This window comes from Protomyctophum bolini (assembly GCF_963924005.1).
Source record: "Protomyctophum bolini genome assembly, chromosome: 13".
NCBI lineage: Eukaryota > Metazoa > Chordata > Actinopteri > Myctophiformes > Myctophidae > Protomyctophum > Protomyctophum bolini.
In genome coordinates, this window is record NC_137874.1 from 27,768,713 (window position 1) to 27,896,067 (window position 127,355).

A 127,355-nucleotide genomic window follows, 5' to 3' on the forward strand; every position below is an offset into this window, starting at 1 on the left:
ACACCGTTTACAGCCTTCTATGCTGTAGATCTGTCCACACTAACAGGAAGAAAATTATGGCAGATTTTCTTCCTTCGTTAGTGTGTTTTGTTTAGTGCTGATAGTGAAGGTAAGTGAGCGTAGTTTATTATCTTTGGCTGTCGGGCAGAAACCTTGTATCTCCATAGTTTTGTAAATTAATTTCCTTACTTGGTCATGCTACAGTGTCACACTAAAGTAGCAAATGGCTCATCTACAAGCTCAGGATGCAAAGATCATCCATTATTGAATATAACCTATTTTTGTATGTATCGAACCATTTAAGTATAAACAAGAGCTTGTGACTAAACATTGGAACACAGATTATTATATTAATAATAAATATAATCGTATCACAGGTTTTTTTTGTCCAGTAACTGTTTTGGACATGCACGGTTTCTACCCGACCTTTCATCTCCTCTTCTATTCTTTGCTTTAATAAAGTTATTGGTTTTTCTGGTCTCAGAGTTTTTAATCGCATTTTGCTTCATATTTTAAAGTAATTTCTTTCTTTCTTTCCTATCTATCGCTAGTGCTTCACTAGTGTATGTGGTGCGTGTGTCGGGTCGTGTCTCGCGTACAGTTTCTAATCATTGATTGGAGAGCTGTATGTCGTTTCACGTCATTTGCGTCATTTGCCGGTAAAGCGCCATCACGTCAGTTCACATCAGATATGAACACACCCTGTATGTGATGTGCATTTATGTGATTTTTTTTGGTGATTTATTTTCACAGTAATTGCGGATAGCTCGTCGGTGTCGTCGCACGCCATACGAATTTTGTTCATTGCTGTTGTGTTCTAATGTCATTCGTAGTGTTGTTGTGTTCTCATGTTCATAGTGTTGCTGTATTGCTGACAAATACTGGGGTCCAAAGAATGCTGCTGCCATTGCATAATTTGCACCTCGTATAATTTATGTCAAACGTCCACAAATGGCATAAATTGTAATATATATTTTTTAAATGTAGGCAATTATTTTGAAAACACTAAATATAAATTTTTAAATAAAAATGTAGGAAACAAGGGACAACTGGCTAGAAAATCTTGCACCACGAAAACCTACGGCCAACTGCTTGGGCGGAGACCAAGAATCTTTTTGTTTTGTTCATGTTCATAAAGAGCTCCAAGTGCTTTAAGTGAAAGTCCAGCAGCAAACCTCTAGGTCATAAGACCATTGTTGGTGCTATATTATCAGATCTAATTTGTGAGTAAAGCTTCATCAAGTAAGCCCACATCACATGCCCGGTATGTGATGTGTGTTTATGTCTCGTATCTAGTAAGGCTTCATCACGTCATCCCCACATCACATAATGAACTTAGGGTTAGGGTAGGGTTAGGTATGTGATGTGGATTGATGTGATGTATGTCTTTTATAATGTGCGAGTGAAGCGTAATCGCATCAGTTCACATCACATTATGTGGTGTGTATTGATGTGATTTATTTATGCTGCCATTTGCAGCTAAAACTTCATTCATGCCGGTCAGTAGGCGAGGCATTGACGATGGGCCTATGACCCAAAGGTTTTCTGCTGCACTTTCACTTTTAGCACTTTGGAGCACTTTATGAGCATGGAAAAATAAAGATTTTCTTAGTTTATGTCAGGTATTTGTGGAGTGAGTCTTCTTCTCGATTTCAATTGTATAAAGACATAATCATGGCTATCATTTATAGTCTGTTATGAATCAAATTGTTATGAATGATTGCTTTTGGACATGTAAATTACAACAAAACCAACTAAGGCACTGGTGTGGTACTACTGGTTTACCAGAATGGGGTTCAACTCCCTGCGGTGCCCTCAATTTGTTGTATTTACATGGTTCATTTTCTGCTCATTGTGTTTCCTTTGCATAGATGATAACCCCCAGGTTCTTTACTGTGTTTGTACTCTCTACAGTTGGGTTACAAGTCCATTTAGGGACCAAGACCAAATTGACTCTTGGTCCCTTATTTTTCTCTTCTCCTTCCACCAAAAATGCCAGTTCTGGCTGAACCGTTGGTTTTCACGAAAAGATGTGACCAAATTTGACTGACTGCCATTGGATTCTTTTTGCTTTTTCATGTCTTATGAAAGCTGTGAATCATAGCTTCAAATTGATGTATCTGTTGTTCATATGGTATTTGGGTTTAGAGTTAAAGTTAGACTAAACCAAATTATAAAAAGGAAACTATCTGACACATTGGAAAGAAGCAACACAAAAGCAGAGTAAACTAGAATGCTATCTGGCCCTAAACAGAATACACAGTGGCAGAATACCTGAGCACCGTGACCGACCAAAAACAAAGGAAAATATTAACTAGGTACAGACTCAGTGAGCACAGTCTCGCGATCGAGAGGCTGTCATGGGCAGACCTGTATCCCGAGAGAAGACAGACTATGCACACAAAATGAAGTGGAAACCGAGCTACACTTCCTAACCATCTGTCCATTGTACCAAGACATCAGACGCATGCATACTTCCCACAGATTACAACCACACACGGAGATTTTGAAAACCTGACCAATGACAAAAAAACTCCCATATCTGCTGGGCAAAGCACAACAATGTGCAAATGTAGCAGCAAGATTTCAGTTGCTGTGATAGGAGAAGGATATCAAATGGAACACAACCACCATAAAGATTAATCATTGTGTATATTCCTGCACTATACCTGCACCGAGTGCTCTTGGTACATAGAAATTGATCTATTGAAAATTCTGACTTTCAAATGTACATCATTTTTGTTTTGATTGTATTGCTGTATTCTTTCTGCTTTAGCAATGTAAACGTATGTTTTCTCATGCCAATAGAGTGTGTGGTTAGTAAGCATTAAGACTGAAGAAAATCTAAGCTCTTAAACTGGTACTCCTTTGCATATAAATGAGAGATTAGGCAAAAACTTTATCTTTACTGAACTGCTCAAATACATATGCCTAATTACAATATATTCATAAAGTGAGAATGTAATTTCCACAAAGAAGATTACAAACGAGCCACAAGGTCATGAGGAGCCCTTTTCTAATCTCCGAATGCCATTATGATGTCGCTGCTGATGCTCGGCAGGAGAATGACTCATGGTCACAGGTTGTCTTTTCCAGACCAGATATCAAGCTAGAAGTGACAGGAGAAAGTGATGAGTGACTGAAACACACAGGTGGTGTGTAATGTGAAACTGAACCAAATTAACCCTACTTCCTGGGCATGTGAAAATGGCCAATTTACACACTCACATGCTATACTATGGCAAATAAAACCAAATGCACTATACTACTGTTAAAAATCACACCCGTGTGAACCGAGTGGTGCAACTCTCCTCTCCCTCCCTCCTCTAGCTCCCTCTCCCCCTCCCGTGCCCTATGGTAGATCCGGCCAAGTGTACAGGTTGAGGACAAATCATGTTGCCGTTTGGATTGTTTCACCTTCTCAGACAAAATGTATTAACATTTGAGTACACACTCAATTATAATGGTATTGAGGTATTGGGAAATTCTATTTTAAAAGTAAATTTAACTTACCTCCTTATATTCCCTTTAAATTTATGTTTTTGTATAATATGGCAAAACCTTATGTTGGCTATAATCTATTTCCACATGACCATAAAATTCTGCAGTGTTAATTTAAATAAACGAACACTAAACGAGGGTTTTAATGTGTACATTCTTAGACAGCTTTCCACAATCTTGTAGAATAGATTCATCATTTTGTGAGCAAAGTCTTCATTGTTTGACAGCCATTGACAAATATCTGGCACTTGATTGACTAGTATAGTACTGACAAAATTAATCATGTATTCTTTATTTATTCATTTTAAGACAGCTGGGCTTTTGCTCATTTTAAATAAGTCAAGTCAATTTTATTTATATAGCACATAAGTGCTTTCCAGAATAGGTAGACCGTATTCCATCACAGTGCAATAACAAAACATGTAATACAATCGAAAAAACGGGCCAAAATAACAACAAAAACAATGAACAACAATAAACACTAAACTTCACACTGTATTAAAAGCCAGACTAAAAAGGTGTGTTTTCAGGTTGGATTTTAAAATCTCCAGGGGGGGGCTATAGCCTTTATGTGGAGTGGAAGATTATCCCAAAGTGTAGGTCCAGCTACAAAGAAAGCCTGATCACCTTTTGTTTTCAGATTTGAAGGGGGGGCTGCAATGAGTTTGAGAGTGGAGGATCTGAGTGTCCTGGTGGTATTAGGGGAGCTGTTATTAGTTCAGAAATGTAGAAAGGGGCAATGCCGTTTAGGGATTTAAATACAAAGTGATTTGAATTGAATGCGGAATTTAACAGGCAACCAGTGTAGTTTTTCCAATGCTGGGGTGATATTATCTCGTTTTGTCGTTCCAGTTATCAGTCTGGCAGCAGAAAATAAGACAACTTTGCAAGTTAGTGAAAGGGAGCTTTGCATTCATAAGAGCTGCTGATGTCATTAGTATTAGCTTTTACTCTACCTTTAAATGTGAGAATATTTTGGCACAAAGAGACATGTTTGCTCGCTATGGTTTTACAGTGGTTAATTATGTACTGTATACATGTATTAGCATAGCCACAATACTGTATATATGCTTACAGTGAATAGGTTAATTTGGGTTAAAGAAGGACCGGCCCACCCTTTGGATCTTTTTGACGAAATGACAAAAACGATAGGTTATAGCCCATGTTTTTTGAAATTTTGAAAAAAAAAGTTAGCCTCGTTTCTCATCATTTTGGACCATGGGCTATAGCCCATATCGTACGGCATACTATAGCGCGCCGTTTTTCATCATTTTTGAGGATTTGAAAAAAATGACAAACGATGGGTTATAGCCCATGTTTTTGAAATTTTGAAAAAAAAAGTTAGCCTCGTTTCTCATTTTGGACCATGGGCTATAGCCCATATCGTACGGCATACTATAGCGCGCCGTTTTTCATCATTTTTGAGGATTTGAGAAAAATGACGAAATGAAAAAAACGATGGGTTATAGCCCATGTTTTTTGAAATTTTGAAAAAAAAAATTATCCTCGTTTCTCATCATTTTGGACCATGGGCTATAGCCCATATCGTACGGCATACTATAGGGCGCCGTTTTTCATCATTTTTGAGGATTTGAAAAAAATGACGAAATGACAAACGATGGGTTATAGCCCATGTTTTTTGAAATTTTGAAAAAAAAAGTTAGCCTCGTTTCTCATCATTTTGGACCATGGGCTATAGCCCATATCGTACGGCATACTATAGCGCGCCGTTTTTCATCATTTTTGAGGATTTGAAAAAAATGACGAAATGACAAAAACGATGGGTTATAGCCCAAGTTTTTTGAAATTTTGAAAAAAAAAGTTAGCCTCGTTTCTCATCATTTTGGACCATGGGCTATAGCCCATATCGTACGGCATACTATAGCGCGCCATTTTTCATTATTTTTGAGGATTTGAAAAAAATGACGAAATGACAAAAACGATGGGTTATAGCCCATGTTTTTGAAATTTTGAAAAAAAAAGTTAGCCTCGTTTCTCATCATTTTGGACCATGGGCTATAGCCCATATCGTACGGCATACTATAGCGCGCCGTTTTTCATAATTTTTGAGGATTTGAAAAAAATGACGAAATGACAAAAACGATGGGTTATAGCCCATGTTTTTTGAAATTTTGAAAAAAAAAGTTAGCCTCGTTTCTCATCATTTTGGACCATAGGCTATAGCCCATATCGTACGGCATACTATAGGGCGCCGTTTTTCATCATTTTTGAGGATTTGAAAAAAATGACGAAATGACAAAAACGATGGGTTATAGCCCATGTTTTTTGAAATTTTGAAAAAAAAGGTTAGCCTCGTTTCTCATCATTTTGGACCATGGGCTATAGCCCATATCGTACGGCATACTATAGCGCGCCGTTTTTCATCATTTTTGAGGATTTGAGAAAAATGACGAAATGAAAAAAACGATGGGTTATAGCCCATGTTTTTTGAAATTTTGAAAAAAAAAATTATCCTCGTTTCTCATCATTTTGGACCATGGGCTATAGCCCATATCGTACGGCATACTATAGGGCGCCGTTTTTCATCATTTTTGAGGATTTGAAAAAAATGACGAAATGACAAACGATGGGTTATAGCCCATGTTTTTTGAAATTTTGAAAAAAAAAGTTAGCCTCGTTTCTCATCATTTTGGACCATGGGCTATAGCCCATATCGTACGGCATACTATAGCGCGCCGTTTTTCATCATTTTTGAGGATTTGAAAAAAATGACGAAATGACAAAAACGATGGGTTATAGCCCAAGTTTTTTGAAATTTTGAAAAAAAAAGTTAGCCTCGTTTCTCATCATTTTGGACCATGGGCTATAGCCCATATCGTACGGCATACTATAGCGCGCCATTTTTCATTATTTTTGAGGATTTGAAAAAAATGACGAAATGACAAAAACGATGGGTTATAGCCCATGTTTTTGAAATTTTGAAAAAAAAAGTTAGCCTCGTTTCTCATCATTTTGGACCATGGGCTATAGCCCATATCGTACGGCATACTATAGCGCGCCGTTTTTCATAATTTTTGAGGATTTGAAAAAAATGACGAAATGACAAAAACGATGGGTTATAGCCCATGTTTTTTGAAATTTTGAAAAAAAAAGTTAGCCTCGTTTCTCATCATTTTGGACCATAGGCTATAGCCCATATCGTACGGCATACTATAGGGCGCCGTTTTTCATCATTTTTGAGGATTTGAAAAAAATGACGAAATGACAAAAACGATGGGTTATAGCCCATGTTTTTTGAAATTTTGAAAAAAAAGGTTAGCCTCGTTTCTCATCATTTTGGACCATGGGCTATAGCCCATATCGTACGGCATACTATAGCGCGCCGTTTTTCATCATTTTTGAGGATTTGAAAAAAATGACGAAATGACAAAAACGATGGGTTATAGCCCATGTTTTTTGAAATTTTGAAAAAAAAAGTTAGCCTCGTTTCTCATCATTTCGGACCATGGGCTATAGCCCATATCGTACGGCATACTATAGCGCGCCGTTTTTCATCATTTTTGAGGATTTGAAAAAAATGACGAAATGACAAAAACGATGGGTTATAGCCCATGTTTTTGAAATTTTGAAAAATAAAGTTAGCCTCGTTTCTCATCATTTTGGACCATGGGCTATAGCCCATATCGTACGGCATACTATAGCGCGCCGTTTTTCATCATTTTTGAGGATTTGAAAAAAATGACGAAATGACAAAAACGATGGGTTATAGCCCATGTTTTTTGAAATTTTGAAAAAAAAAGTTAGCCTCGTTTCTCATCATTTTAGACCATGGGCTATAGCCCATATCGTACGGCATACTATAGCGCGCCATTTTTCATTATTTTTGAGGATTTGAAAAAAATGACGAAATGACAAACGATGGGTTATAGCCCATGTTTTTTGAAATTTTGAAAAAAAAAGTTAGCCTCGTTTCTCATCATTTTGGACCATGGGCTATAGCCCATATCGTACGGCATACTATAGCGCGCCGTTTTTCATCATTTTTGAGGATTTAAAAAAAATGACAAAATGACAAAAACGATGGGTTATAGCCCATGTTTTTTGAAATTTTGAAAAAAAAAGTTAGCCTCGTTTCTCATCATTTCGGACCATGGGCTATAGCCCATATCGTACGGCATACTATAGCGCGCCGTTTTTCATCATTTTTGAGGATTTGAAAAAAATGACGAAATGACAAAAACGATGGGTTATAGCCCATGTTTTTGAAATTTTGAAAAAAAAAGTTAGCCTCGTTTCTCATCATTTTGGACCATGGGCTATAGCCCATATCGTACGGCATACTATAGCGCGCCGTTTTTCATCATTTTTGAGGATTTGAAAAAAATGACGAAATGACAAAAACGATGGGTTATAGCCCATGTTTTTTGAAATTTCGGAAAAAAAAGTTAGCCTCGTTTCTCATCATTTTGGACCATAGGCTATAGCCCATATCGTACGGCATACTATAGGGCGCCGTTTTTCATCATTTTTGAGGATTTGAAAAAAATGACGAAATGACAAAAACGATGGGTTATAGCCCATGTTTTTTGAAATTTTGAAAAAAAAAGTTAGCCTCGTTTCTCATCATTTTGGACCATGTGCTATAGCCCATATCGTACGGCATACTATAGCGCGCCGTTTTTCATCATTTTTGAGGATTTGAAAAAAATGACAAAATGACAAAAACGATGGGTTATAGCCCATGTTTTTTGAAATGTTGAAAAAAAAAGTTATCCTCGTTTCTCATCATTTTGGACCATGGGCTATAGCCCATATCGTACGGCATACTATAGCGCGCCGTTTTTCATCATTTTTGAGGATTTGAAAAAAATGACGAAATGACAAAAACGATGGGTTATAGCCCATGTTTTTGAAATTTTGGAAAAAAAAGTTAGCCTCGTTTCTCATAATTTTGGACCATGGGATATAGCCCATATCGTACGGCATACTATAGCGCGCCGTTTTTCATCATTTTTGAGGATTTGAAAAAAATGACGAAATGACAAAAACGATGGGTTATAGCCCATGTTTTTTGAAATTTTGAAAAAAAAAGTTAGCCTCGTTTCTCATCATTTTGGACCATGGGCTATAGCCCATATCGTACGGCATACTATAGCGCGCCGTTTTTCATCATTTTTGAGGATTTGAAAAAAATGACGAAATGACAAAAACGATGGGTTATAGCCCATGTTTTTTGAAATTTTGAAAAAAAAAGTTAGCCTCGTTTCTCATCATTTCGGACCATGGGCTATAGCCCATATCGTACGGCATACTATAGCGCGCCGTTTTTCATCATTTTTGAGGATTTGAAAAAAATGACGAAATGACAAAAACGATGGGTTATAGCCCATGTTTTTGAAATTTTGAAAAAAAAAGTTAGCCTCGTTTCTCATCATTTCGGACCATGGGCTATAGCCCATATCGTACGGCATACTATAGCGCGCCGTTTTTCATCATTTTTGAGGATTTGAAAAAAATGACGAAATGACAAAAACGATGGGTTATAGCCCATGTTTTTGAAATTTTGAAAAAAAAAGTTAGCCTCGTTTCTCATCATTTTGGACCATGGGCTATAGCCCATATCGTACGGCATACTATAGCGCGCCGTTTTTCATCATTTTTGAGGATTTGAAAAAAATGACGAAATGAAAAAAACGATGGGTTATAGCCCATGTTTTTTGAAATTTTGGAAAAAAAAGTTAGCCTCGTTTCTCATCATTTTGGACCATGGGCTATAGCCCATATCGTACGGCATACTATAGCGCGCCGTTTTTCATAATTTTTGAGGATTTGAAAAAAATGACGAAATGACAAAAACGATGGGTTATAGCCCATGTTTTTTGAAATTTTGAAAAAAAAAGTTAGCCTCGTTTCTCATCATTTTGGACCATAGGCTATAGCCCATATCGTACGGCATACTATAGGGCGCCGTTTTTCATCATTTTTGAGGATTTGAAAAAAATGACGAAATGACAAAAACGATGGGTTATAGCCCATGTTTTTTGAAATTTTGAAAAAAAAGGTTAGCCTCGTTTCTCATCATTTTGGACCATGGGCTATAGCCCATATCGTACGGCATACTATAGCGCGCCGTTTTTCATCATTTTTGAGGATTTGAAAAAAATGACGAAATGACAAAAACGATGGGTTATAGCCCATGTTTTTTGAAATTTTGAAAAAAAAAGTTAGCCTCGTTTCTCATCATTTCGGACCATGGGCTATAGCCCATATCGTACGGCATACTATAGCGCGCCGTTTTTCATCATTTTTGAGGATTTGAAAAAAATGACGAAATGACAAAAACGATGGGTTATAGCCCATGTTTTTGAAATTTTGAAAAATAAAGTTAGCCTCGTTTCTCATCATTTTGGACCATGGGCTATAGCCCATATCGTACGGCATACTATAGCGCGCCGTTTTTCATCATTTTTGAGGATTTGAAAAAAATGACGAAATGACAAAAACGATGGGTTATAGCCCATGTTTTTTGAAATTTTGAAAAAAAAAGTTAGCCTCGTTTCTCATCATTTTAGACCATGGGCTATAGCCCATATCGTACGGCATACTATAGCGCGCCATTTTTCATTATTTTTGAGGATTTGAAAAAAATGACGAAATGACAAAAACGATGGGTTATAGCCCATGTTTTTTGAAATTTTGAAAAAAAAAGTTAGCCTCGTTTCTCATCATTTTGGACCATGGGCTATAGCCCATATCGTACGGCATACTATAGCGCGCCGTTTTTCATCATTTTTGAGGATTTAAAAAAAATGACAAAATGACAAAAACGATGGGTTATAGCCCATGTTTTTTGAAATTTTGAAAAAAAAAGTTAGCCTCGTTTCTCATCATTTCGGACCATGGGCTATAGCCCATATCGTACGGCATACTATAGCGCGCCGTTTTTCATCATTTTTGAGGATTTGAAAAAAATGACGAAATGACAAAAACGATGGGTTATAGCCCATGTTTTTTGAAATTTCGGAAAAAAAAGTTAGCCTCGTTTCTCATCATTTTGGACCATAGGCTATAGCCCATATCGTACGGCATACTATAGGGCGCCGTTTTTCATCATTTTTGAGGATTTGAAAAAAATGACGAAATGACAAAAACGATGGGTTATAGCCCATGTTTTTTGAAATTTTGAAAAAAAAAGTTAGCCTCGTTTCTCATCATTTTGGACCATGGGCTATAGCCCATATCGTACGGCATACTATAGCGCGCCGTTTTTCATCATTTTTGAGGATTTGAAAAAAATGACAAAATGACAAAAACGATGGGTTATAGCCCATGTTTTTTGAAATGTTGAAAAAAAAAGTTATCCTCGTTTCTCATCATTTTGGACCATGGGCTATAGCCCATATCGTACGGCATACTATAGCGCGCCGTTTTTCATCATTTTTGAGGATTTGAAAAAAATGACGAAATGACAAAAACGATGGGTTATAGCCCATGTTTTTGAAATTTTGGAAAAAAAAGTTAGCCTCGTTTCTCATAATTTTGGACCATGGGATATAGCCCATATCGTACGGCATACTATAGCGCGCCGTTTTTCATCATTTTTGAGGATTTGAAAAAAATGACGAAATGACAAAAACGATGGGTTATAGCCCATGTTTTTTGAAATTTTGAAAAAAAAAGTTAGCCTCGTTTCTCATCATTTTGGACCATGGGCTATAGCCCATATCGTACGGCATACTATAGCGCGCCGTTTTTCATCATTTTTGAGGATTTGAAAAAAATGACGAAATGACAAAAACGATGGGTTATAGCCCATGTTTTTTGAAATTTTGAAAAAAAAAGTTAGCCTCGTTTCTCATCATTTCGGACCATGGGCTATAGCCCATATCGTACGGCATACTATAGCGCGCCGTTTTTCATCATTTTTGAGGATTTGAAAAAAATGACGAAATGACAAAAACGATGGGTTATAGCCCATGTTTTTGAAATTTTGAAAAAAAAAGTTAGCCTCGTTTCTCATCATTTCGGACCATGGGCTATAGCCCATATCGTACGGCATACTATAGCGCGCCGTTTTTCATCATTTTTGAGGATTTGAAAAAAATGACGAAATGACAAAAACGATGGGTTATAGCCCATGTTTTTGAAATTTTGAAAAAAAAAGTTAGCCTCGTTTCTCATCATTTTGGACCATGGGCTATAGCCCATATCGTACGGCATACTATAGCGCGCCGTTTTTCATCATTTTTGAGGATTTGAAAAAAATGACGAAATGAAAAAAACGATGGGTTATAGCCCATGTTTTTTGAAATTTTGAAAAAAAAAGTTAGCTTCGTTTCTCATCATTTTGGACCATGGGATATAGCCCATATCGTACGGCATACTATAGCGCGCCATTTTTCATCATTTTTGAGGATTTGAAAAAAATGACGAAATGACAAAAACGATGGGTTATAGCCCATGTTTTTTGAAATTTTGGAAAAAAAGGTTAGCCTCGTTTCTCATCATTTTGGACCATGGGCTATAGCCTATATCGTACGACATACTATAGCGCGCCGTTTTTCATCATTTTTGATGATTTGACAAAAATGAAAAAATGAAAAAAACGATAGGTTATAGCCCATGTTTTTTGAAATTTTGAAAAAAGAATTATCCTCGTTTCTCATCATTTTGGACCATGGGCTATAGCCTATATCGTACGGCATACTATAGCGCGCCGTTTTTCATCATTTTTAATGATTTGACAATATTGAAAAAATGAAAAAAACGATGGGTTATATTGAAGCGTGCACCTACACACGCACAGGCGCACATGCGTATGCACACCTGGACCTGTAAATGAAAAACACAAAAACTAAGGCACTGGTGTCGGACTTCTGGTTTACCGGAACGGGGTTCAATTCCCTGCAGTGCCCTGCTCAATGTGTTGTATTTACCGGAAAGGATGGGAAACATTAGCAAATTGCGGAGGATGGGAAAAATTAGCAAATTGCGGATTGTCAATGTTTTTTTGAATTTTTTGAAAAATTGCGGAAATTGCGAAAAAAACGTTCGGTTATAACCGGAAAATTGAGTACTGTTGCGGAGCAATTTTTGAAAATTGCAGAAAATTGCTGAAAAAACGATAAATTATAGCCCATCGTTTTTTGAATTTTTTGAAAAATTGCGGAAATTGCGGAAAAAACGATGGGTTATAGCCCATGTTTTTTGAAATTTTGAAAAAAAAAGTTAGCCTCGTTTCTCATCATTTTGGACCATGGGCTATAGCAGGGATACTCAAATAGATTTACCTGTGGGCCACATTACAAAAATGGTAAGGGGCCAGGGGCCAGTAGATAAAATTACGACATTAATGATACTTGATAACTTCTCTCTTTCAATTGCTTTATTTTCGCAAAATGTATCAAAGTACAATGTGCATGCACACAATATGTAAATAAATAAATGTGTTACATTTTCTTGCATAAACACAAAGAGCTGTTTCCATAACTGCACAAATTATTGCACATAACATGAGTAGCTGTTATAATAACATAATAACATAACATGGGTAGCTCTTTGCCTGCCTGCCTGCCTGCCTGCCTGCCTGTCTGTCTGTCTGTCTGTCCATGAGTAGTTATTTGTCTGTCTGTCAATGAGTAGCTGTCTTACTGTCTCCCTGTCTATGAGTAGCTGTCTGCCTGCCTGCATGAGTAGCTGTCTGTCTGCCTGCCTGCCTGTCCAATTGTCCATGAGTAGCTGTCTGTCTGCCTGTCTGAGTAGCTGTCTGTCTGCCTGCCTGCCTAATTGTCCATGAGTAGCTGTCTGTCTGCCTGTCTATGAGTAGCTGTCTGCCTTCCTGCCTGTCCAATTGTCCATGAGTAGCTGTCTGTCTGTCTATGAGTAGCTGTCTGCCTGCATGCCTGCCCAATTGTCTATGAGTAGCTGTCTGTCTGTCTATGAGTAGCTGTCTGCATTCCTGCCTGTCCAATTGTCCATGAGTAGCTGTCTGTCTGTCTATGAGTAGCTGTCTGCCTTCCTGCCTGTCCAATTGTCCATGAGTAGCTGTCTGCCTGCCTGTCCAATTCTCCATGAGTAGCTGTCTGTCTGCCTGTCTATGAGTAGCTGTCTGACTGCCTGCCTGTCCAATTCTCCATGAGTAGCTGTCTGTCTGTCTGCCTGTCTATGAGTAGCTGTCTGCCTCCCTGCCAGCCAGCTGGTTAACAGAAAATAAATTGTTATGGCTGAGTAAAATAAAATACAATAAACACAATTTGCCTGAAAATAGATTACCCAGCTATGACCTTTTTCATGAAAAAAAATGAGTAGTGATATGGCTGACTGAGTAAAATAAAACAATCTACCTGAAAATAGATAGCTATAAGTGAAGAGCAATTTCCGCAATTTCCGCAATTACCATTTCCGCAATTTCCGCAATTTCCGCAATTTCCGCAATTTCCATAATTTCCTCAATTTCCATTTCCGCAATTTCCGCAATTTCCATTTCCACCATTTCCACAATTTCCGCAATTCCGCAATTTCCATTTCCGCATTTCCGCAATTTCCGCAATTTCCATTTGCACCATTTACGCAATTACAATTTCCGCAAATTCCGCAATTTCCATTTCCATTTCCATTTCCAACTATTAATGGCAGCTGGGTTTCATCATTCAAATAAAATAGAATTCTGTCCGTTTAGCTATAAAATTATGTCAGGGAATAGGGATACACAGTATATGTCTTTCATTTGCATTGCATCTCCCCCCCCCAAGCTTTTATTTTCGTTCGAGTAATAGTACAACTCTAATAGTATTTCGGTTATAACCGAACGTTTTTTCCGCAATTTCCGCAATTTTTCAAAAAATTCAAAAAACCATTGACAATCCGCAATTTTCTAATTTTTCCCATCCTCCGCAATTTGCTAATGTTTCCCATCCTTTCCGGTAAATACAACACATTGAGCAGGGCACTGCAGGGAGTTGAACCCCGTTCCGGTAAACCAGAAGTCCGACACCAGTGCCTTAGTTTTTGTGTTTTTCATTTACAGGTCCAGGTGTGCATACGCATGTGCGCCTGTGCGTGTGTAGGTGCACGCTTCAATATAACCCATCGTTTTTTTCATTTTTTCAATATTGTCAAATCATTAAAAATGATGAAAAACGGCGTGCTATAGTATGCCGTACGATATAGGCTATAGCCCATGGTCCAAAATGATGAGAAACGAGGATAATTCTTTTTTCAAAATTTCAAAAAACATGGGCTATAACCTATCGTTTTTTTCATTTTTTCATTTTTGTCAAATCATCAAAAATGATGAAAAACGGCGCGCTATAGTATGTCGTACGATATAGGCTATAGCCCATGGTCCAAAATGATGAGAAACGAGGCTAACTTTTTTTTTTTTAATTTAAAAAAACAGGCCTTCCTGCCTGTCCAATTGTCCATGAGTAGCTGTCTGTCTGTCTATGAGTAGCTGTCTGCCTGCATGCCTGCCCAATTGTCTATGAGTAGCTGTCTGTCTGTCTATGAGTAGCTGTCTGCATTCCTGCCTGTCCAATTGTCCATGAGTAGCTGTCTGTCTGTCTATGAGTAGCTGTCTGCCTTCCTGCCTGTCCAATTGTCCATGAGTAGCTGTCTGCCTGCCTGTCCAATTCTCCATGAGTAGCTGTCTGTCTGCCTGTCTATGAGTAGCTGTCTGACTGCCTGCCTGTCCAATTCTCCATGAGTAGCTGTCTGTCTGTCTGCCTGTCTATGAGTAGCTGTCTGCCTCCCTGCCAGCCAGCTGGTTAACAGAAAATAAATTGTTATGGCTGAGTAAAATAAAATACAATAAACACAATTTGCCTGAAAATAGATTACCCAGCTATGACCTTTTTCATGAAAAAAAATGAGTAGTGATATGGCTGACTGAGTAAAATAAAACAATCTACCTGAAAATAGATAGCTATAAGTGAAGAGCAATTTCCGCAATTTCCGCAATTACCATTTCCGCAATTTCCGCAATTTCCGCAATTTCCGCAATTTCCATAATTTCCTCAATTTCCATTTCCGCAATTTCCGCAATTTCCATTTCCACCATTTCCACAATTTCCGCAATTCCGCAATTTCCATTTCCGCATTTCCGCAATTTCCGCAATTTCCATTTGCACCATTTACGCAATTACAATTTCCGCAAATTCCGCAATTTCCATTTCCGCAATTTCCATTTCCATTTCCATTTCCAACTATTAATGGCAGCTGGGTTTCATCATTCAAATAAAATAGAATTCTGTCCGTTTAGCTATAAAATTATGTCAGGGAATAGGGATACACAGTATATGTCTTTCATTTGCATTGCATCTCCCCCCCCCAAGCTTTTATTTTCGTTCGAGTAATAGTACAACTCTAATAGTATTTCGGTTATAACCGAACGTTTTTTCCGCAATTTCCGCAATTTTTCAAAAAATTCAAAAAACCATTGACAATCCGCAATTTTCTAATTTTTCCCATCCTCCGCAATTTGCTAATGTTTCCCATCCTTTCCGGTAAATACAACACATTGAGCAGGGCACTGCAGGGAGTTGAACCCCGTTCCGGTAAACCAGAAGTCCGACACCAGTGCCTTAGTTTTTGTGTTTTTCATTTACAGGTCCAGGTGTGCATACGCATGTGCGCCTGTGCGTGTGTAGGTGCACGCTTCAATATAACCCATCGTTTTTTTCATTTTTTCAATATTGTCAAATCATTAAAAATGATGAAAAACGGCGTGCTATAGTATGCCGTACGATATAGGCTATAGCCCATGGTCCAAAATGATGAGAAACGAGGATAATTCTTTTTTCAAAATTTCAAAAAACATGGGCTATAACCTATCGTTTTTTTCATTTTTTCATTTTTGTCAAATCATCAAAAATGATGAAAAACGGCGCGCTATAGTATGTCGTACGATATAGGCTATAGCCCATGGTCCAAAATGATGAGAAACGAGGCTAACTTTTTTTTTTTTAATTTAAAAAAACATGGGCTATAACCCATCGTTTTTGTCATTTCGTCATTTTTTTCAAATCCTCAAAAATGATGAAAAACGGCGCGCTATAGTATGCCGTACGATATGGGCTATAGCCCATGGTCCAAAATGATGAGAAACGAGGATAACTTTTTTTTTCAACATTTCAAAAAACATGGGATATAACCCATCGTTTTTGTCATTTCGTCATTTTTTTCAAATCCTCAAAAATGATGAAAAACGGCGCGCTATAGTATGCCGTACGATATGGGCTATAGCCCATGGTCCAAAATGATGAGAAACGAGGCTAACTTTTTTTTTCAAAATTTAAAAAAACATGGGCTATAACCCATCGTTTTTGTCATTTCGTCATTTTTTTCAAATCCTCAAAAATGATGAAAAACGGCGCGCTATAGTATGCCGTACGATATGGGCTATAGCCCATGGTCCAAAATGATGAGAAACGAGGCTAACTTTTTTTTTCAAAATTTAAAAAAACATGGGCTATAACCCATCGTTTTTGTCATTTCGTCATTTTTTTCAAATCCTCAAAAATGATGAAAAACGGCGCGCTATAGTATGCCGTACGATATGGGCTATAGCCCATGGTCCAAAATGATGAGAAACGAGGCTAACTTTTTTTTTTTAAATTTCAAAAAACATGGGCTATAACCCATCGTTTTTGTCATTTCGTCATTTTTTTCAAATCCTCAAAAATAATGAAAAATGGCGCGCTATAGTATGCCGTACGATATGGGCTATAGCCCATGGTCCAAAATGATGAGAAACGAGGCTAACTTTTTTTTTCAAAATTTCAAAAAACATGGGCTATAACCCATCGTTTTTGTCATTTCGTCATTTTTTTCAAATCCTCAAAAATTATGAAAAACGGCACGCTATAGTATGCCGTACGATATGGGCTATAGCCCATGGTCCAAAATGATGAGAAACGAGGCTAACTTTTTTTTTCAAAATTTCAAAAAACATGGGCTATAACCCATCGTTTTTGTCATTTCGTCATTTTTTTCAAATCCTCAAAAATAATGAAAAATGGAGCGCTATAGTATGCCGTACGATATGGGCTATAGCCCATGGTCCAAAATGATGAGAAACGAGGCTAACTTTTTTTTTCAAAATTTCAAAAACATGGGCTATAACCCATCGTTTTTGTCATTTCGTCATTTTTTCAAATCCTCAAAAATGATGAAAAACGGCGCGCTATAGTATGCCGTACGATATGGGCTATAGCCCATGGTCCAAAATGATGAGAAACGAGGATAACTTTTTTTTTCAACATTTCAAAAAACATGGGCTATAACCCATCGTTTTTGTCATTTCGTCATTTTTTTCAAATCCTCAAAAATGATGAAAAACGGCGCGCTATAGTATGCCGTACGATATGGGCTATAGCCCATGGTCCAAAATGATGAGAAACGAGGCTAACTTTTTTTTCCAAAATTTCAAAAAACATGGGCTATAACCCATCGTTTTTGTCATTTTGTCATTTTTTTCAAATCCTCAAAAATGATGAAAAACGGCGCGCTATAGTATGCTGTACGATATGGGCTATAGCCCATGGTCCGAAATGATGAGAAACGAGGCTAACTTTTTTTTTCAAAATTTCAAAAAACATGGGCTATAACCCATCGTTTTTGTCATTTCGTCATTTTTTTCAAATCCTCAAAAATGATGAAAAACGGCGCGCTATAGTATGCCGTACGATATGGGCTATAGCCCATGGTCCAAAATGATGAGAAACGAGGCTAACTTTTTTTTTCAAAATTTCAAAAAACATGGGCTATAACCTATCGTTTTTGTCATTTTGTCATTTTTTTCAAATCCTCAAAAATGATGAAAAACGGCGCGCTATAGTATGCCGTACGATATGGGCTATAGCCCATGGTCCAAAATGATGAGAAACGAGGCTAACTTTTTTTTTCAAAATTTCAAAAAACATGGGCTATAACCCATCGTTTTTGTCATTTCGTCATTTTTTTCAAATCCTCAAAAATTATGAAAAACGGCGCGCTATAGTATGCCGTACGATATGGGCTATAGCCCATGGTCCAAAATGATGAGAAACGAGGCTAACTTTTTTTTTCAAAATTTCAAAAACATGGGCTATAACCCATCGTTTTTGTCATTTCGTCATTTTTTTCAAATCCTCAAAAATGATGAAAAACGGCGCGCTATAGTATGCCGTACGATATGGGCTATAGCCCATGGTCCAAAATGATGAGAAACGAGGATAACTTTTTTTTTCAACATTTCAAAAAACATGGGCTATAACCCATCGTTTTTGTCATTTCGTCATTTTTTTCAAATCCTCAAAAATGATGAAAAACGGCGCGCTATAGTATGCCGTACGATATGGGCTATAGCCCATGGTCCAAAATGATGAGAAACGAGGCTAACTTTTTTTTCCAAAATTTCAAAAAACATGGGCTATAACCCATCGTTTTTGTCATTTTGTCATTTTTTTCAAATCCTCAAAAATGATGAAAAACGGCGCGCTATAGTATGCTGTACGATATGGGCTATAGCCCATGGTCCGAAATGATGAGAAACGAGGCTAACTTTTTTTTTCAAAATTTCAAAAAACATGGGCTATAACCCATCGTTTTTGTCATTTTGTCATTTTTTTCAAATCCTCAAAAATGATGAAAAACGGCGCGCTATAGTATGCCGTACGATATGGGCTATATCCCATGGTCCAAAATGATGAGAAACGAGGCTAACTTTTTTTTTCAAAATTTCAAAAACATGGGCTATAACCCATCGTTTTTGTCATTTCGTCATTTTTTTCAAATCCTCAAAAATGATGAAAAACGGCGCGCTATAGTATGCCGTACGATATGGGCTATAGCCCATGGTCCAAAATGATGAGAAACGAGGCTAACTTTTTTTTTCAAAATTTCAAAAAACATGGGCTATAACCCATCGTTTTTGTCATTTTGTCATTTTTTTCAAATCCTCAAAAATGATGAAAAACGGCGCGCTATAGTATGCCGTACGATATGGGCTATAGCCCATGGTCCAAAATGATGAGAAACGAGGATAACTTTTTTTTTCAAAATTTAAAAAAACATGGGCTATAACCCATCGTTTTTGTCATTTCGTCATTTTTTTCAAATCCTCAAAAATGATGAAAAACGGCGCGCTATAGTATGCCGTACGATATGGGCTATAGCCCATGGTCCAAAATGATGAGAAACGAGGCTAACTTTTTTTTTCAAAATTTCAAAAAACATGGGCTATAACCCATCGTTTTTGTCATTTCGTCATTTTTTTCAAATCCTCAAAAATAATGAAAAATGGCGCGCTATAGTATGCCGTACGATATGGGCTATAGCCCATGGTCCAAAATGATGAGAAACGAGGCTAACTTTATTTTTCAAAATTTCAAAAAACATGGGCTATAACCCATCGTTTTTGTCATTTTGTCATTTTTTTCAAATCCTCAAAAATGATGAAAAACGGCGCGCTATAGTATGCCGTACGATATGGGCTATAGCCCATGGTCCAAAATGATGAGAAACGAGGCTAACTTTTTTTTTCAACATTTCAAAAAACATGGGCTATAACCCATCGTTTTTGTCATTTCGTCATTTTTTTCAAATCCTCAAAAATGATGAAAAACGGCGCGCTATAGTATGCCGTACGATATGGGCTATAGCCCATGGTCCAAAATGATGAGAAACGAGGCTAACTTTTTTTTCCAAAATTTCAAAAAACATGGGCTATAACCCATCGTTTTTGTCATTTTGTCATTTTTTTCAAATCCTCAAAAATGATGAAAAACGGCGCGCTATAGTATGCTGTACGATATGGGCTATAGCCCATGGTCCGAAATGATGAGAAACGAGGCTAACTTTTTTTTTCAAAATTTCAAAAAACATGGGCTATAACCCATCGTTTTTGTCATTTCGTCATTTTTTTCAAATCCTCAAAAATGATGAAAAACGGCGCGCTATAGTATGCCGTACGATATGGGCTATAGCCCATGGTCCAAAATGATGAGAAACGAGGCTAACTTTTTTTTTCAAAATTTCAAAAAACATGGGCTATAACCCATCGTTTTTGTCATTTTGTCATTTTTTTCAAATCCTCAAAAATGATGAAAAACGGCGCGCTATAGTATGCCGTACGATATGGGCTATAGCCCATGGTCCAAAATGATGAGAAACGAGGATAACTTTTTTTTTCAAAATTTAAAAAAACATGGGCTATAACCCATCGTTTTTGTCATTTCGTCATTTTTTTCAAATCCTCAAAAATGATGAAAAACGGCGCGCTATAGTATGCCGTACGATATGGGCTATAGCCCATGGTCCAAAATGATGAGAAACGAGGCTAACTTTTTTTTTCAAAATTTCAAAAAACATGGGCTATAACCCATCGTTTTTGTCATTTCGTCATTTTTTTCAAATCCTCAAAAATAATGAAAAATGGCGCGCTATAGTATGCCGTACGATATGGGCTATAGCCCATGGTCCAAAATGATGAGAAACGAGGCTAACTTTTTTTTTCAAAATTTCAAAAAACATGGGCTATAACCCATCGTTTTTGTCATTTTGTCATTTTTTTCAAATCCTCAAAAATGATGAAAAACGGCGCGCTATAGTATGCCGTACGATATGGGCTATAGCCCATGGTCCAAAATGATGAGAAACGAGGCTAACTTTTTTTTTCAAAATTTCAAAAAACATGGGCTATAACCCATCGTTTTTGTCATTTCGTCATTTTTTTCAAATCCTCAAAAATAATGAAAAATGGCGCGCTATAGTATGCCGTACGATATGGGCTATAGCCCATGGTCCAAAATGATGAGAAACGAGGCTAACTTTTTTTTTCAAAATTTCAAAAACATGGGCTATAACCCATCGTTTTTGTCATTTCGTCATTTTTTTCAAATCCTCAAAAATGATGAAAAACGGCGCGCTATAGTATGCCGTACGATATGGGCTATAGCCCATGGTCCAAAATGATGAGAAACGAGGATAACTTTTTTTTTCAACATTTCAAAAAACATGGGCTATAACCCATCGTTTTTGTCATTTCGTCATTTTTTTCAAATCCTCAAAAATGATGAAAAACGGCGCGCTATAGTATGCCGTACGATATGGGCTATAGCCCATGGTCCAAAATGATGAGAAACGAGGCTAACTTTTTTTTTCAAAATAAAAAAAAACATGGGCTATAACCCATCGTTTTTGTCATTTCGTCATTTTTTTCAAATCCTCAAAAATGATGAAAAACGGCGCGCTATAGTATGCCGTACGATATGGGCTATAGCCCATGGTCCAAAATGATGAGAAACGAGGCTAACTTTTTTTTTCAAAATTTCAAAAAACATGGGCTATAACCCATCGTTTTTGTCATTTCGTCATTTTTTTCAAATCCTCAAAAATAATGAAAAATGGCGCGCTATAGTATGCCGTACGATATGGGCTATAGCCCATGGTCCAAAATGATGAGAAACGAGGCTAACTTTTTTTTTCAAAATTTCAAAAAACATGGGCTATAACCCATCGTTTTTGTCATTTCGTCATTTTTTTCAAATCCTCAAAAATTATGAAAAACGGCGCGCTATAGTATGCCGTACGATATGGGCTATAGCCCATGGTCCAAAATGATGAGAAACGAGGCTAACTTTTTTTTTCAAAATTTCAAAAACATGGGCTATAACCCATCGTTTTTGTCATTTCGTCATTTTTTTCAAATCCTCAAAAATGATGAAAAACGGCACGCTATAGTATGCCGTACGATATGGGCTATAGCCCATGGTCCAAAATGATGAGAAACGAGGATAACTTTTTTTTTCAAAATTTAAAAAAACATGGGCTATAACCCATCGTTTTTGTCATTTCGTCATTTTTTTCAAATCCTCAAAAATGATGAAAAACGGCGCGCTATAGTATGCCGTACGATATGGGCTATAGCCCATGGTCCAAAATGATGAGAAACGAGGCTAACTTTTTTTTTCAAAATTTAAAAAAACATGGGCTATAACCCATCGTTTTTGTCATTTCGTCATTTTTTTCAAATCCTCAAAAATTATGAAAAACGGCGCGCTATAGTATGCCGTACGATATGGGCTATAGCCCATGGTCCAAAATGATGAGAAACGAGGCTAACTTTTTTTTTCAAAATTTCAAAAAACATGGGCTATAACCCATCGTTTTTGTCATTTCGTCATTTTTTTCAAATCCTCAAAAATAATGAAAAATGGCGCGCTATAGTATGCCGTACGATATGGGCTATAGCCCATGGTCCAAAATGATGAGAAACGAGGCTAACTTTTTTTTTCAAAATTTCAAAAAACATGGGCTATAACCCATCGTTTTTGTCATTTCGTCATTTTTTTCAAATCCTCAAAAATTATGAAAAACGGCGCGCTATAGTATGCCGTACGATATGGGCTATAGCCCATGGTCCAAAATGATGAGAAACGAGGCTAACTTTTTTTTTCAAAATTTCAAAAAACATGGGCTATAACCCATCGTTTTTGTCATTTCGTCATTTTTTTCAAATCCTCAAAAATAATGAAAAATGGCGCGCTATAGTATGCCGTACGATATGGGCTATAGCCCATGGTCCAAAATGATGAGAAACGAGGCTAACTTTTTTTTTCAAAATTTCAAAAACATGGGCTATAACCCATCGTTTTTGTCATTTCGTCATTTTTTTCAAATCCTCAAAAATGATGAAAAACGGCGCGCTATAGTATGCCGTACGATATGGGCTATAGCCCATGGTCCAAAATGATGAGAAACGAGGATAACTTTTTTTTTCAACATTTCAAAAAACATGGGCTATAACCCATCGTTTTTGTCATTTCGTCATTTTTTTCAAATCCTCAAAAATGATGAAAAACGGCGCGCTATAGTATGCCGTACGATATGGGCTATAGCCCATGGTCCAAAATGATGAGAAACGAGGCTAACTTTTTTTTCCAAAATTTCAAAAAACATGGGCTATAACCCATCGTTTTTGTCATTTTGTCATTTTTTTCAAATCCTCAAAAATGATGAAAAACGGCGCGCTATAGTATGCCGTACGATATGGGCTATATCCCATGGTCCAAAATGATGAGAAACGAGGCTAACTTTTTTTTTCAAAATTTCAAAAACATGGGCTATAACCCATCGTTTTTGTCATTTCGTCATTTTTTTCAAATCCTCAAAAATGATGAAAAACGGCGCGCTATAGTATGCCGTACGATATGGGCTATAGCCCATGGTCCAAAATGATGAGAAACGAGGCTAACTTTTTTTTTCAAAATTTCAAAAAACATGGGCTATAACCCATCGTTTTTGTCATTTCGTCATTTTTTTCAAATCCTCAAAAATGATGAAAAACGGCGCCCTATAGTATGCCGTACGATATGGGCTATAGCCCATGGTCCAAAATGATGAGAAACGAGGCTAACTTTTTTTTTCAAAATTTCAAAAAACATGGGCTATAACCCATCGTTTTTGTCATTTCGTCATTTTTTTCAAATCCTCAAAAATAATGAAAAATGGCGCGCTATAGTATGCCGTACGATATGGGCTATAGCCCATGGTCCAAAATGATGAGAAACGAGGCTAACTTCTTTTTTCAAAATTTCAAAAAACATGGGCTATAACCCATCGTTTTTGTCATTTCGTCATTTTTTTCAAATCCTCAAAAATTATGAAAAACGGCGCGCTATAGTATGCCGTACGATATGGGCTATAGCCCATGGTCCAAAATGATGAGAAACGAGGCTAACTTTTTTTTTCAAAATTTCAAAAAACATGGGCTATAACCCATCGTTTTTGTCATTTCGTCATTTTTTTCAAATCCTCAAAAATAATGAAAAATGGCGCGCTATAGTATGCCGTACGATATGGGCTATAGCCCATGGTCCAAAATGATGAGAAACGAGGCTAACTTTTTTTTTCAAAATTTCAAAAACATGGGCTATAACCCATCGTTTTTGTCATTTCGTCATTTTTTTCAAATCCTCAAAAATAATGAAAAATGGCGCGCTATAGTATGCCGTACGATATGGGCTATAGCCCATGGTCCAAAATGATGAGAAACGAGGCTAACTTTTTTTTTCAAAATTTCAAAAACATGGGCTATAACCCATCGTTTTTGTCATTTCGTCATTTTTTTCAAATCCTCAAAAATGATGAAAAACGGCACGCTATAGTATGCCGTACGATATGGGCTATAGCCCATGGTCCAAAATGATGAGAAACGAGGATAACTTTTTTTTTCAAAATTTAAAAAAACATGGGCTATAACCCATCGTTTTTGTCATTTCGTCATTTTTTTCAAATCCTCAAAAATGATGAAAAACGGCGTGCTATAGTATGCCGTACGATATGGGCTATAGCCCATGGTCCAAAATGATGAGAAACGAGGCTAACTTTTTTTTTCAAAATTTAAAAAAGCATGGGCTATAACCCATCGTTTTTGTCATTTCGTCATTTTTTTCAAATCCTCAAAAATTATGAAAAACGGCGCGCTATAGTATGCCGTACGATATGGGCTATAGCCCATGGTCCAAAATGATGAGAAACGAGGCTAACTTTTTTTTTCAAAATTTCAAAAAACATGGGCTATAACCCATCGTTTTTGTCATTTCGTCATTTTTTTCAAATCCTCAAAAATAATGAAAAATGCGCGCTATAGTATGCCGTACGATATGGGCTATAGCCCATGGTCCAAAATGATGAGAAACGAGGCTAACTTTTTTTTTCAAAATTTCAAAAAACATGGGCTATAACCCATCGTTTTTGTCATTTCGTCATTTTTTTCAAATCCTCAAAAATAATGAAAAACGGCGCGCTATAGTATGCCGTACGATATGGGCTATAGCCCATGGTCCAAAATGATGAGAAACGAGGCTAACTTTTTTTTTCAAAATTTCAAAAAACATGGGCTATAACCCATCGTTTTTGTCATTTCGTCATTTTTTTCAAATCCTCAAAAATAATGAAAAATGGCGCGCTATAGTATGCCGTACGATATGGGCTATAGCCCATGGTCCAAAATGATGAGAAACGAGGCTAACTTTTTTTTTCAAAATTTAAAAAAACATGGGCTATAACCCATCGTTTTTGTCATTTCGTCATTTTTTTCAAATCCTCAAAAATGATGAAAAACGGCGCGCTATAGTATGCCGTACGATATGGGCTATAGCCCATGGTCCAAAATGATGAGAAACGAGGCTAACTTTTTTTTTCAAAATTTCAAAAAACATGGGCTATAACCCATCGTTTTTGTCATTTCGTCATTTTTTTCAAATCCTCAAAAATTATGAAAAACGGCGCGCTATAGTATGCCGTACGATATGGGCTATAGCCCATGGTCCAAAATGATGAGAAACGAGGCTAACTTTTTTTTTCAAAATTTCAAAAAACATGGGCTATAACCCATCGTTTTTGTCATTTCGTCATTTTTTTCAAATCCTCAAAAATAATGAAAAATGGCGCGCTATAGTATGCCGTACGATATGGGCTATAGCCCATGGTCCAAAATGATGAGAAACGAGGCTAACTTTTTTTTTCAAAATTTCAAAAAACATGGGCTATAACCCATCGTTTTTGTCATTTCGTCATTTTTTTCAAATCCTCAAAAATTATGAAAAACGGCGCGCTATAGTATGCCGTACGATATGGGCTATAGCCCATGGTCCAAAATGATGAGAAACGAGGCTAACTTTTTTTTTCAAAATTTCAAAAAACATGGGCTATAACCCATCGTTTTTGTCATTTCGTCATTTTTTTCAAATCCTCAAAAATAATGAAAAATGGCGCGCTATAGTATGCCGTACGATATGGGCTATAGCCCATGGTCCAAAATGATGAGAAACGAGGCTAACTTTTTTTTTCAAATTTTCAAAAAACATGGGCTATAACCCATCGTTTTTGTCATTTTGTCATTTTTTTCAAATCCTCAAAAATGATGAAAAACGGCGCGCTATAGTATGCCGTACGATATGGGCTATAGCCCATGGTCCAAAATGATGAGAAACGAGGATAACTTTTTTTTTCAAAATTTCAAAAACATGGGCTATAACCCATCGTTTTTGTCATTTCGTCATTTTTTTCAAATCCTCAAAAATGATGAAAAACGGCGCGCTATAGTATGCCGTACGATATGGGCTATAGCCCATGGTCCAAAATGATGAGAAACGAGGATAACTTTTTTTTTCAACATTTCAAAAAACATGGGCTATAACCCATCGTTTTTGTCATTTCGTCATTTTTTTCAAATCCTCAAAAATGATGAAAAACGGCGCGCTATAGTATGCCGTACGATATGGGCTATAGCCCATGGTCCAAAATGATGAGAAACGAGGCTAACTTTTTTTTCCAAAATTTCAAAAAACATGGGCTATAACCCATCGTTTTTGTCATTTTGTCATTTTTTTCAAATCCTCAAAAATGATGAAAAACGGCGCGCTATAGTATGCCGTACGATATGGGCTATATCCCATGGTCCAAAATGATGAGAAACGAGGCTAACTTTTTTTTTCAAAATTTCAAAAAACATGGGCTATAACCCATCGTTTTTGTCATTTCGTCATTTTTTTCAAATCCTCAAAAATAATGAAAAATGGCGCGCTATAGTATGCCGTACGATATGGGCTATAGCCCATGGTCCAAAATGATGAGAAACGAGGCTAACTTTTTTTTTCAAAATTTAAAAAAACATGGGCTATAACCCATCGTTTTTGTCATTTCGTCATTTTTTTCAAATCCTCAAAAATTATGAAAAACGGCGCGCTATAGTATGCCGTACGATATGGGCTATAGCCCATGGTCCAAAATGATGAGAAACGAGGCTAACTTTTTTTTTCAAAATTTCAAAAAACATGGGCTATAACCCATCGTTTTTGTCATTTCGTCATTTTTTTCAAATCCTCAAAAATAATGAAAAATAGCGCGCTATAGTATGCCGTACGATATGGGCTATAGCCCATGGTCCAAAATGATGAGAAACGAGGCTAACTTTTTTTTTCAAAATTTCAAAAAACATGGGCTATAACCCATCGTTTTTGTCATTTCGTCATTTTTTTCAAATCCTCAAAAATTATGAAAAACGGCGCGCTATAGTATGCCGTACGATATGGGCTATAGCCCATGGTCCAAAATGATGAGAAACGAGGCTAACTTTTTTTTTCAAAATTTCAAAAAACATGGGCTATAACCCATCGTTTTTGTCATTTCGTCATTTTTTTCAAATCCTCAAAAATAATGAAAAATGGCGCGCTATAGTATGCCGTACGATATGGGCTATAGCCCATGGTCCAAAATGATGAGAAACGAGGCTAACTTTTTTTTTCAAAATTTCAAAAACATGGGCTATAACCCATCGTTTTTGTCATTTCGTCATTTTTTTCAAATCCTCAAAAATGATGAAAAACGGCGCGCTATAGTATGCCGTACGATATGGGCTATAGCCCATGGTCCAAAATGATGAGAAACGAGGATAACTTTTTTTTTCAACATTTCAAAAAACATGGGCTATAACCCATCGTTTTTGTCATTTCGTCATTTTTTTCAAATCCTCAAAAATGATGAAAAACGGCGCGCTATAGTATGCCGTACGATATGGGCTATAGCCCATGGTCCAAAATGATGAGAAACGAGGCTAACTTTTTTTTCCAAAATTTCAAAAAACATGGGCTATAACCCATCGTTTTTGTCATTTTGTCATTTTTTTCAAATCCTCAAAAATGATGAAAAACGGCGCGCTATAGTATGCCGTACGATATGGGCTATATCCCATGGTCCAAAATGATGAGAAACGAGGCTAACTTTTTTTTTCAAAATTTCAAAAACATGGGCTATAACCCATCGTTTTTGTCATTTCGTCATTTTTTTCAAATCCTCAAAAATGATGAAAAACGGCGCGCTATAGTATGCCGTACGATATGGGCTATAGCCCATGGTCCAAAATGATGAGAAACGAGGCTAACTTTTTTTTTCAAAATTTCAAAAAACATGGGCTATAACCCATCGTTTTTGTCATTTCGTCATTTTTTTCAAATCCTCAAAAATGATGAAAAACGGCGCCCTATAGTATGCCGTACGATATGGGCTATAGCCCATGGTCCAAAATGATGAGAAACGAGGCTAACTTTTTTTTTCAAAATTTCAAAAAACATGGGCTATAACCCATCGTTTTTGTCATTTCGTCATTTTTTTCAAATCCTCAAAAATAATGAAAAATGGCGCGCTATAGTATGCCGTACGATATGGGCTATAGCCCATGGTCCAAAATGATGAGAAACGAGGCTAACTTTTTTTTTCAAAATTTCAAAAAACATGGGCTATAACCCATCGTTTTTGTCATTTCGTCATTTTTTTCAAATCCTCAAAAATTATGAAAAACGGCGCGCTATAGTATGCCGTACGATATGGGCTATAGCCCATGGTCCAAAATGATGAGAAACGAGGCTAACTTTTTTTTTCAAAATTTCAAAAAACATGGGCTATAACCCATCGTTTTTGTCATTTCGTCATTTTTTTCAAATCCTCAAAAATAATGAAAAATGGCGCGCTATAGTATGCCGTACGATATGGGCTATAGCCCATGGTCCAAAATGATGAGAAACGAGGCTAACTTTTTTTTTCAAAATTTCAAAAACATGGGCTATAACCCATCGTTTTTGTCATTTCGTCATTTTTTTCAAATCCTCAAAAATGATGAAAAACGGCGCGCTATAGTATGCCGTACGATATGGGCTATAGCCCATGGTCCAAAATGATGAGAAACGAGGATAACTTTTTTTTTCAACATTTCAAAAAACATGGGCTATAACCCATCGTTTTTGTCATTTCGTCATTTTTTTCAAATCCTCAAAAATGATGAAAAACGGCGCGCTATAGTATGCCGTACGATATGGGCTATAGCCCATGGTCCAAAATGATGAGAAACGAGGCTAACTTTTTTTTCCAAAATTTCAAAAAACATGGGCTATAACCCATCGTTTTTGTCATTTTGTCATTTTTTTCAAATCCTCAAAAATGATGAAAAACGGCGCGCTATAGTATGCCGTACGATATGGGCTATATCCCATGGTCCAAAATGATGAGAAACGAGGCTAACTTTTTTTTTCAAAATTTCAAAAACATGGGCTATAACCCATCGTTTTTGTCATTTCGTCATTTTTTTCAAATCCTCAAAAATGATGAAAAACGGCGCGCTATAGTATGCCGTACGATATGGGCTATAGCCCATGGTCCAAAATGATGAGAAACGAGGCTAACTTTTTTTTTCAAAATTTCAAAAAACATGGGCTATAACCCATCGTTTTTGTCATTTCGTCATTTTTTTCAAATCCTCAAAAATGATGAAAAACGGCGCCCTATAGTATGCCGTACGATATGGGCTATAGCCCATGGTCCAAAATGATGAGAAACGAGGCTAACTTTTTTTTTCAAAATTTCAAAAAACATGGGCTATAACCCATCGTTTTTGTCATTTCGTCATTTTTTTCAAATCCTCAAAAATAATGAAAAATGGCGCGCTATAGTATGCCGTACGATATGGGCTATAGCCCATGGTCCAAAATGATGAGAAACGAGGCTAACTTTTTTTTTTCAAAATTTCAAAAAACATGGGCTATAACCCATCGTTTTTGTCATTTCGTCATTTTTTTCAAATCCTCGAAAATGATGAAAAACGGCGCGCTATAGTATGCCGTACGATATGGGCTATAGCCCATGGTCCAAAATGATGAGAAACGAGGCTAACTTTTTTTTTCAAAATTTCAAAAACATGGGCTATAACCCATCGTTTTTGTCATTTCGTCATTTTTTTCAAATCCTCAAAAATGATGAAAAACGGCGCGCTATAGTATGCCGTACGATATGGGCTATAGCCCATGGTCCAAAATGATGAGAAACGAGGCTAACTTTTTTTCCCAAAATTTCAAAAAACATGGGCTATAACCCATCGTTTTTGTCATTTTGTCATTTTTTTCAAATCCTCAAAAATGATGAAAAACGGCGCGCTATAGTATGCCGTACGATATGGGCTATATCCCATGGTCCAAAATGATGAGAAACGAGGCTAACTTTTTTTTTCAAAATTTCAAAAACATGGGCTATAACCCATCGTTTTTGTCATTTCGTCATTTTTTTCAAATCCTCAAAAATGATGAAAAACGGCGCGCTATAGTATGCCGTACGATATGGGCTATAGCCCATGGTCCAAAATGATGAGAAACGAGGCTAACTTTTTTTTTCAAAATTTCAAAAAACATGGGCTATAACCCATCGTTTTTGTCATTTCGTCATTTTTTTCAAATCCTCAAAAATGATGAAAAACGGCGCCCTATAGTATGCCGTACGATATGGGCTATAGCCCATGGTCCAAAATGATGAGAAACGAGGCTAACTTTTTTTTTCAAAATTTCAAAAAACATGGGCTATAACCCATCGTTTTTGTCATTTCGTCATTTTTTTCAAATCCTCAAAAATAATGAAAAATGGCGCGCTATAGTATGCCGTACGATATGGGCTATAGCCCATGGTCCAAAATGATGAGAAACGAGGCTAACTTTTTTTTTTCAAAATTTCAAAAAACATGGGCTATAACCCATCGTTTTTGTCATTTCGTCATTTTTTTCAAATCCTCGAAAATGATGAAAAACGGCGCGCTATAGTATGCCGTACGATATGGGCTATAGCCCATGGTCCAAAATGATGAGAAACGAGGCTAACTTTTTTTTTCAAAATTTCAAAAACATGGGCTATAACCCATCGTTTTTGTCATTTCGTCATTTTTTTCAAATCCTCAAAAATGATGAAAAACGGCGCGCTATAGTATGCCGTACGATATGGGCTATAGCCCATGGTCCAAAATGATGAGAAACGAGGCTAACTTTTTTTTTCAAAATTTCAAAAACATGGGCTATAACCCATCGTTTTTGTCATTTCGTCATTTTTTTCAAATCCTCAAAAATGATGAAAAACGGCGCGCTATAGTATGCCGTACGATATGGGCTATAGCCCATGGTCCAAAATGATGAGAAACGAGGCTAACTTTTTTTTTCAAAATTTCAAAAACATGGGCTATAACCCATCGTTTTTGTCATTTCGTCATTTTTTTCAAATCCTCAAAAATGATGAAAAACGGCGCGCTATAGTATGCCGTACGATATGGGCTATAGCCCATGGTCCAAAATGATGAGAAACGAGGCTAACTTTTTTTTTCAAAATTTCAAAAAACATGGGCTATAACCCATCGTTTTTGTCATTTCGTCATTTTTTTCAAATCCTCAAAAATGATGAAAAACGGCGCCCTATAGTATGCCGTACGATATGGGCTATAGCCCATGGTCCAAAATGATGAGAAACGAGGCTAACTTTTTTTTTCAAAATTTCAAAAAACATGGGCTATAACCCATCGTTTTTGTCATTTCGTCATTTTTTTCAAATCCTCAAAAATAATGAAAAATGGCGCGCTATAGTATGCCGTACGATATGGGCTATAGCCCATGGTCCAAAATGATGAGAAACGAGGCTAACTTTTTTTTTTCAAAATTTCAAAAAACATGGGCTATAACCCATCGTTTTTGTCATTTCGTCATTTTTTTCAAATCCTCGAAAATGATGAAAAACGGCGCGCTATAGTATGCCGTACGATATGGGCTATAGCCCATGGTCCAAAATGATGAGAAACGAGGCTAACTTTTTTTTTCAAAATTTCAAAAACATGGGCTATAACCCATCGTTTTTGTCATTTCGTCATTTTTTTCAAATCCTCAAAAATGATGAAAAACGGCGCGCTATAGTATGCCGTACGATATGGGCTATAGCCCATGGTCCAAAATGATGAGAAACGAGGCTAACTTTTTTTTCCAAAATTTCAAAAAACATGGGCTATAACCCATCGTTTTTGTCATTTTGTCATTTTTTTCAAATCCTCAAAAATGATGAAAAACGGCGCGCTATAGTATGCCGTACGATATGGGCTATATCCCATGGTCCAAAATGATGAGAAACGAGGCTAACTTTTTTTTTCAAAATTTCAAAAACATGGGCTATAACCCATCGTTTTTGTCATTTCGTCATTTTTTTCAAATCCTCAAAAATGATGAAAAACGGCGCGCTATAGTATGCCGTACGATATGGGCTATAGCCCATGGTCCAAAATGATGAGAAACGAGGCTAACTTTTTTTTTCAAAATTTCAAAAAACATGGGCTATAACCCATCGTTTTTGTCATTTCGTCATTTTTTTCAAATCCTCAAAAATGATGAAAAACGGCGCCCTATAGTATGCCGTACGATATGGGCTATAGCCCATGGTCCAAAATGATGAGAAACGAGGCTAACTTTTTTTTTCAAAATTTCAAAAAACATGGGCTATAACCCATCGTTTTTGTCATTTCGTCATTTTTTTCAAATCCTCAAAAATAATGAAAAATGGCGCGCTATAGTATGCCGTACGATATGGGCTATAGCCCATGGTCCAAAATGATGAGAAACGAGGCTAACTTTTTTTTTTCAAAATTTCAAAAAACATGGGCTATAACCCATCGTTTTTGTCATTTCGTCATTTTTTTCAAATCCTCGAAAATGATGAAAAACGGCGCGCTATAGTATGCCGTACGATATGGGCTATAGCCCATGGTCCAAAATGATGAGAAACGAGGCTAACTTTTTTTTTCAAAATTTCAAAAACATGGGCTATAACCCATCGTTTTTGTCATTTCGTCATTTTTTTCAAATCCTCAAAAATGATGAAAAACGGCGCGCTATAGTATGCCGTACGATATGGGCTATAGCCCATGGTCCAAAATGATGAGAAACGAGGCTAACTTTTTTTTTCAAAATTTCAAAAACATGGGCTATAACCCATCGTTTTTGTCATTTCGTCATTTTTTTCAAATCCTCAAAAATGATGAAAAACGGCGCGCTATAGTATGCCGTACGATATGGGCTATAGCCCATGGTCCAAAATGATGAGAAACGAGGCTAACTTTTTTTTTCAAAATTTCAAAAACATGGGCTATAACCCATCGTTTTTGTCATTTCGTCATTTTTTTCAGATCCTCAAAAATGATGAAAAACGGCGCGCTATAGTATGCCGTACGATATGGGCTATAGCCCATGGTCCAAAATGATGAGAAACGAGGCTAACTTTTTTTTTCAAAATTTCAAAAAACATGGGCTATAACCCATCGTTTTTGTCATTTTGTCATTTTTTTCAAATCCTCAAAAATGATGAAAAACGGCGCGCTATAGTATGCCGTACGATATGGGCTATAGCCCATGGTCCAAAATGATGAGAAACGAGGATAACTTTTTTTTTCAACATTTCAAAAAACATGGGCTATAACCCATCGTTTTTGTCATTTCGTCATTTTTTTCAAATCCTCAAAAATGATGAAAAACGGCGCGCTATAGTATGCCGTACGATATGGGCTATAGCCCATGGTCCAAAATGATGAGAAACGAGGCTAACTTTTTTTTTCAAAATTTAAAAAAACATGGGCTATAACCCATCGTTTTTGTCATTTCGTCATTTTTTTCAAATCCTCAAAAATGATGAAAAACGGCGCGCTATAGTATGCCGTACGATATGGGCTATAGCCCATGGTCCAAAATGATGAGAAACGAGGCTAACTTTTTTTTTCAAAATTTCAAAAAACATGGGCTATAACCCATCGTTTTTGTCATTTTGTCATTTTTTTCAAATCCTCAAAAATGATGAAAAACGGCGCGCTATAGTATGCCGTACGATATGGGCTATATCCCATGGTCCAAAATGATGAGAAACGAGGCTAACTTTTTTTTTCAAAATTTCAAAAACATGGGCTATAACCCATCGTTTTTGTCATTTCGTCATTTTTTTCAAATCCTCAAAAATGATGAAAAACGGCGCGCTATAGTATGCCGTACGATATGGGCTATAGCCCATGGTCCAAAATGATGAGAAACGAGGATAACTTTTTTTTTCAACATTTAAAAAAACATGGGCTATAACCCATCGTTTTTGTCATTTCGTCATTTTTTTCAAATCCTCAAAAATGATGAAAAACGGCGCGCTATAGTATGCCGTACGATATGGGCTATAGCCCATGGTCCAAAATGATGAGAAACGAGGCTAACTTTTTTTTTCAAAATTTAAAAAAACATGGGCTATAACCCATCGTTTTTGTCATTTCGTCATTTTTTTCAAATCCTCAAAAATGATGAAAAACGGCACGCTATAGTATGCCGTACGATATGGGCTATAGCCCATGGTCCAAAATGATGAGAAACGAGGCTAACTTTTTTTTTCAAAATTTAAAAAAACATGGGCTATAATCCATCGTTTTTGTCATTTTGTAATTTTTTTCAAATCCTCAAAAATGATGAAAAACGGCGCGCTATAGTATGCCGTACGATATGGGCTATAGCCCATGGTCCAAAATGATGAGAAACGAGGCTAACTTTTTTTTTCAAAATTTCAAAAACATGGGCTATAACCCATCGTTTTTGTCATTTCGTCATTTTTTTCAGATCCTCAAAAATGATGAAAAACGGCGCGCTATAGTATGCCGTACGATATGGGCTATAGCCCATGGTCCAAAATGATGAGAAACGAGGCTAACTTTTTTTTTCAAAATTTCAAAAAACATGGGCTATAACCCATCGTTTTTGTCATTTTGTCATTTTTTTCAAATCCTCAAAAATGATGAAAAACGGCGCGCTATAGTATGCCGTACGATATGGGCTATAGCCCATGGTCCAAAATGATGAGAAACGAGGATAACTTTTTTTTTCAACATTTCAAAAAACATGGGCTATAACCCATCGTTTTTGTCATTTCGTCATTTTTTTCAAATCCTCAAAAATGATGAAAAACGGCGCGCTATAGTATGCCGTACGATATGGGCTATAGCCCATGGTCCAAAATGATGAGAAACGAGGCTAACTTTTTTTTTCAAAATTTAAAAAAACATGGGCTATAACCCATCGTTTTTGTCATTTCGTCATTTTTTTCAAATCCTCAAAAATGATGAAAAACGGCGCGCTATAGTATGCCGTACGATATGGGCTATAGCCCATGGTCCAAAATGATGAGAAACGAGGCTAACTTTTTTTTTCAAAATTTCAAAAAACATGGGCTATAACCCATCGTTTTTGTCATTTTGTCATTTTTTTCAAATCCTCAAAAATGATGAAAAACGGCGCGCTATAGTATGCCGTACGATATGGGCTATATCCCATGGTCCAAAATGATGAGAAACGAGGCTAACTTTTTTTTTCAAAATTTCAAAAACATGGGCTATAACCCATCGTTTTTGTCATTTCGTCATTTTTTTCAAATCCTCAAAAATGATGAAAAACGGCGCGCTATAGTATGCCGTACGATATGGGCTATAGCCCATGGTCCAAAATGATGAGAAACGAGGATAACTTTTTTTTTCAACATTTAAAAAAACATGGGCTATAACCCATCGTTTTTGTCATTTCGTCATTTTTTTCAAATCCTCAAAAATGATGAAAAACGGCGCGCTATAGTATGCCGTACGATATGGGCTATAGCCCATGGTCCAAAATGATGAGAAACGAGGCTAACTTTTTTTTTCAAAATTTAAAAAAACATGGGCTATAACCCATCGTTTTTGTCATTTCGTCATTTTTTTCAAATCCTCAAAAATGATGAAAAACGGCACGCTATAGTATGCCGTACGATATGGGCTATAGCCCATGGTCCAAAATGATGAGAAACGAGGCTAACTTTTTTTTTCAAAATTTAAAAAAACATGGGCTATAATCCATCGTTTTTGTCATTTTGTAATTTTTTTCAAATCCTCAAAAATGATGAAAAACGGCGCGCTATAGTATGCCGTACGATATGGGCTATATCCCATGGTCCAAAATGATGAGAAACGAGGCTAACTTTTTTTTTCAAAATTTCAAAAACATGGGCTATAACCCATCGTTTTTGTCATTTCGTCATTTTTTTCAAATCCTCAAAAATGATGAAAAACGGCGCGCTATAGTATGCCGTACGATATGGGCTATAGCCCATGGTCCAAAATGATGAGAAACGAGGCTAACTTTTTTTTTCAAAATTTCAAAAAACATGGGCTATAACCCATCGTTTTTGTCATTTCGTCATTTTTTTCAAATCCTCAAAAATGATGAAAAACGGCGCGCTATAGTATGCCGTACGATATGGGCTATAGCCCATGGTCCAAAATGATGAGAAACGAGGCTAACTTTTTTTTTCAAAATTTCAAAAAACATGGGCTATAAACCCATCGTTTTTGTCATTTTGTCATTTTTTTCAAATCCTCAAAAATGATGAAAAACGGCGCGCTATAGTATGCCGTACGATATGGGCTATAGCCCATGGTCCAAAATGATGAGAAACGAGGCTAACTTTTTTTTTCAAAATTTCAAAAAACATGGGCTATAACCCATCGTTTTTGTCATTTCGTCATTTTTTTCAAATCCTCAAAAATTATGAAAAACGGCGCGCTATAGTATGCCGTACGATATGGGCTATAGCCCATGGTCCAAAATGATGAGAAACGAGGCTAACTTTTTTTTTCAAAATTTCAAAAACATGGGCTATAACCCATCGTTTTTGTCATTTCGTCATTTTTTTCAAATCCTCATAAATGATGAAAAACGGCGCGCTATAGTATGCCGTACGATATGGGCTATAGCCCATGGTCCAAAATGATGAGAAACGAGGATAACTTTTTTTTTCAACATTTCAAAAAACATGGGCTATAACCCATCGTTTTTGTCATTTCGTCATTTTTTTCAAATCCTCAAAAATGATGAAAAACGGCGCGCTATAGTATGCCGTACGATATGGGCTATAGCCCATGGTCCAAAATGATGAGAAACGAGGCTAACTTTTTTTTTTCAAAATTTCAAAAAACATGGGCTATAACCCATTGTTTTTGTCATTTCGTCATTTTTTTCAAATCCTCAAAAATGATGAAAAACGGCGCGCTATAGTATGCCGTACGATATGGGCTATAGCCCATGGTCCAAAATGATGAGAAACGAGGCTAACTTTTTTTTTCAAAATTTCAAAAAACATGGGCTGTAACCCATCGTTTTTGTCATTTCGTCATTTTTTTCAAATCCTCAAAAATGATGAAAAACGGCGCGCTATAGTATGCCGTACGATATGGGCTATAGCCCATGGTCCAAAATGATGAGAAACGAGGCTAACTTTTTTTTTCAAAATTTCAAAAAACATGGGCTATAACCCATCGTTTTTGTCATTTCGTCATTTTTTTCAAATCCTCAAAAAGAATGAAAAATGGCGCGCTATAGTATGCCGTACGATATGGGCTATAGCCCATGGTCCAAAATGATGAGAAACGAGGCTAACTTTTTTTTTCAAAATTTCAAAAAACATGGGCTATAACCCATCGTTTTTGTCATTTCGTCATTTTTTTCAAATCCTCAAAAATTATGAAAAACGGCGCGCTATAGTATGCCGTACGATATGGGCTATAGCCCATGGTCCAAAATGATGAGAAACGAGGCTAACTTTTTTTTTCAAAATTTCAAAAAACATGGGCTATAACCCATCGTTTGTCATTTCGTCATTTTTTTCAAATCCTCAAAAATAATGAAAAATGGCGCGCTATAGTATGCCGTACGATATGGGCTATAGCCCATGGTCCAAAATGATGAGAAACGAGGCTAACTTTTTTTTTCAAAATTTCTAAAACATGGGCTATAACCCATCGTTTTTGTCATTTCGTCATTTTTTTCAAATCCTCAAAAATGATGAAAAACGGCGCGCTATAGTATGCCGTACGATATGGGCTATAGCCCATGGTCCAAAATGAGAAACGAGGATAACTTTTTTTTTCAACATTTCAAAAAACATGGGCTATAACCCATCGTTTGTCATTTCGTCATTTTTTTCAAATCCTCAAAAATGATGAAAAACGGCGCGCTATAGTATGCCGTACGATATGGGCTATAGCCCATGGTCCAAAATGATGAGAAACGAGGCTAACTTTTTTTTTCAAAATTTCAAAAACATGGGCTATAACCCATCGTTTGTCATTTCGTCATTTTTTTCAAATCCTCAAAAATGATGAAAAACGGAGCGCTATAGTATGCCGTACGATATGGGCTATAGCCCATGGTCCAAAATGATGAGAAACGAGGCTAACTTTTTTTTTCAAAATTTCAAAAAACATGGGCTATAACCCATCATTTTTTTCATTTCGTCATTTTTTTCAAATCCTCAAAAATGATGAAAAACGGCGCGCTATAGTATGCCGTACGATATGGGCTATAGCCCATGGTCCAAAATGATGAGAAACGAGGCTAACTTTTTTTTTCAAAATTTCAAAAACATGGGCTATAACCCATCGTTTGTCATTTCGTCATTTTTTTCAAATCCTCAAAAATGATGAAAAACGGCGCGCTATAGTATGCCGTACGATATGGGCTATATCCCATGGTCCAAAATGATGAGAAACGAGGCTAACTTTTTTTTTCAAAATTTCAAAAACATGGGCTATAACCCATCGTTTTTGTCATTTCGTCATTTTTTTCAAATCCTCAAAAATGATGAAAAACGGCGCGCTATAGTATGCCGTACGATATGGGCTATAGCCCATGGTCCAAAATGATGAGAAACGAGGATAACTTTTTTTTTCAACATTTAAAAAAACATGGGCTATAACCCATCGTTTGTCATTTCGTCATTTTTTTCAAATCCTCAAAAATGATGAAAAACGGCGCGCTATAGTATGCCGTACGATATGGGCTATAGCCCATGGTCCAAAATGATGAGAAACGAGGCTAACTTTTTTTTTCAAAATTTAAAAAAACATGGGCTATAACCCATCGTTTTTGTCATTTCGTCATTTTTTTCAAATCCTCAAAAATGATGAAAAACGGCACGCTATAGTATGCCGTACGATATGGGCTATAGCCCATGGTCCAAAATGATGAGAAACGAGGCTAACTTTTTTTTTCAAAATTTAAAAAAACATGGGCTATAATCCATCGTTTTTGTCATTTTGTAATTTTTTTCAAATCCTCAAAAATGATGAAAAACGGCGCGCTATAGTATGCCGTACGATATGGGCTATATCCCATGGTCCAAAATGATGAGAAACGAGGCTAACTTTTTTTTTCAAAATTTCAAAAACATGGGCTATAACCCATCGTTTTTGTCATTTCGTCATTTTTTTCAAATCCTCAAAAATGATGAAAAACGGCGCGCTATAGTATGCCGTACGATATGGGCTATAGCCCATGGTCCAAAATGATGAGAAACGAGGCTAACTTTTTTTTTCAAAATTTCAAAAAACATGGGCTATAACCCATCGTTTTTGTCATTTCGTCATTTTTTTCAAATCCTCAAAAATGATGAAAAACGGCGCGCTATAGTATGCCGTACGATATGGGCTATAGCCCATGGTCCAAAATGATGAGAAACGAGGCTAACTTTTTTTTTCAAAATTTCAAAAAACATGGGCTATAAACCCATCGTTTTTGTCATTTTGTCATTTTTTTCAAATCCTCAAAAATGATGAAAAACGGCGCGCTATAGTATGCCGTACGATATGGGCTATAGCCCATGGTCCAAAATGATGAGAAACGAGGCTAACTTTTTTTTTCAAAATTTCAAAAAACATGGGCTATAACCCATCGTTTTTGTCATTTCGTCATTTTTTTCAAATCCTCAAAAATTATGAAAAACGGCGCGCTATAGTATGCCGTACGATATGGGCTATAGCCCATGGTCCAAAATGATGAGAAACGAGGCTAACTTTTTTTTTCAAAATTTCAAAAACATGGGCTATAACCCATCGTTTTTGTCATTTCGTCATTTTTTTCAAATCCTCATAAATGATGAAAAACGGCGCGCTATAGTATGCCGTACGATATGGGCTATAGCCCATGGTCCAAAATGATGAGAAACGAGGATAACTTTTTTTTTCAACATTTCAAAAAACATGGGCTATAACCCATCGTTTTTGTCATTTCGTCATTTTTTTCAAATCCTCAAAAATGATGAAAAACGGCGCGCTATAGTATGCCGTACGATATGGGCTATAGCCCATGGTCCAAAATGATGAGAAACGAGGCTAACTTTTTTTTTCAAAATTTCAAAAAACATGGGCTGTAACCCATCGTTTTTGTCATTTCGTCATTTTTTTCAAATCCTCAAAAATGATGAAAAACGGCGCGCTATAGTATGCCGTACGATATGGGCTATAGCCCATGGTCCAAAATGATGAGAAACGAGGCTAACTTTTTTTTTCAAAATTTCAAAAAACATGGGCTATAACCCATCGTTTTTGTCATTTCGTCATTTTTTTCAAATCCTCAAAAAGAATGAAAAATGGCGCGCTATAGTATGCCGTACGATATGGGCTATAGCCCATGGTCCAAAATGATGAGAAACGAGGCTAACTTTTTTTTTCAAAATTTCAAAAAACATGGGCTATAACCCATCGTTTTTGTCATTTCGTCATTTTTTTCAAATCCTCAAAAATTATGAAAAACGGCGCGCTATAGTATGCCGTACGATATGGGCTATAGCCCATGGTCCAAAATGATGAGAAACGAGGCTAACTTTTTTTTTCAAAATTTCAAAAAACATGGGCTATAACCCATCGTTTGTCATTTCGTCATTTTTTTCAAATCCTCAAAAATAATGAAAAATGGCGCGCTATAGTATGCCGTACGATATGGGCTATAGCCCATGGTCCAAAATGATGAGAAACGAGGCTAACTTTTTTTTTCAAAATTTCTAAAACATGGGCTATAACCCATCGTTTTTGTCATTTCGTCATTTTTTTCAAATCCTCAAAAATGATGAAAAACGGCGCGCTATAGTATGCCGTACGATATGGGCTATAGCCCATGGTCCAAAATGAGAAACGAGGATAACTTTTTTTTTCAACATTTCAAAAAACATGGGCTATAACCCATCGTTTGTCATTTCGTCATTTTTTTCAAATCCTCAAAAATGATGAAAAACGGCGCGCTATAGTATGCCGTACGATATGGGCTATAGCCCATGGTCCAAAATGAGAAACGAGGCTAACTTTTTTTTTCAAAATTTCAAAAACATGGGCTATAACCCATCGTTTTTGTCATTTCGTCATTTTTTTCAAATCCTCAAAAATGATGAAAAACGGAGCGCTATAGTATGCCGTACGATATGGGCTATAGCCCATGGTCCAAAATGATGAGAAACGAGGCTAACTTTTTTTTTCAAAATTTCAAAAAACATGGGCTATAACCCATCATTTTTTTCATTTCGTCATTTTTTTCAAATCCTCAAAAATGATGAAAAACGGCGCGCTATAGTATGCTGTACGATATGGGCTATAGCCCATGGTCCAAAATGATGAGAAACGAGGCTAACTTTTCTTTTCAAAATTTCAAAAACATGGGCTATAACCCATCGTTTGTCATTTCGTCATTTTTTTCAAATCCTCAAAAATGATGAAAAACGGCGCGCTATAGTATGCCGTACGATATGGGCTATAGCCCATGGTCCGAAATGATGAGAAACGAGGCTAACTTTTTTTTTCAAAATTTCAAAAAACATGGGCTATAACCCATCGTTTTTGTCATTTCGTCATTTTTTTCAAATCCTCAAAAATGATGAAAAACGGCGCGCTATAGTAGGCCGTACGATATGGGCTATAGCCCATGGTCCAAAATGATGAGAAACGAGGCTAACTTTTTTTTTCAAAATTTCAAAAAACATGGGCTATAACCCATCGTTTTTGTCATTTCGTCAAAAAGATCCAAAGGGTGGGCCGGTCCTTCTTTAACCCAAATTAACCTATTCACTGTAAGCATATATACAGTATTGTGGCTATGCTAATACATGTATACAGTACATAATTAACCACTGTAAAACCATAGCGAGCAAACATGTCTCTTTGTGCCAAAATATTCTCACATTTAAAGGTAGAGTAAAAGCTAATACTAATGACATCAGCAGCTCTTATGAATGCAAAGCTCCCTTTCACTAACTTGCAAAGTTGTCTTATTTGCTGCTGCCAGACTGATAACTGGAACGACAAAACGAGATAATATCACTCCAGCATTGGAAAAACTACACTGGTTGCCTGTTAAATTCCGCATTCAATTCAAATCACTCTTTGTATTTAAATCCCTAAACGGCATTGCCCCTTTCTACATTTCTGAACTAATAACAGCTCCCCTAATACCACCAGGACACTCAGATCCTCCACTCTCAAACTCATTGCAGCCCCCCCTTCAAATCTGAAAACAAAAGGTGATCAGGCTTTCTTTGTAGCTGGACCTACACTTTGGGATAATCTTCCACTCCACATAAAGGCTATAGCCCCCCCCTGGAGATTTTAAAATCCAACCTGAAAACACACCTTTTTAGTCTGGCTTTTAATACAGTGTGAAGTTTAGTGTTTATTGTTGTTCATTGTTTTTGTTGTTATTTTGGCCCGTTTTTTCGATTGTATTACATGTTTTGTTATTGCACTGTGATGGAATACGGTCTACCTATTCTGGAAAGCACTTATGTGCTATATAAATAAAATTGACTTGACTTATTTAAAATGAGCAAAAGCCCAGCTGTCTTAAAATGAATAAATAAAGAATACATGATTAATTTTGTCAGTACTATACTAGTCAATCAAGTGCCAGATATTTGTCAATGGCTGTCAAACAATGAAGACTTTGCTCACAAAATGATGAATCTATTCTACAAGATTGTGGAAAGCTGTCTAAGAATGTACACATTAAAACCCTCGTTTAGTGTTCGTTTATTTAAATTAACACTGCAGAATTTTATGGTCATGTGGAAATAGATTATAGCCAACATAAGGTTTTGCCATATTATACAAAAACATAAATTTAAAGGGAATATAAGGAGGTAAGTTAAATTTACTTTTAAAATAGAATTTCCCAATACCTCAATACCATTATAATTGAGTGTGTACTCAAATGTTAATACATTTTGTCTGAGAAGGTGAAACAATCCAAACGGCAACATGATTTATCCTCAACCTGTACACTTGGCCGGATCTACCATAGGGCACGGGAGGGGGAGAGGGAGCTAGAGGAGGGAGGGAGAGGAGAGTTGCACCACTCGGTTCACACGGGTGTGATTTTTAACAGTAGTATAGTGCATTTGGTTTTATTTGCCATAGTATAGCATGCGAGTGTGTAAATTGGCCATTTTCACATGCCCAGGAAGTAGGGTTAATTTGGTTCAGTTTCACATTACACACCACCTGTGTGTTTCAGTCACTCACTTTCTCCTGTCACTTCTAGCTTGATATCTGGTCTGGAAAAGACAACCTGTGACCATGAGTCATTCTCCTGCCGAGCATCAGCAGCGACATCATAATGGAATTCGGAGATTGGAAAAGGGCTCCTCATGACCTTGTGGCTCGTTTGTAATCTTCTTTGTGGAAATTACATTCTCACATATTGTAATTAGGCATATGTATTTGAGCAGTTCAGTAAAGATAAAGTTTTTGCCTAATCTCTCATTTATATGCAAAGGAGTACCAGTTTAAGAGCTTAGATTTTCTTCAGTCTTAATGCTTACTAACCACACACTCTATTGGCATGAGAAAACATACGTTTACATTGCTAAAGCAGAAAGAATACAGCAATACAATCAAAACAAAAATGATGTACATTTGAAAGTCAGAATTTTCAATAGATCAATTTCTATGTACCAAGAGCACTCGGTGCAGGTATATACACAATGATTAATCTTTATGGTGGTTGTGTTCCATTTGATATCCTTCTCCTATCACAGCAACTGAAATCTTGCTGCTACATTTGCACATTGTTGTGCTTTGCCCAGCAGATATGGGAGTTTTTTTGTCATTGGTCAGGTTTTCAAAATCTCCGTGTGTGGTTGTAATCTGTGGGAAGTATGCATGCGTCTGATGTCTTGGTACAATGGACAGATGGTTAGGAAGTGTAGCTCGGTTTCCACTTCATTTTGTGTGCATAGTCTGTCTTCTCTCGGGATACAGGTCTGCCCATGACAGCCTCTCGATCGCGAGACTGTGCTCACTGAGTCTGTACCTAGTTAATATTTTCCTTTGTTTTTGGTCGGTCACGGTGCTCAGGTATTCTGTTTAGGGCCAGATAGCATTCTAGTTTACTCTGCTTTTGTGTTGCTTCTTTCCAATGTGTCAGATAGTTTCCTTTTTATAATTTGGTTTAGTCTAACTTTAACTCTAAACCCAAATACCATATGAACAACAGATACATCAATTTGAAGCTATGATTCACAGCTTTCATAAGACATGAAAAAGCAAAAAGAATCCAATGGCAGTCAGTCAAATTTGGTCACATATCTTTTCGTGAAAACCAACGGTTCAGCCAGAACTGGCATTTTTGGTGGAAGGAGAAGAGAAAAATAAGGGACCAAGAGTCCATTTGGTCTTGGTCCCTAAATGGACTTGTAACCCAACTGTAGAGAGTACAAACACAGTAAAGAACCTGGGGGTTATCATCTATGCAAAGGAAACACAATGAGCAGAAAATGAACCATGTAAATACAACAAATTGAGGGCACCGCAGGGAGTTGAACCCCATTCTGGTAAACCAGTAGTACCACACCAGTGCCTTAGTTGGTTTTGTTGTAATTTACATGTCCAAAAGCAATCATTCATAACAATTTGATTCATAACAGACTATAAATGATAGCCATGATTATGTCTTTATACAATTGAAATCGAGAAGAAGACTCACTCCACAAATACCTGACATAAACTAAGAAAATCTTTATTTTTCCATGCTCATAAAGTGCTCCAAAGTGCTAAAAGTGAAAGTGCAGCAGAAAACCTTTGGGTCATAGGCCCATCGTCAATGCCTCGCCTACTGACCGGCATGAATGAAGTTTTAGCTGCAAATGGCAGCATAAATAAATCACATCAATACACACCACATAATGTGATGTGAACTGACGCGATTACGCTTCACTCGCACATTATAAAAGACATACATCACATCAATCCACATCACATACCTAACCCTACCCTAACCCTAAGTTCATTATGTGATGTGGGGATGACGTGATGAAGCCTTACTCACCAATGTGAAATGATACGAGACATAAACACACATCACATACCGGGCATGTGATGTGGGCTTACTTGATGAAGCTTTACTCACAAATTAGATCTGATAATATAGCACCAACAATGGTCTTATGACCTAGAGGTTTGCTGCTGGACTTTCACTTAAAGCACTTGGAGCTCTTTATGAACATGAACAAAACAAAAAGATTCTTGGTCTCCGCCCAAGCAGTTGGCTGTAGGTTTTCGTGGTGCAAGATTTTCTAGCCAGTTGTCCCTTGTTTCCTACATTTTTATTTAAAAATTTATATTTAGTGTTTTCAAAATAATTGCCTACATTTAAAAAATATATATTACAATTTATGCCATTTGTGGACGTTTGACATAAATTATACGAGGTGCAAATTATGCAATGGCAGCAGCATTCTTTGGACCCCAGTATTTGTCAGCAATACAGCAACACTATGAACATGAGAACACAACAACACTACGAATGACATTAGAACACAACAGCAATGAACAAAATTCGTATGGCGTGCGACGACACCGACGAGCTAATTACTGTGAAAATAAATCACCAAAAAAAATCACATAAATGCACATCACATACAGGGTGTGTTCATATCTGATGTGAACTGACGTGATGGCGCTTTACCGGCAAATGACGCAAACGCAAATGACGTGAAACGACATACAGCTCCAATCAATGATTAGAAACTGTACGCGAGACACGACCCGACACACGCACCACATACACTAGTGAAGAACTAGCGATAGATAGGAAAGAAAGAAAGAAATTACTTTAAAATATGAAGCAAAATGCGATTAAAAACTCTGAGACCAGAAAAACCAATAACTTTATTAAAGCAAAGAATAGAAGAGGAGATGAAAGGTCGGGTAGAAACCGTGCATGTCCAAAACAGTTACTGGACAAAAAAAAACCTGTGATACGATTATATTTATTATTAATATAATAATCTGTGTTCCAATGTTTAGTCACAAGCTCTTGTTTATACTTAAATGGTTCGATACATACAAAAATAGGTTATATTCAATAATGGATGATCTTTGCATCCTGAGCTTGTAGATGAGCCATTTGCTACTTTAGTGTGTGACACTGTAGCATGACCAAGTAAGGAAATTTATTTACAAAACTATGGAGATACAAGGTTTCTGCCCGACAGCCAAAGATAATAAACTACGCTCACTTACCTTCACTATCAGCACTAAACAAAACACACTAACGAAGGAAGAAAATCTGCCATAATTTTCTTCCTGTTAGTGTGGACAGATCTACAGCATAGAAGGCTGTAAACGGTGTTAAGCAGGCTACATGCTACCGGATATAAGTCACATACCGTCACATCACATTTGTACACAGTCCACTAGTGAAGAACTAGGGCGATAGATAGGCAAGGAGAAAGAAATAAAAGTGTTCTTTTTTTCCTGAGACAACCAAAACAAATAACTTTATTAAAAGCAAAGAGAAAGGAGACACTAGAACAGAACATACATATGTGATGTGACGTGAAAGCTTTACCCGTAAATTATGTTAAACGATAAATAAATCACATGCCTACACAAACATCACATAGCGGCATGTGATGTAGAGTGGCATTATACACAAATGATGTGAAACGATACACGGTGCGAATGACAACCTACGGTAGCCTACGGTAGCATGTAGCCCACTTACACAAGCAGCAGGAATCAAAAGGCTCATTACCAACCTCCACTGCTAACAGCACCCAGCAGCGGCAACAGCATAGAGTTTGTACCTTCAATACAGACGTCGCCTTGTCAGCTTCACGTTCTGAAATGACAGGGAAAATAGGAAACATTAGTTGTCGGCCTACAGGATGACATTTTGGAAGTCACTGACAGGGCTGACAGTCACTGACAGGGCTGTGTCACAATTTTTTTTACTGCATTAACAACAGTCACTGACAGGGCTACATGTGTCACCAATATTTTACTTTAATAGTCACAAAAGTGTGATTAAAGCAGCTATAAGCAATAATGTCAATTATAATGATTTTTATTTCATTCAGACAGCCAGCAATGAGTAAAACACTACCACAAATTATTTAGTCTCTGTGACACATCTAGGGGCCATAATTTGCAGTCAAAGATGTTCCTAGAAGCTTTGTCATTGGTCGAAGAAAAATAAAACCCGGTCGAAATGACTAACCAATCAGGAAGTAGACAGGCAAATTGACCAATGACAAATCTAGGAAAATCTTTGAATGCAAATTGTGGCTCCTAGATGTGTCAGACAAAATTGTGTTTTAGTTTTACCCATTGCCGTCTGAATACCAAAAAATAAAATTACATTTGACATGTTGCTTATAGCAGCTTTAACGATTCAACCCATTAAAGGGAGACTTCACCCCTTTTGCAAACAGAGCTTATTTCAATTATGTTTGGGAGACAAGAAACACTTTCCTGGGTTTTTTATGTGGGCAATAGTTGTTTTTACAAAAGTGTCCATGGGCTCCATGACATGGACACCGGGCTCACTTCCTTCCTGGACTACATGTTGTCTCAGTAAGACAGCCCTCACCCTATCCACAAGGATCAGTGCACCAAAGCATTATGGGAATTGTAGTCTGGGTAGGAAGTGTCCATGACATCATGGACACTTTGAAATACTAAAGACGCATTAAAAACCTCAGTAAAGTGTTTATCTCCCAAAAATAATTAAAATAAGATTTGACACAGCCCTAGTTTCTACTACAGCCACATGCAATCCCGGTACGTACCATGGGGGGGCTTCCGTCGCTCAGTTGAAGATAGCCGGTATTAATAGAGCCGCGAAGGTTGTATGGCACAATACGTCCCGATCGTCACCGTTCGCCTCGTAATCTCAGGAAGAGCGTTCGTTGACACCGTTAGAAGTTTCAGCTCAACCGAGTAGACACTCTATTACCAATACCAGCCATCTCCTGATGACCCCATCCAAGGTCACACATGACACCAAGGTCACATGATTAACCTGTAAGACACATTAAAAAAAAAAACATTAGACTCTTTATCCAGATTTCATACATTGTAAAATTAATACAATAAAGGGATATTTCACTTTATCCTCTACTGAGGCCTTTTGAAAATGACAGATCTAAAAGCTCACAATGTGTCACATCACAATGCATTGTGAGCTTGTAGATCAGCCAAATGGCCAAAATATGGCTGTAGTGGTAAATGAACAATGTAGGCTAGTACGTTTGGTAATAATACAAATCTACAAAGTAACTAGTTAAACATTTCTACACTACACTTGAGTAAAGGTATAATGATTTAATTTCCACCACTGTTGGGAACCATGGTTTGTTTGTTTGCGATTGTTCCTTCTCTAAGGCCTCGATCATCAATGCTTTTCACATGGTTTGAGCAAACATTTGTTTGATGGCTGTGTCTGTCCCCCTCCCCTCCAGCAAACAAATGTTTGGTCAAACCGTGTGACTTCCATTGGAAAAGCATTGAGGCGGCCATTAAAAACAGACGAGACAAATGTTTCACACAAACGTATGTTCTGTGCTCTGCCTGTGTTTGATGGCCACTTCAATGCTTTGCCAATGGGAGGCACATGGTTTGACCAAACATTTGTGTTTCATGGAGGGGAGGGGGACAGAACACTACTATCAAACACAAATGTTTGGTCAAACCATGTGCCTCCCATTGGAAATGCATTGGGGCAGCCATTAAACACAGACAAGACAAATGGTTTTTTTTGAGAGATAGAGGCCCAATGCCTCATTCACACAACACATGTTCTGTGCTCTGCATGTGTTTGATGGCCACCTCAATGCCTTTCCAATGGGAGGAACATGGTTTGACCAAACATTTGTGTTTGATGGAGGGGGGAAAAGAAACACAAGTGTTTGGACAAACCATGTGCCTCCCATTGGAAAAGCATTTTGGCCATCAAACACAGGCAGGGCAAAAGAACATGTGTTGTTTGTATGAAAAAGGACAAACATTCCTGACATTGTTGTCCATTTAGTGTCACAATAAACAGTCCAATAAATCCTCTAATGTCTATACAACAGTGTTCAATCCTCTAATGTTTATACAACAGTGTTCAAGGATAAAACCATGTTTCTCAAACAAACGCTCCTTACCTTAGAACAAACAGCATGGCTCCCTGCAGACAGCATGCAGCCTGGCTCAGTGGCTCCCAAACCAAACTGCATGCTGGGAAACAACATGGCCGCTCCTATTTAAATCCAAAGCCACGCCCACTGGATCCGGTCACCTGTTCAACTAGTCCGTCCGTCATTGGTCCGTTGGTCAGAGTGATAAGTGATTGGGTCATCCACTGTTGATCATCACAGCTGTGTGCACCACACACACACACACACACACACACACTGGTAGTCTATTAATAGTTGTGGAGAGGGATGTAGATGATGTAGAGATATAAGTAATTTAATTAACATTATCCTATGGAATATGCAATGAAATGTTGGTATAGCGAAGAGGGATAAGGTAACTGATATACTTCCAGTAATAAAACAATCTAATGGCCCATAATAGCCTTATATGTAACCTGGCAAATAGGGCACAGGACACAGACATATATTGGGGTTCTTTATTTCCCAAGAAGTTGGTGTTGGTGTATCTTATTTGTGTAAAGAATGCCACCGTTTAGCAAATATGGCATGCAAGCCTGTAACAAAAAATAAACCTAAACTAAATACGGTAGTGGCTCTATCACAAACAGTGTGAACTGTGAGGAACGGCCAACTCACACACGGAGCAAACACTGGTCCCCCAAGCTTCACCCCTTTCCAAGGCAGTACAAAGACACAGAAACTCAACCAAGTTGAGTTACTAGTAGTTACCAGTTCAGCTTTCACCTCTTGTTTATCTACATCTTCTCAAAGAAACCCCACAAACACAGGTTGCTTCTTATTATTCAAGACGTTTTTAAGTGTAACCCTTGACCCCCAGAACATGGCACTCCTAAAGTGACAGTGCCACCTGGTGGATTTACATAGAACTACAGGCATATATGCCACTGGGCTACATATAGATCAATCTGTAGCAGCTGGACAGGGCCGGCTGATCCAAGATACAATATGACAGAAGATATTTACATACTCAATAAAACAATCATACTGTATGTCCGTATATCTAGTGATAGATGAAAAATAACCCAAAAATTGTGAAGATGTGTCGCAATTCTTGGAATATAATTATATTCTTTCAGAGCGAACGTTTTCAACTCAAATCTTTTCAGATGGGGGTTGGCGGCCAAATACAGAAAACTCTGGGGCTCCTTGACATGAAATAGTTTGAGAACCACTTATTATAGAAACAGAAAACTCTCATGATTTAGAAGACATTTGTAGAATCGTCCTCAGGTCTAAATGGTATAAACTACCTAGAACTATAGAGGAATGCTCTCAGAAATACTGTAAATACTTTAGAGAAAATGCTTTCAGCCATTCGGAAAATTAAGCTCCGAACCAGTTAATTCACTCCCCAACATGTTAAATTGATTTTGCACATCAACTTCAAAGGGACAGAAATCAGCCTCGTTGGGGCATCGCGAGGAAGGCAGCGGCGTCTCTCGGCTGGTTGACTCTGCAGACCTGATCACATTCCAACCTCCTGTATAGAACAGAATCCCTGGAACCAAACATTGTATTCATTAAATATGGTGGCTACATCAGGCATGCAAAGTAAAAAAAATATTAAAATCATTTTTTTTACCCATTTTGGGAGGGAACCCCTTTTGGTGTTTTAAACATTGTTATAATTTACCTTTTGAAAAATAACAGATCTACAAGCTCATAGCGCGCCACCGAGTGGCACGCTATGAACTTGTAGTAGGTCTGCTATTTTTTTTAAATCGTGAAAATGTGCCTGAAACATGTTCCTGGAACAACATTTTCAGATGGGGGTCGATGGCCAAACACAGATAATTTTTGGGGTCCTTGACATGAAATATTGAGCACCGCTGATACAGAAACATAGGTAAGCCTATTTCAGAAAAAGAAAAAGGGTTAATACACTGTACCCCTCTACCATCTGCACTGATGACAAAGGTGCTACATTATTTGCCTTATAGGTTGTACTTACCCTGCAAAAACATACAGTAGCATGGTAGCAGACACTGTCTTTACAATTTAAGAATTAGCATTCTCTCTCTGGTTCCTCTTTATGTCACTTTGGTAGACATTCACCAGCACACACACATCTCGTAGCCTCTTTGCTTATAAGTGCATATTGTTTTGTCAGTTGCAATGACTGATTGCATTGCATTTTTTGAGTGCTGTTATTCAAATCTAACAGTGAACAGAGGGGTTTAGGCTAGGGTGTTGTTCACTTTACGAGAACCCCTTTCCAAAATATATATATTACTTGCAGTTGTTTCACTTAAATGCAGAGAGAGAGAGCGTTCCATTTAGAACAAAGTGGGTTAAAATGGCCTGGATGCTTTTACAGTATCAGGAGAACACGATATATTTTAAAATCAGTTTTTTGACACCTCGTTAAAACGGTTTAGGCTACATGCATTCTTCACTCTGTAAGCGGTCTACACTAACCTGTACGCATTTCACATCAATTGCTCATGTTTGGAATTTATTTACCGTTTATGAAACGTGAAATGTCAAAATACTACTATATGAAAGAAGATGTGGAGCAGGTCATTATTATTATATATTCTTTTAAGATTTACAGTATTTTGGGCTTTTTATGCCTTTATAGTCAGGGAATATATTATCAGTATTACCAGTCAAATCTGGGAATACATTTCTTACCAAGAACTTTCTTCACCAATGTGTTTGTAAAGGTGTCTACTAACATATCCCACATTGGTTTATATTCAACCACCCTAGGGGAATTTTCGACAGCTGCTGAAAGTTGGGGTACCATCAACAACCAATATAAGGCAAAATGTTCTAAATTTCAGTAAGCTTTAAATAGCATGTGACGTGTCAAGCTAGGTGGTTTTCATCATTCTGAATCCATTCCAAGCATTTGTTTTGCACAGTCACGGGATTCCTGCCCAGCAATTTAGTAGTGCCATCTGGATTCGGTCACTGAGTTTGGAGTTGGGATGGTAATATTCATTCCATTTTTAATTTGGCTTGGAGCCTAAAAGGAAAAACGGCGTGCTATAGTATGCCGTACGATATGGGCTATAGCCCATGGTCCAAAATGATGAGAAACGAGGATAATGTTTTTTCTCCAAAATTTCAAAAAACATGGGCTATAACCCATCGTTTTTTTTTTTTTTTTTTTTTTTTTCAAATCCTCAAAAATGATGAAAAACGGCGTGCTATAGTATGCCGTACGATATGGGCTATAGCCCATGGTCCAAAATGATGAGAAACGAGAATAATTTTTTTTCTCCAAAATTTCAAAAAACATGGGCTATAACCCATCGTTTTTTTCATTTTTTTCATTTTTTTCAAATCCTCAGAAATGATGAAAAACGGCGTGCTATAGTATGCCATACGATATGGGCTATAGCCCATGGTCCAAAATGATGAAAAACGAGGATTTTTCATTTTTTTCAAACTCCATTCACACTTTTTATTATGTCTTACGGTGGACATGTTTGCCTGACAAGGAATCTTTGAAATGTTTCATAGTTTTAGAAATATAGTGCTTTCAAATTTACAATGGGGCTCAATGGCAAACATTGGCACGTCAAAAATTACTTTCACCTATAGAAACTCCATCCACACTTTTTATTATTCAGCTTAATGTGGAGACACATGCTGGAAAGTTTTACTTTGAAATGTTTTATAGTTTGAGTTTTTTAACTTAAACGCCCAATGCATTCTCTATGGCAATAGCACAAACTTTGGCATGCTACTAGTCCTACATACTTAAACCTACCAACCCCATTTTAGCCTACTTAGGTTCATCTTACGGTGGACATGTTTGCCTGAAAAGGAATCTTTGAAATGTATAAATAGTAATAGTATAAATAGTAAAAAATGACATACTATTGTATGCCCTCCGAGATCATGGACTAATGACCTTGACCAGTATAAATGACCTTCACCCGACCTTGACCAGTATAACCAATATGCGGTCCGTGACCATGGACTATAGCCTTTCACTTTTCCGCGATTTTCACCTTTTTTTAAATCCTCAACAATGATGAAGAATCGTGCACTGACCTCTGAGACCATGGACCAATGAACCATGTTACAACAAATTGAGCAGGGCACCAGTGCCTTAGTTTTTGTTTTGGGTATCTTGGTGGTGTAGCGAATCGTGTAGAGTAATACTTTATGGTGTAGACCATTGCAAGATGCTGTACTCTGTTGTCAACCCTATAAGGCTTAAGCCATTCCAGCCTGTCAAAATGGGCAGGGGTGAGGTGGGGTCGGGGAGTAAGGCCACGTAGTATACCTGACCAGTTTGTTTTGGGATGTCTGGAGCCTTGTTTTAAGGGCCTTTGAGGTGCTGTGGTACCAAGAGGTGCATATATAGTCGAAGAAACCTTGTACTAGGGCTCCTGTTCGGGTCTTCAAGGAATCTTGTTCTTTGATTGACATTTTTTATTACGTTGGGTGGCCATTTTATCACCGGAAAGATTTGCCTCCAGGATGGAACCTAGGTAGGTAATTTCATCTTTTCGTATGATCTTTTGTCAATTTATCACCCACTAAGCCATCTGCCTTGCTGGGATTAATATTTGATCCAAAGAGAATGGATTCAGGTGATTCGCTACCTGAACAGAGAATGGATTCAGGTGTTTTGCTACCTGAACAGCCAAAAGGAAAAGAAGAACGAAGATGTGGTTCTGTTAGTTCTGCAGTGGGACATTCGTAAATTCATTGGCTAGCGAACGCACGCACACATGCACGCACACACACACACACACACACACACACACACACGCGCGCGCAGAAGACTACATTACCATAAGGGTCTGTCTCCAGACACGGTGATTTGTAAACTGTGCAACATCACTACATGGCTACTACTTTTCAATGTATTTTTTATTGAGGCTCTGACATTTCACAGCCGTTCGATTGCAATACCATGCATATAGAACCACCCAATTTATTTTAACAGAACAACAACAAATACCACAATAACATTACATTGCACAAAAAAACAAGTTAATTCAGTGAATACCTGACCTTTTTTCTGGTGACTGATATTGTCCTTACAATACGTGAGGGGCCATGGTTTTTCATTTACTGTTATTCAAAATAAATAAGAGCAGTATATGAAAAAGCATCACATATTAGAAGGACACTATCAGCTCACCAGAAAAAAGGTTGGATGTTTTCGATTAATCTTTCATGGTTACAATTTTTAAGTTATAAAGGGGGTGGGGCAGCTAAAATGAATATCAAATCTATAATTACTTAATCAAATAAGTTAAAAACCGTCTGAGGTGTTCACATAAGACTGAGTAGAGACCAGAAGTTTTTTGAAAGGGTGCTCGGGGACGAGCGGTGCGCCTGGTTCCCCGGGCCTGTTCGGAAATCACGCCAAGTATGGAGGAGTCCCAGGGGCGGGCGGTCTACAAGACTACAAGTCTTTCTTTCACTGCCTCAGTGCCTGCAGGCCAGCAGAGCCCATAGCCCCCAGCAGAAAGCACACACAGTGACAGGGGGCACGACCGTTAGTCCGCCGGCGGGCTCATACTGATGACAGTGCATGGGCAGGGCTCAGGCAGCGTTTTCATTGGTTAAACACGAGCGGACGAGGAGATGCTCAATGAGAGGTGGAGCGTGAGCGTGGTCGTGCGTGGTACTATGGTAGCCGCCGTGGTTGTTGTTGTACCAAGAAGAATCGATAAAAAAAAGGAAGGAATATGGACTGTCACGGAGCTGCTGTTGCCCGATGTGCTGGTCCTCTGATGTGACCGGCTGACCGCACAGAGAGAAGTTGACCTTGATCTGCTGCTGCGATGGATTTCTTTCTCAGCGGGACGGCCGCGTGCGCTGCGTGTCTGTTCACGAACCCATTGGAGGTCGTGAAAACGCGCATGCAACTGCAGGGAGAACTCAAGGGCCGGGGCACATACCAGGTTTACTATAGGAACGTTTTCAATGCGTTCTATACGATCGGCAGAGTAGAGGGACTGGCCGGCTTACAGAAGGGGCTGGTGCCTGGACTCGTGTACCAGTTCTTAATGAATGGAGTGAGGCTGGGCTCGTACGCGATCTTGGACTCCTCCGGTTACATCCACACCGATGGAAGGGTCAGCGCTGCCAAAACAACGATGGCAGGGGCGGTTGCTGGAGTTGTCGGTGCCGTGTTAGGCAGTCCCGTATATTTGGTTAGTAGCAGTAGGTAATAGGTATTATATAATTAGTGCACAAACATGTCTGACCTGTTTGTGCACATAGTTTTAGCCTAGCCTACAGATACCATAGCCCTGGTCCAGTGCTTACAACCAGAGCTATAGCCTAAGATGGAAGTTGGAACCAATACCAAATAGACCCGTTCCATTCAATTTGCAGTAGCTACACTCAGTATAGCCTACATACACTGTCAAAGTTACAAATGTGCAAATGGATAAATGAACACTGAGGATTGTATTGAGTAAAGGTAAACACAGCACTTACTACGGTGTGAACGTTATAGTAGGCTGCTGCCTGTGTCATCTCAAGGTGAGCTGATTTCCTGACAGCTTGTCTGTGACTGATAGGTGAAGACCCATCTTCAGAGTCAGGCAACCGCCTCCATCGCCGTTGGACACCAGCATAAACACCAGGTAACATCGTGGTACCGAAATGATGCCACCTTACATTGGTGACAATGCAGGCAGCAACTATTTTTGTTACTTTACTGTAACTTGTGTTGTTAACTAATGTTATTGTCCATGTCAGGGAATGATCCATGCGCTGGTGGCCATCCACAGGCAACATGGCATTCTGGGACTGTGGAGGGGCTCCACTGCTGCAATACCAAGGGTCAGCGTGGGATCGGCTGCTCAACTCTCCACATTCTCTGCCTCGAAGGAACTTGTGATCGACCTACAGGTTAGGATGAATCTGTATGATAATGTACTTTATCATACATTATCATATCATTATCATAATGTACTTTATTAATCCCCAGGAGGGTAATTCACATTGGCATCAGTGCAGGACATATTACCCCAAATAGAGACACAGAGATGGACAATCTCTGGGAGGTGGTATAGTAACGTGGCGGGCTGGGCATTCACACTCACTGGTGAGGTAAGAGGTTAGAACATAAGATTATATGTATGTAGTGTACTCCCTCCCTTTCCTCTGCTAAGGTAGCTGCATACTCCAGTTCATGCTCATGGCTCGCGCTGTTGATGGCTGGAGACTCGCTATGCGCTAAAGCAAGTGTGTACTGGCTGCACTGCAGCCATGAGCACTGCTGGAAGTGGAACAGATTAGGTTAATTAATTAATTAGGTTAATTAGGCATTAATTAGGTTAAATTAATGCCTGGATATCGTGACCGCAACACACCGTGGGGAATTTTTCACAGAGGTAGCCTATATGGAAGTTGTCCCTTTATAGCGATAGGCTTTGTGAAGTGAGGGGCGCTCTTATCGTACATCGATGTAAAATAGACATGTCTATTTGCTCAGACACTATGACGTAAAGTTCTTCATCTGATGTCGACACCTTCCTTCAGAATACGGTTCTAATCAGGCGCTTTTATGGTAACCCAAAGTTTGTGATGACCTGTTACTGTAAACATGTGCTGCTACCTTATCTAACTTTCGGGTGGCAAAATACAAATAGTTAAAACAATGACTCCCAGAGAGGAGTTGGGAAGCAAAGACAAGACCCAGATTATCAGGCAGTACTGCTATAGTGGGCACACAGTTCCAACCATATTGACATTATATCAATAACTTGACATTATTGAGTTAGGCCAAGATGGCATGCTGAAATATGATATGATGGCAGGTATATCAAGATCATTCATAAATAGGTAGATTTTCAGACCTATCTAGTATCAAGCTGTATATGATATTTCAGAGGTGGTTGTACCTCCTGGAAGTTGGTTCATGTCTCTTCCAAACTAATGCTGCTTATCACTAGTGCTGATAGAATGAACTTGAAGCTGGGCTGAATGAATAAGGTCACATTCTCACCTAATACTTCGGTAGACTCGACTGCGAATGGGCGGAGAAGTTGGGATTCTTGCATATTTAATTAGCTGCAGTTTGCCTTCACACTGCTGTCAACGCAGGAGAGGGGCCCTTTATCAATGTGTTCCATTCATAAACTAGCCTACACAGTGAAATCTATGGTGTTAAAATTATACTCACAACGTGCATGTGTCGTGCCTTCGGGGACTGGACCCCTCTCTCTCTCTCTCTCTGGCATGGAGCCACAGCGCTGAGCGCACTGAGAACAGACAGCAGCACAAAATGTTTATCGAAATGAAAGTCTCTACTCCCCAGTCCCCACACAGTGACAGCACAAAATGTTTATGCAGACAGAATATGCACAGACAGAATATGCTGTAGGCTACACTGCAGTGTTTTTATTATGTGTTTCCTGAAGCAATTCATTAATGTACTCGTCCTCATATTTCGATCAGGGCTTCGGTCTCCTGAGTCTCCTCATTCGACCACGTCTATCCACGGTAACGGGACATCTTTGCGCTGCGTAAAATATGCCGTCTCCGTCTCCAACTGTGTTTAGCTCCTCACCCGCCACATTGTTTGCTTCATTTCCTTTATTTGCTGCGGATTGCATTCACACCTGCACCGAATCGTAATCAAGTGCGATTGGAAGTGAAGCGAAACCCCCGTTTTTGGTCGGAGTAGAATGCGGTTCTTTGATGCGCATTACAAAGTGAATTTCCAACAATGTGTAGCAGGATTCGTTTTAATCGCAGTAAAGCTTTCTGGTGTGAAGGTCACCTAAGGAAACGATGCGGAACAGCCGAAATGGGTTTGGATAGTCACAACATCTCAGAGGTACCTAACAGCCGAATTTTGCTAGGGTTACACCCACCCGAATATTGTAGTGTAGTCTGGACTACAATATTTTTTCGGCCGTCCTAGTGGAGTATGCACTATGCATTGGGCTACACTGCTTAACTTCCAGTGCAGGAGGACACCTCCCATACTAGATTTGAATTGATTGATTGATTCCACCTATTCACACACACAATTCATACACCTTTACATAGATTATGCATTCCATTCACCCACTCACATGCTAAGACCTGGTTACCACACTGCTCCAGGCAGCGCACCCCTCACGCCTCCCAGTTCTTCTGCCCCTTTTTCCATACGGTTGTCACGTTTTTGTTTTACTTTAGTTTATACCTGATTTAAACAAGTCTTAGTGGTTTTTCTGGTTTTATCCGCATAGCCGTTTTTGTATTGACCTATTTACAAATGTCGATCAAGCTTGTTTGTTAAATGTAGGCTATATGTACAATCCTATGTGGTAGGCTTAGGCTATATTAATGTCTGTAATGAATGCCTGTAGTTATATGTACATAGCCTACTTTATCCGCGGGATTCAGTGTTTTAGGCAAAGCGATACAGGCCTAATTAGTTTTTCACGATTGTTAACACAAAAATCCAAAACTTGGCACAAATTTGCACAACCTTCACTTCATGTACCTAATCGCTCGACACAATTTGCACTACTTCACACTCCCTTATCTGCATTAGACTGACTTTCCTTATTTACACTCTGATTACACATTACCTTTGTTGTCCAAACACTACACACAATGTTCAGTTGTTGCACATGACACTTCTCACATAGTTGCATTTCTATGATTGTGTTTTCAATTTTGCACTTCATTGTGCTGTAAATGCTTGGTAGTGTGCAGCAAATGCTTATTTGTGTGTGTCATTTGTAAATATGGCCATGCCAAATTAAAGCACGAGTTCCATTTTGGGAAGAGATTTGAGGGTTGCGCTGCCCGGAGCAGTGTGGTAACCAGGTCTTCCCCATTCAGGCACACATTCATACACTGATGGCAAATGAAACCATGCAAGGCACCTGCTCATCTGGAGCAAGTAGGGGTTCAGAGTCTTGCTCAAGGACACTTTAACACTAACTCTGGGGGAGCCCGGGATCGAACTGGGAACCTCACGTTCCCAACTTCTCATCCAGATGGCCACTCTACCACTGAGCCACTGCCACCTGTAGGTAGGGTGTTATGTTTTCTTGTTAAATAGGAGCTAAATTAATTTAACCCCTTGTTTGAGCCGGATATGGGTTGAACGTGGTTTGTAGAACTCCCTCTGGTGTTGTGATTGTTGACATTAAGGAAGTATTTTGACAAGTACTTGGGCATCTTAGTGGTGTAGTGAATATTGTAGACCAGGCCCATTGCAAGTTGCTGTACTCTGTTGTCAACCCTAAGCCATCTTGACAGCTGTAAGCTGTCAAGATGGCACCGTCTAGGGCTGCTGCTGTGGTGCTGTGTTTTGTCTGTCCTGTGCTGTTGCACATATTTATACTTCTTGCACAATGTTGTATTTGTATTGTTTGTTATTTTTGTGTGAAAAAAGTAATAAGGAATGCACACACGCAAATGTCAAGACAAATTCTTATGTGTTTTACACAATGGCAAAAAAGGGAATCTGAAAGCATTGGAGCATTGTTTTAGGGCCTTTGCTTTGAGGTACCATGAGGTGCATGCATAGTCGAAGAAACCTTGTATGAGGGCTCCTGTTAGGGTATTTTTTCTGAACAGTGAGGAGATCCTGTACAGTGTACAGGAATCTTGTTCTTTGGTTCTTTGAATCAGGACACATTAATATTATCCAATTGTAATCTAACATTGTGACTGAGCGCCATTATTAAAGTTTGTAGGCCTGTGGTTGACCACTAAATCATATAATGCCTCCACCTGAAACTTGTAGAAATGCATTTTGTGTGTGATGTAAGCTGTTCCAGGGTGCATTGTATCAGACTGAGTGGTAAGCATAAACGGCATAATAAATTATTTTGTAGCCTGGCCCTGTAATGTATGTTAACTAAACTAGCTAAACAGGAAATGAAACCATTTGCATTAGCGTTTACCTGTTAAGTTCAGTCTTTTGTTATAAATAGGTAGTGATGAATTGCGTAGTTCATAGTCTGTCTACTACTCTTATTCATACAGTAAAGGTTGTACAGTTGTTTGTCTCACTGGTCTCACACGTTACAGAACCTTCTATCTCTTGTTCTGTTATGACTATTTGATGCACAGCCATTTATAAATGTATAAATAAATAGGCTACCGGCAGTAATATAATCTCTTTTGACCACCAATTATTCAGCTTATTTTGACAATACAGTTTCAAGAAATATGGCTGGTCTACTTTGTAGTCAGACTTTGTGTACTGCTCACAAAACCAACCGGTTTAGCCTTATTCCCAGCCTTTTCTCATCTCAGTGTGGACAGACTACAGAGCACTATCCTTTTGCACAATTTTGGAATGGAAACTCAACACCATTCTTACCATCACCCCCTCAGTAAGCACATGCAGCTTACACAACTTGGTGTGGTGAGGGGAAAAACTAAATTTCATAGGCATTACAACAACTGGCTCACAACAGACTTAGGTTTCACTGCAAAGAATGCGGCAGAGCCTTTGCCAGTTTAGAATAATTTAAGATGAAATATTTGCATTATGTGCAGGTTCACTTATTGAAGACCATATACAGTAAAATCCAGAATGTAAAAATGGACCCATAATAGTTCAATTAACTCTTTCTGAATACTTTTTATAACATACTAAATTAAGTCCTTCTGAATCAAGACTATTCTATGTACAATGTGACATTTAATTGAAAGGTAAATGAGTACTTAGAAAAGCACTACATACAGTAAATCTAAGGTATTATTATTAATCATGTTGGTCATCAAAGTCAATTAAGTCATCATCGCTTTACAATAAACGGGAGAAGAAAACTTGCACCTTTTGAAATCTAGCAAATATGCTTTCTTTGAATCTTTCAGAGCATAGCAGTTACGTCACTGTACTCTCAACTTCCCAGGTATTTCCGAGAGGCAGCTGGCTTGTGGCATTGACTGCAGGCATGATCAGCAGTGTGGTTGTGGTGTTGGCTATGACGCCTTTTGATGTGGTGAGCACACGACTCTATAACCAGCCTGTGGATCATCTAGGCAAGGTAAGCAATACATGACTACTGTCAGCCCAATACTCAGCTGACACTTGATTCTATTATGATGTACTGATGAGACCTACTTACATATTCACCTTCCTATATATTCCTTGATAGACTGTAGTGTACATACTGTATTCATTCACGTATTCAGTTTCTTTTTGTTTTTTCACAGTTTTGTTTATTCAAGATTTCAGGGTATACAGTAAATCAGATAACATAACAATATATTTGACACACCCATACAGAACATACCAAAAAGATAACATGTACCACATATTCACTGTTGAAACTTGTATTCATGCTTTTGATAGCCATATATACTGTATAAGTGATAAATGTATACCCTATTTTATTCATCCATACTTATATTTGAAAGCCTGTACATATCTTAACTTGGTCATTAAGAAACGCAGTGAATATGTCTCGTGTCTAAGTCTATTTATTTATTTTAATTTATTGACTCTTACTTCTGTGCTGACATCTGAATTTATCCCTGGGGAATTGGGGATCAATAAAGGGTTATTTTATCTACCGGTATGTCGTCAGTCAAAGTGCAGAGATGCACCGCTCCTCACATTGCTTTGTAAGTAAAGCTGTATAGCTGCTCCAAAAATGTGTTCGAAATGTGTTTTAAGGACACAGACACTTTCTGAAGAATCATTTGTTTTCTTGTTTCATTCCCTTAAATGATAGTGAGAGACACCCTGCTAGTGCTGCACGATTCTTGCTAAAATTATTATTATTACGTATTGAGATAAGTATTGAGATCACGATTCTCATATGATTCTAATTTTTTCCATGAAAATATTCATTGTCTTTAGTCTACAGTAGTTGCTGAACCACATTAAAAATGTGGCAAACTACAGTGGCTTTAAACAGACAACAATAAGACGCCCTGAGGACGAGAAGTCATATGAGAATCGCCTGCACGCATCCGCCTGGGTGACGGCAGACTGCTGGGCGAGCGCTGGCCATATGTCTTGAGTGTACAGGGTTTGATGAGGTCTGGCCATATAGAGCACATCTTGAGTCGGTGTACAGGGTTTGATGAGGTCAGATCAATAACAGGTCAGCTCCATATATGGAGATCTAAGGGTCGCAGCGGGGGCAGTGTCTTGAGTGTACAGGGTTTGATGAGGGCCAAGGTAGGACTGGGCCTTAATTTTCGGGCCTGTTAAGAACTCTAGTTTTCACCGACTGCCGGGTAAGGCTGCACTAATAACTTTGGGGCGAGCCGTCTAGAGTTTGAATGGACGGGTATCTGTCAAAAGGGAATAAAAGAAAGGGTCTTTATCAGACGGTCTGATGAAGAGCGGTGAGGCTCGAATCGTCATGTACACTTTGGTGTAAAGAATAAATATTTAAGCTTTGGAGGCGGAGCTCAGTCCAGTGTGCAGACCTTATTTTAGTTTCTATTATTTACCTCGGCCCAGCACCATGTGCGTGCTTTATTGTTTCTATCAGTCAAAAGGGAGACATCGAAGAGGGATTGAAGACGGGTGGGAAAGAATCAACATGTGGATGACAGAACAGGTCAGCTCCATATATGGAGATCTAAAGGTTTGAGGTCAGATATAGAATTGCTGGCCGGCTACATATATGCAGATCTAGGTGATGATCTAGTCTTCCCCATGTATGGCTATCCAGGGTTTGATGAGGTCAGTGTCGTGATCTTCATATATGGAGACGGGCATATATGGAGCATGTCACAAGGCGTGACGGACTGACGGCCATATATGGTGGCGTGACGTGTCACGAGGCGTGAGAGACTAACGGCCATACATGGTGGCGTGACGTGTCACGAGGCGCAAGGGACTGACGGCCATATATGGTGGCGTGACGGACAGAACGACGGACGGACTGACATTTTTTGCAGGTTTTCACAGTAATTAATTAATTGGACAGTCAACTAATGCAGCACGATTCTTGCTCAAATTTAGAAAGGAATTGATTAATGATTAATTGTGCAGCACTACACCCTGCAAAACTTTCACAAGATGTAATTTTCTCATCTAGGGTCAACTTTATAGAGGATACCTTGACTGCTTCTCAAAAACACTGAAGAAGGAGGGCTTTACAGGACTCTACAAAGGCTTGGGAGCCTCCTATTTCCGTATCGGTCCACACACCATTCTGTCTTTGCTGTTCTGGGATGAACTGCGCAAGCTCTACAAGCAGTACAGATAGCACCAGACAGACAAAGTTTTAAGCATGAAATGGATTACGTATTATTAAGCACTCCATTCACAGGTAAATGAGTGTTAATTTAATGAGCTCGTTTTGAAGAGGTAATGGCAAACTAGAAGCTGCTGTATTGTCCTTATGGGAAAGAGTAGAGGTGACAATCTACAAAAGACATTGAAGCACTTCAGCAGATAATGCATAGAATGTACATACTACGTTGCACGTTGGCTCCGCTTTTCTGCTGTATTCTGATAACCAAAATGCAACGGGGCTAAATGTAAGTTAAACTGCAGTTACTGTAACACTCCAGAATCAGAGTTACTTTATTAATTGTGGACAGGAAGAGTTGTATATGAATTTATATTGGTGTCATTCGTGCAGAAACATTGCATTTTTACAATACAACAATTTCCTCACAGGAATCGATGTATTAACTTGTTTTTGATTTATGGGAATTTAAGCAATATTTAAAAGAAGAAACATCTTATAGCACCATGTACTACTATAATACCTAATATATTAATAATAATACCTAACTACATGCCATTCCAAAAGCTAAATATTGTATATAATGTATTATGGTAAGACATACTTTATTATCCCCTTCAGGAAATTTGTCCTCTGCATTTGACCCATCCTAATTACTTAGGAGCAGTTAACAGCCACAGTTCAGTGCCCGGGGACCAATTGTAATACCAGGACATTTGTCAAGGTCAATGGCAGGAATATACAGTCATGCATGTCTTTTGGTAGAAACCGATGTCATAGGTTTTGTGAATATTCTGTGTGTGTGTTATTTGCAAATCACCTACCACAGTGTCCTTAAAGACTTTCCACATAATCTGTGATTTGAAAATTGATTCAATTCTATGCAACAAGCAAACAAAAGGGCACAGAATGTAATGTTTCATTAAGGTTATACTAAAAACATTGACATTTCAAACTATGTTGGTATGAGTGAAAATGGCGGGAAAGAAAGAAAGTGATTTTGTAATAACTGCATAATTTGATGGAAGTACCAACCATACTATATTTATCGTATAGGTTTGGCGCTAAAACTGCTTTGCCCTTTTTTTGTATTTTTCTTTATTTGTATTATGTTACTGTATACTGTATACTGATCCCAATATCTTGGAGTACTATTAAGATACTGGCACCCCATCCACTCCATATGCAACTCTTTGTAATGTTTGGGGTGCATTACCTCATGGGTAGGTTTTATATCCTCACTGTCGGATGAAATCCTTCCAATCTATCCAATGTAGTTATTATTTAGTTACAAGCTCTTGTTAATACTTTTCTTTGGTTAAAACTCATTAGCCTACAAAATAAATTATTTATCGCTTAACTGATGAAATATGGAGATACAAGGTTTCTGCCTGTCCTCACTGATACTGTATGAGTTTATTTTTTTGCATTCAGTTGGTTAGAAAAGACGTGCAATCAGAACAGAGGGCTGTAGCTTAGTGGATAGGTCATCAGAAGGACACTGGTTTAACTCAACTTTTTGTCCAAGTGTCCCTGAAAGACTTAACCCCTAACAGCAAATACATTTCCTCTGTGGGTTAACAAAGGTCTCCCCAGTAGTTGAGCAACAGCTAAACACATTTTGATTAGACTCCCACTTGTTATACTCCCTTACACTTACACTTATAAGTGTAAGATATAAATGTGGGCCTGGGCCGTGGCTCAGCGTTTCAGGCACCTTGGCTGGTAATCCAGTCTGGCAGTGTGCCGCGGGTTCGACTCCCGATCCCGACGGCCCTCACTGCATGTCACTCCCCATTTCCTGTCAACCTACTTTTTATCCCTCCATAAAAAATATAAAAAAAGGTGAAAGCCACAAGAAAACATTAAAAAAATACATATATATATAAATGTGAAAGTTAAAATGTGATACTCTCATTTCAGGGTAAGAGAAGCAACGCACACCCTCCATTGGTGCTGAGCCAAAACTGTAGAAACAGAAAGCAGGGGCTCGCAACTCACTTAATGACGCTCCAAACTTTATTTAGCGACAGGCAGGCAAAAATACGACGTTTCGACCTTGCAGTCTTTATCAAGTATATGATAAAGATACTTGATAAAGACTGCAAGGTCGAAACGTCATATTTTTGCCTGTCTGTCGCTAAATAAGTGAGTTGTGAGCCCCTGCTATCTTTTCATCGTACTTTCTCATTTCCCATTGGAAAGTACCACTTGTTTGGGAATTGTGAGACGAAAAGAAAATGTATACATTGAAGTGACTTGTTGGTGTGGTTTTGTTTTAAATACATGAAAATCAAATGCTAATCTTGTCTACTTTCTTTGCCATTCAAAATAAATTGATTAGTATCATGCTTAAATATATTGGTATATATATATTAGTAACTCCCACAATAACAAATGAATCAGTCACAAATATCTCATTCTGAACAACTGCAAATGAAGCCGAGTGACTGACACACATAAGTGTATATACACAGCCACAACCCTCCAGCAAGGGTGAAATCTATTTGACCCGAACGCTGCGTCGGTCGCCCTCCCTCCACAGTTGAGGTAACGTGAGGCTGAAATCAAGATTACAGATACCATGCAGGTGAGGTGTGCGTGAGTAACACTGCTCCTGAAATATTTCCTGATGTAAAGCCTAATTACAGGAAGGTTAAAGCTCTGAACAGTACCTGTTATGTTTCTGGCTTTTGCCTTTTTCCCCTTTTTTTTATATATATTTTTTATCCCACGATTTTGTAACCCATTTTTCACCCCTGTGTCAATCATCTAATGTGATCCTGGGCTCTACACACCCTCCGCCAACCTGGGGAGAGCAACGACTTAACTCATGCTTCCTTCATGCTTGAGTGTCCAAGTTGCTCCTCTACACCTGACAAGGGAGTTTCCCTGGTTGGACGTAGCGCGTGGAAGGAACACGTTATTCCAACCAGTTCCTTTCCCCTCCATCAGGCACCCCAGCTGGCCAGGGGGAGGCAGTTTAGAGACCAGGATTACTGCATGTTTTTGTGAGGGTACCTACCCTAGGGGACACGGGGAGAACATGCAAACTCCACACAGAAAGGCCCTTTCGCCTTCGGGTATGGGCACTGATGACGCGGAGGAGGAAACACGCCGCCAGCACCCACAGCGCCCCGAGCGGGAATCGAACCCAGGACCTTCTAGCTGTGAGGCGACAGCTCTACCAACTGTGCCACCGTGCCCCTTTTTTTTTAAGAGGGATAGATGAAAGTAGGCTGACAGGAAATGGGGAGAGCGATAGGGGGGTGACACCCCCCAAGGGGCCAGTGAGGCGCTCCAACGTTGAAGCACTGGGCCTAGTAGTAGTAAGCACCCTGGCAAGACCTACGCTGAAAAGACTATCATTTGTTTGGGCGGAAGTTGCGGGATTTTAGCGGAAGTATCGCCCAAGGAAATGACGTTGATGCTTTACAAATCAGTTTACATTCTTCGCAAATTAAAAGTGTTGTGATTGGTCGGGAAAATATCGTATCCGGGGGAAATACATCTGACGGATGTTCCGGAGGATACATACGACGATAGCTTCTCTGCCTTACGTTGTGACCAGGCTTTTCTTTTCGCAGATAAGTAAGCCTGGGACCGTTGCTAAGTGGTAAGAGGAAGGACTGCAGGCGGACCCGTGGATTCATGACAAGGAAACCTGTGCAGCTGGGCTTTAACATTGAGCGCTCGGTTGCACTTCCGCATTTGGGCAAGGCGGAAGTAGACGGTCCTTCCGGGTGCTTCAAAAGGCCACTGAGCAACTTCCACTGACATGAATAGGGGGGGGGGGGATAGATCAGTCTCTATCCTTTTAATACTCTATGGGTGACACGTGTGACAGGCAGGTAAGGCCATCAGGATCGGGAGTTGAACCCGCGGCACACTGCCAGACTGGATTACCAGCCAAGGTGCCCAGACAGCTACGCCAGCCGCCCGGGCCAACATGTTATGTTTTGAATGATTAATTGAATACTTTATTTATTAGTCAACAATGTGAATGTAAGCCACACGGAAGTACAGGATAACACAAAAGTCATGGAGACTTGTTTCCATATGTGTATTAGAAACAGGCACGTGCAGGGGGGGGGGGGGGGGGGGGCTAGGGGGGCTTGAGCACCTGCCCTTTTGCAGAAAGTGCCCTTTCTCACAAAAAAAAAAAAGGTTTTATTTTTTGGGCTATAGCCCATATTGGACGGCATACTATATCACGCCGTTTATAATTTGAGGATTTGAAAAAAAGTAGCCCATCTCAGACGGCATAAAAAAGGCGAAGGTCTTAGGCGAAAATTATTATTACAACGGACTCTTTTTGCTCATTTCAGCACATTGTGTTCCATTTTCTGTCATTTTCTGCTTTTAAGTGGATTAGCATACCAAAGAACGCTTAATTCAACAGTACTAATAGACATTTGCAGAGGATTGACTGAATGATGGTGTAGTCTAATGATCAGACTCTATATTTCATGTTCAAATCCCAGTCAATTTACAGTTAATTGCTGTAAATTGTGACTGAGAGATGGTCTACTGGTCTAGTCACGAGCAGGCTCACAATCCAGAGATTCTGTGTTCAAGTCCCACATTCTGCAGTACTTATATACTGTAGTACTTCTATTAAAGTACTATTCTAGTAAAGTGCATGAGCAGAGTATAAATTGCACAAAGATGTTAATATTCTCTCTGCACAATTAGCAGATGGCCACACAACATTCATGTCAGCTCACTTGAATTCAATTATTATGAATGTAATGAAATGTAAAATGGTGTCTTATAACTAATGAGGGTTGGGCACTTTGTGTGCAGGACACAAAAATAAAATAAGCCATGAAAAACAAAATAGCTAAAGGGTTTGAACTTGAAACTACGCAAACACCTGTCCAGTTGTTTTTGCGATTTCAGACAGTTGAAAGTGAACAACGCAGACACCGCCGTGCATACGACGTTGATACGCCGACCTCTCTTGACGGCGTATCAACATCGTATGCACGGCGTGTCAGCGTAGTTCATTTTCAGTTCACTTTCAACTGTCTGAAATCACAAACAGTCCGACGGCGTGAGCGGACGTTGATACGCCGTCAAGAGAGGTCGGCGGCGTATCAACGTCGTAAGCATGGCGTGTCGGCGTAGTTGGACGTCTGCTCAAGCCGCCGGTCAGGTCTGAAACATACTTTTATGAACATTCAGTTTGTGGTGATGATTGCCTGGTTCAATAGGTAAATTGAATAAGTCTACTCTAAATAAACATTTATATTAAATATATTTTATTTGTAAATCTGTCTGGTCACTCTGTGACTGTGTTTGATTGCTTAAAGGCGCAGTGAAACGGAAATGGTGAACAACATGAAAATGGTGTTTCCACATGAAACACCGGTCTGAAGTTTCTGAACCAATCAGAGTGTCGCATCCCTTCAGGCGATGGGACGGTAGCTAGGGACGGTGGCTAATGCTATGCGCAACAGCGTGGTGTTGTTTGTTTATAAATCAGACGGTCGCCCAGCACAACCAGTTTACTGTTATGTGGCTTATTTCTACGCTATAATGTTTTCAGAAACATATTTTAGCGTGATGATTAAGTTGAAACCGAGTAATACACTGTCTGAATGTTATCTTGAATGGAAATAAAAACGGAGAAATCTGTAATCAGAAGCAGCTGTGTTGCATGGAGACGCAGACATGGGGAATTAAACATGTGAGCTTCATTTTTATTGGCTTTTATCGATGTGTACCTCTACACGTCATCACGCAGCACGTTTTCGTTTTAATAAATAAATAATACAATCGTTTTTATGGACCTTTGATATAAAAACACACAGAAATGAGAATTTTCCCATTGTTTTGGCATCCATTGTTAGGTATGCCCATATGATGACCACGGATATGGTCTAAAAGTGTGAAAAACTTATTTTTCATTTCACTGCGCCTTTAACGGGCCTGGTTCTCTAGTAGTCAACTGGTAACGTATGTGCCTTGTTGACACGAGGTCCCGGGTTCGCATCCCGGCTGAGGCTACACTTAATTTGTAACAGTGTTTATTTCTGTATTGATACTTTTACTAAACTCATTTCAAGTAATTTTTCCACTGCTGGGTGGAATCAAACCAAGGATCTCTCACACTTAAAGACTATATTATAGCCCATAGGAGAGACGGGAGACCCAGACCACTGTTAATGATTCTGAACTCAATAGGAAGAACTTTTGAGAGTTCAAGGTTTAAGTTAAATCTTGTCATCTAAAATGGGGAATGCCTAACGACAACCTAACTATACAGGCTAAACGATAGAAGCATCTGCGATCTGAACACTGGTCAGCGAGTGGTAGGCATAAAGAAATGCATGCATTCCACAGTCACAATGGGGCGCTCTGTAGTAGTCTGTACCAAGAAGATGATCTGACAACCGAGTATAATAAACTGGAAGAAAAGTAACGAGTGTGTTCTGTCTGGTCCTGTTGATTGAGCTGAGCAGGAGCCAGGTTTCTAGGTCCTGCTCAGCTCAATCAAGAGGACCAGAACACAGGTGTGGCTCCCAGGATCACATCCACCAATTGGGAGGTCAGCTGCATGGATGTATGGCAGGGTGGTATGAATTAACCGGTAGCCTACTACGCCACCTGGAGAATTGCGCCCCAGGAGATATTTACTATGGTAAAACTGAACTGAACACCTGGAGCACTTAATGACTCCTCCACACAGATTCGTTATACAATATGAGGCAGGCAGAGCCGCAGAGACGTGTGTACCAAAATTACAAAAGGGTATATTAAATCAACCAATATGGCAAACACCAATTAATTCTGTACAATTAGGACATTGTTATTCAACATTAAAATAGATGCAATTCCAAGCAGATAAAACTACTAGTTAATCAATACCAGTACTTCTGCAGGCCAGTACTGGGGAGGGAGGCAGGCAGGCCAACCGACCCAGGGTAGCTGTGGCACCCCAATGCACTGCAAAATTAGTTAACAAACATAATATCAAAACAGAAACAAAAGGGGGGTTACCATCACCACTGGGCAGCTGTCACCTGGTCCCACGTAGCTCCCCAGCACTGGTCCTGTAATGGAAACAACAATGAGTACCAGTGCCGGTTCTAGGCCTTTTGAGGCCCTAGGCAACATATTATACAGAGCCCAAAATGTTTATAAACAAATCACAAATGTTTATAAACAAATCACAAATGTTTATAAACAAATCCCAAATGTTTATAAACAAATACCAAAATGTTTATAAACAAATCCCAAATCCCTTGGTCCTACCCCCCCGACCATGAGACTTACTACAGGTAAACTGGTAGTGGTCCTACCCCCCCCCCCATGAGACTTACAAATCCCAAATGTTTATAAACAAATCCCAAATGTTTATAAACAAATCCCAAATGTTTGTAAACAAATCCCAAATGTTTATAAACAAATCACAAATGTTTATAAACAAATCACAAATGTTTATAAATAAATACCAAATGTTTATAAACAAATACCAAAATGTTTATAAACAAATCCCAAATCCCTTGGTCCTACCCCCCCGACCATGAGACTGGTAGTGGTCCTACCCCCCCCATGAGCCTTACAAATCCCAAATGTTTATAAACAAATCCCAAATGTTTGTAAACAAATCCCAAATGTTTATAAACAAATCCCAAAATGTTTATAAATAACTCACAAATGTTTATAAACAAATCACAAATGTTTATAAACAAATACCAAAATGTTTATAAACTAATCCCAAATCCCTTGGTCCTACCCCCCCGACCATCAGTGCCGGTTCTAGGCCTTTTGAGGCCCTAGGCAACATATTATACAGAGCCCCCCCCCCCCCCCCTCCTGCTTTGCCACGCCGGATAAAAATTGTAAATTTGCCATGAAAATGCTTCAATCTGGTGCACTTTGAGATCAAAATTAAGAAGCTATAGGTGGGGGCCACATGTGGCCAGTAGCCCATGTAAGGGATACATGAAGAAAAAAAAATCTTCTCCCTGTGACGAGGCCCCCTCAGTGGTTGAGGCCCTAGGCGACCGCCTAGTTCGCCTATGCCTAGAACCGGCCCTGATGAGTACACAGGGGTAGTAAAAGCAGTATTGTCCAATTCTATCCTCTAACAAGGAAAATAGGTGTCAGCCTATGAGCGTGGTGGTCTCACAAAGAACTAAACAAATAAACAAAACAGAGATATCCCCAGGACCCAGGTTCACACAACCAGGGAGGGACGGTCTCGGTGTAGTCGCTGTCACACTGGAAGGTTGATTAGTGAGAAAGAGGAGTGTGGATGTTCCTCATAAAACAACCTCTAGCAAAGCAGCAGGTGTGCCACTGGCCCCACGTTTTATGAGGGCGACACACACCATCGTGAGGCCCAACGCGGCGGGCGCCAAATAGGAAACTGTAATAGCAAAGGTCCATGTTTATATTCTTGTGGCATCAAAGACACCTTAATGAACATATAGCCTATAACTGTGAGGACCGCCAACATACCTGTTGGTGCGTGGTGAACATACACCGCACGCCCAGAGCAGGAACTCCAGAAGGAGTTTGACTCAGTGAGTGGTGGCAGTGTAGCCCCGAGGCTAAAAAGACACCAGCGGTCACGGTCAAGTTAAAGACCACAATATTATAATTCTGCAACAGATTGCTAATAGCTGGAAAGACAGTAAGACACATACCTGCACAGATGTTAAAATCCCAAAACTGATGCCCAACATGCCAGCTTTGAAGTTTGAATATAGGGATGACGCACACGCAGTGGGAAATCGTGGCTTGCTGCAGCCCCACGGGCCAGCTTCTAGGTCTAGGAGACACTCCAGCAAACAGAGCAATGAGAGCATGTGCTGGCTAAATACTGGTAGCAATCAGGCCACTGATGAGTGGGCGGAGCATGGGCTGCACAGTGGGGAACCAAAGCCCATCCTCCTGCTACAGCAGTGGTGGAAAGTAACTAAGTACTTTTACTTACGTAATGTACTTAAGTACAATTTTGAGGTATTTGTACTTTACTTGAGTATTTCCAATTTCCAGTACTTTTACTTCACTACAATAATTTGAAAACTTTAGTTACTACCGGTAGTTACTACTATTTTTATTTTTATTAGAAAACATACATTAACCACTTCAACCCTATACATTTTGGCCATTTGAAAATAGCCGATCTACAAAGCTCACAATGTGTCAGTAGATTTCCTACACATTTTGAACTTGTGAAATGGGACATTCTGCAATATGAATACTTTTAGTACATTTTGATGCTGATACTTTTGTACTTTTACTCAAGTACATTTTCAATTCCGTACTTGTAACGAAGTAGGTCTAAATTGCAGTATTGGTACTTTTACTTAGTGGTGGAAAACAAATTTCCATTACATACTGGATGTATGTGACAATCCACTCTGGAGCAGCATCGAAAACTATTTTAAAATGACATACGTATATTACGTACAACATATGTCGTCAAAAACCATGAAAAACAACATAGTATAGTAGCCTATGTCTTTTGACATGATTTTTACATTTCTTTTAATTGTTGAAAACCATGAAAAACAACATACCGTAGTAGTATGTCGTCGAAAATCGCTCAAAGAAGTGTCTACCCTTGACTTTTCTGCAAGTTGTCTTCCACATGCTTATATTGAGCTATTTATCAATACTATCAACTTTGTAAAATAGTGCAAAAATATTTGGTTTTCTTTATTGGTGAAAAAGTAAGAAATTTATCAAAACCACAAAAAAGATCATAAACATTCACAGTACTGTTCAATAAACATTGTTGCTATACTGACATTAAAATAAAAAAGGACAATATGAGAGTATAACTAAATCAAAATGTGCCAATAGAATACCTCTGAAACACACTGCAGGACAATCAAATACAAATACTTTTCTATACATCATGAATATGAACCCACAGAGCATATTGTGCAAGTGTGAGGGGAAAAAAGGGGTCGATGGCTGTGAACAGTAATGAAACCGAAGGCCCCTCAAGGGTGAATTTAGTCCCCAACTGAATCATTTAGCTGGGCACCCCTACACCCCTCAAGGAACCCTGGGGGTCCCGAGACTCATCTTTGAGAAGCAATGGTCTATGGACCACCATTAGTGTTTTAAGAGCAGTTTAAATACAGTTTTCAATTTACATTGCAATTATGCTTATTGTGTTGTTGAGTTTATTATTTCTGTCAAATTAGGCCAAATTAAGTGGTTTAGAGCTTTTCTCCTCAAAACACGTTTTGAGTGTATTCTTTTCATTTATTTATTTCCCTTAAATTAAAAAGGTATGGTATTTAATATCTTTTGGGTTAAAACAATGTTTTTGTTAACAAGTTAAAGCTCTATATTTTGTTTTTTAACAGGGATATGCCAGTTTCTCCACTTTAATCAAGTTTTCATTACCCTGCTGAGTGTAAATGTTTCCCATCACTCCTCATCTCTTCTTGCACTTCAGAGTTTTAATGCATAACACCCTATGTTTCGTTTATATTGTGGGGGAAAAAATCTGGCATAAAAAGGGAATAAGAAGCTATTCTTAGTTACATCACTAGGGGGCAATATCACACATTGTTTAAGAAAATGGATTACCATACCATAGTATGTTCAGTGTGGCAACAGCAGGACTTAATTCTCTGACTCACAGACTGCCCTTGTTTAATTATATTTCTGACTAGTTGTTGTCACACTGACCATTACTCACTCTTCTGTTTCACAGAGGCGCTGTTGTTTCTGCAGACGACCTGCACTAGCAGGATACAGCTGAGACAGGCTGACAGTACATGGGCGAGTGTGGTGAGAGACTTCCCTGTGTTCTAAAATAGGAGGATAACAAGTGAAAATTGAAATAATATTAAGATGAAATATTACATGAAATGAGTTTATAGGTAATAATGAGAAATTACAATAGACGTAGAAATGAACTGTTCAGCTTGTGTGTGGCCATGAATCTACGTATATATATATATTCGGTTATTTGTGTGTATGCACTAACACGCACTCACACGAACTGTATGCACTCACACAAGTGTGAAGCAGGGTTATCATTAGCATACCTGTAGAGAAACAAAGATACTTGCTGCAGAGCCTGCCCAGACAAGAAACACGGACAGACTGGAGAGTTGTCCAGTATGACCATTGCAGTTGATAGTCCCAGCCTGGATAGTCTGTAGTACAATACATAACAGTTGAGTTGATTCAATTTGACTTAAACCCAGGATAAACACATACAAGCGTATTTTTTTTAAATAAGGCCTTGCCTCTTTTTAATATGTCTATTGTTTTTACATGTGAAGCACCATGAGCCATGGAGAACGGTATTTTGCTCCCCTGTATGCCCAGTGTATATTTGTGGAAGTAACAATAAATCTGATTGATTGATTGAAAAAAAAAAACGCACTTGTTTCCAATGTGGTCCTGTAAAACGTAGTTATACATAGACATACATGTTCATAAGCTATAATAGGACCCATCTCATGAGAATAAAGTATCGTCCAAATATGCATACTATAAAGTTAATCCTTCACGTTGCTACCTTGCTTGCAATTACAGCCGGCATGCTGGAGGCCTGCATTGCAGAGATGACAGCTGTAGAGGATGTTGAAGAGCCCAGCAGTAACATAGCAACATTGTAGGCCAAGATCATCGACATTCCTGCAACATAAACCCTGGGATGTAAACCCTGACAGAGAAGAGTCTTCCGTGCTAAAAGATATTTAGTTTGACCAGCCAATTGTGGTGTAACCTGGATGTGTGTGATACTTTTGCTTTCTCATTCCTTTAGATACAGACATACAGTACATGACAGTCATAAACTACAGGGTTGGGTAGCTGTAAAAAACTCTATACTAGCAAACCTTGGCTGGGCCTAGGTTTGCTAACGTGATTTGTATGTGATGTGTATTAAACTGCTGGAAATAGTAAATTGTACAGGTACTTAATTTTTACAAAGTTGTATACAATACACTCAGTATAGTACTCAGTATAGCGTGTATACCGTATACAAAGCTCAAAATCTGCATTCTTATGACCAGTCACATCAGTACATATCAAAGCGAGTATACTAAAAAAACTTGATCTTTCCAAGAACAACAATGGGGTGACCATGAGCCAAGTATTATCTGCATTATGTTACAGTTGAGAGGCTATGTTTACCACCGTACTCAAAGTGGCCTCCAGGGACCCCCAGGGGTCCTTGAGGTGTTTCCAGGGAGTCTCCAGCTGTAAACCTACATACTGTACTTCGGCTATTCGAAAATACAAATCTACAAGCTCACGAGTCACAACGCATCACATTGTGAGCTGTATCGTGGGGGTTTCTGACTTCTTTTCGGATGGGGGTCCGTGGCCAAATACATCAAATAATTTGAGGGTCCTTGACATGAAAAGGCTTGTGAATCTACAGTACCTGACTTGAATACACACAGATTGTTGAGCGTGTGAGCAAACCTTTGAGGGTGTGACCACGGTAATGCAGGATGAGGAAGCCAATCAATGCAGTCAGAATCAACATGAGGAGCCTCTCGCCCCAGGCACTGTTTTAAGATAAGATTAAAAAAAAAATCTTAGCACAAACTATATGGTAATTAACTCTTCTGAAACAGAATCCTAAAATAGGATGAAAACTGTGGGTAAAATCTCGGAAGATGTAAATTCTCAGCGGACTCAGCAGGTGTGCAGTGTTTTTCAGTACAATACATTGAAAAAATATTATGTTGGTTGTTGTTTGTGCATATAAATACACATAATAGGCTACATGCTGTAGTGTAGATAGTTTTTGATTTTTGATACGAGGTGCCAATATAGTGCCTCCTACACCAGTGGTTTCCAAATGTTTTAGCTCAAGACCCACCCCAAACAATTTGACGTTTGCCCGGGACCCAAACTAGTGAAAATAGCAGATCTACAAGCACACAAGCACTTTCCTTTAGCATTCCACTCGTATGCCATGGATTTGTGACAATTCCCAGTTGTACCTGAGGGGGAAGTCCTTGGCCATGAGGAACAGCACAGGTGCTGAGCCAGCATACAGCTGCAGTAGAACAGATGTCAGGCTCAGACCATCTGCATTCCTCCCTTTTATTATCTTCAACACTTGAGCTAGAGGTGCTGAGAATACAAATACATGTATACCGGTATATGAGGTTAGCAATGGAGACATCACAATTCAGAGCGATTCTTTAAACCAAACAGACATAAAATCATTTAATTATTGGAAAATGTGTCCTCCTCTGTAGGCCTATAAACCACAATGTATTGTCTAGACTAGACATTGACAGGTAGTAGGCTGCCGTCTTTTCAATATGTGTGCGCATAAATTAAGTGGCGTGGGTTACATTCAAAAGTCCAAGGAAATGTAGGCCTACTGTATCTATGTTAAGCCTAATATACGTACAGTAACTATTGGTAGATAATGTGAAATTTCTCACCTATGACAATCTCCAGTAAAATCCACAGCCCTACTGTTTTGCTCAGTACAATCTTCAAGCAAGGCACTAAAACATGACAATAACTTTAGTACAGTGGTCGCCTGCGGTTGGAAAGTTATTTGCCATGAATATAAGAATACGAGACGGCTCGCCCCTTTGCCAACTCGCCCCTTTGCCAACTCGCCCCAAGCGACGAAGATCGGTCGCCCCAACGGGAAGATCGGTCACCCCAAAGCTAAATGTTCTAATATGAGAAATAAGGTAAAATAAACATGAAATAAACATGGGGCGAGATATCCGTCCTTTGGGGCCAGATATCCACGCTTTGGTGCGAGATATCCACGCTTTGGGGGCAGCTATCCACGGCTTATCCACGGCTTATCATGGCAACGGTGTAATTGCCATGACCAAATCAGCCAAAAGTAACTTTATCAATGATAAAGCCGAGGAAATCAAAAACAATCCTCGGGAGCTCTGGAAGCTACTTAACAACCAACTAGGCTGTGGTCAGAAACTAAAAACCAGGTTTACTAACATAAACATCAAATCAAATAACACCCTCACTTGAACATCTTCTTTACAAACAATGCTGGTTAACAAACTGCCCTCCCACTCTGGGCGTTTTGGTGTAGAGCACATCAAAGCCTTCTACAAAAACCTAGGTGTTTGTAAAGATGATTTTTAAATGGCAATGGTAACAACTGAGGAGGTACTTAAAAAACTGAGTGCCCTCCAACCCCACAAGGCCACTGGCCATGACAATATACCCTCCAAATTTCTCAGAGACTCAGCCATTTCCATAGCTCCAGTCATCACCCACATAGTAAACCTCTCCATCAAACAGGGACAGGTCCCCCAAGATTTTAAACTGGCCAAAGTAACCCCCCTGTACAAAAAAGGGAGTAAATTAGAACCCAGCAACTACCGCCCTATTTCTATTCTAAGCTCCATCTCGAAAGTGATGGAGAAAATAGTCTATGAACAGGTTGAAAAGTATCTTGCCACTAATAAATTGCTGTACGAGTTCCAAACTGGTTTCAGAACATCCCACTCCACTGACACATGCCTCCTCTATTTGAGGGACCACATCAAACACGAAGTGGATGCTGGAAAATACTGCGGCATGGTCATGCTGGACCTCGTGAACCACTCCATACTGGTTAACAAGCTTAAAGCTATTGGTTTTGATAGCACATCAGTGAGCTGGATGCAATCCTACCTGGAGGGGAGAGAACAGATGGAGGAGGTGAACGGAACACTGTCCCCCCCCTCCCAGTGAGCTGTGGCGTCCCACAAGGAAGCATACTAGGGCCTTTACTGTTCCTAATATATGTTAACGACATGACATCAGCTTGTGACTGCAACTTGTTCCTGTTCGCAGACGACTCAGCACTGCTGGTCTCGGACAGGAACAAACTGCAGGTTGAAAAGACCCTCAGCTCTGAACTCGGTAGAATCTGCACCTGGCTCGCTGATAACAAACTATCCTTACACCTGGGAAAAACTGAATCCATTCTCTTCGGATCAAATAGTAATCTCAGCAAGGCAGATGGCTTCTTGGTTAGAGTGGGTGACAACATTATCACACGAAAAGATGGAATTACCTACCTAGGTTCCATCCTGGAGGCCAATCTTTCCGGTGATAAAATGGCCACCAATGTAATCAAAAAAGTCAATCAAAGAACAAGATTCCTTTACAGGATCTCCTCACTGGTCAACAAAAACACCTTGAAGACCTTAACAGGAGCCCTCGTACAAGGTTTCTTTGACTATGCATCCACCTCTTGGTACCAGCACCTCAAAGGCCCTTAAAACAAGGCTCCAGACCTCCCAAAACAAACTGGTCAGGCTCCTACTTGGCCTCACCCCCCGAACCCACCTCACCCCTGCCCACTTTGACAGGCTGGGATGGCTTAGGGTCGACGACAGAGTACAGCATCTTGCAATGGGCCTGGTCCACAAGATTCGATACACCACTAAGATACCCATGTACCTGTCTAAATACTTCCTTAATGTAAACGAAGTCCACACCCACAACACCAGAGGGAGTGCAACAAACCATGTACAACCCACATTCGGCACAAACAAGGGACTAAATTATTTTCGCTCCTATGCCACCAAAATGTGGAACGCCCTACCAACAGTCATTAAGACATGTGAATCCCTTGACTCCTTCAAAACCGCTCTCAAAGGGCACCTACGGATGGCTGCAATTCGAAACTGGCCTCTGTAAAATCTGAATCCCCCCCCCACCCTTTCCCCTCACTGTATCTTTTCCCTTTTTGCTATATGATGAATTCCTGTTCTGTTCTTTAACTACATAGAAGTGTCTAGTGTCTCTAAATGTTTTGATGAATTGATTGAACAATGTGGACCCTGTTGTAAACAAGTGTAGGCTAATGCTTAATTGGGTCGTCCACTCACAGTTAACAGTCTCTGTATAAGTTTGTGCTTGAAATGTACTGTAATTCTACAAACTGTTAATAAATATTTCAATCAATCAAAAAAAAAAAGCCGTAAGCTAATCACTTTTCGAAATTCCGGGGCGAGCCCGACCGTCTTCACTTTTCGCGGGGGCGAGTTGGCAAAGGGGAGAGATGACCTGTTAATTAGCTTTTAACGTTAATAATAATTAGATGAGACATATATGAGATCATCAGAGTAAACGTAAACACTGGAATCGCCCTGCCCCACAAACTGCTGCATGCATAATGCTTTCAAAACATTACTCACCGTGCATAAAGTTAAAATTGACGAAAAAGTAATCGTAACATTTCTCTGGCATCAAATAAGTAAGAAGGAATTCTTTAACAGGAGTCAGTGAGTTCTCTTCCAACGTGTCCATGATCGGCATCAGGAATGCTGCTGTTGTTTCCCTGGGCTGAGAATGGGGTGGCGCTGGGGCGCTCCCCAAAATGTAGACCTCTACGATAGGCGACCTTAGGCGACACCCTGAAGATGAAGTTGAAGATCCGGTTTGGCAGAGCGGAAACGGAAAAAGGTGCGTGAAAAAATACAGGATCCAGTAGGTGAGCTTTAAACTGACTGACTGATTGATTGAAAATCTTGACAGTTTGCAGAATGGGTAGGCTACAGTTCAAGGAAAGTAGGTCAATACAAAAACAAGAGGATAAAACCAGAACATTTAAAGACATACAAATATACACTTATATCTATGCAAAAAATAAAGCATCATATACACAGTTAGAAAAAAGTATAGAAACATAGGGGGGACTTTAACTTTTTCACAGAGGCCAGTTTTGAATTGCAGCTGCGCCTAGGAAAGGAGTCTAGGAATTCACATTTCTTAACAGTTGTTAAGAAACAGCTTTAGCTGTTGGTATGGCATTCCACATTTTAGTGGCATATAGGAGCAAAATGAGCCGAATTTGGGTTGAATGTGACCTGGGCAGTTTTCCGCATTCCGCATTCGGCAGCCGGAAGAACGCTCTATGATTTGGACACCAACATTTTTGTGTCCAAAATGTGGAAGTGTTCAATGTTAAACCCCAGCTGCACGGGGTTTCCTCGTGCTAAATGCACGGGCCCGCCTGCAATCCCAGATCTGCCATTCTGGAGGCTTAGCCCTTCTGGGGGCTTGGGGAAGGGAAGAGGTGGGCGGGGGCAGGTGAACCAATAGGAATCACCGCCTGTTTTCGACCGGCACCCTCCCCTCTAGACCAGAAAGCACACAGGCTGGGACCAGGCCCGAGTGGAATAGTAAGAGAGGGGCGCTTTGATCTCGCCGCAAAGTGGGTGCCTATGGTCTATACTATAGTTCCAAATATTGTAACTATCCCATTGAGATAGAATGAGCACTTCTGCATTCCATTGTTACAATGGGAGTCAACGCTAGTGTCGCCACTCTCTTCACTCGGGGCCAGGCTATAGCTCCGCCATGCAGGTAAAGCTACTTTTGAATTACATATGGCTATTATGTTTTTAGCCATGAATATTCAACACAATTATTTCAGAATTCTGTTTTTAGATCTACTATAACTGCAACGAGGCCTAGTACTAAAACTAGCTCTGGTCTAAACTTTTGTAAAAATAAAGATAACGATTTAGCTAGTACCTACTGAAACAAAGGCCGTTTTATAGTCAGCACCATAGTTATTAACCTTAGTCAGCACCATACTCTGTATACCATAGTCATTAACCCATAGTCAGCCATTAACCATAATAACCTAGTATAGTTAGTACCATGGTAATTAAATGAGTTAGTGTCAAAGTGTCCTTGAGCAATACACTGAACCCCTATTGCTCCTGATGTGCTGGTTGGTGCCTTGCATGGTTTCCACCGCCATCGGTCTATGAATGTGTGTGTGTGTGTGTGTGTGTGTGTGTGTGAATCTATGTACAATGGCACAATCTATGTAAAGCGCGAGACTGTTTAAATACAGTAACAGTGACTCATGTTTAACCATCAACAAACGTTGCCATGTATTAATGTTTTACAGTTGAAGTCAAACAGTGCTGAGATTGGTCTAAAGTCCAACCCTGGTCCTGGTTTGGCTGTGTAAATATAACAACAGTAAACACATGGGGCTACACTAAGTATAGTGTTGTAGCCTACTGTTGAGCTTACCGGAAATCCTCTTCCTGTTTTAAAATACACTCACCGTAGTCACTATCATTACATTTAATACGATTACACTGTCTGAGTCAGAAGACACCTCTATTTACCACAGAACAAATTGTTTTCTCTCAATATAACAAAGAAGAGGCCATGTTACTTTCTGCAGCAGCCCATCCCAGCCTTATGACTTGAGATACACCTCCCACACAAAAGCACCCACCCCGCCCTTTTAGTATATATCTCCATTCCTCTGAATTAATGTTAGTTGAGAGACGGGGGAAAAGGCTATTTTTCATCAGCATTTGTTCGTCTAACTTACAGGAAACATAAGCCAAACACAGATTAGAGTATTTCAGTTAAAGTAGTATCCAGCAAGTGACAATGTGCACTGGAAGATGCGCCCGTTGCGTTGGAGGGAGCCTGTTCCCACTTGCTGTCATCTCCATCCTCTGCAACATTTTGCTGTTCTTCCCCGGCTGGGATGTCAAATATGTTAAAGATGGACACATTACTGAAGAGGTCAAATACATGGGAGGGCTGGTTGGAGGCGGCTTAATGGTAAGTACTGTACCTTATTACATTACTTTTTTAATTTCAAGGACCCCCATAACTCTGAGACCGTACAAATGGGATCAAATGGGTCCATTTGTATGCTCTCGGAGTATACAGACCAGAAAGGAACTCTGAGGGTCCCTGGATCCCACTTTAAGAACCACAGCCTTATCATATAATTTAGTATGTGTTATTATTTGGTATTTTCACAGGAGTAGGCCACAATATAAAGTAAGTTTATTTAGTTGGTATTTTTTCTGTATAACATAATAATGATAGACATGATTTGCCAAAGCCACAAAATATGTGCACGATGAAATGGTTAAGATTCTCAAGCTTGCATACTGTGGAAGAGTCATCTAATTAGAGCCGTGATGGATTTCATTATACATGACTTTGCATCATTGTATTGCACATAATGCATGACTCTGTCATGAGCTGTGTCCGAGGATGACTGCGGAAAGGTCTTCTATCAAAACATCCATAAAAAATGTGATTCATTTCAAGGACGCCAGTTTCATATGCAATGGCGCAATTAGATTTTACAGTGTAGATCGGGGTCCCAATCTACACTAAAATCTACCTCTGAGTATACATCAGTAAGAGTTAATAATAATAATATCTGGGACTTATGGCTTTTCATGACACTCAAAGACGCTTTACATGTGTGGGGGCCAGGGGTGGAACAAGAAAATGATCAAAAGAATAAAACCAATGAAACAGTGCATATATAAGTTTAAGCTTGGAAATGCGATTCTGAACAGGTGGGTTTTCAGTCCAGATTTGAAGGTAGGAAGTGAGTTGGTTGGTTCCATGTGTACACTCCATGTGTTGTGATCTAAAAGGCCCTCGTTCTGCACCTAACAGTCTGGGTGATGTGTGACAATCAGTTGAAGTATTCCTTAAAGCGACGGGCCAGATGACACAGAGACAATATCACGCGAAGTTCACAGACAGGCAATACATATACTGTAGTGCTGGACATATGACGTGACAAGAAGATCATTAGATGGCATATGACGTGACGTGACGTTACTGTGTCTCGTATCAAGTACATAGACTTCATTAGAAGGCTATGGAGGCATGGACAAATCATAACACTCACTTTTGAATAATTTAGTTGGGAACCGCCTACAACCCCCTCAAGGACCCATTGAGAACCATGATCTAAAATACTTATTTTTGGTGGAATTCAACATGAATGGGCAGAATTACAGATTGAAATATTAATCAATGATTTCAGTCTAATTTAGACAATGCTTTGCACAGATTGTGTATTGTGTTCTCAAACTGTTCATTTCTCCCTAGGTGTTGGTGCCAGCACTTTACATCCATTTGACAGGAAAACAGGGGTGCTGTGGAAACCGTTGTGGGGTGAGCTTTTCAGGGCAATAAATATACTTAATATAAATATACTATATATTATATACCAGTAAGACGCCCTAAAGGGCGAGGTCACGTGAACGCACCCGCCTGGGTGACGGCAGACTGCTCAGATCAACATACGAAATGAATTCTGTACTGGCGCATAATATATGGAGCATGTCTTGAGTGTACAGAGTTTGATGATGGAATGTCAGAACAGGAAGGACGGGTGGGGACTGATCATATGGAATGTCAGAACAGGTCAGCTCCATTATGGAGATCTAAGGGTTTGAGATAAGATGTAAAGTTGCTGGCCGGCTCCATATACAGTATGCAGATATGGAGATCTAGGGTCTCCATCATGTCACGAGACGTCATGAGGCATGACCATATATGTAGGCGTGATGTCACGAGGCATGACCATATATGGAGACATGATGTCCCGAGGAGTGACCATATATGGAGGCGTGGGTGACTAACGAATGAACGGGAGATGTAGGTTTTCATAGTAAATGAGACCTACAGTCGCAACATTTAATTCCATGTCTTCTGGAGCTTCTTGATAACTTGCTGCTTAGTAAATAGCGAACCCTGCCACAAACAATGACTATGAATATACACATGGAATGGAATGTGGTAATTACTTCGCCCATTGAGCACTGGAATCTGGAATGCCACACAAGCTCCAATATTTGATAGAAAACATTTCCTCCAATTATTTCCTATCATATTAAACTATGCTAATAAATATTATTTTTATTTTACTTCTGCAGATGTTCCTCTCCATTGCATTTTCTGCAGTTGGGGTGGCTGGCGCCCTCTACAGTTTTGTTGTGGCAGTGCTTGGACTGCAGAATGGACCACTCTGTAAAACTATCTTGATTTGGACAACACCTTTTAAAGACAGCAGGTGACAAACAAGTGACTTGCAAATTACATCCATGAAAACTATCAATTTGTTGTTGTGAAAACAAATGCATATGTTTGCACAGCTTGTCTCATATACTGTATTCCACTTTTTGTAGGGGTAGTAGCTATCTGACAGATCATACATGGTGGGGAACATGCAGGGAGCCCAAGAATGTGGTACAATTCAACACTGGTTTATTCTCTACCCTGCTGGTGGCAAGCGGTGTGCAACTGGTGCTGTGTGCCATTCAGATGATCAATGGCTTCTTTGGTTGCCTGTGTGGAACCTGCCGCAGTAAGGGGGTAAGCAGTCACTTAAGCATTAAAGAAAACCAGAATCAATCCAGTTTATGGTGAAAATTAGTGAAATAAATACAGTATATAACATGTCAGTATTTTCCACATCTAACTATACAACCAGAAGTTTTGATTCCCAGAGAGTTATCATATTTTCTAATTTGAGACAATGATATCTGGTGTTTTTGTTACAGCCTCTGTAAATCCTGAATGAAGACTCCTGGACTGGTGTCCTTTGTGGTTAGAAAGATAAAAGCCAGGGTAAATGTGCATGACTTACATCATCACAAATCTTCCAATTGATGGACATTATTACTATTTTTACCATTTTGCTCTGATGTCAGACCTGGGGGATGGTTTCTCACAACTGTATGATGAAGAATGATGTAGGAGCTAATGGCTGCCGTGTGAATGTGATCAGTTGCTATGGGGCGGCGGGGGGGTCTATATTGAATGCTAAAGCTCAATTATTTTAACACTGTAAACAAATGCAAAATGAGTCTTGTACAATGTCTTTTATACTTATTGTCCTTTAAGCTATAGCCTATACTGTGGCATTTCTTAATGTATACATAGTATTGGTATATTGAGAATTGAACACATACAACATAATTTTATTGCATTAAACTAATTAATTACTATAGCACTGTGTGTTTCATTATTTAAGTCACATCGCACTGTCCACTGCACTACAATGCAATAGATCAAATTGTTTCAGCATAACAGCATAACAGGTTATTCTTCAATGGCCCATTTTAATGCAGATTATACCATCTATATAATCACATCTGGTCCTGCATAAGGATACATATCTCCAAATATATTGATGTAAATTGAGCTAGTTAAGATTTGTAAAACACATTTGTCTTCACTCTTCAGTACTTGAATGAAGTCTTCATGTTAAGCATTGAAATGAAGCCTGCAAGTTTGACAGTTAGTAAATGTCAACTTCATGCAGACAATGTTATATAAAACATAAATAAAAGAAGTAGCCTGCTGTGCTAGCTTGGCAATACAGAAACATGGTCTCAGTCATTCATAATATTCTGAGGAAAAACATTTGTACCATTTTGACACGTATTAGGCCTATTGTATATAGTACCAAAAGGATAACTTTGTAGTCGCAGGAGCAAATAATCATGTTATTATAAAATCAAAGTATGGACAGTCACCAAAGATGAGCAATGCCCCAAAAGGCCAGAGCTGCTTATGTTTAAAGGAGGCAGGTTTGTAGTGCCTTGCATTACTTAAAAACATAGTAAAATATTTTACAAACATTAAAATTAATTTGTTTGTTAAATGCACATTGTGTTATAATACCTATATTTATATTTAACCAAGTTTTAACAAATATAACAAATTGTGCCTCAACAGTATTTGTCTATTATAGTAAAAAAGAAAAAGACAAAACTAATATTTGCATCAAGCTCTGATTTGTGCACTATTCCATCACCAAAACAACACTCATGTCTGATGGTGATGATCAAAGCTGCTTACTTGTTAGCCATCACAGAGGAATAAGTCTTTCTTTCTAAAACGAGTCAACGACCCTAACAAACAAGAGTATCAGGTACGGTCACCCATAATCCATCTCGCCCTCGATTGTTTTCAGCCGACCTCACGCCGACCGCTCGGTGCCGCGGTTCATGAATTACTGTGAATAAGGTTAGAAATAATTTAAGGTTAGGCATAGTTTGACTGGGGTTAAGTTTAGGTATAGGGTTAGGTTTAGGCATAGTTTTACTGAGGTTAAGGTTAGGAATACGGTTAGGTCTAAGCGTTTAAGCATAATTTACTTAGGTTACTTTAAGAATACCAAGCCACGCAGTTCCACCGGCTGTACGCCCGGGACGATTTGGTAAATGGGCGACTCGTCTGGTATTCCAATCAAGGAGTGCTTTTCTTTATAAATAGCAAGTGAAGTTTACCAGCACACTGCATACATAATTCCAAAGCAGTTCATATCTGAGGAGAATCACAGTATTAATCAACTGAGGTAGACAGAGAAACATTGGAATCAGGAGTGTTCACAATACTTAAATGAGACTAATGCTGTTTAAGAGTGCCATGCATAATTATACTGCTATATCAGTGATTTTTGAAAATGTACATGGCTTGTCCAAACATATAAATCTAATATGAAAATATTAATAAATATAAGTTTTCATTTAAAAGATGTAAACACAGGGCTCCATCTTGCACGCTGCCTTAACCATTATTCCTGAACTTTTTTGGCTTTTTTTTTAAACTATTTTGAAATAGTTCAAATAGCTCTACTCACAACGTGTCTGTCAATGTAGAACGACTATTCTCACTATTTTAAAATGTTTTTCAAAAAAAAGTGTTAAGGCACGCAAGATAGGGTCTTGATTCTACAGACTCAAAAGAAATGGAGTGTAGTAGTGTTAAATAGATCTAACAACAGTATGAAATGTAAGATACCCAGGCCAGCACACATAAAACTTCTACAAGCAGAATACTGCTCAGGTCCCATCAATGGCTACAAAACTTCACTTTGACTTAAAATGTTAACCATTGGCAGAGAATCACTCCTCTTCGTATTTTATGTATACAGGCTGTTGTGAAGGAGAAACCACTTAGTCAAACTGTTTCATCATGAACTTCCGGCTGACTTCATAACCAAGGAACAATGCTCCGTTGGCTGGGAAGGTGCGAATCATGGTGGGGGTAAGGCCGGAGTAGAGTGCCCTCACTCCTAAACATGGAAACAACAGAGGCAGGGTAGTTTACAAACTGAGATGTGGCTACTATTTGAAGGAGGAAAACTCTGCACGGTACTACTAGGCTTGTAACTAGAGATGTCCCGATACTGTATCGGTATCGGGAAAAGTATCGGATTGGCCCTCATTTGTCATATCGGGTCATATCAGTGAATATGCCAGTCTAACCACCGATCCGACACAGGGGTAAGGGGTTGACACTATGGCAGGTAAATAAAATGTTGAGACATGTGGAGTTTGCTTTGGAGTTGCCCAAACTTTTGCACATTTGAGTGAGGAGTCTGCTATAAACACAACACGAGATATACAGTAGCTAGATAAATATAAACACATGAGATCACGACACTGGTATCGGTATTCAGTATCGGCTAACACAGAAACTGAGGTATCTGGATCGGATCGGAAGCGAAAAAAGCGTATCGGGACATCCCTACTTTTAACCATTTGCTTTTTAGAAACTTAAAATTAGAACTTGTTGGCATCCAACATAGCCATCAGCCTCCACTACCTCGCTCCATGCGTGGAGCGAAGTATCATAACATTGTCCAGCCCGGATACGTCCCTCACTGTCTGACGTCCCCCCGGTCCCAGCCTATATAGTCAGAGCCGGACTAACAATGGAACTAGGTGGAGCTTAAGCGCCAGGGCCCGAAGCTTGCAGGGCCCGGTACGAGACTATAGGTACAGCAGCAGCTGTTGCTTCTTTCGAAAAATATAACGCAACACAGGAACCCCCGCTAGTGTTTTTGGTCTTCGTCTGACAGTTTCTGTAGCAGTTTTCTGGAGGGGGGGGGGGCAGTCGGTTTGGGGGGGTTCCCGACGGCTGCGTGTCGCTTCCACCTCTGACAGAGGGGAAGCTAGTAAGCGACGCCGTCAGAAGCCCCCTCGCCCAGGAAGGCCCCCTCACTCAGATCTCAGACGGACCAAATTGCGACAATAACATACAGCCTATGTAAAGAGGAATATAAACAAGACCTTGGCGCAAAACTTCATATTTACCCTGCTCTAATACAACAAAAGTGTGTTCTTACATCCTCCATTTCACGATTTCAGCACTCGTGAGTAAATTAATTTAATTGCCATTATGAAAGTTTTCAGTGACGTTGGACACAGGTTGCATTGTCGTCAATAATTAATCTGTCTTTAAAACGTTCTAATGTTAATATAGCATATTGGCATTGTCTGTTGGTGCACACATGTTATATGGACCATGTAACAACATGGTCAACAGCACTGTTTGCAAATGTAGCTATTATTTTGTTGGCCACAAAGACAATTTAGACAAAACATGCTGCTGCCTGCTAATGGAGCTTGTAGATATAGGCTAATTATTTTTCGGGGAAATTGCAGATAGTTTAGCACTAGCAGACTGAAGTTGGAAAGGCTGTGCCCAGTGCGGCAGTACCTGATGTGTCTTGTGTGTCTGCAGGCAGCGCAGGCAGCAGTGGATATGCGCTAAACGCATGCATGTTAATTAATTAATTAATTGGCTGAATCAGTAGGGGCCTTTTGATTTGGTGAAGCGCCAGGGCCTTGAGAGGGGTTAATCCGTCACTGTATATAGTTCCGCCTCCCTTCCCAATTCCAGTCCAGTTTCCAGCAGGCTTGGACCTATAACTACATTACTCACAGCTCCTATTACTAGCACAAATAATGTATTTAGTTGTGTTGGTAATAGTCGTGTTCATTCTGTTCTTTCAACCTCTCATATTCCAGTTTTAAACACAGCCCCCGCTTTTAACTCCAGTCTATTAAACATTGCCACTGCTCACCTACACAATTCAAGTAACATAAAAACAAGAATTAGTTGCAGGCCACCTAAAATTATAATAAACCATCATGTTTTAGACCGTGGTGTAGTTCTCCGAAACCTCTCCACTTTGGCAAGAGAACCTCCACAACCCAAACACCCCACCCCAGTTAAAATGGCCCTATACAATGCAAGATCCATAAACCAAAAAACTGCCTTTCTTAATACTCTACTCTCTGACCATACATTAGATTTCTTATTCTTAACTGAAACATGGTTAAACACAGATGAGTCCGCCCCACTTATAGCAGCATGCCCAGCATTGACCTCTGTCAAACCCCATGCCAAAAACCTAGGAGTATTTTTTGACTCAGGCTTTAAAACAAATCAATACAATAGTAAAATCCAGTTTCTTTCACCTCCGCTCCATCTCCAAAATCAAACCATTTCTCTCCACGCACGACCTTGAAATAGTCATCCACGCACTAATTTCATCCCGGTTAGATTACTGTAATTCCCTCTACACTGGGATCAGTCAGTCATCCCTGTCCCGTCTACAACTTGTCCAAAATGCAGCAGCCAGACTCCTGACCGGCACCAGAAGGAGAGACCACATCACCCCTGTCCTCGCCTCTCTCCACTGGCTGCCGGTAAAGTTCAGAATTCAGTTCAAAACCCTCCTGTTTGTCTACAAAGCTCTCAATGGGCTGGCCCCCTCCTACATCACTGACCTCCTATCCTATCCCCCCTCTACCAGGACCCTCAGGTCAGCAGATAGAGGTCTCTTAAGGGTTCCGCACACAAAAAAGAGGCTCAGGGGCGACCGCGCCTTTGCCGTCTCAGCCCCCACTCAGTGGAACAGAATTCCCCTTGCGGTTAGGTCTGCGCCCTCCGTTGAGTCTTTTAAATCACAACTTAAAACATTTTTATATTCACAAGCTTTTCCACCACCGACATGATCCTGCACCTTCTCTTTTAGACTATTCTATTCTATTTTTCTGTTGTTAAATTATTGACGTCTTCTACACTGTATTATATTGTATTGTATTGTGTATTGTATTTGTGAAGCACTTTGGTACAATGAGAGTTGTTTTTAAATGTGCTATATAAATAAACTTGATTTGATTTGATTTAGAACAATGTTTTTGCAAATGAAAACCTTGGTGGATGTTAACACACAAACAAGTTAGTTATTCTTCCTACCTTCAGTGCGTGTGATGGTCATGAATGTTTTGAAGAATCCCGCCTGTTTGCCTGTCATGGACATTACTTGTATCCGAGACTTGACACAGTCCATAGGGTAGACCACCAGCCAAAGACATGCCCCTCCAAAACCCCCACTGAATACAATCGGTGCCACACCTGTTACATTTGACAGTACCAGTTACACACACACACACACACACACACACACACACACACACACACACACACACACACACAATTACGTTTATAATACACTACGTTGTCGTTTACAATACATTACGTTTATAATAACACACATACTCTTTCAAGGCAAGCCTATAAAAATAAGTGAATTGAATGCTGCATTATATATCACACAAAGTTTGACCACTCCTCCAGAACTGGAGCTGCGTCCACAGCTCCAACAAGGGAGTTCCCGAGTCCCGACCACACAACCCAGACCCTCGGCCCGACGGTCTTCCCAGGCTACGTCTGCTCCAACGCGCCTGACCTCCACGACACCCACCGTTCCAGGGTCTGGTAAATTCTGTAAAGATACTTTTGGGGTTCTACTATAGTCTATATCACTCAGGCTCACGCCTCGACCCCTAAGCCAAAGTATCTGGGTCCGCCCCCTCGAACCTCTGGTCCCACCATGTATTTCATGCCCTGGCCGTCTACACCACGCGTCCCATGCCTCGCATGCGACGCGTCCATAGGCGACCATGCTGGCTTCACCATGTATTCTAAGCCTTGGCCGTTTATGATGCGCAGTTGCGCACTCCATGCTGCGCATGCGGCGCATCCATAGACGACCATGCTGCTTCACCATGTATTCCATGCCCTGGCCGTTCATGCCTCGCGTCCCGTGCTTCGCATGCGACGCGTCCATGGGCGACCACGCTGGCTCCACCATGTATCTAAGCCTTGGCCGTTTATGATGCGCTTCCATGCTGCGCATGCGGCGCATCCATAGACGACCATGCTGCGTCACCATGTATTCCATGCCCTGGCCGTTCATGCCTCGCGTCCCGTGCTTCGCATGCGACGCGTCCATGGGCGACCATGCTGGCTCCACCATGTATTTTAAGCCTTGGCCGTTTATGATGCGCACTCCATGCTGCGCATGCGGCGCATCCATAGACGACCATGCTGCTTCACCATGTATTCCATGACATGGCCGTTTATGCTGCGCATGCGGCGCACCATAGACGACCATACCCCGCATGCATACTTCAAGCCTCTGCATTTGTGACCACAAGTACCATACTCCTTCATTCAATAAACCATCTTAAAGGGTTCCTATGTCTGATGTTTGGTCTTTCCTAGTGAAAAACAAACAGCAAACAAACCTCTATTGCGGTTATAGCAATGATTTGGTAGTTGCCCTGCCTACCTACACCCTCAAGACTAGTACCAACTTTTAAAGGGGGTACCGTGTAAGTGATATTCTTGTTAAAATAAGTGTTAAATAGGTCTATATTATCATAGTAATCATTGATATATAACTAGGTATAGGTGATATAACTCTCCCCATCTTTCTAGCTCTTTAGTATACAGAAAATAAATGTTCCGGTCAGGATACTAAATCATAAGAGAGAACTCATACAGGATGCAGGATAAAATGTGAGAGTGCAGTCTAGCCAACACCAACTCAGGACTCTTGAATCACTGCCCTCCACACTCTATCTAGCATCAGTGTCTTGAGCTATACACTGTAGTAGAGTGTTGTTAGCTAAGCTGTTGGGCTTCTAGAGAGACAGGGAGACCCATGTCATAAACCTATATAGCAATGATTAATATAAGAATAAACAAAAAATAAAAAAAAACGTTTTAACAACAAAATGCATGTACAAAACAGATACTAATGGTAAAAGAAGGCTCTCCAGTGTGTAGAGCACAAGTAGTTATTTGTGTAGAGCACAAGTAGTTATTTCACAGAAGTTCGAGAACTGTACCTATTTCATCCTTGTCACATTTCCAGTGGTCTGCAAATGTGGAGCGACAGAGTTCATAGGCACCGAAGAAGCAGAAGTAACCAGGAACCTCTCTGGCAATGGTGGTGGTCAAGCCCTGGAAGAAGCCCAGTGGTCCATCATTCCTCATCACTGTCTTCACCACCGACCACACTGTGCTTCAACCAGAGCAGAACAAGTTTAGCTTGAGTCTGATATACTTTGTCAAATGACATATTTTTAACTGGACATTTTTGTTTAATTCTTCTGTTGAAAATACAGATTTATTTTCCATATGATGAATTCTAACTTAAGCTTTCGTTTAAGCTAGTCTACAGTGACTACATTTGCATGCTGAATCTCATGGGAATATTTTACTATAGTAATCATGTATGATCAAACATGTAGGCTATGAGGTCTATAAAACAAATCGATCACCAACAGCAGAATGCTTATAAATATCAAAATAATTATATTTGAACATTTTGTTTATCTGCTGGTAACTATGATAGCCCATTACCGCCACTGAATAAAAATAAAAAGGGACTACATTTTGAGGCTTTTGTTGAAACTTTATAGCTCAGAATTCTACAGTTCAGTTTTTGTTACTTGCTCAAATAAATTAAAAATAGTGGCATAAAAATGTTAAGAATAAACAAAAACATATACACACTTTTGGCCACTGGCGATCTTGCCGGAAGCCTGCATTTCATACATAGCTTGGAGACGGCACTTCACAAGCTCAGTGGGGCATAATACAAAAGAGGAGAAGATGGATGCCACTGAACCAGCACAGGCTTTTTGCATGTCACTGAAAGACAGAGACAGAAGAGACAAACTTTTTCAGACAAATCACAAAAACACCATTCTAAGAGCAACTCTCAGTCTCCAGTTTTCTTTGCATGTAAACCAGACAACCATCCGGGGATTCTCCCTACCTGAGTACTGCATCGTTGTTTAGTCCAGCAATGAGACGAATAACCTGCTGGCAGAATCCATAGCTCATGAAGAGCACAGAGTTCTCTGCGACGTTGGCCATTAAAGCTGGGGTGGTGCCTTGGTAGAGGCCACGTAGACCCACTTGTCTGTAGGTAGATGAAAAACAGTGGACAAAGCCCCGATACAGAGTAGGAAATGTCTGCATTTTTACTTTGGCAGTGTCTAATGGTTGCCCACTCAGGACACATGCTGCACCTCCTAGGACAAATAACAGAAGGAAACAGAGAAAGACAGACCCAGTTAAGAGAACAATGTGTTCTACTAAACATACATTTATATGGCCATCATAAGCATCACAGGAGAGCTGAGCATGTATGTATGATGATGACAATTGACAGCAGACTCACACACTGAATGTGTCAAGACAGATAAGGATCAGACTGATCAGGCTTGTGCAGTTTGTGCGCTATGGAGCAGTGCATACAATCCATGGCAGCACAAAGAGACCGGGTGAATAAAAAACTGAAGTCAGCAAAAATATATCGTGAGGTCAGACACAGGTCTCTCAATATTGCACACTTGTTGGCTATTGTTGCCAACCACTGCTGATAAGTAATTTACAAGTAAGTCAAAGCACCAGAATTTTTTGTGGACTCTGGTATTTACCTATAGCTCCTGCAGAAAGGTCGATCATGGCCTGGATCACTGGATGTGGGGCCATAATGTCTGAGAAGTTGGCAATGTTCGCTCTTCTTGAATCAGCTAGCTAAAGCTCCTGGCTGCAACAAAGGTTCCAAAGATTAAGACTGAAACGTGAAACATCTACAAGAGTCTGAGGCCACACACACACACACACACACACACACACACACACACACACACACACACACACACACACACAATAACTCACTATCCTATTAAACTATTAGCTCTCTCTGTAAACTAATAACTGTCAAATGGTTATTAAATGGCCATTAATTCACTCAAGAAGCGAAGCTGATCTTTGAACGCACCATGACCATGAGAGGGCGACGTGACCTAAACATTGCCCTGGCCACTGGCCAGGCTGTCCTAAATGCAAAATCCTCAGTTCAATGAAGTAAAGTAGAGTATGTAACGTTACGTTATCCATGTTGTAACATGCACTGATTCCGTATGACCGGTTAGGTGACTACTGCGTAAGCTACATTTTAAACGTTAAGGTAATTTGTCCACAGTTTTCTGTGAATCTTTCACTTTAATTCAGAATGCCAAAACTGTATATTAAATTAGCCAACATTTCGTTACTATTGCAAATATGCACATGCATTTAAGCCGGTCACAGAACAACAGAGATCAAATTTTCTTCATAGTACGAAGTTCATACAAACCTTTTTAGAAGATCAAAGATGAACTTGTTATTGTGGCATCAAATGTCAAGGCAGTTGTCTTTGACAATAGGTGCTGGCGTGCTGCAACCAGCTAAACACGTCCGACTCCGAACAGAGGGAGACTGCATGCTACATGCGAGTGAGTCGATATGAAAGCTCAACAAAACATGGACTTTCTCTGCAAAGCATCTAATCTTTTTCTAACGATTTTCAAGGAGGCCAGGAGGGATCGAGTTCGATACATAACGTTTTACCTGCATAACAAACGATAAACGGTTTCATCCATACGCACGACAGTGTCGCTGGTCGGAAGTAACAGATGTACAAGCCCACAACGCGTCACATCTGCGACGCGCGGTGAGCTTGTAGATCTGCCATATTCGGAGCACAATTTAGACTTTATTTCCGGTTCACGATGTATCGCTGTATAATAGTCGGATGTTTCATGTTTTTGAAAGCACAACTAACATGTTGGAAAACACAATTTTAAAATAAATAAGTTTAATTTGAAGCCAGGCGACGTAACCGCGTCATATTACAAATGAAATTAATATAAAGTCTATATTTTGCCAACACTGAGCAGAACACCCACATAACGTCACTTCCGTGTTTTAGGACTACAAACGGCATAGGACTACAAACGATGCTGCAACTGAACAATGAAAGAAAATACTGCTATGCTATACCATGTGACTATAAAAGCAATAACAAAGGCCTTAAGTAGGAATATCCATACTCGTGAGTCGTGGCATGCTACATGACATGCACTTTTCAGAAGAGATTTAAATGTCCTCTGTCACATATATGTCTCTCCAAACATTCGGATCAGTATAGGCTAATAGACTGACTTAATCATGCATTTCTTCCCAAAAAGCAGACCCACACAATTTCAATATTTTAATTTTTTTGCCTTTTATAATAATAAAAAAAACATTGTCTACATCACAGACAAGAAATAATCAACATTTCATTTTGATCTATTTTCGATGAACAGAAATGTACCCCATGCCCATCCCTCCCCTAGAACAAACTCCTTTATACATAGTATACTTTACATACCTATAGTTCCTGTTCATTCTCTTTACATTATACAACATTATCAAAGTATTACCAATAGCTTTAAAATAAATACACTGGTCTCTCCATTGTAATTATAAGCACTATCCTGATTGTACATACAGTAGCATACCCATTTCCCACAATTAGAGGCAAATGAGTGATTTATGTGCCTCGTTTCAACAAAACCAAATCAATAAATAACATTTTTAAAAATGTTCAGTCAGGATTTAGATTCAAACAGCACCACAGTACAGAGACTGCACTTATAAGAGTCACAAAGACACAAACGATCTTTGAATGAATGCTGACATTGGTGAGTGGTGAGGGTTCCATAATTGTTTTGTTTGACTTGAGTGCAGTATGTGACACCATTGTGTCACATACAATCATAATCGTCTCATCAATAGATCAGTATAGTTGCCAACTCTTTTCTGGATCAGGGCCCACGTAAAAATATCGAAAGCGCTCATAGCCCACCCATCGCTGGTGTGTGAAATGATCAAGGGTGGGCTGTGTGCTTTTTCAGAGCATACAAGATCAAAAAATCTTACTGTTTTGGCAATTACTTGGAGTACCCTCACAGCCCACAGGTTGGAAACCGGCGTTGGGTTGACCAACGCCTTTAGGGTCAGGGCCACTCAGCCCTGGAACGACCTGCCTGACAAGGCTTGCTAAATCAGTATCTTCTTAAGATGTACTTTTATGAAAAGGTCTTTCCATAAAAAAAAATGGATTAAAAAAAATATTCTTTGATTCTCTTGTTTTATTTCTCACTGTACTTTGTACTTTATATTTTATATTTTATTCTGTTGCTGATTTTATTTGATCTCTTTAGTTTTATGTAAATAAGTTTGCAACGTTGTTTTGATAAGTGCTTTATAAATTATAGTTATATTAAATACTTTGTATCTCAATATTCTGAAGGGATATGGAGCTGCATTTTAGAAAAGTAAAATCTTTACACTTGACAGAATCCTCATAACTCAAGTATTTTAAAACTAATAAATTAAAGACTAATACATTATGTTGCAGAAAAGGTAGTTTTGAAGAACAAGAAAAATAATACAATTTGAATAATCCTTTGGATTCTTTAAAAAAAAGCAACTGATGCCTCTGCTTGGATTTGAAATGATGAGGTAAGAGAATCCAAATAATGGAAATAGCAAATTCACAATAACAACTTTTAAGGAATAACAAATACATTATAAAAATGGTATTAAGACATCAAGTAAAGTAGTGTACCATTGGTCATGAAAGTATGACTAGTCCATTTAGTATATGCACTGTGTAACAGGTTGTTAAGAGACTTGCAATAGTATTTTTGTAATGAGCACAAGCTACTGGCAGTAATGAGGTACGGTATGCTCAATTCATGTAACCTCCATTTCATGGAACCGAATGCATGAATGTAAAAAAGAAAGAAAGAAAAAATATATATATATCAAAATAAATGCGTACAACTAAGGTCAATAAAAAAATTAACCACATGAACCCTAGCGTCTGGACACGTCATAATAGGTGGACATTTGGTAAAAAATGGGCAAACATTTGTCGAAAATAGCAGATCTCCACACGTTGTGAGCTTGAAGATCGACTATTATCACTATTTGTTGTATGGCAAACTAGTTCACCCCCAAATATATTTCTTTTATAATGATTTTTGTTTTTGTCACATTCCTAAGCCAATAATTTGATGACCGGCAGGGTAACTCAAACAATCTTCTACTGAGTCTCCTATCGACCACTGAGCCGCTCAGGCTCAGGAATGTGACAAAAACTAAAACATGAATTCAAGCCTTCATGGGGTGTGTATTTGATACAAAACCAAACTTTTTGGGGTAAACTACTCCTTTTAGTGGTAAAGCTTTGACACAAATGAAAACAGAAAATTTGACCAAAAAGCCAGATTCAAACAAATCAAGACATCCAACTGATCAGTGCTGCTGCAACACTGTATTATCTTTCTGTCCAATCCTGCATGCTCACAGGTCTCAAATGTGAAGCTCTGAGGTCAAGGAAACATAATACTTTGGTTGCCAGATGAAAATAAATCCATGGAAATGTTGGTTGGATTCTATTCTACAATGTAATGTATGTAAAATGCATGGAAGACTTATGTTTTTTTAGGAGCTGGTTTGAATTATTGTATACCGTATGTGTATGCATGAAATCTGAAGTGTCTTATAAGTAGTTAATTATCAGACCAGTAATCACACAGACAGGCACTTCAATGTCCCTTCAGATGTAATTTAGTGGGAGTATATTTGATTTGTAAATCTGTCCATAATAGTAGAGTGAGGTATGGTGTAGCCATGTAAATGAAACCCTAACAATAACAGAACATGAAGCCCTGTAGTGCGTGTCAAATAATCTTTAAGATGTTTGGCATTTCACTGCAGAAATATTATATATTTCAACTAATTTGGGAGGCAGTAACAGTGCTATAGCAGTCAGATAGGTAATATCAGGCAAAAGATGTTCAAATCAATAGAAAATTACTCGATAACTATTTTGTCATTGAATAAACTTTTAAAACTAAAATTGGTCCGTTTGGCTTACCATTGCAAAGGGGGAAAAAGTGCAAACTTTCTGCAAACCAACTTCTGAGGATTATTTCAATACAAGACCACCATTGGTGTCTACTCTTTAATTAGTAGTCCTTTGAATTAGCCTAATAATATGTTGGTGATTTCACAACAGTGACATATTTAAATGTATGGCCTATACCTAATGGGTCTTACAGTTTGGGGTGTTTTGCTTGTAACCATTACAAAGTAGGGAGTTTCAGCTAGATGAAGCCTAATGAAAGACCAAAGCAGTGCTAACAATGTGGCTGAAGTGTACAGCACAGCACCAAAAAACATTTAAATATTTCTGACAAACACAGTAAGGCAATTTGATTATGGTTTACTGATAGCAATATAAGTTATGTCTCCGGTAAACATATTCACAATTTAAAGTAAAGAGAGAAACAATACTCCCCCCCCCCCCCCCACTGCCCCCCATTTTCACAGACCATTATCTGTGTAAAAACAGCTACAATCAGAAATGAGGCACTTTATAAAAGAGTATATACTGTAAATATCTAGACTATATTGTATCAACCATTATATGTATACTGTTTATCTTTTTAAGTTTTTATGTATATTGTATAATGTATAATATTTCACAATTGAAATAACAGGTAAATGAAATAAAACATAACTATAGTATATGCTATCGTTTTTTGTTCTACTTATACTTTATAGACAGTATATACTATAGTATTTTATACTGGTATAGTAAACTGTATAATTACAGTTGCTCAAAAAGTGTTTACTCATTGACCTTTTGTTGATTTTGTTGTGCTACAAAATTTGAAAAATGCATTTCAAAAGTTTTCTTCAAAATGTATTCAACGGGGATCTTTTTTATTTTATTTCTTTTTTCAACAAGTAGGTAAATCGAGTTTGAAGTTATTACAGGGATTTTTGTCTTGTTTTATAATGCACAGCCTTGTCTCCATTGGCATATGTTTTTGTGTAATTTGCGTTAGTAGTTAGTAGTACTAGTAGGCTGTAGTTAGGTGTTTTAAACATGTTCTTTCTTTCACATTTATTTTAGTTCCAACCCACTGTCATCTAATTCAGCGGTTCCCAACCTTCTCTGGATCAGGGCCCACTTGAAAATCTGGAATGCATACATTTTTAGAGCATGTTTATTTTAATGTGTTTGGCTTGGATCAATGGAACTATTTTAGTATCACAATAACATTTTTACATATTGTATTTTTATATGAATGATATATCATCACTAAAATCTTTGTGTTTTGCCTATGATTTTGACTCAGCCTATACCAGTGAGCCCCTGCCCCCCTGCCCCTGTCCCACAGGTTGAGAACCAAATCAAATGTCAATTCATGTTCTGTTGGTAACTTGGTCATAATAACAATGTGTACTGTGCTTGTTGAGTCAATGCACAGCTATCATTTATATCTTGCTAGATTGTCACTGCAATTTGATTTGTTACTGAAAATGACTTTCATAACATAAGTTTATTCAAGTGTTAAACATGAGTCCACATTTGAAATAACAGCCACATTAAATTGTGTAAAATTCACATTCGTTATCTTGTGTGAACTCATAAAATAGTTCCCTGCGGTCCTGATATAGGCCTAATACAAATTTTATGTGTAATACTCTATTACACATCAAAATTTGAAAAATGCATTTTAAAAGTTTTCTTCAAAATGTATTCAACTGGGATCTGTTTTTTTCTTTCTTTTAAGTAGGCCTAAAGTACAGTAAATCAAGTTTAAAGTTATTACAGGGATTTGTTTTATTATGCACAACCTTGTCTTCATTGGCAATTTTGTTTGTGTGTAATATGCGTTATTTAGGCTGTTTTAAAGCCGGTGTCCAGATAGCTCAGTCAGTAGAGCACTTGCCTTTCGACTGCAACGTCATGGGTTAAATCCTGGGCACTGCCAACTCAGCGTATGAGGAGCATGGCTTGATGTTGTGCGGTAAGAATTGGGACTACTGTGCTCCACCTCAGCATTCCATCTCCCAGAGGTCTAGCACATTGAAAGTTTAAACGGGGATAGACTCCCGCACCCTGGCTGATACCGACAATAAGCCTCTCTTACTTAATTATACATCATTTACACATTCTATTTTGTGCTCTATTAGATAGCTGGAAATTCATACAAATTAATCAATATTCAATTCCCTTTTTGGCACAATAATGCATAAAATAGTATAGGGCAAGTAACATTTTGTGCATTTCTTCCATAGAGATTTCCAAAAATATTTATATAAATTATTTTAAGCCTGGAACCAAACCATCCAGGCTCCTGGTGAATCATGATTCATGACCATAAAACATTTGATTGTGTAAATCATTTTTAAAATCTTTAATTATATTATATTTATATATTATATATCACTATATTTAATATACATTTATTTTGCTGTTTTTAAATATGTTTTGACACAGAATCAAATTGCTTTATGGTCATGATTTACCAAGCCTGGATGGTTCCAGGCTAAAATAATTCGGAAATCTCTATGGGAAAAATGAATGGGCTTTCTGTGGAACTACAAAATGAGCACCACTGTTATGCCCTGGCCTATAGTATACATAAACCTTGTATATTATATTATTATTATTATTGCCATGTGCATTTTCTATACTACAAATTCCTTAAGGATTGAGTGCATGGGCGGAGACATCTTTAAGTTATATAAAATCTATTTAATTGCCACTTCATGAGAAACCGTTTTGTGTATGTCTCAGAAACTAAATGTACTTTGAAATCCTTTTGTAGCACAAGAAAAAGTTATTATGAATATAAGGCCTTTTTGAGCAATCATATTAGGACAGTCAATCTAAGCTAAAAAAAAGGGGCGTGACCCAAAAGAAATTGCGTTCAAGGTCTTTTTTATGATTACTAGGGTCATCCAAATAACATTAAAAATTGATTATTATATAAATTGTGGGGTTGAACGTTGGGGTACCATTGAAAACCTATATAAGGTAACATTTTAAAATTCGAATGATGCTTTAAGTAGCATAATTATGACATGTCAAACTAGGGGTTATTCATGATTCTGAATCAATTACAAGCATTAGTTTTGCACGAAAAACATTCCTTGGGCTAACTTCGGCCATAGCCAAATGTGATGACTTCATCACGTTTGTGAAGACGGACATATCATAAAAATCATTAAAAAATGATTAATATTGCAATTTCTTTTGGGTCAAATCTTAGATTGACTGGCCTATATGCACTATATGAGTTAATAGAGTGACAAGGTATGAATCCTCTGACCAATGTTTTTTCGTCTTATCTTAAGTCAGTCTTTACTCTTGTTTAACTTGAAATATGGATAAAGGATGACTTGGCATACGGCATAAATTTATGCTATTTATATACCCAAACTATATTGGAGCATTACTGTCAAAATCTAATTTATGCTATTTATACGGTCTTAGCTTGAAAATCTCTTATTTTCCATGAGTGATGTGCTGATACGATGAAATATAATACGGGATTGATGATGGCTGATCAAGTGGGCTGGTTTCTACACGTTCATGCATCTAACTCTATACCAATACCTATCCTAAAGTTTGGGGTAGATAGATTGATCCATCAAAAATGGCATAGGAAAATACTTAATTTCCAAATATTTGAAAAGAGAAGAAAATATTAATAACCATATGTAAACATTGTACCTGAATTACAACAGCTTAATGACAATGTGTATGTGTGTATGTACGCACATGCACGCACGCACGCACGCATGCACACACACACACACACACACACACACACACACACACACACACACACACACACACACACACACACACACACACACACACACACACACACACACTTATACTTAATGTATAATAATGTCTGTAGCATAAATTAAGTGTATCCTTTTTGTCATATCAAAACATCCTTTATCAATATTAAAAGTTATATAAGGGTCAAATATACATTTTAATCAAAACAAGACAAACTCACCTGCCAGTGTGTGTGTGTGTGTGTGTGTGCGCGCTCGCTCGCTCGTTCGCGTGCATGTGTGTGTATCTCATTGGCTACATGTTAGGACTCAACTAGTCCCTTTTAAATGGCTGGAGGAGGATTTTTTCTTTCTCACTTTAACAAACCCTGTTTGATGAGACCTGTGAACGTTTGGCACATATTAAGCTAACAGCAAAGGTATGGAAATGACTTATCTATGGTTTAAAAGTCATTCAAACCCCAATTAGAGGAGTGGTTTGGAAATACACAGGATTGCCCACCATTCCATCGCAGGCTGTGTGGTGCTCTCAGGCAGCTACCAGTGTCATGTTCCATTCCAGAATCAAAATTAGCAATCTGAAAGAGAATGAGAATAATATTTAAAATCTACTGTATGAATAACATACTGTAATAGGAAGAAACACAGAAAAATCCTGTTAATTTACTTAATTAATTGGCATGGACCTGACAGGCCTTCATTTCTTGTCAAAGTTACAGCATGTTAACAAAGCCCTTTAATTTACGTTTAATAGCCCCTGAGAAAAAGATTGAATTACTAATTAAATTTAAAAACAAATTACTTCTTAAATGCACACTGTTTACTCAACATCGACTAAATTGATTATTCAGGTTTCAAGGTTGTTTAATGACTATGGAGAAAATATGAACAAAGGCAAAATATAAAAATTAAACAATTAAACGTATGTTTATACTGTAGCTAGCAGGGGTTGGCTGCAATTTTACAAGTTTACAAAAAGGTGATACAATGTTGACATTTTAGAATGGAAATATTCTGTCACACGGAGGCTCAAGCTTAGGGGCAAAGTGCAAAGTTAATAACAGTTATTACCTTTGAACTTTTTGCCAGTAATGGACTTATCATGTCAATAAAATAACCCCAAGGGCTGTATTTAGCTTGTCTTAAGTACCAGGTCTTATTCCCTAACTTGAGTAAACTAAAGACCTGGAGGCGTGATCAATGCTCTTTGGCCACTCAGAATAGCCAAATGGCATTGATCAATCCTCTAGGTCTTTAGTTTACTCAAGTTAGGGAATAAGACCTGGTATTCATTCATGGTGTTAACGTCTTATTGTGATTTATTGTCTTAAATAAAAAACATTTGATAACAAAAAAATACCTGGTACGCAAAATACAGCCCCAAATGTCCTAAACCAGTGGTTTTCAACTGATTGTGAATGAGGGACCACCACCCTGATTTAGAATCAACCTGGGGACCACTGTTGTGTTGGGTGGGGATATGGGCTAAGATTAGTGCTTTTATATCACTTGCTATGCATCCCACTGTGTCTCAACTCTCCCTGTCCTAAACCATCATATGATACATGTTACTGCAAGTGTTTAAACCCTCAGTTTATCCATAAGACTTCCAGAGGGAGGTCTCCAAAAACAAGGGTGGGGGGGGGGGGGGGGGGGGGGGCTTTGCATGTTGGTGGCCCAGGGGCCCTTTATCTCAAGACATGGTTGTGCTACTTCATCCTGCAGAGACCAACATTTACAATATCATATTTGTCTTTGCTTACTATAATTATAAGAACTAGGGAAAAGCGCCCTTCGGAGTTTGGCCCCTCCCTACCTGAAAGCCTCCATCTTTCAAGCAATTCATACCTGAAAGCCCCCCACAGATATGAGGAGTGAATGTAATTCTATATCAATAGATTAAAGTATGTTGGTCAAGCGTTGCATCCTGCAAAACCTGATGGACATACTTGCTCAGTAGCATCGTGTTTACATGCCTAAGTCGTTATCAAACTTTTATTGTTACTATGATCTAATTTATGTAATAAAATGTGTTACTGTACAAGATCACCACGAATAGGCTTTAACCACTGAATTCTATGTATTTTGTTGACTGGGGTCTATCCTTGGCCCCCTCATTTTTCCCAACTGTACATCTGGTAATTTCAGCGAATGTTCACCAAATGTTTGGCTAATATGGCGTGCACAGAATAGGGATGATATGGTTTGTGTTTAATGTAGCTAGTCCCATTTTAAACCCCCACTGATCCCAAGCATCGATCTGTTCTGCTGAAACATACTTGATCAAAATAGAGAAGCTGCACTGAGGCTGAATGGAGGTAAATCCACCTTGAAGTCAAATTTCCACATTCAGCAAATTCCATAGAATAACAGGTAAAACACTTCATCCTTCTCGTGTAGAAAACCTCAAATAGCAGCTGTCACGAGAAATCCTCTGGGCACTAGCACATCCGCATAAAAACATAAACACCTGTCTTGTGTTCTACCCCCTCTATCTCCATTTATATGAAATATCTCATGAGTAGCAGACAAATCAATTGGCTTTGCTCTCTGAGCAGTGAGCACCCACTTGTGATAATATTAAATAAGAGACAGCCCAGCCCACACACTGGTATAGAACTGCTCACCATTTTGGAGCTAAAGGATAGGCCCAGGTTGTAACGACTGTCAACCTGGCATCCCAATTTTGGGCATGTCGTTATAGAAGAAAATTCTCTCAGATTTTGACTATTATTGCTAAAATGTTGTTGTGTGCCTGTAGATCAGATATTTCTGCTGTGTCAAGCTATGACACCATAAGTATAAAATAGGGTGGTTAAAGCAGTATATCAGTTTTGTCTATAGATTATGTGTGTTACATCCAGTTTCTTGAATGTAATCAATCAAATGACAAGTATAGGTTATTGTGTTAAGTTCCATACTTCATTATACACCATAGGTTTGTAGTTACACAGACAAACAACATCTCCTCCGTTGGGCCTGATTATCTATGACGGTTTGGACCCTTGAACCATTTGGTCTTAATGGACTAATGTACTTTATCCTCCCTCATATATCTCACTTGAATGGATTTTAAATGGACAAGAACAGACACTCACATGTAACCTTTACTGATATGAGTAGCATGTTACTCTTCACACATTTTCAGTTACAGTATGTGCACTCAGAGACTACTGCCAAATGAATGTTGTTCTCCAAACATTAAGACTACTTTACATACAGTAAGAACAGCTGTCTACAGGTATGACATGAAGTTATCAGTCACATGTCAGTTGGACCCAGCATTCAAAGCAGCTAATAATGGTGTGTGTTTAATATATTTGCTATCCCACGGGAGCCTATTAATGGTCTTTATGATACTAGCCCACCCAATTGTTCACCACAACTTCAGAAAAATTATGATTTCACAATCTCAGCAGCCCTTACCTTGACCATCTTTCCTGCTGTTCTGGTGTGTTCTTCGCTCTTCTGACTTATAGAAATCAATACTGGCATAACTGTTGAGACTGGACACGGCACTGCTGCCCACACCAGCTGCTCCAGTGTCAGCTGTACGTTCCCCTCCAGTTTGAGGGTTCTCTTTAATGGCCAGGTCAAGGTCAATGTAATTAAGGCCTTGTACAGCAGATGCAGAGGACACTTGAGGTGGCAGTGTGGCAGAAGTCTGTCCATTCTCCCACAGAGGACGTTCCAACCCATGTCGATGGCCTGCTACCTGGCTGCCCTCTGGGAAGAGGGAGGTAGTGGAGGGTTGGTGGTGTTGTAGAGAAGGCACCTCTGAACGGTGGGATCGGCGTCCCTGCTGGTCGCCTCGGACCATTCTGCTGCCTCGATCGGGTGACGGGAAGGATTTGGTTGGCGAAAAGCCTGCATCTGTCTCCTGAGCCATATGAGGCTGGCCAGAATGGATCGCGGGTCGTGCTGTAATGTTGGAGCTGTGTGGGAGAGGATCTAAACCCGTGTTGGTGCTGTTTGTAAATGCGGTAGGATTATCTATTGGTGCCACTGTTATGTTCGTTCTATACCCTGTGTTGCCCTCTGTCGCCAGAGGAGAGGATCTACTACGTTCTTCCCGGGTCTTAGGGGCAACAGCTGGTGGGCACTGTGGGGCTGGAGTCAGGGGGGATGGTGACTTCCCAAAGTCCATGCTGACGTATTCGGCAGAGGTGGACAGTGGAGCGGAGTAGCTACGGGGAAGGTTGGTGGAGCCGTTATAACCAAGGGCCGATTGGTGCAATGGCCTGAGTGTTGCGTGGATCACTGAGCGTCCGTGTGCTTCACCTAACAGCCTCCCTCTGCTGTACTCACCATCTCCCTTGTACACAATGCTGACATACTCACCGATGTTCTGAGACACAGAGGGCAGGAGGTTCTCCTTCACCTTGGGCAAGGTGTTGGCTTTAGACATGTCTGTAGAAATGCTGAGGGGACGGCCTTTCCTTTGCTGCTGTGGGCTCTTGTCGCTTGATATGCGTTTTTGCTGGTGATGTCCATCTTTCGTGCCTGTTCCCCCACTCCTGTAGTCTGCTCCAGCTCTCAATAAACTCAACCCTCTCCCTGCGGCCACTGACATGGACTTCTCTTCCAGGCTTTCACTGCTGGCTGAGCTGGAGGAGAATGAGGAGGAGGACAGGGAGAGCTGACAGCCTCCTGCAGAGCCTACTGTGATTTTGTTTCTCTTGCTGTGTGCCTTCCTTCCTGCACCTTCACGGCCACTGCTGTCCTCTTTCCCTTTGCCTTGATTTAAGTCATCCTCAAAGCGGGTATAGAGAGTGTGCTGATACGCCCGTGGCAAGGAGAAGTAGGAGTTGAACATCTTCGGTTGTAGCTGGTGCTGCTCCGGGTGGGAGGGTGGCGTGTTGCAGGCAGAACGGCTGCTGATTGGTGAGATGTTCATGTAGTCACTGGCAGACCGGCTCTCCATGCTGGCCCTGCTCTCCCACCTGACCAGTCCGTGCATGTCTGCAGAGTAGCTGCTATTAGGTGACATAACCATGTAACCCTCTGTGCTAGGCTGGTGTATGGGCTGAGGAGGTGATACGCTGTGGCTGGGGGTCATGGCCATGTACTCATCATCAGCCCCAGCTTTAACGCCAGGAGCCGACATGCCTACCGAGAGAGGAAGTGAAACAGGAGGAGCCGTTACTCCGGGTAGCATTGACATATAGCCGCTATCCACAAGGCCCCTAGCAGCCACCTCTGCCCTGCCTTTGTCAACCCTCTTCCTAGTCTCCTCCGACACATCAGTATGCCCACCACCCACTGCCAGACCCCCTGAGCCCTGATGCAATGCAAAGGTCTCTCGGTTAGCACTCTGAGACATAATGGCATACTCTTCATCGTCGTCATCCTCGTCGTCTTTCCTGTGCAGGGTGAGGTGGTCATGGGCTGCCGAGGGCAGCGACGCCCTCTTGCTCAGCAGCCTTCGCTCTACCTCACTTTCCCTGCTGGAGGAACGTCGCAGTATCCGTCTGCCTTTAGAGCGGTGATGGGAGTGGGAACCAAAGAACCCATCTCGCTGTCCCATGACTATGTAGCTGGAGGAGCCTTCTCCATGCATGTGATGTCCAGCCATCCCGTGTGATCCCCCGGGAAGGCTGGGGAGCAGCAGGGAGTGTTCTCCAGGGCTGGAGCCATATTCATCCGAGGAGCCGTAGTCACTGGGTGAGCCTGAGACAGAGACTCTCTGAGAAACACGGGGGTAGGAACAGATCGCCATACCACCCACAGCTGCACCCACTAACCCACACTCTGAACCATGACCGGAGCTGGAGGACAGGCTTGGGGCCGGGGAAGGAGAGGGGGCAGGGTTGGGAGTGTAGCGTGCCAGGCTGAGAGTAATCTTAGCAGGAGTAGGCGCCCTGGTGGGCTTGGGCCTCAGAGTGGGAGTAGTAGAGCAGGATCCATTAAGGCTTGGGCTGGAGCTAGCCCATGTCCCTCTGGCACATGCCCCTCCTTCCTCAGACCGGGTCCCAATGCTGGCCGTCCGTGCCCTTGGATAACCGTGACGTGAAGTGGGAGAAGTGCTGGTGCTGTTGCCTCCTGTACCAGGGGTCTCGGTGCGGGCACGTCTGGAGAAGCCCACCTGACTCGGAGGCAGATTTGGATGATGGCGACGGCTTGGGACACTGATGGGGTTCGAGGCAGTGCCACCACCGCACGAAGTCCCCACTGACTGGGACTTGCTTCGCTGGCGAAACTCTTCGCTCAGGGCTTTCATGGCCTCTAGCAGGGTCTCATGCATGTTCTGCGCCACAACGGAATCATCCACCTGCATCCAGAACTCTCCGGGGCCCGTGATCGCAGAGCGACCCACCTCAATGAAGAAAAAGTTCTCTGAATGGCCACACCGGCGCACATTCATCAGCTGCAGCACAACGGACGCCACATCTGAGTTGATTTTGACAAAGTTGACCGTCTTGTCTGTCAGGCACAGCCGATAGATGCCCACCAAGTTCCTGGCATGTCCAAGACCTTTTGGCCACACCTTCACTTGCCATACCTCCTTGAATGTCGGAACAGGAGATGGAGAGCTACATTCACCACTACTGCCACAGTCTTCAGGAGTACCTGGAAAAAAGAAGAAAGAAAAAACATTGATGAGACATACAGACGAAGACTTTAAATTCAATGTACAGAAGGCCTAGGCCTGTCAAAAGTATCAGACATGAGAAAGAATAAACATAAAAAGAGCAGAAAAACTGTTGAAACTATAGCAGTCATATTATTAGTTGATCTAAATATCAATTTTAACACCATCCTTTACAGAATAGTAGCCTAGCCTATACACACGGGCCCGGCTACAGGCATAGCTGTATTACTTAGCCAACAGTCTTGGTCAGTACATGATTTGAAGTTAACCTTAACAAACTATAAAATTCAATGGCAGTCACAAATCCCTGAAAGCATCTATAAACGGACCTACATAGTTTCATGAAACGCATACACTGTAATGTCTCCTGGCCTTGTCGACTAGCCCATCTTCTGAAATGCAGTGCAAATAAAGCATGTTGTCTCTGTGTGTATGTGCTGTGTGTGTGTGTGTGTGTGTGTGTGTGTGTGTGTGTGTGTGTGTGTGTGTGTGTGTGTGTGTTGGTGCATGCATGCGTGCGTGTGGTCGGGTCCACTACAGCATAACGATAACAACATAAACACGAGGAAAACCAATACAGATAAAATTTCCAGTGAGGGACCGCTGATGAGCGATGTAACCTCCAACCTATACCAGCAGCTCCATATAACACAAATGTAGGTTAAGCGCATGACAGCGAGAGAGCTGTGTGGAAAAACAAAAACACAGGCTCCAGCAGAGTAGACCACGCTATGCTGCTACTATATGAAATGCATTCCCTGAATGGAATGGATGCCTGCATATCTCCACTGCGCTCTGCAAAAACAGCTACAGCCACGAAGACGATAACACATAGGTTATTCTAGTTTGCTGGCTCTAGCCTACGACATATTTTATGCATGCATCAAATGGAACTGTGCTGACATAAATTGATCTACCCTGTTATTGTATTCGATCAATTGGGGTTTTGTTGCCAAAAACAGCACATGCCGCCCATCGTGCTGATCTATTCAGTCGAATCCACCTGCTCCCTGGTCCCTAAAAGGCCACATTATAGGCAGACTATTGCATCGTAGGCTATTAGGCTAATTTATTCACATTAAATGCCCGTGCGAAATGATCAAGCTATAGGCCTGCAGTCAACATATTGTTTCAATCATGTAAATCAGCCAATGACTTAATGCAAAGAAACATCACCAATGAGAGAAATGTAGCCTCGAAAATAATATACAGCATGCCTATTTAGGGCCCACACCTGAAAGAGGGAATATGATATCAATCATATAAATCTGTTTTATGGCTAATGGCTTACAGTTGCAATGAAGGTCCAGCATTGCCTGATACCACTCATTCTGCACCTCTTCACTGTCTGCAGCAATGGCAAAGCTCTCGCTACGGCTATAAAGAACTATCATGTGCTTGTTCTTGGAATCCGCCCGCTTGTTGATGTTGAAGCAAGTCTCCAGGTTTAGGGTTTTTTTGGGGACAGGTGATTTACTACGGAATTTCTTCTCGTTCTCATAATACTCAAGCCGAGCGGGTCCGTTCTCTGAGGCCGCCCTTAATACGAAGAATCGCCGGTGCATCGATTTATGCTTGCGGAGATAGCCGCTCTTCTGTACATCTTCATAGCTTTGCTGCTCTGCTGCTTGGTTCTCCATGGCAAAGCACGGCGATGCTTGTTGTTATGCTTGCGATTTCTGGAAAAATCCCCAATCCGTGCGTCGGTTATTAATCCATTCTTGCTAGCCTACATGTCTCGCGTCCTCCCCATCGTGTCCAAATTGAAGTCCGGGGCCGGGGCTATCCAACATGTGCACGAGAGCTCAGCGGAGGAGAATGAGCCTGAGCATATTTTACATGATGGACCATACTGCGATTATAGCTGCCTCTGCAACAGTATCTGCGTTCACACAGGCGTGGATGCTTCCTCGAGTCGTAGCCCTACCCTCCAATCCTAGTGTTGAGTTCACAACGTCTCCTCCACCTGTCTGATGTAGTCTGGAGGGAGAACGGAGGAGTCTTATTTCTGAAGATGCTGCTGTTGCCAAGCCGCTGTCTTTAACGTCATATGGGGCTTGAACGCAAAGGCTGCACCGCCTGCACGTTATTCCCTCGGAAGACGCTCAGTGCTCCCGTTTGAGATGAAATGTTTTAGCTATAGCCAATGCATGTTAAAACTCTGCATGTCTCCGAAACCTGCTGCCAACTAAATCTTCAGTTAATGCAACATAGCACAATTGTATTCATATTTTCATGAAGATACTACTTAAAAGGTATATGTCTATATTTTTTAAATGTCGGCTATGAGATATTGATTAACAGTTTGCAGAATCACAGTACATTAAGCACAACTCAATACAAAAACTGTTAACTGTGAGAGGACGACCCAATACAGCACTACCATGTTCAATTCATCATAACATTTAGAGACATACAAATATACACTTCTATATAGCCAAAAGATCATTAAGGAGGTAAAAAGGGGAAAGAAAACATACATATAATGAGGGGGAAAAGGGGTGGGTACCCAGAAAGAAAACTGGCCTATAGGGAAGGAAAAAAACAGTTATCTAGATAGAGGCAGATATTTGCTTGTACGGGTCACTGTGTGCCTTGTTGTCTTGTGTATATTGTATTGTATCTGTAGCCTATCTGTATGTTGCAGGGCGGGTCCTTGGGGTCCAAGACAACTTTCAACCTCGGGAGACAAAATAAAGAAACCTTGAACCTTGCTTCATTTAAAAAAAAACATTGCATTCAGAACTGTGTTATAGGCTTAGGGCTGTATCTACTGTATGGTTATTGAAGGACCCCCAGTGTGGTATGCATGTGTCCATGGTCATGGACCACCATGTCTTAGACTTAGTGTGTACAATTGGTCCCATTTGTACACCCTCAGAGTTACAGACATAATATACATTAATTTGGTTAAAGGGCTACTTCACCCCTTTTGCAACCAGATGTTATTTTAATGATGTTTGGGACACAAGAAACACTTTCCTGGGGGGTTTTATGTGGGTAATGTGGGCCACGCCCTGCCGTAATGAAATGGCCCTATAGTCTTGAAGGGCCATATTTGATCATTTTGAAAACCATATAAATTAATAGTGGGTAAGGAGGAAGGGATTTACAAATGAACAAGAAATTACACCATGTTCATCATCATTTTAATTTCACATTCATTATGAAGGTATACAGAATGCAACAAATATATTATAGATATAAAAACACAAAAAATCTTTAGGCTTAATATTTTTCCATTAAAAAGTTTGTTCTTGCTAATGCTGTTAAATACACAAAATCAGCTGTAGTTCTATACATGTTGTGAGCATGTACAGTATAGATTCTACATGCTCACAGCATGCGAGCTTGTAGATTGTCCATTTATGCTAATTTTGAAAATATTCGCCTACTAATGGCGTGCCCTAAACAGGGAAAGCAGGTTGAAAATGTTAACAAATTAAAAATCCCATGTAATAAATCACTATGGGCCCTAGTATGAAACCATAAACTGACATGCGCTGGGACATGATTGTCACATTTGAAAGCAAACCATTAAATTAAAACAATCACAATCACAAACGCCTTCATTCTTGCAAGTTAATTTGACGAACAACTAATGTAGCTAAACAAAATTAGCAGCTGACATTACATAATCTCTCAGACGGATATAAACTATCTATTATGTCGATGGAGAATTACATGGCCGGGATAGCCCCAATGATGTGGGAAGTAAAAATGTGTACTCTTGAATTAATTAATACACGTTACCAATTCGCACCAAACTTGGCACACCGCACACACACTGTCCAGGGGTCTGCCATGACAGTCACACTAGGGACCCCGGCAGGTAGCCCCTTCAATCTGCAACAAACTTGGCACAAACACTGTTCAGGGGTTTGCCATATATAAACCCCTGAACAAATATATATATATTTTCTAATTAGACACATATGGGGCGCTACAGCAGTGTTTAACACTTAAAATGGTCATAACTGTGACCATTGCTCTGATCAGTGCAATATAGGCTTGGATTTCAATCTAGTTATTCATACTGTAAGTACATTAGAGTGCAATCATTTTCCCAATGCGTTAAAGACAAACCCATGTAGAGTGCGAGCAGAAAATAAGGAGATGAGTGTAGCAGAGTCCGCCTGGAGACCAAAAGCCTAATATCTGCCCCTCAGGCCCAGGGGGGACGGATTCCCTCTTGGGCTAGTGGTTACGTTGTTTGACTTTAGTGTCCCTTTCCATACAGGACACCCGTGTTTGAATCCCAGGCGTTACACTCACATGATAGACAGAGTATAAATTACAGTAGGCATGATAGATATAAATAAAACATTGCAGTAGGAATACAGTGCGCAGGACAAAACTTACTTTTCACACAACAGAGCTGCCTGGGTGTTTGATTGAGGACCTTGCCGTTTACAGTGCATTTAAAAAAGTTTGAGAGTTGCGATGTTGTGTGATCTGCTAGCAACCCTGAAACTCCTGCTGTGATTGGTTGCGACTCTGTGCGGCCAAGAGATGCTGCTGCTGTTGTAGGAAGCTGATGACCTCTGGACTCCGCAGCAGTGACTTTAGGAGTGAACACACACTGCATTACTAGACTTGTGAGGATCTTCCATTATTAATTAACTAAATTCATTCCACAATAGTATAGTGAAGTACCTGACATCACTCCGTTATCCCCTGGGTTAGGGAAGTAATATGTTCTCTATTGAAAATAATACCATAACCTACAGTCATCTTAGCATTGCGTTAGTATATAAGAACTGTGTTCCAAAAATCAGACCAGCAATTCTGTCAGCCTGCAGGTCTGCCTTCACTCTTATTTCTTAAATTAAACCAAGACTTTGCCGCTGTCTTTGAGATACATTTCTTCTTCTGCACTGTAAATGTATCTGTTATTTTTGTTTTACTAATTTTGTAATGTCATTGTATATGTATAATGTCATTGTATAATTGTTTCCTTTGCTTGATGAATTGCATTGTTGTTGTTGAAATGTGCTGTACAAATAAAATTGCCCGTGTGACATAAACGTCGTTTATGATGGAGTTACATTTGATAACATCTGTTTTGGAGACTGATGCTGGGGTTTAAGTGGTTAACAACACATGTAAAACTCACCAGTCTCTTCTGGTTGAGGACTTGCTCTATGAGAGAAGGTCTGGCTGGCCGGTCACCAATCGCACCAAGACGCTGCTTGTTCACAGACACAGGACGCTCCTCATTGTTTTCCTGATCAGCAAGAGAGAGAGCCATGTAAGTATTACATTACAAAAATAGCAAAAGTAGCAGATCTACAAGCTCAAAACATATCACTTCACGTTGTGTTCCGAGCTTGCACCTCTGCAACTTTTGAATTTGAATCCTGAACAATTTTGGACATAATGAGGTTTCCACCCGACAGAGACGATATATTGTACCATTGTTAAATATAAAAGAGATATGTTTATACGGGGGAAAGGCTTGAACATTTTAATATTGACTCTTAAGGGGCACTGTGAGCTTGTAGATCGGCTATTTTCAGCATGCAACACCACCAGCGTCCAACATATGAACCCGGCTTTAAGATGATGATTTAAAATGAATAGAATAGAAATGACTGTGACTGTGTTATGACTTCTTATACTAAATATACAGTATTTATTGTTATGGGGAGGTGGAGTGGGTAGGGGTTTCAGGATTGCTCAAAATACGCTAGTGGTCCAGTCCAGTGGGTCTCAACATTGGATCCGGCAGGGACCCCCAGGAGTCATAGGGTAAACATCTCTTCTGTGTCCCTGGCACATGACATTTTCAAATAGGGATCCACAGCCAAATACATATCAATTTGGGTTCTTGACTTGAAATAGTTTGACAACTACTGCTCAATGTATAGACATAACAGTGAAACTCTGATGTGATTCTTGTACGTTTTCTAGTTGTATTTCCTGGTACTGGTATAAATGTTATCAAGTTAATAATCAATTAATTTAGCTGGGCTGTGGGGACCCCCTGCCCTGGGTCTAGGCACCCTCAGGGGGTCTTGAGAGGATTCCCTGAGGACCCCTGGACGGACCACTCGTCGAAGCCCTCTGATCTACATAAAGACAGTAATAGTGTTGTTCACATCTATCTTCCCAGTGGAGGACATGGCCTGGTCGCTCTTCTTCTTCTTGTACTTGTCCTTGTACATCTTGTTGCGGTGCTTCTTGCACATCCACGGCTTGCGCTGCTTGGCCACCTGCGTGGTGGTCTCCGCGCAGCCCTCGTACGTGCACTGCTTGGGCGCGTGGTGGCTGCTGCTGTGGCTGTCGCCCTCCGACGTGTCGCCCTCGCCGTCGTTCATGTCCTCCGGGCTGCCGGCGCCGTCCCGCGGGTCCGAGGTGTCCAGCACGTCGCTGCTCTCCTCGTCCGGGTCGTCCAGGTCCGTCATGTCGAAGCCGCACGGGTCCCCATGGTGGTGGTGGGACGACGGCGTGACGACGTTGCGGCTGTCCACCACGCCGCTCTTGTTCACATAGTAGCGCTGGCCGTCCTTGGTGAGCAGCAGGGTCGAGTCTTTGTCCTTGTTGTTGTTCGCCGCATTTGAACCGTCCTCTTCGTTCATGTTCTCATCGTTCATCGTTCAATTCCACCGTAACGTTATAATGAGTGTAATAGTAAAGTAGAGAGCGCAGTTACAGTAGACAGACTGGCCACAGGCCTGCTGGGCTGAAATCAATGGTCGTCTTTCGTCGGTTGCACGACATTAGGCGACCTGTCGAATGTTGCGACTCTAGCGAAGTCTTGTCTAGAGGTTCCCGAAGAACTACGAACGGAAATGCGCCCTCTAGACATACGGAATTCTATAAGACACCAATATGGGTGTGCCTCAACCTTTTTGCTACAACCAAAACAAAGCAGCTCAGAAAATACATGTTATTGCCCGACATTACGTCGCCCCCTTGTGGTGAATATTGGAGAAACACACTGTTATTTCCAGTAGTATAGCGAAAGGCAAAACAGTCTCTATGGACCTCATACATGGCTGTCATGGCAATAAAAGTGTGGTAGACTAGTAGTAGTAGTCGCATGAAATACAAATAAAATGATGAAATCATATGATTGATCACAATGTTGTTACACATTCAACACACATGTAGATTTGGATAGATTATATTAACGACATTCCTCAAGTACTTGTTATATATTTTTTATTTATTTATTTGATTGACCTTTTTTTAACAGGTATTGGTATTGGTACAGGTATTGCAACAGATTTGAATACGGCGATTTTGAATACTTTATTTTAACCACATGTTTACACTGTGCCAGAGATGGTGGATTTCCACTGCAGGTATAGGGCTGGGCAAATATATAGATATTATATCCATACGGTGCTGTGAGACTATAGATATCATATCTGGGAACTCTAATATCGTAAATAAATTAATATGTAATAAGTTTTGTCTTTTTCCTGGTTTTAATACTCATCAGAAATAGCAAAAGTATGTGATTCATTGTGAGTTTGTAGATCGCAATTTTCCCTTGTGGAAAAAGTATAAAAATAGGCCTTATCGTCCCAAAAGAAATATGGTTATGTTTGATTTTGTCCATCGCCCAGCCCTAATCAGGTGATCAGGTGATTATGGTGGCACACCTACTGTACTGTATTAGTATGATATCGTTTGAACTACAGATACGTACATGACCAGTGAGAACCATAAGGGAATAAAAGAACAGTTGCCCCAATTCACGCTTGACCCGGGTCAAATCCTGTGACACCAGAGCGGTTAGACCCACCAGGTATTTCTGGCCACCAGAGCCTATCCTGCCACGTATGACGTCTCGGGGGTACCCAGACTGAGGGGTGCGAGCGGACTTTGCCACGTTCGGCACAGCGTGAATAAGCCACACTGTGCACTCTGTGACGTGACCGCCCAGCGCACTAAAAAAACTGAGCACATTCCCGGTGCGCATATCCGAACGCACCAGGCCCTGTTTTCACCAAGTGGGGCGAGCGTTTCACACCGGCGTGGCGAGCGGTCCGCTCAAAAAATGGGGGTGAGCGTTCCGGGTTACCCTCTTAAGGAGATGTCTCCAAAATGTCTTAATAAGTGTTCTCCTCTTCAAAGCTTATTTTGTCCAGTTACTAGATATAATAACTGGCTTTTCCCCAGAGTTCCTCTCCCAGCCATTTGAATACAGGAAGTGACATCATTCATTCCCAGAGTCCACCTGACTGAAAAATGGCAGCCTCTTCTTCTTGGCTAGAGGTTTCCTGAACTGTTGTCCGTTTTGTTTTAGTACATAACACATAAACACTGATTCAGTTTGCTTTTACTGTTCTGGTAGACCTACTACTAGTAAAGAAATATACTGTATTGTGAACTATCAAAATAAATCAAATTATGTTATTTACATAACATACAAACAAGACCTCATCACTAAACCAAAAACTTGTTCTCTTTTTAATAAGAAAAGGCTACGGTATGTGTGTGTGTCATGCTTTCATCTGTATAAATCATGAAGCTACAACTGTTTGGTTGATATTTTGGCTAGGCTTGTATAGAACCCATTTTAAAAACACCCCCAGTAGGCTACTGCTGCATTTGAAATCACAATGCTCTCCAATAGTGCCATTAGTCGACCACTGTCCCTAACGTCTTTCCATCATACCTGATTGACTGGAGTTGGATTCCTGATGCCGCTTTTGGTGCACTCAGGTGATCCTCATAACAAACAGCCTGAACATCCCCACACAGTAGACTGATAAGCCCATGATTTATAGTTAACCACTTAAACCCTGTATGGTTGACTGGAGTACCTCAGGGCTCTAGTCTATACTGTATTTTCTGTTATTGTGGGGAAATCTGTTGCTAAAAATAGCAGATTGACAAGACTCATAGCGCAGCGCGTTGTGAGCTTGTAGAGCTGCTATTTTCTGTGAAAGCTTTCCCCATAAAAAAAGCCAATTCACAAGCTCACATGTGCCATTGTTGATGTATTGTGAGCTTGTAGATCGGCTATTTTCGGTGCATGACATGGCATGCAATTGAATATAAATCAGGCTTTTACCCTGTTATCCTCTACAATGTCAGCGCTGTCCTCAACAGTTTCAATACTGTCACCCCTCATTCCCAATAGTGTGCAACAGTGTTGTCCAATCTGTGATCTTCAATCTTCATTGATTTTATGTTACAGAGAAAAAAGCAGCAACACAAGGCTTCGGTATTTCTGTTCATAAGCATCACAAAACAACAGAAAAATATTGGCACTGTCACACACAATGACTCCTATAATGTAATCAAATGAGATACAACAAACGGTCTGGTGATATATGCTGATGTTTTTACGTCTAAATCGGTCAAGTAATAGTCTCGTGAGTCAGACTGCTGCCTCCCACAATTTTCAAATGCTTCCGTCATACAGTCTGGAGCAAGGAAAGCTCTGAAAATGATCAAGCGTAAAGCGGAACGCGACGCCTCCTCCCTGCTTCCATTTTGTCTTTACAGTCACATAAATTTGTCTTATATAAGTCAAAATCATTTAAGCATAATGTATATAGCTTGCTGCTTAGCAGAAATGGAAATTCAAAACAAAAATGTAAAGCTATTTTATAATATATTTTTGTGAACGGAAATGACAAACAGATGATGGCTTCCTGTCTCAGCTTTCAGGAGGTGTAGTTCCAGACTCTATAAAGCATTCGGAAATTGTCGAATAATTGTCTGGCTACGCGACACTAGTCAAGTGATGAATTAACCAGTTAACCAGCTTACAAGGAGCACCCAATGCACTGTTATTGTCTTCAGTGCATTCTGCGTAAAATGTAAACTAACTGGGGTCAAACATCACAGGAAAGGCAACACCAGTAATGTGAGGTTCAAAGATAAGAACCCTGATTCTTTTCCTTGTTTGCTTTTTCTTTTTTTTTTAAACTCCAAGTTACTCTCATTTATTAACCTATAGCACAGCTATTAATGGATCTACACGTCTATAACTACTCCAACCTCTCTCTTTCTCTCTTTACATTTTTGCCCACAATTTTGTAACCCATTTTTTCACCCGTTGTCAATGCCCAATCTGTAATCCTAGGCGGTACTCTCTCTCTGCCAACCTGGGGAGAGTCCTGAACTGAGCTCATGCTTCCTTCAGTGCATGAGCAGTGAGCAGGCAGCTTCTTATCATCTGACAGGGGGGAGTTTCCCTGTCTGGACGTAGCGCGTGGAAGGAACACGTTATTCCAACGAGTTCCTTTCCCATCAGGCGCGCCCAGCTGGCCAGGAGGCAGTATAGAGACCAGTCCAGGATTACTGCATATTTTTTGTGAGGGTACCTACCATAGGGGACACGGGGAGAACATGCAAACCACCTCCTGTCCTAACAATAGTTCCACATCATCGAGCTCTTCTGCAGAGTTAAAGATCTTTTATAAAAAAAGGACAAATGCAAAAAAGAAATTAAAAAAAGAAACACGTGAGAGCGAATGAAATGGTTATTAAAATAAATAATAATATGGTTGAATAAAACATATTTGTCCATATCCTTGTATTGCCTAGTGGAGGTGGCTTCTTTTTGTCATTTTATTTTTTTCCCCACGTCATCGAGCCCTGATCATCACTGGAAGGTCGACACTTCTGTCGACCCTTTCTCTGCTCCTCGAGCTCTCGTACGTGTGCTCAGATGAGAGATAGGTGTACAAAATCAGCCCCCCTCCCACCCCTCTCTTCATTGTCGTTGTCTTTTTACTGCCCTCATGGTGTCTCTTCGGCCCCTGACACCCCACCTCTCTGGGGTAAAGAGGTGTGGGTAGACAGAGGATGGAGGACAGAGGGCAGAACGTGTCTCTCCCCCACCCTGTTTGAGTGTTTTCCAACAGTTTTATCCCCCTTTTTGTCTGTGGTGCTGCTGGGTTGACGATGTGAGGAGAAAGGGAAGGGAGGTTGGCCATCTCCTCATCCACTACCTCATTCCCCTTCCTTCCTGTGAAAGTAGAAGGAGATTGGATGAGGACTTTCTCTCCTGATCTGACGCTTTCCTCCCTCCCCTCTCCTCCCTCCCTCCTCGGTTCTAGAAGGGAGAGCCGGGCGAGCGGGCCGTACTTTCGTCGGAGTCGGACGGAAGGCTGAAGCTCGGTGAGAAGAGGTCGGAGGTGAGGCGGGCGGCAGGGGGACGGGTCAGAGTGGGAGGAGGAGGAGGCAGCAGGCGCAGGGCGGTGGGGGGGGGACGTCCCAGAGGCCCCGCCCCCATCGTCCTCCATGGCGGTGATGACATCACATCCTGGTGGCGTCCTCGTCGGAGAAGCGCCCCCTCCTTATCAAGAGCGGTGGTCTGACAGGGATGGGAAAAAAACACACAGATCACGACCAGTTAGGGTTTACACATTCATACTAGATGGTGGCACGGCACCCATCTAGTAGTAAGTAGTAGCAGTAGTAGTAGCAACCGCACAGTAGTAGTAGTCTAGTAGCAGTAGTAACATTAGTAATAGTAACAGTAGTAGTAGTTGTTGTAGTAGTAACAGTCGTATTAGCAGCAGTAGTACAATAACAGCAGAGGGGAAACATCAATGCAAGCACAAGGAGCCATCGTTGACATGAATGGCAACAACACACAACAGTCAATGTTATTTTGGTCAGCGATGCAGCATTCACAAATACCTAGCTCACAGAAAAGATGTCTGCAAAGATGTCAAAGTGTAAGGTTAGTGTTTGGTTGGTGGGGGGAAGAAGCAAATGCACTTTATAAACAACATACAGGTTTGAGGGTACTGACAAGGGGAATCTCAACAATTCAACGGAGAGCACTTCTGACATCGCCCTGAAACCTACTGTATACTTGGGTTGCTTGTGCGACATGATGTCATGCAAGTTGCAGCCAAGTATAAACCAGGCAAGACTTACAGTACATGGGTGTGAGTGACTCTTCGCTCTGCCCGAATCAGTTGCGCACAGTAGGTGTCACGCACTGAAAATAAGGCTCACAACGTGACACAATTAATACAGCGTGCATGTTGTGAGCTTGTAGATCGGCTAATTTCACTGTGCGGCATCTCAGTGTGAATGAAGCCTTCCACAGACATGAATACAAACAAGACACGATGCAGAGGAGTCAAGCAGGGGCTGCACATGACACTGACTGACAGGTGACAGCCACATGAAGTTGCCAAAGTGCACAACAACAACAACTAATCAGCAGGGTAGCATTCAGGGAGGGGAGGAGTCGGCAAGTTTTGCATCCACAGAAACCATGGCGTACCTGGTCCAGTACATGGCCGGGTTCTGGCAGAAATCCAACGACCCAGACCTCTGCATGGAAAAGCTGTCATCCAGCTGGACATAAGAGAGAAACCCAGTACAGTCAGGCCACCTAGACATGGTACAGTCAGGCCACCTAGACATGGTACAGTCAGGCCACCTAGACATGGTACAGTCAGGCCACCTAGACATGGTACAGTCAGGCCACCTAGACATGGTACAGGCAGGCCCGGCCTACATGGTACAGGCAGGCCATCAAGACATGGTACAGGCAGGCCCTCTAGACAAGGTACAGTCAGGCCACCTAGACATGGTACAGGCAGGCCCTCCGCAACTGGTCTGGAGCAATTATTCAATGAAAAATGAAAAAACCACAGCCTGTGTATTGGCCAGGTGTGTTCTCGTGTCAGGAATATAACAGGAAAAAAACTTTGCGACTCCTAGTCGATGATACCCTGCCTATATAGAGCTTTACTCTGAACTGTGTCCAAAGCATTGTGGGAGCTGTAGTTTCCAGTGAGTGTATAACTTACGCTGATGACTGACACTGCTGCGGTGGTGTCTGTGTCCTTGGGGCTGGTGTTGAAGTGTTTCTTGATCTTCCCTTGTACTGACAGCTGATGCTCGTTCTCACACAGAGCCTCATCCTGGAAGAGATAGAAAGCGTTACGTGTTACAACGACGAGGAGAGGATGTGGGAGGAGAAGACATGAGGGGAGAAGAGTGGAGAGGGGAAGGGTACAAAACGAGACGAAAGACAAGAGAGCGGATCTCAACAAAAGCTAATTCATCCTAGTGTATGATGGAGGACAATGTCATGATACATTAAAAAGTTTTTTTTTCTCCCCCACAGCAATAATTTAATAAATGATAACAACGATTACTGTCCTGTCCCTAGAGAGGAGAGGAGACAGGAGGAGAGGTATACTTACAGTGACCCAGCGATGTTCCAACACCTGTAGAGCTGTATATCTCTGGTCCACCTCTACCTCCAACATAGAACGGATCAGCTCCTACATTGGAGAGAGAAAACAAACCATTGGTTTGATTGATTGAATACTTCATTAGATAGAAATGCAAACAGTAACAGTCAAGTATAGTGAAACACTTGGTCTAAAAGAAAGAAAAAAAGTCCTTGGGTTTCCATCCGGGTCCTATGTATTCATTTCATAAACATAAAAAAGGGGGTGGGGCGTCATGTAACGCTTCAATGGAAGTGTTCATGGTTGTATTTACGGCATCAGTATTTTCCAGTACTGTTGTGCAGTCTGAATATACTCTATAATCTAAAAAACAATAAAAGTCTGCTCTGCTTGGATCATGCTCCAAAGTTTACAAATGATTGGTTTGCCCCATTTGGAGCTTCAAAAGCTCTTCATCTGAGCCTATAATCTCCCCTGTAGAATATGAACTCTGGTTCTCCAGTGTACGAAATGTTACCATTGTACACTAGTGTGAGTTGAATGAACAATCAGGACTTTACTGTGTTCTTGAATTACATCGGCTGTGTCTGAGACATGGTCGCAGTATGGAGAAGGATTTATTTTCACTGTACTTTTATTAAACTAGAGTGGTGCCCGTTGGAGCCTCTACAGCGGTGCCCATTGGGCACTGGCCTACTTGGAACGATGCAATTTGGAAATGAATGCCCCACCCAGATAGTATGTCTGTGTCCTGTTTATGCCCATATATGGAGTTCTTTGTCAGGCATGCCCAAATATGGAGTCTATGCAGACACTGGGCAGGGTCCAGAGCCCAGGATGTCAGCTTCGTCCCCTTTTATGCCCATAAAGTACGGTATATGGAGTTCTTTGCCCAAATATGGAGTCTGGCCCGGGCCTTTTGTGGTGGGCACTGCACTCCCTGTGGGCGTGTGGAACGCGTGTGTCGAATTTGAAGTCGGTGGGTTGAACGGTTCTCGAGTTACGTGGATTTCAGACATACACACGTACACACTGAGACTTGGTGCATTTATAGTTAGATTACCTTGGCTGTGTCTGAGACATGGTCCCAGTATGGAGACGGAAACTCCAGCACCCCCAGCAGAATCTGATCAAACAGCACCTCCTGATCCTCACAGCTCCTGTAGACCGAACATAGAAACAACAACAACAACAACAACAACATTAAAACACGGACTACTGGCTGTGTGGGTGTGAGTAAGGGTGACAAATAGGGATAAACAGTTAGAGAGATTCCAATGGTCCCGTTACTGGAGGAGTCCTGTCTGATATACCGGCAGGAGGCCCAGGATCACCCCCCCCCATCCCCCCTTATCTCTATGCATTGGATGGAACGGATGCATTACTATCACTAACCACCAGGGGGTGTCTAATACCGCTATCTGTGGATAAACGTGGAAAACAGTTCAAGGCTTTAAAAATAAGCAGAATCCACAAAACTGGTACAGAGAACATACTGATAAGGTAATACTAGTAGGTGGAAATACTGATGGCTATATTTTTAGGGGCTATAAATAAATAAAGACCTACAAATGTGAACTGTGTGTGTGTGTGTGTGTGTGTGTGTGTGTGTGTGTGTGTGTGTGTGTGTGTGTGTGTGTGTGTGTTTGCATGTTTGCGTGCGTGCGTGCGTGCGTGCGTGCGTGCGTGCGTGCATGCATGCGTACCCTCGGAATGGAGGGAAGCCACACAGTAGAATGTATGCGATGACTCCTGCAGCCCAGATATCCACCTTCAGTCCATACCTGCACACACAACAAAGAGTCAAATATAACAACGATACATCGCACTGGAGATTGTAAAGCAAATGTCCTTGATGTCCACATTGAAGTTTAGCGCCAGTGTGTTCATTTACTTGTTTTTTTGTATGTTCCTTATTTACAATTCCTTATGTACAATTACGCATTTTTCAGATGCTCTTATCCAGAGTGACTTAGAATAAGCAAGGTAAACACATACATCAAATGCAGAGAGACAGTGTAGTTTCTCAGTAAAGTAGGATCGTGTGTGTGTGTGTGTGTGTGTGTGTGTGTGTGTGTGTGTGTGTGAATACAGCAACTCATAGTATCTCACTATCTCTATAGCATAGTGAACTCATGCAGCGTTCTTCATCATTCCGATCAACTTCACACTCGACACGGCTCTGCCCTCAGGTCCCCAGCAGTACATCCACCAAAGTGTGAAGTCGATCAACATCGGATCCCAGACTTGCTTTCTGAGATAGACAGCCTGGGGGGATGTGAATAGTGTATGGATAGACTGGAGCTGGGTATATAGACTGGGGATTGGGGCCATTGACCCAACCGCTCCCTCATTATATCTGTTGTTTCCAATACAACAGACAGAATGAGCGAGCACTCCTCCAGTCTCTCTGCACTCTGAGATGGAGATTTAAAGTGGAGTGAGGTTAGAAGGGCTGGGCTATGCAAGGCTAGGGATGTGTCCCAAATCATCCACTGCTCCCTACACTCCCTATAGGGAAATGTATGCAAAGGACTACAGTGTGTGAACTCATCTGCACAATAATAAAACGCTTTTTGGAACACTATTTACAGAGTCATTGCTGTCCCATGCCAGGTAGACTGCTGTGTTTTTATACAAATGTGACCAAATGGTACGTCACAAATCCATTTGGTTTAATTTCCCCTCTCAGTCACATTAACACTGAGGATTTGTATTACTTTGTGATAGATTAACAGTCCGGGGGAAACGATGGATGCACGTACCCGGTCTCTGCTATGATCTCGGGCGCTACATAAGTGGGGGTCCCACAGACGGTGTACAGGGGTCCGTCAACCACAGTGGCCAGACCGAAGTCACCTAGCTTCAGGGTCTTACTGCCGTCTGGAAGCGTGTGCACCTGGAGACAGACAGACACACACACACACATTTATTTTGCATTATTTTAATAATTTAGGTATTTAACGATTTAAAGTAAGGTAAACACGCACAATACAGGCACACACAAACACATGCATGATGATGTCAACAGAATAGTACATTTATGCAATGAGTTGGAACATGATTCAGTGTGAGTGTGTGCACTTCCATTAGTTTGTGTGTGTGTGTGTGTGTGTGTGTGTGTGTGCGTGTGTGTGTGTGTGTGTGTGTGTGTGTGTGTGTGGTTATTCCAAGGCTATAAATCCCCCGTCTCTCCAGTTGCGGAGGTAATGTGTCTATAATCTGTTTAAACAAATGCAGGCTTCAAGCTCACTCCAATCAACTCACTATGCCCTGGCAAGTGAATACCGTCGTTGTCGGGCAGAAACCTCTTATCTCCATATTCTAACATTTAGTGTTTTTGTTGTATATTAACGCCCTGCTCATACTACAGCGTCACACTGAAGCATCAAAAGTAGCAGATCTGCAACCTCAAAAGACAGTGTGAAGTAACGCGCTTTGAGCTTGTCAATCTGCTACTTTTGATGCTTTTGAATATGAATCCTGAAAAGTAACCGTTTTGGACATATGAGGTTTGTGTGGCCTGTGTATGTGTGTATGTGTGTGTGTGTGTGTGTGTGTGTGTGTGTGTGTGTGTGTGTGTGTGTGTGTGTGTGTGTGTGTGTGTGTGTGTGTGGTGTGGGCGTCTATGAGAGTGCACGTAATTATGTACTTAGGCTAAATGCCTGAAAATGTGACATATAACAGTAGCCCACATGGTGCACACGGTGTGGTGAGACTGCAGTAAAAACAGACAAACAACAAAACAAGAGAGCTCTGATTTGGTTGAAACGAGGCATTTGGAACAGGGATGTATGATATTGCTTTTTTTTTGCCGATATCCGATATCCCGATATTGTCCAAAACAAGATAATCTAGTGAATAGCTATTTAATCCAACTGTACCATTCACGAGATTACGAGATTTGATGAATGAATTAATCCAGCATTAAAAATTATACTTTTTAAAATGTTTAATACATTTTTTGTACTCACATGGTAAAACAGCAGTGATATTGTTTGCAGTGCACCCCACAGAGCCTTGAATTCATGGCCATTTGTTTTGTTTTTGACCTGCATCAGAGTCTCGCTTCATAGGGTGTTTTTCCTCAGCAAACAAGATTACTTTAGTTGAAAACCACTTCAGCTCTACACACATAGCTTGCATCTACAGTCGCTATTTCTTTTAGCACTTGGGGTGTTTTTTTAAGAGTACAGTGAGTGAGGGACAGAGAGAGAGGAATTCTGGGAGGGAAAGAGAGAGAGAGGGGATAGGAGGGAGGGAAAGAGTGAGAGAGGGGATAGGAGGGAGGGAAAGAGAGAGAGAGGATAGGAGGGAGGGAAAGAGAGAGAGAGGATAGGAGGGAGGGAAAGAGTGAGAGAGGGGATAGGAGGGAGGGAAAGAGAGAGAGAGGATAGGAGGGAGGGAAAGAGAGAGAGAGGATAGGAGGGAGGGAAAGAGAGAGAGAGGGGATAGGAGGGAGGGAAAGAGAGAGAGAGGGGATAGGAGGGAGGGAAAGAGAGAGAGAGGGGATAGGAGGGAGGGAAAGAGTGAGAGAGGGGATAGGAGGGAGGGAAAGAGAGAGAGAGGGGATAGGAGGGAGGGAAAGAGTGAGAGAGGGGATAGGAGGGAGGGAAAGAGTGAGAGAGGGGATAGGAGGGAGGGAAAGAGTGAGAGAGGGGATAGGAGGGAGGGAAAGAGTGAGAGAGGATAGGAGGGAGGGAAAGAGAGAGAGAGGGGATAGGAGGGAGGGAAAGAGAGAGATAAAGGAAAGCACATGCATGTTGGAGAAGGAGGAGAGAACCGGAGATGTGAGGGCAGGACAGATGACTCATCCTCTCTCTCTCTCTCTCTCTCTCTCTCTCTCTCTCTCTCTCACCCCATCTCTCTCTCCCTCTCTCTCTCTGTCTCCCACACCTCCCCCTCAAGTGTTTGTGTGTGTGTGTGTGTGTGTGTGTGTGTGTGTGTGTGTGTGTGTGTGTGTGTGTGTGTGTGTGTGTGTGTGTGTGTGTGAGCATGCATGTATGTGCGTGTATGCCATGCGTGTGCATGCGTGTGTGCATGTGAGTGATACAATTTCATAACTCATTCAAGAAGCCAAGTGGGATGAGGAGAGGTGTGTGTTATCGGGTTTACAATGACGCACGCATGCACGCACACACGCGCTCGCTCGCTCGTGCACGCACACGCACACTCACCAGCAGGTTCTCAGGCTTGATGTCTCGGTGCACGATGTTGATGCTGTGCAGGTACTTGATGGCGTTGGCCAGGTGGTAGAGCATGACGCTGGCGCTCCTCTCAGTGTATCTGCTGCTGGAGGTGATGGCGTCGAACAGGTCTCCTCCCTGCATGTGTGGAGAGAAGGACCTTCTAAATAAATGGCTTCTAAATCTTAACAGTTTTATGAAAAATGTTTACGATACGATACAACTTTATTGTCAGCTTTCACAGAAATTTGCTTTGAGTCCATGACGTCACCGTTCAAGATACAGACAGGACATATGTCAGTGATACAGACAGGACATATGTCAGTGATACAGACAG

The 127,355-nt window shown here is 40.1% G+C and overlaps 7 protein-coding genes across 9 annotated transcripts in view; 2 read left to right on the top strand and 5 right to left on the bottom strand.

Annotated features, from left to right (window-relative positions):
* The first annotated feature begins 55,177 nt into the window (after window positions 1-55,177).
* Window positions 55,178-65,888, top strand: slc25a35 (solute carrier family 25 member 35). Its single transcript, XM_080780106.1, has 5 exons — window positions 55,178-55,730; window positions 56,103-56,168; window positions 56,284-56,436; window positions 61,404-61,538; window positions 63,552-65,888. The coding sequence occupies exons 1-5, from the start codon at window positions 55,359-55,361 to the stop codon at window positions 63,720-63,722; spliced, it is 897 nt and encodes a 298-aa protein (XP_080636232.1). The 5' UTR covers window positions 55,178-55,358; the 3' UTR covers window positions 63,723-65,888.
* Window positions 65,889-73,448: 7,560 nt separating this feature from the next.
* On the bottom strand, window positions 73,449-80,050 carry LOC308326994 (mannose-P-dolichol utilization defect 1 protein-like). 2 transcript variants are annotated; one of them, XM_080780107.1, is made up of 7 exons: window positions 79,844-80,050; window positions 77,111-77,176; window positions 76,658-76,790; window positions 76,131-76,216; window positions 75,217-75,335; window positions 74,738-74,848; window positions 73,449-74,497 (listed from the first exon to the last, which is right to left on the bottom strand). In XM_080780107.1, exons 1-7 carry the CDS (start codon window positions 79,962-79,964, stop codon window positions 74,378-74,380), a joined length of 756 nt encoding a protein of 251 aa, XP_080636233.1. In that variant the 5' UTR covers window positions 79,965-80,050; the 3' UTR covers window positions 73,449-74,377. The 2 variants fall into 2 exon arrangements, with proteins under 2 accessions (XP_080636233.1, XP_080636234.1); XM_080780108.1 differs by lacking the exon at window positions 77,111-77,176.
* A 2,020-nt stretch (window positions 80,051-82,070) lies between these two features.
* Window positions 82,071-85,147, top strand: tm4sf21a (transmembrane 4 L six family member 21a; the record flags this gene model as incomplete). Its single annotated transcript, XM_080779673.1, has 5 exons — window positions 82,071-82,247; window positions 83,550-83,615; window positions 84,380-84,516; window positions 84,632-84,818; window positions 85,007-85,147. 5 exons carry the CDS (start codon window positions 82,071-82,073, stop codon window positions 85,013-85,015), a joined length of 576 nt encoding a protein of 191 aa, XP_080635799.1. The 3' UTR covers window positions 85,016-85,147.
* Window positions 85,148-85,566: 419 nt separating this feature from the next.
* Window positions 85,567-95,027, bottom strand: slc25a15b (solute carrier family 25 member 15b). 2 transcript variants are annotated; one of them, XM_080779514.1, is made up of 7 exons: window positions 94,753-95,027; window positions 94,049-94,157; window positions 93,382-93,640; window positions 93,117-93,254; window positions 92,447-92,622; window positions 90,507-90,665; window positions 85,567-87,528 (listed from the first exon to the last, which is right to left on the bottom strand). In XM_080779514.1, the coding sequence occupies exons 2-7, from the start codon at window positions 94,101-94,103 to the stop codon at window positions 87,410-87,412; spliced, it is 906 nt and encodes a 301-aa protein (XP_080635640.1). In that variant the 5' UTR covers window positions 94,104-94,157; window positions 94,753-95,027; the 3' UTR covers window positions 85,567-87,409. The 2 variants fall into 2 exon arrangements, with proteins under 2 accessions (XP_080635640.1, XP_080635639.1); XM_080779513.1 differs by having other exon boundaries at window positions 94,049-94,161.
* Window positions 95,028-105,516: 10,489 nt separating this feature from the next.
* LOC308326667 (insulin receptor substrate 1-B) lies at window positions 105,517-110,336 on the bottom strand (the record flags this gene model as incomplete). The annotated part of the gene is made up of 2 exons (XM_080779652.1): window positions 105,517-108,674; window positions 109,988-110,336. 2 exons carry the CDS (start codon window positions 110,334-110,336, stop codon window positions 105,517-105,519), a joined length of 3,507 nt encoding a protein of 1,168 aa, XP_080635778.1.
* A 1,526-nt stretch (window positions 110,337-111,862) lies between these two features.
* On the bottom strand, window positions 111,863-115,401 carry rfxap (regulatory factor X-associated protein). The gene is made up of 3 exons (XM_080780073.1): window positions 114,798-115,401; window positions 113,813-113,923; window positions 111,863-113,259 (listed from the first exon to the last, which is right to left on the bottom strand). The coding sequence occupies exons 1-3, from the start codon at window positions 115,290-115,292 to the stop codon at window positions 113,155-113,157; spliced, it is 711 nt and encodes a 236-aa protein (XP_080636199.1). The 5' UTR covers window positions 115,293-115,401; the 3' UTR covers window positions 111,863-113,154.
* A 4,474-nt stretch (window positions 115,402-119,875) lies between these two features.
* Window positions 119,876-127,355, bottom strand: part of dclk1a (doublecortin-like kinase 1a) — a gene marked incomplete at its 5' end in the record, with an annotated part of 89,322 nt that continues 81,842 nt past the window's right edge. Inside the window, 8 exons of the mRNA XM_080780046.1 lie at window positions 119,876-119,983; window positions 120,911-120,984; window positions 121,443-121,556; window positions 121,842-121,922; window positions 122,896-122,992; window positions 123,539-123,616; window positions 124,598-124,731; window positions 127,010-127,156. Coding sequence (XP_080636172.1) covers window positions 119,926-119,983; window positions 120,911-120,984; window positions 121,443-121,556; window positions 121,842-121,922; window positions 122,896-122,992; window positions 123,539-123,616; window positions 124,598-124,731; window positions 127,010-127,156 — 783 coding nt within the window. The 3' untranslated portion in view covers window positions 119,876-119,925. The remainder of the gene's footprint in view (window positions 119,984-120,910; window positions 120,985-121,442; window positions 121,557-121,841; window positions 121,923-122,895; window positions 122,993-123,538; window positions 123,617-124,597; window positions 124,732-127,009; window positions 127,157-127,355) is intronic.

What these genes read in the sequence shown, in the direction of transcription:
- slc25a35 (XM_080780106.1), top strand. Translation starts at nt 55,359, where the DNA reads ATGGATTTCTTTCTCAGCGGGACGGCCGCGTGCGCTGCGTGTCTGTTC. An exon ending in TAGGCAGTCCCGTATATTTG is followed by an intron (nt 55,731 to 56,102) that starts GTTAGTAGCAGT and finishes TGTGACTGATAG; the next exon opens with GTGAAGACCCATCTTCAGAG. An exon ending in CTGTGGATCATCTAGGCAAG is followed by an intron (nt 61,539 to 63,551) that starts GTAAGCAATACA and finishes TTTCTCATCTAG; the next exon opens with GGTCAACTTTATAGAGGATA.
- rfxap (XM_080780073.1), bottom strand. Translation starts at nt 115,292, where the DNA reads ATGAACGATGAGAACATGAACGAAGAGGACGGTTCAAATGCGGCGAAC. An exon ending in CCTCCACTGGGAAGATAGAT is followed by an intron (nt 113,924 to 114,797) that starts GTGAACAACACT and finishes CTTGCTGATCAG; the next exon opens with GAAAACAATGAGGAGCGTCC. An exon ending in TCCTCAACCAGAAGAGACTG is followed by an intron (nt 113,260 to 113,812) that starts GTGAGTTTTACA and finishes TCACTCCTAAAG; the next exon opens with TCACTGCTGCGGAGTCCAGA.
- slc25a15b (XM_080779514.1), bottom strand. Translation starts at nt 94,103, where the DNA reads ATGGCCCCACATCCAGTGATCCAGGCCATGATCGACCTTTCTGCAGGA. An exon ending in AACAACGATGCAGTACTCAG is followed by an intron (nt 93,255 to 93,381) that starts GTAGGGAGAATC and finishes TCTGTCTTTCAG; the next exon opens with TGACATGCAAAAAGCCTGTG. An exon ending in ATGTGACAAGGATGAAATAG is followed by an intron (nt 90,666 to 92,446) that starts GTACAGTTCTCG and finishes CAAATGTAACAG; the next exon opens with GTGTGGCACCGATTGTATTC.
- LOC308326994 (XM_080780107.1), bottom strand. Translation starts at nt 79,964, where the DNA reads ATGCCGATCATGGACACGTTGGAAGAGAACTCACTGACTCCTGTTAAA. An exon ending in TTTACTGGAGATTGTCATAG is followed by an intron (nt 76,791 to 77,110) that starts GTGAGAAATTTC and finishes TTGTATTCTCAG; the next exon opens with CACCTCTAGCTCAAGTGTTG. An exon ending in GCCAAGGACTTCCCCCTCAG is followed by an intron (nt 76,217 to 76,657) that starts GTACAACTGGGA and finishes ATCTTAAAACAG; the next exon opens with TGCCTGGGGCGAGAGGCTCC.